Here is a 123,512-nt window from a genome sequence, read left to right on the forward strand (position 1 = left end):
CGTAAATGGGACAGCCTGGTGGCACAGTGTCATTAGTACTGGAAGCACTGCATTGGCTGCCAGTGAGCTACTGGGACCAATTAAAGGTTGGCAACCTGGTTGGCCTTGATCTGTGACAGAGTCTTTTCCATAATGGCTCCCATTTGTGGAATGCCCTCCTTAGTGAGATGTCTGTCTCCCTCATTATTAACTTTCAGGAGGAATAAAAAAACATTCATATTTACCCAGGCATTTGATGGCTGAAAGACACTTTTCCTGGCAACCCTGAAATCATTGGCTGAAAAAATGCAATTATTTGTAATTGTTTTTAGAATGTTTTAACTGGTTTAGAATGTTTTAATTATATTGTTATTAGGGCTATGCAACAGATTCAGCCCTAAGTCAAATTGGGCTCATTCGGCTGTTTAGTTGGGTTCTGACAGCCATGGAACTCTATGAGTCAGTTTTGATGACCCAGAGCAATCGGGGCAGGACATCACACAGAAAGAAGAGGCAGCTGCAGCCCTCCTTCCTGCCTGATGAGCAGAGGCAGCAATTCTCTGGGGGTGGGGGGTGCTGTTTGTAAGGAAAGCCCTTTGCAAAACAGCATCCCCCAGGATCACTCCCTCCTTCGTGATGATGATCCTGGGGGATGTTGTTTTGCAAAGCGCTTTCCTGTAGGAAAGTCCTTTGCAAAACAGCATCTCCCAAAGATCGCTCTCTCCCGTGGATGCTGCTTTCCTACAGGAAAGCCCTTTGCAAAACAGCATTGGGAAGGGCAAATTGATCCTGCTCTCGGTCAGGAGTGGGGGCAGCACTCTAGACAGCCTTCCTTGTTAGGTAGGGCAGCCATTCTTCTAGGTGGGGCATTGTGGGGGAGAGGTACATAGTGCCAGGTAATCCCCCCTCTACTGGTGGAGAGGATGTGTGGATGAGGACAGGCGAAGGGAAAGGCAGTGACCTTCCCCTTCACTCTTCCTCCATCCAGCGAGTGTGTTAACTTACATAAATGAAGTTTAATCTGTTGAATTGTCTCACCCATTCTTGAGAGATCCCCAGGAATACTAGACTCAAAAATTTGACTTTGCCTATAGCTACAGTCCCCTTTTGCCTGTGGTCTGTCCTTGTGTTCTCATTCTTCATGAACTGACCTACTTTGGTAAAGACAGTGAGCTTGGCTTTGATACTGCATTAGGATCTCAGTTTTAGATTCCGTCTGAAAAACAAACTCGGCCATACTACAAGTTTAGGGAAGGGTACAGAGAAAATAAATACGATAGGGTATGTTTGTTAACTTCTCCTTGAGAGTCCCTCCTTTTAGTCTTGCTGCTGGCCTTTAGGTTTCCTTCCTGTTGGACAATAATGGAAAAACTTTTTAACAATGCTATATAAAGGAAGAACTAAAGAATTGGAGACTAATTGTGGAAAGCAATTGGATTTTTTTAACTGGCTGCTGGATTGATTTTTCTGTCCAGCAACCCTGAAAAGGCCTCACACTCAGCTGCACATATTGGGAAAATCAGAAATTAGGCCTGAGTTACAGCCTAGGTGTCCAAACAGCCAGCTTCTAACTGCAGTGTACATAGCAATATTAATATTCCTCTAGGGCTGTTTTCATCCTTTGCCATCAAGTAATCAAGAAAAATAAGGAAAAAATAGCCAGTATGATTATGAGTATAGTGAGTGCTTTAAAAGAGTAAAGGGTAGCCATTTTTAAAGATCACTTTAAGTTACCTCTGTATTTCACCTTTTAGCAATATGCACCCAATCCTTCTCTACTCATTATAGTAACTGCAGAAACTTATTTGGGAGTGGCTCTGAGCTTGGCAGGTTGACCTGATGCTCCCTGCCCAGATTTGAACCACAGGGCAGATAGGGGGTCTGTGCACAGCCCTAATTATTATTGATATGTTTGCCTCCCTGGGCTCCTTTGAGAGGAAGGATGGGATATAAATTGAAATCATCATCCTTTAAATCTAATATTTGCCAGTGGGGAGAAAACAGATGGAGATGAGGGAAGGGAGAGGCAAGGGTATCAGGGGATGTTTGTGCTTCTTGCATCAGCAGAGATGCCTCACTTCTTTCCCCTTACCATAGTTTCATCACTGAGTAGAGTAAGACAGCTGAGCCCATCCACAAACTCACAGAATGGGTCCTCATAAAATCTAAAGATTGTTGATATGCCTTCCTGTATGCTGTTTTTAAATTCCATTGGGGAATATAGTATATATGAAATACCCAAGCTGAACATTTAATAATACCACAGTCAGGAAATTAAAAAAGTAATGGTTTCCACTACTGATCCATTCCCACTGCCTAATATGTAAGCATACCTGATATTTACAAGCACATAAATATGAAAATAGACTTAGCAGTTGCTGAAGAAAGTACACTTCTGAATTGTGTTTCCAGCCTCAGCCATAGTTTTGCAGTAATCTGATTTTTCAGAATGCAGTATTACATATTGTATTCCTGTGACATAATCACACAAAATGTTATTTTCTTTTAAAGAAGGAAAATATCCACTGCTCTCTGGTTTGATTGGACACAGGAATTAGAGACGCATTTAGTGAAAAAGTATTTTTGAGGTGCTTTTCGAGATAGTTTAAAATGCCATACAACATGGATGTCATACTGCAAAAATAGATATCTACTCTGAACCTTGAAATCATTAGCTTGAACTGCAAATCATTATAGCTAATTAGCAAAAGCAAACAATGTTAAAATAAGTGAGCCATTCTGATATACGCAATAAGCAACTCTTTAATTATAGGCATCCTCAAACATTCTGCCTCCTTCTAGCACACCAGTGTCTTGTGGATCAGTTACATCTCCATGCAAAATGGAAATGATCATTTCCCCCCTATTTTTTTTAAATTAGATATAAGCAAATTATATAATTTGTATGCAGAGCCAGTGTGGTGTAGTGGTTAAGGTGCTGGACTGTGACCTGGGAGACCAGGGTTCGAATCCCCACATAGCCATGAAGCTCACTGGCTGACCTTGGGCCAGTCACTGCCTCTCAGCCTCATGAAAACCCTATTCATAGGGTCGCCATAAGTCGGAATTGACTTGAAGGCAGTACATTTACATTTAAATTATATAATGTACAACTGAGTCAGTGACTTGTAAAAGCTAGAAATCCATAAGCCTGGACCAAATTTGTTATGAAACATACACCTAGAACTGTCAACCGACCAGTATTTTACTTATCTAATCTGAGCAATAAAACTGTGTTCTGCAGTGATATATTTTGAAGTGCAGGAACTCACCACGACAGTCCCCATAGCAAAACCCTGAAAAAGAAGAGTTCAAAACTGCAGGCTGCTGTGTTGATCCATTGTTAGATACACAAAGGGGGAGGGAGGGAGACTGGCAGCAGTAGTAGCACATAGCATAATATCATGTTTATTAGGATCTGCATCAGGGCCGGTTCTAAAGGGTGGCCAGGTGGGGCACTGGCCAAGGGCCCCTACGCTCCCCTTCTGCAATCTGCGGCAACAATCCTGTAGCGAAAAGCAGGGCAGGAGCTTCAGAGCTGCCCGCCATTCCCCCACTTCACCTACCTTTCTCTTTGCTGTTTTTTGTGGCTGTGGGCTGATTGCAGGTGTTACCACTCACCATATGCTCAGAGGCACATGTTAGCAAATTCTTCCAAGCTACGCAGCAAGTGGATTGGAATGTGAAAGACTAACCCAAATTGTGTTTGCATTTTGACCAATTTGTAAAGCAGTACAATATCTCAGAGAGGAGGTCAGGTCTCTTGCTCCCCTGTTGCATTCACTATAGCTGCCCAATTTCCCTGCTTTTTAATGTTTGATAGAAATATCTGTGGGCTATTGGTACATTCTTGAACCGCAAGATTTTTTACCTATTAGTGAATTTCTCTGCTTTTTAAACTGGGAGGTAAGAAATGGGATCCTGTGCAAGTTTGCTGAGAATGGATTGATCATTTGCATGCTGATTGAGTTCAGTGGGATTTACTCCCTTGCAATCATGCTTAGGATAGGTGAAACTGACCACAGGGGATGGGGAGAGGAGGGGAGGAGGAGGAGGAGGAGGAGGGAGGGAGGAGCAGGAGGAGGGAGGGAAGGGGAGGAGAGGAGGAGGAGAGGAGGGGGGATGGGGAGGAGGAGGAGGAGGGAGGGAGGGGGAGGGGGAGGAGGAGGAGGGAGGGAGGGGGAGGGGGAGGAGGAGGAGGAGGGAGGGAGGGGGAGGGGGAGGAGGAGGAGGAGGAGGGAGGGGAGGGGGAGGAGCAGGAGGGAGGGGGAGGGGAGAAGGACAGGTTTGATCATTTGCATGTTTATTGAGTTCAGTGGGATTTATGCAATAATGCTTAGGATAGGTAAAACTGGCTGCGGGAAGGGAGGGCTGGAGTGGGAAGGGGAGGAGGAAGAAGGAAGCAGGGAGGGGAGGAGGAAGGGAGAGGAGAGGGGAAGGAGGGGAAAGGCAGGTCTGATCATTTGCATACTTATTGAGTTCAATAGGATTTACTCCTATGCAATCATAATTAGGATAGGTAAAACTGACCATGGGGGAGGAGGGGGGGAAAGGAGCAGATTGGAGGGGGACAAAGGAAGCGGGATGGGATGGGAGGAGACATTTTATCATTTGCATGCTCATAGACGTCAATGGTATTTACTCCCATGCAATCATGCTTGTTGTTATGTGCCTTCAAGTCGATTACGACTTATGAATCAGTGACCTCTAAAAGCAATCATGCTTAAGATAGGTAAAACTGACCATGGGGAGGAGGAAGGGGAGAGGAAGAAGGGGATTGGAAGGGGATGGGGAGTGAGGGGCAAAGGAAGGGGAAGGGGAGGGGATAGGAGGGAGGAGAAGGGTGGGTTTGATAATTTGCATACTTTTTAAGTTCAATTGGATTTATTTCTGTGCAATCATGTTTGGAAATGGACTGCCTTCATGTCAATCCCAATTTATGGCGACCCTATGAATAGGTTTTCATGGTAAACGGTATTCAGACGTGGTTTACCATTGCCTTCCTCTGAGGCTGAGAGGCAGTGACTGGCCCAAGGTCACCCAGTGAGCTTCATGGCTGTGTGGGGATTCGAACCCTGGTCTCCAGGTCCTAGTCCAACACTGACCTGGGAGAGGGGGAGGGGAGAGATTGGGTGAGTGGGCACTGGGCAGAGGGGAAGCCGCTTTCCTTTCCAAAAGGAAAACATTGTGAACAGTATCGTTGGTTTTCAGCGTTTCCTCCACCTTTTTATTCTACAGCAGGCACATGTAGCCTCCCACCCAAATTTAAACCAAAGCTGTCCCTGGCCACATCCACACCAGGCCATTATTTTACTTTGGACAGTCATGGCTTCTCTCAAAGAATCCTGGGAAGTGTAGTTAGTGAAGGGTGCTAAGAATTGCTTGGAGATGCCGTGTTCCCCTCACAGACCTTCAATCAGAGTGGCTGACTGTTAAACCTGGCCACTGGAGCTCTGTCAGTGGAACAGGAGTCTCCTCTCAGCACCCTTCACAAGCTACACTTCCCAGGATTCTTTGGAGGAAGCCATGACTGTCTCAAGTGAAATCAAAGTCTGGTGTGGGTGTGGCTCCCTGATTAGCCAAGCCCAGCAGCTGTGAGTCTGGCTTTTAGAGCACTGACAGTTGGTTCTTACTGAGCATGCCCAACATTCTTATTCAGTTCAATGCAAAATTTATTAAATTAATTAAAGATCAGCCAGGTATGTTTTAAACTGCAGAAGATGAAGGTCAGAGTATGGGGCAAGGTCAGTAATAGGATTACAGGTACTCTGTGAACATGGCTGATTTTTAAATAATTTCAACGGATTATGAGAACTCGGACAGAAAAAAGTCCAAAAGGGCTCTGGGGTTTTTCTCTCTCTTTTTAGACTTTGAACTCTGTATTCTCTCTGTTTTGTGCATCACCATGAAAATTTAGAGTGTTGTTAAGCAGGCGTTTCTAAGTTCAGGACTATATGTTTTGTAAGGTTTTGTTTTGAAATGAGTTTATGGGAAGCATCAGAATGGCATGGGGGGTATTTTCAATTTAACATTGGTGAATGTGAAAAATCCACGCTGGCTATAGTATACAGCCACTCTTGTGGCTGTATAATAAAATGTATATCCCACCCTTCCTCCCAGTAGGAGCCCAGGGTTCAGGTTCAACTTGTGAAACACATTGAGCTTTAACATAATATCTTCAGCCAACTGAAATGCAACCTTTAGCTTTTAATTAGAACTGCAAACAATATTGCAAATAAGTGTTACCATTTTAAACTTTTAGCACAAAGTAGGAACCCTATCAAAGAAAACAAAAGGAGTAACCAAACTCTGCTTGATGATTTTCCTCATGCTCTGTCTTCATCCACGTTAAATCTATAACAAATAAAACCTCATTCTCCCATGTGAAGTTGGCCAGACACTGAGGTCATTAGAAGCAGCCCTAGTTTATGTCCCATCTGACTATCAAAGGCATGGTAGGTGGGGAGAAAATATGCTTCTATTGTACCATTCAGCCTATGGAACTACCTGTATTGGGTGAGCCAGCTGTCTCCATCCTTACTATTGCTCAGAGGTCAGGTGTAAACTCTTGTTCTGCCAGGTCTGTTGCCTAACTGGTTCTTTACTTCTTTTTCTCTACTTTAAAAAACAACAAACTACTGTGCTGTTTGCTAAACATTTAAATATTTTATTTTATTTTTACATTTTGTGGTTTAGCAAAATGGGTATCTCCAAGATGAGATTTAAAAGGGAGGGGGAATAAATAGTTTAAATAAGTAAGTAGCAGCTGAATCCTATGCATGTTTACTCCACAGTAAGCCCCACTATGTTCAAAGGTATTTAGAATAAGGTATGCTCACATTAAGAGTTATGTCTAGCTTTTAGAAGGCCTCTTCAGAAGAATGCCCTCAGAAGGGACTCAATTTGGGAAGAGTGAGTCTCACATCCAGCTATCACAGGCCTGAGCTGTACAGCAAAGCAGGTGTTATAACGGGTGTCTGTCTGGTTATGTTTACTTAATTTTGATATTTTCCCTGTACACATTGTATTTAGGAATGGAAAATTACTTAAGAGATCTTACATAAATATATGTCTGTTTCAAGCTGTCCTTTCCACATCAATGAGCTGCCTAGCCTACACATCTGTTTGGTAATGCCCCTACCTGCTGCCCACCAGGTTTGCCTGCTTTAAAGCAGGTCTAGACAATTCACGGCTTGGGTCACCAAACTAAATGCATATCACCAGCCATATATTGTGACCTATATGGAACTCAACAGCCCCACCTTTTTTTTGCCCCGCCCCCCAGGTTTGTTGATTGATTCCCCCACCCACCGACCCACCCACTTTTTGGCTTGGTTGATCACAAGTTGTGCAGGCCTGCTCTAAAGGAACAAATTTTTAGATTGGCGAAAAGTGGAGTTTCCCACAAAGAGTTTTTTTTTTAATAAAATGGCTTCTAACTTGAATTTGCAAAATAAAATTAAAGTGCATAAGTTAAATGTTACACAACCAATGTAGATATGTTTGAGAAGATATGGATTGTTGAGACATGTGTACCAAAGGAGACTGGATTCATGGAGAAACTTCAAATGGTTGCCTTATTTTTGGACAAATTAAGCCATATTCATTCTGCAGGATCTAGGACAAACAGCCACAAAACATGGGCTAGTCACGACATGTAAAAAACGTATTTTTGTTTGTTTAAAAAATCTTTTCCTCTAAAGAGAAGTATGATAAGATTAACCTTAATATGAAATGAGTTTCTAAGTAATCTATTTGATATAAATATATCAATGAGCACAAGTAACTGTATTCTGCTTTGCACACAAACAAAAATGGATGCATCAGACAAAAGGGGTTCCCTGTCAAAAATGAAAACAAGCAAAGAAATGGTGAAACAGAAATTTTAAACATACAAGTAAAGTCTTTCATCTGATGCAGCCAGAGCATATGGGATAAGGCTGTTTACCTTTGAAAAAAATTGACAGTTTGGGGCAGGAACAAAAGTAGCATCTCACCGCTGGCAATTTCTTTCAAGTATCTGATGGCCTTGAACAATAAGAGGGTGAAAGATAAATTGTCGTTTATTCTGACGGTAGCTGCATTGTTATGAACAGTAATATGTCTTTCTATCTTTGTATAGATTTTCTTCTGGCAAGTTGTTTTGAATTCTCCCATGAGTAAGCAATGTGCCGTCTTTGGAATATTCATTATATAAATGGAGATAGGACTTCCGTGTATGTCTGTGTTCCCATTGTTTACACAGGCTTACTAGATGAATCTATTCTAACGATTCAAAAAGTTGACAGAGAGCCATGGATGTTGTTTAGGGAGGGTGTGTGTGTTAATCCCTGCCTCCCCATATTTTAGGCCCCATGTGATTATCTGTCAGGCCACCTATAGCTCTGGGCAGCTACAGGTGAGTGAGTGCTGCAATGAAGCAGTGTTTTTCTTACTTTCTTCAGGAAACCCTATCTATATGGACGTGTCTGTTGAAAAATCTTTGTTCATTTCAGAAAAACAGAGAGTATGTTCTGTAGTGCAGTCTCACTTCACATGAAGCATCAACTTGGTATGGTGGTGTTAAGCCAACCTGTCTCCTTGCACTAAGAGTGTACCCTAGAATGAGTTTACTGTTCCCTTGCAGCTGTACAAATCAGTAATACAAAAGACCAGTTTGGGAGACAAAGAATGCACATAATGCTAAAGTAGGATTTAGTGTTATGAGGATGAGGTACAGTGAGTTTTGAGCTTGTGCATTCCCCCTTCCTACCTCTCTCCTGCTTTCCTTCAGTATGGCCATGTGGACATTGGAAGTTTCTGCTTCTGTTGTAGATTAATTACAGATTAGGGTTATGTCCTAATTCTAAACTATGGTTAATCTTAACTATGGTTTGTTGAAACAAGTCAGTTTCCTAAACCATGGTTTGAAGTTGGCTTGTTTCAACAAACCATAGTTAAGATTAACTATAGTTAATCAGGTTCAGATGACAAGGCAAGATATGTTGCTTTAAAATAGAAGTGAAAGCTTCAGCACATCTCACAGCTGTGCTGGAACGAGGGAACGGGAGCGTGTGAGCTCAGGGTTTAGTGTTACTTGTGAACTAACCCAAATTATATTTTTGGCAGCTGATCCTCTATTACTTCTTTTCTTTTTGAAATAAAATGCTTGCAAATATCTAAGCAACCTTACTCCAGGGTTGCTAGGAACACGATTGGAAAATACTGTTATAGCCATGTACATAGGTTTATAAACCTGTTCTGCATGCCAAAGGCACAAATCAATTGCTTACAAAAACCAACAGCAACAGCAAAAACATTTAATCTTGTGTAAAAAGTGTTCACCAAAAACAATTTGAGATGCACTGGGTGTTTTTTTAAAAGTTTAATTGTGGATATTTCCATGATCTAGGTTTTGAACCTTGCTGTAGTTTTAACAACCTCTTTGCCTAACAAAATATCATGTTTTCTGAGAGCACTTTAAACATTAAAAAAGTGGCAAGAGAAGTGAACTCTCACTTCTCTTCATGCTTCTGCAACCAAAGTGTGTGGGGAAAAGAAAGGGAGTGATACTCACTGGCTGCATCTGATGTCACACTTAAGGGGAACAAGCCAAGCCCTCAGCTAAAGTTTATACCCTCCCTTCTCTGCCATTGTCACAAGCAGGCCACCTTTTAAAAAAATTACTCATATAAAAGGTAAATGATTTCTCTTAACTGTGTACATTAAAATGCTGCAAGAAGAAGCAGAGAGAATTGGCAGGTCTGATAGGCTCCCTTCACTCCTCCTTCACTCCCTTCATTTACTCTGAATTCTAAACTGTGGCTAATCATAGGTATAGTTTGTTGAAACAAGCCACCTTCATAAACCATGGTTTGCAGTTGTCTTGTTTTAAACAACCTGTAATTAAGATTACTACTATAGGTCAGGTTTGGAAACACAACAAGTTGTGGTTAATTTAAAAAAGGAAATTAAAGCTTCTAAATTTCTCCTTCCAGCTGCACCAAAAGGAAAGGGAGAGTGCGTTTTCATCATGATAAATTGTTTGTGATGGTTTATCATGTCTAAACACACATATTCTTAACATCAGGGATGCAGAACCTGTGGCCTTGCAGATGTTGGGCAACAACTCCTACCATCCCCAACCATTGGCCATACTGGCTGGGATTTACTTGCTTGCTGCCTCTTTGGAAATGACGAAAGCAGCTCTGAGAATGAGCGCAACACAACAAGCATAAATATGGGTCTAAAATAATCTTAAGCAGAATTGGTATATGGTGCAGTTGTGTGAGAATGGTCAACTATGAGCCAAATTGACAACTATGCTCACATTCACTTTGCTATGCTTTTCAGTGGTACAGCAAATATACTACAAGTGGCATATGGTCGCATCCTGTGAGAAGCTACAACACACACAAACCACCATATACCAGACTCTGCATCCATTCTTTCAGCTCATTTTGTCTCTATATATGCCTGTTTGGTGTGTGTGTGAACTGGCTATTCTTCAGTAAAAATGCTATAATAGAAATTGTAAACAATAGGCATAATTTTCTTAACAAGCATTTTAAAGGCTCCTTAATTTTAGTGGGGGAGATTGGTAAGGCCAGACTTAGCTTTTTCATTGCAATGAGTGGGACAAAAACATGCTATACTTTGGCTGGATGAGAGTGCCTTTTTTTCTGGAGATGCACAACTTCATATAGACTCAAATGACTTACAACTGAACATCTCATAAAGAACTGCTAAATCCTCTAACAGCAACCAGTGCAAAAATGTTTTCTTACAGAGTTTTGATAGAAATTATGGTGGCTTTGATTGTTTGAGAGCTACTTCTGCATTGCATCTTCCTCCTCCCATGAAAGAAAAACCACACCACCTTCTTGGATTTTTTTTTTAATTACGCATATAAAAAGGTAAATGATTTCTCTTAACGGTGTGCATTAAAACGCTGCAAAAAGGAGAGAGAATTGCCAGGTCTGATAGGCTCCCTTCACTCCTCAACATTACCCGCTCCCCCCGGACCCCTGGAGTTTGAAGCACGAATATTGTCTGCCTGAGCCAGTGGGCTGCTGGAGAGCGAGCGAGAAGGCGTGGCTGTAGGAGGGGGGAGGCAGCGTGAGTTGGACTCCCCGCGCGGAGCCTGGGTTTGTTTCTCTCTTCAGCTCTGTCTTTCTTTATGCGCGCTGGGGACACTTTGCCTGAAAGGTCAGCCTGGAGACACTCCCCGGTTGGAGGATCAGACTCCGGGCAACGGCACCATGAGAGGCTCCTGGGCTTTTTTGGGGGTCGCTTTGTTGGCGCTTCTGTGCAAGGCAACAGGTGGGGAGCGAGCGTCTCGGATCCTTCTTAAGAGTGGCGTTCTGGGAAGCATCGGCGGTACTTGGCAGCTAAGTCATAATAACGAAGACGATTCCGCTCAGCAGCCGAACAAGCGGCGCGCGGAGAGCGGGCAGGGGAGGCACAAATGGAGAGGGGCGCGTCCTTTTCATTCGCGCCTCTCCCTCGAGATCGGTGTCGGGGATTGTGAATCCGGGAATCGGTGAGCACGGAACATGCTCTCACCTGAGGTTTAGGCGGAGAGGGGGAAATGGGGGGGAGCGATTGTTTTGCACCTAGCTTCTATGGCAGCTCAAGTTTGGGTGAAACAGTTCGGCCCCTTTTCTCAGAGGCAGGACAATTCGAGTTTGAAGTGTTCCTCACCCATTTTCCATTCAGATGGATTTTCGAGCCGGCTGTGGCGCCGCTTAACTTGCAGCTGGTCAGCAGGTTATTCTTTCCAAGCATGCGCCTTCTGTTACTCTCCGATCCACAATCCCGTTAAGCGGCAGGAAAGGCACGCGGGGGGGGGGATTAAACCATTTCACTCCCTGATCCTTAAATGCGTTACTTTTAAGTTATGTTGGGGGTGGGGAGGGTCAAAACAAAAAGTTGCGTTTCCTTGATTTCGAGAGACCTTTCCCAAGTAATGTGTTTTAGGACGATTCAAACGACCGCCCCATTGAATAATATCAGTGAGTTGTGCCTTGGGCTGTCCCTAAATGCTTTTGAAACGAGGGGGCCTTCTGCAAGAAGCCCTCACGCCTTAAATGTACGGAATGGAAAATCAAGTTACGTGGAAAAATCAAAGGAACCCTGCAGCCCCATCCTGTGCATGGTTATGCAGAAGTAAATCCCGCGGAATTCCGTAGCACTTACTCCCAAGTAAACGCGCATAGGATTGCAGCCTTAGTTTAAAGGGTTTGTCAGAAATTGAATCAAGTGGTATCCTGGTGGTTTGAAATCAGGATCAAGATTTTCAAAGTAAGTGATTTGGCAATCCTAATCAGAGAAAACTCAGGAGGAAAAACATCCCTCAAGCATTGGTTTGCAGTTTTCTTTGGATGCTCAGTGAAATCTTACTGTTGGATGCAGACTGATAGATAGATCATTGAATAGATTCATTGAAATCCAGGGAGCTTTTAATCCTACTAACAACAAATCTCATTGATTTAAGTGGGTATAACTACACATTACAGAAACCCTTGCTTTGGAAGCCAGGTTTTTTAATGGTTTTAAAAAAGAAAGATGTAGTTTCTATAAATCTCTTCATATTTTTTTTACAAATATTTTTGTCATGTTAGGTTTGCAGAATATTCCCTCCCACCAATGCTTGCTATACTGGGTTCCAGATGCTAGGTTGTGTTGATTCACTCCGTGCATGGGTATTTCTTGGTGCATGGCTATCTCTTAAGAATCGTTTTAATGCCAACTCCCAGCCTACGTGTAGCCAATCATGTGCATCCACTGTCACACACAACATCAGATCCAGCTTTTGGCATGCCATCTCAAATGCTGTTTTTTGAGCGTCGGCCAACACGTGCAGAAAGCGGAACCTGTGTACGGCAGTGGATGCACACAAATGACTGGCCACTTCTGGGAGCCAACACAGAATTTTAAAGTGGCAACTGTTGCTACTTCGTAGAAAGATCATTTCTTTCTAGCGCACCATAAGGTGATTTCCTAGGGTGATTTCCTCCCCTTGCCCACCAGTCACCTGACAGTGAGATCCACATGGGACACAGGAAGGATCCAGTATAATTATTGCTTAAGCCCATTATATATAATGAATTTACATTTTTTAGCCTGCAATCTGCGGGCTTTCCTGCTGGTAAGTACATGTCTGACAGCCCCCCCCCCCCCCAAATACCACAATGGCGTTTGCACTGCAGTGAAATCTCCACAAATATGTGTTATCGAACCTTGCCAACAACTCATTTCTACCTGGGAGTCAATGCTTCTGAAATCTGTGGCTGAAATCAATGAGATGTTGGCATGGCTCTGGACATACACTTGAAGTCCATGGATTGACATATGCACTGCTCCAGTATGTAAACTGTCACACACAAAGAAACAACCCTGCAATCACCTTGCCACTATGATCCTTTGGCAATATTATTTACTGGAGATATGGGATGTTGTGTATCTCCACTCTCCCTCATCGCCTTTGCCTCAAAAGAAATGTGTTTCAGACCAGGATGTTAGTCAACAACAACATTTTTATTGGGGGTGGGGAGTTTCTGTATAGAGTAGTGGCAGCTAGAATGTGTGACAAGGATTAGGAAGGATCTAGCTTAAGGACAACCTGGAGAAGTAGTTGTGTTCCCTGGATATAACAGATGCACAGTAAGAGTGGCTTGTAGAGGATACACAGTGCTGGTTGCACAGGAGTAACCTCAAATCAGTCTATATCAGCTGGAGTTCTGGACTTCCAACATTTTGGTTTGGTTGATCTTACATGGGTTTTAAAATATCTTAACATGTGGTTACATCTTTTTTACACCATTTCACAAAGAGTCTGAGCTGCATGCTGTGCAGGTGCAATATCAGAATTTGCCACTGAGAGGAGACTTTAGCACCATACACAGTTATCACTCTTGAATGCCTATGGTAACGTGACGTTTTAAACTTATTTTTTTTGGTAACCGCGCTGGTTGGGTTTAGAATATCTGTCTTAGGGAGAGAGTATGAATCTCTCTGTGCAGTGCTGTTTTTGAGGCTAACTTATCTCCTAATCAGTAGCATGTCTTTGTGGTTACAATGATCGTTGAAAAGCATAGCAGCAACAAAAATATGCACAAGATTGAGGCCACGTCCAGCGCTTTCCAGTGGAGGTGAAACCAACGCTGTGTATATCTGTTCTTTCGTTACTGTAGGTGGGTTTATTAATTCTGTATTTGCCTATGCAACAGAGCTATTAATGGTTATGTGGCGTCACCCATCATATCTATTTCAAGGTTTCCCTGATGGCTAATTGAGGAACCCAGCAATGTAATTTTGTTCACCTATATCCTTTGGTCCGAGTTGTGGGTTCCATGTGGACTGTCACGAATCTCTTACTTCTTAGTTCCTTATGCCCTATTGTGTTCAGTACTGAGTTCTGGCAGTTTGGTGGTATACCTGCATGAAGCCATCTTTAACTTTGAGGAATATGAACCAGTTCACAGTGCACCTTTTGTATCCTCAAATCTGTATGCGAGTCAAAAATAGATGCAGTTGCACCGATTTCTTATTGGGTGTACATGATAATGAGTTGCAGCTTTTGGCTGTAAAATACACCTGCGCAGTCTTTACCAGTTCATCACTCACGTTTGTTTTGCTAGTGAAATCCCATAAACCTGCACTTTGCTGACCAGTTTAGAATTGTTTTGGGGCACAGAAAACAGTTTATGAAGCAGTTTTAAACCATGGCTAGAATCTCAAGGCTAATAGCTTGATCCCAAGAGCAAATGTGCACAGCATGAGTTACGCAATTTGCTGCAGAAGCCCACCATTATATTTGCATTGTTGCTTGTCACCTTGAGCACTAGTGGTGAAACGGTGGCGTACAATGTAACACATAATAAACAAATAAACAGAATTCATGAGGTTGTGCAAGGAGTAGTATCAGCATAGTAGAAAGGCTGGCAATGCTGTCATTATCCTCCCAAGTGTTTGGAGATTGACTCTATCGATGGCTATTAACCACATTAGCTAAACTCCATAGTCCTCTTACTGCATTCAATAATAAACATGTAAAGAGGCTTCTGAGAACTCACTGGCTAGCCTTGCCCCCCTAGATGCCTGTACGGTACACATGTTGACCATGTCCACAACTGGCATGTGATTGGCCTCAGTGTGAAGGAGGGGAGCATCTGGAGGTATGTGTGTAGAGTTCTTCCCATGGGACCCATGGGCAATGAGAGGTGCCATCCTCATGTGCATGGCCTCTATTCAGACTGACATCAATTGCGTGTCTAGGGGACAGGGCTAGCTGGCGTGTTCTCAGAAGTCCTTTGGCATGTGTTCAGTATCCCTGGGAACCAAAAAACTGAAAAGGGCTCATGTTTGGGGGCAATGTATCTTGTAAGTGCCAGGTACTGTGAACATCACAGTGGCAATAAGCAAAGAGATGGCCAGAGACTGGATGTGATGGTGGCAGTGGAGTCTAGTAGGAGTGGGGACAGTCTTATCTCTCTAGTATCCTGAAGGTCTTTGGACATTGCGTGTTCAGCTAGGTAAGCACATATCCCTTAGTGTCTGCTGTATTGTAGTAAAATGTTAACAATAGAATTGCAGTTGGCAGGTGGTATAGGAAGACAGATTCTGACCTGCCCTCCCCCCATATACATTTCAAAGGTTGCTGCTGTAGCAACAGCTGTGTAAGTGGAATCAAGACAAAACCAGGGACACAAGTCAGAGGAAGCTGCAACATACTTAAATAAGTCCTATTGAAAGCTGTGGCGCATAATCACAGTGTAGCATCACAGTATTATGGATTTTCTGGATTGCATCTAAGGCAGAGCTGACTAATGTGGTGCCCACCAGATGCTGCAAAGCCCATCAGCTCATAGCCAGTGCTCAGGGATGATGAAGTTTGTGGTCCACAACATCTGGAAGGCACCACATTGGCTGCCTCAGATTCAAGGCTTTTAGAAAAGTCAAAGCAAAAATACTTGGGGAAACGCTTTAAAAATATTTGAGGTAGATGCTTTGTTTTTAGCTGCTCTCAGGTGGTGCTACACAGACACAGAAATATCTTTATAACTGATCGGGTTGCACGCTAATGTCTGGGTTGTGTGTGTCTCCTACTGGAATTGCAGAGTACGTTGGCAATATCTTTTATCTAAAAAATGATATGGTCTTGCAAAGGACAAGTCACAGAAGAAGGTACAACGTACAACTTGGTGTGAGTAAAGTTTGATAAAGTGATCCAAGGAATTACGTTATGTATACAAAAAAAAAATATGCTGGCATTCTCCTCCCAGGAATAGGGAACAACTGGGCCTGATCCCTTACCTGAAATGTTGCTGGGTGTTGTTTGAGAAGCTATCAGTACATCTCTGAGCAGCAGTAACCTTATGCCCGCATTTGCCGCCCTGGGCTCCTACTGGGAGGAAGGGCGGGATATAAATCAAATAATAAATAAATAAATAAATAAATGTTCTGCTTAGCTGGGGCAAGTAGCAGCTGACCCTTGACAAGTGTACAGGTGACAAACTACTCCACCTGATACAGTGCATTCTCCCTCCCTCCAGCCTTATGTGCAGGCTCCATAGTGCAGCACGTATTGTGCAAAGCTTGGCCCAGTTCACACATTTACGGAGCAGCACTGGTCCAGGGGCATCTCTCCACCTGTATGCCACACCTATAATTCTGTGTGTGTATGTGTGTATATATGTGTGTGCGAGAGAGAGAAATATCACACACATTGGATCTCATTGCATACAGCTGTCCACTTAAAGCATTCACTTCACACAGTTTTTTTTAATGCAATGGAGAGGAATGGTGTGCATCTGTGCCTCCACCATGCAAATGTGTGTGGTCTTACCAGAAAGCGAACCAGGCCAATTTGGAGTGGGTATATATAAGGGTAACTACTGGCCAGCAGGTTTAAAGGTGAAATGGAGTAGAAACTGATCTGCTTGTACAATCAGCTCAGCAATGCCCTCCATTTAACACAGAGAAGCAGTGAGCTGGAGTTCTCCCTCCCCTTTCTGACCTCCGGGGTCTACCGGTCTACATAGGGGAGAAGCAAAGCTGCCTCTGTGTAATGGTGGAGAGAATGAGGGAGAAGGAGGAGGATAAGAAACAGAGTAGGCAGATGGAGCTAGACAGGGTAGACCACCCCCTAAATAAATACTTGCAGACTTGCTATAAACATTATTTCAAGAAGCAAAGAATATAGACATAGTTGGTTGTGCCAGCTTGGTCTTTCCACCTGTTGACCTCTGTATTAATGGTGAAAGCCATATCTATTTTTAATGTGTTTCTGAACATTCTGCTTCTAAACATGGCCTTCAATGTTGACATTAATAATGGCTTATTAAATAACAGTTCAGAGATAATGTAATATATCTTTTCTTGGCTGTTTCCCACACCTGTGATGGGTGCCTCATAATTTCTGTCTGATCCCAACAGTAGGTCTTTTTCCTCAGGAAAAACCTGGGAAAACAGGGCTAGCCTTACAGCGTCTTTGGAAGATCATCACATCTTAAGCCAGTGATTCTCAAATGGTGCGCCCAGGCACACTGGTGCGCCCTAAGAGGTGGCTAGGTGTGCCTCAAATATTATGAAAGTATATTTTAAAAATGACAAGAAACCCATTTGTATAGGGTAAGTAATCATTTTCTATAGTTTATTTTTATTCATAGTTTAAAATATATTAATATATTTTAAATTTTGTACACGAAGTGCGCCAGAAATTTTTTATATGTTTTACAGTGCGCCGCGAACCAAAAAGGTTTGAGAACCACTGCCTTAAGCATTGTTGCACAGAGGGCAAGAGGTTGCTGGAGTGATTATTTCTGCCTCCTGTTTCTTTGTTTAACCATATGCAGGCATTGGACATTCTCTGGAGCCTCACGGAAGAAAGCATTTGTTTGTTTTTGCTCTGAGTGACACATTGGATTAATTTATTAATATTGAGGAGAAGCATGAAAATACAGGAGACACACTCACTTAATGGATCTCTACCTGGGCAAACATAACTCAGACATTTACATTAGGTTTAATATGTTTGTTGTTCAGCTTCACTCTTTCCAGTAGAGGGGAACTGGCACAAGATCCAACTGTAAATGTAACCTTCCTATGAAACTGAGCTGTTATCTCCTTCAGCTCTCTGATTTTTTCACATTTTACATCTTCTTTGTGGCCTTGGCTAAGCGAGTGGGCTTCCAAACATCCCCACACTTTCCTTCCTTTCACGCTTATAGTGGAAAGTTGCATACTGTGACCTTATTTTTTTTTCTAGACTTCCCAACCAGTATTGCCTCTTGAGTTGTAATTTGAAGTGTTGGACTTGGATCATGGAAATCTGGAATCTTCAAATCCCCATTTGGCCATGAATTTTATGGGATGACCGTGAAAAAGTCAGTCTCTTAACATCTTTGGCAGGGTTGTTGTGCTGATGAAGTTGGGAAAACCTGACAAGTGCCACCTCCATGAGCCCTTTGGACATAGCTGCCACCTTACCATTTTGATTTCATCTCACCTGCAATGCTGTATTGAGATATGATTGAGAATTGCAGATAAGGATTCACACTACTCTGCTGCAGTGAAGACAGAGTTCCATGACACCTTTAAGGCTGATTTTATTGCGGCATAAGCTTTCGTAGGCTACAGTCCACTTCTTCAGATGTGTAAAGTATCTTGGAAAGTTGTCAAATGATACAAAAACATATAAAAATACCAATCTCAGGCTTGGCTAATATAAACCTACTATCTTGATCCCATAACCTATGTCTTGGGGACCTCTTTATGAATTGCTGTACTGTAATGTATTTACATGGGCCTGTCTTTGAAGACAGTTCAGAAATGTTAGTGGGTACAAAACCTATGCAAGCTGCAGGGCCATGATCCTAAAAGATCAGTAATGGTTAACTGTTTGCTTCTGGGCCGATTCCAGTTGATAGTTTTGCACTTTAAATTCATATATGGCCTAGATTCTGCCTATCATCTTCTCTTGAATATTTGCCCCCATTCATTGAGATTGTGCAAGTGTGTTGGGTAGCTACAGAACTACAAGCCTTCACTGTAATGGCACCCCAGCTGTGAAACCCCCTGCCTGGGAGAGTTTGCTTGAGGTCCTCCCTATTGGCATTCAGATGGCAAGTGAAAAGTTAAAAAACAAAAAAGTTAAAGAGCTTTTAATTGAATTGTTATTGTTTAGTCTCTTTTTTTTTACTCCTTGCTATTTTTAAAAGTTGTATATCGCCTTTTTTTTTTGTAAACTGCTCTGAGTGTTTTTGTTTGTAGAGCCATGTAGCAGCATTTCATTAATTATTTCAATAACAAGGGCTGCTTCTTGCAATCTGATGACAAAAGCTCAAGCCACAATACATTGGCTCGTCTTTACAGTGTTGTAGAATTCTTTGCCGTTTTTGTTGCAGACTGCTTTGTCCACTTTGAATGAAGTACTTTCTTTAGCACAAGGATTTCCACTTGTGCAATGGAATTTCCCCTTTGTCCTGTGTCTCCACATGCCAAAGCGGCCTCCCCAAATCTGCTCCAAAGCATTTGGTGAACCCCCCAGAATAGATTTAGAGGGGTGTACAGGGAGAGGAGAGGTAAGGGAAGTTCCATTGCACAGCCCAAAGTCCTTGTGCTAGCAGAACTAGTTCATTGGATGTCACCTAGACACAGAGTCTTATTTTCTCCCTATCCAATGCCATGCTGAGCTTCTACGTTCTGTGATCTAAATCATAGAATTTTAGAGTTGGAAGAGTTTGTCAAGGTCATCTAGTCCAACCTCTATCTCAGTGAAAGAACTTTGCAACTACAGCATCCCTGACAAGTGGCTGTCCAGCCTCTTCTATTACCAGGGCAGGAGAGCCCGTCACCTTCTGGGGCAGTCTGTTCCTTGTTTGTCCACAAAACACTCTGAGGAAAGGAAGATGCTGGCTCAGATGATGTAATAATCCACACAATGCGAAGAATGACAAAATGCTGTGCAACATTTGCCTGTTTTGTTCTCCCTTGCTTTGTTTCCACCTCTTCTTCTTATGTGGTACATTAGAAGCTTAGGAGGCTTCTGTGGGGGCATGTCCAGAATTACAGTCCTATATTGAACAGCGTAGAGTATATACTGTTTCAGTTTTCAGCATTGGAAAATATATAGAGAGAGACAGAAACTGCAATATCTGGGACTGGCCAGCACTTCATCAGTTGTGGGTGGGTGGAGGTATTTGCATTCTTTGCATTCTTCCTCCCTTGCCTGTCCAGGACTGGAAAACATTTCAGAATACCTAGAAACCAATATTGGAGTTTTGACATGCCAAAAAAAAAAGCTAAATAAATATTTCAAGTTTGTAGTCACCAGCATCAAATTTCTCAGCATGCAGACAGCTACCTGCCTGGGATTTTTCCAGTACCGTCACTGCCTTCCTCATCCACCCTTCATTTTTGTCCACAAATATTGACGGTTTACTATTTTTAGCTGTTTTTACTACCATCAACCCTAAGGCCTCTGGCATGCCTCAGTGAGAGGCAGAGATTAGAGAAGGTAAGATAGAGTAGGAAATACTTTTGTTGTTCCTTAACCACTCCAAACTTTGGTGCAAGAGAGAGCTTAGGGGAGGCCTATATGTGTTGTTTGGTACCCCTCTTGTAAAGAGCCAGTGGTATTCACCTCTAGTGAGGTAACTTGATTTGTGGATGCCTGCCCACATCCATTCCTCAATATTGTTTTGTGTATCTGCATTTGCCCATTTCCCACCTGGTTTGAATGTTTGTTCCCTGTGTATTTGCATATATTTTGTTATCAGGATGCACAGGGTAGGCTTTTGGAGGCTGTCCCTTTCCTGTTGTGCAGTTGTGGGATTCTCGCAGGATCTAAATCCTGCAAGAAAAGACACGCAAGTAAGTCTTACCTGCCAACAGAGGCAGTCGTTTGCAGTGGTGGCTGGTGCCCATTGGGCCTGGAAAGGCAGGGAGACCAACAGTAGGTGGAGCCAGAGGCAATGACCGGCCCAGCCAAATCTTTTTACTTTTCTCCCTATCCCCTGGTGAGTTCTGCAAGGGCAATACTGAGGCTAATGAGGAGAAAGCTGACAGGCCATGGCACCCCCTGGACTTGCAGTTAAAAGGCAGGCAGGTGCAGGCTTGCTGAATGCCCCAGTTGCCCTAATGGGTCAGCCTCCACTGGTCCTTAGTTATGCAGTTCAATGCATGTAGACATCAAGAAAGAAAATGTAGGAGAATGAGAAAGAACAGACAAAATATGACAAATTCCTGTGAATATTGCAAGCCAGAAAAGCACACTGGTTAATGAGGAAGTCCTACTCTGGAGGCAGTGTAATAGTCTCTTCTATGTCCTTTAAAATGCCCTTTATCCCATCCAACCTACAATAACACAAAGTATATTCCTTCTGTCCAAAGGGAAGAAAGTAGTCTCCACAGTGCTTCGAACACCTACCACTCCACAAGGAAAGAGCTTTCTGATAGTGTTTCCACTAAATCATTTGTTCAGCCCATTTCTTACCTGAGTGCCTTCCTTCCTCTCTCTTAGTTTTGACCTGCTTTGTTTATAACTTTATTTATTTATTTATTTATTTATTTATTTATTTATTTATTTCATTCCATTTCTATACCGCCCCTAGCCTATGGCTCTCTGGGCGGTTCACAGCAAGGAATAAAATACAATACAGTAAAAAAAAATCAGATAAAATCCCTAAAACAGACAGCTTAAGCATTTAACAACTTGATATAAAATTAACTTAACATTAAGCAATTAAAATGCCTGGGAGAATAAAAAGGTTTTAACCTGGCGCCGAAAAGATAGAAGAGTAGGCGCCAGGCGCACCTCATCAAGGAGACTGTTCCATAATTCGGGGGCCACTACTGAAAAGGCCCTGGATCTAGTAACTTCCTCTCTTCCCCTTCACCATTTGCTCCAAAGTACTGTCAGGAGGCAGCTACAACATCGAGGACACGGTAGTCCTTAAATCCTGCACGCCATCATCATTAAATGTGTTTCCGTAGTGCATTCAGCGTGCATTGGTGCTTTACAGAGTACAAGATAACAATTTTCTGCCCCAAGGAGCTTACAATCTAAAATTCATCCTGGGGGAAACAGCAGCAGAAGGGAAACAAATGGAGGTAGGGATAAAGAGGGGAAGAATATGTGATTGTTTGTTACATCTGCTTAGGTTTGGGTGCACGCTTAATTGCAAGAAGTATATGAAGTTACATATAACTATATATAGTATATGCTAGGATGACCACATCACATACTTTAGATTAGACATGTAGCACACTTGCCAAAACTTGTTGGCCACCACTGTTTTATAGGGTCCTCTTTTATTATGAGTCCTTTAAGGGCTATGGATATATAAAGTAAAAACTACTGTTACATCACAATCCTATAGATGTCAGCTCAGAAGCAAGCTTCACTGAATTGCCTTAGGCTGCAACCCAGTATACACACTTGCCTGGGAGTAAGTCCCTCTGAACTGAGTTTCTCCTTAGTAGATATGTATCTGACTGCACTGTGTCTCATCTTAAGCCTTCAAATTAGGGAGGGAAGCCATCAGCACAGCCCATCTCATCCTCCTACTGAAACAAAGGTTTTAGTATGTATAACTGAATTGGATATATTCAGTTTACACCTGATGCCTTTCTCGCCTTCTTGTATTACTTTCCGTATGTCAAATTATATTTTATAAACACTTTTGGGGAAAAGGGCATATCTTTTTGTTGTGGCCCCATAAAGTGCCTTGGGAACTATAATATACAGTGTTAGCGATTGTTACCATTTTCAGAAGTCAAAATTAAAATATACACAAAATAGTTATGTTAGAGTGTCTTAGTGGTGTTATAATTTGAGCTTTAAGCTGTTAGATATTAAAACTATTTTGAAACAAACCTAGCATTTGTTCAGACCATGGCTCTGAGCACACTAGTTGCCTACAGCAAAGGATTTTCATTGGGCACACCTGGAGGGGCAACAGGTTGATCTGCCAATCAGTTGCGAACTCTTTTTGAAGCTGAATTTTAAAAACACACACTTGAGCTGCTTCCACCAGGTTTTACAGTAAAAGGGGCTGGGATTAGCACTGAGTGCCCCCATTTTCAGAAAAAAGGTGGAGACGCACTGGAACCCACAGAACAGTGTCTCTACGCTAAACTAATATGGCAAAATATGAGGAAATGGACAAAGCTGGAGGAAAAAAGCACTGAAATGTCATCAGGACATACATACAATACATAAAACCGAGGCTGCAATGCGATATGCAGTTCACTGGGCAGAAACCCCATTGAGCTTATTGGGACTTTCATCTGAAAAGTTATGTATAGGATTGTGCTATTATCAGGCTCCAATCTCTTGCCCACTTACTGGAAACTATGTCCCATTGAAATCAATATGACTTCAAGTAAGCATATATAGGATTGTACTGTTAACTTATGAGATGCATTTTGTAAACAGAGATGTTAATAAGTCAAGGTTAAACCACTTCAGGTGTGGTCTTTTCTTGTCCTGTCATTTTCACTGTTTCGAAAAAGTGCCATCCCACACGGTCTTTCTTCAACACCACTTTACAGATGTTGTTTGTCTTTTTAGTGTAGTACAAACATCTTCCAGGATTTTGACTCATTTCCTCAAGGTTCTTTTAGCTGTTTTAAAAGGACAAGAGGAAATTAGGTCTAATATCCTAAAAGAGATTTTTTTTCTCTATGGTAGTACTCAGTTAAGTAAAATCTCACAGTTTATTAACAGTTTTTTCCTCTACTAGTAGTTCTTTTTTTCCATCCAAGAGAGAGGCACTCTACATTTATTCTATTTCCCTGTTGTTACTGTTACTGGACAAAACCCCAGTCAGAGTCTACTCTTCTGATTCAGCCCAATAAAGTTGGTCATAAGTGTGTTTTGAATTGGACTCAAAGGTAGTTGAAGCTGAAGACATCTCTCTGGACATTTCATGTTGAAAAAACATTGAACAAGATTTCTGAGTCATAACTGAATTGGAGATCTTTCATCTTTCTATTTGTGTTCTTTGCATTTGCTTTTAAGGATTCTAGGGAGTGAATGTTTTCATAGTAAGATTATTATTATAAGAAAGGATGGTGTTAGACCCTACTGGCCCACATTAATGCTTAGCCGCTGTACGTACTTCAGGATGTTACTCTAGCTAGTCCCCCAAGTGAATCCTGCATGTAAGGCTTATGAAGACCCAATTTCCAGGGAGGACAAGAACTTCATCCTGGCCTTACTGTTCTCTAACCTGAACTATCTAAACAATAGAAGTTTTCTAATTTGAAGTATCTAAATAAAAGCCCCATTTGTTTGCCCAATTGTGCATTACCTTTTAATGTGTTGGGGTCAAGTCACATCAAATTGTTTCTTTGCCACTCCCTTTAAGTAACTGGTAATGCCTGCCCCTATGGGTGAACTATTGGGAATTGCTTGCACCTTTTAGCTGCTCACCCCTCCAAAGCTTCATCCTCTTCCTGGTTAAGATTGTTTACCTTCACAGGAAGCAACCTTATACTGTCCAACCTGGCTCAATATTGTTTACGCCACCCTTCCCCAAGCTGGTGCCTTCCAAGTGTTTTGAACTACAATTACCATTATCCCTGGCCATTAGCCATGCTGGCTGGGGCTGTTGGGAGTTGTAGTCTCGTTGTAGTTCCACTGGTTTTTGATGACATGCCAAAAGTACCCTTACAAATTAGTCCCATGATGTTTATAAAAGTAATGTAGGAAAGATTCCTATTATCATTGTAAGAGAAGAACATTTGTACTTAATATCTTTGATGCTCTGATTGCAATCAGTGGGACTACTTCTGGGTAGATGTGTTTAGGATCAGACTGCAAGCCGTAAGAATAATTATGGCTTTCATTCTTTGGGATTTTACAAAGGCAGGTTGTACAGTAGACCCCAAATAATATTTCTTTTCTTTTTTCCCTAGTCATAGTGAATCTTTGTAAAAGAACAGATTATGCAAAAACAGAAAAGAAAAAGATTCCAACTTTCTTTTTCTTCAGATGCAGGTACAAAGAACATGTAGCTCTGTCCTTAATTTCATTGCAGTTTTACTAAAATGATTTTAATAACACAAACTGATTATGAACAGTACTGATTATGTTCCATTAGTAACATAATCAGCTGCACATTTTCAGCTCAGCATTTTACTTAATTAATCAGTGTTACTACTATGCATCAAGCGTTTGTGTCTGTTTTCCTGTTATCCTTTATTTGAGCTGTTGTTAGAACCACCTAACACTGGGAAAATCTCACAGCCACACCTGCAGATTAGTTTGGAAGACTAGAACTGTGAACAAGACATATTCACTTAAAAAAAAAAAAACACCTGACTTGATTGGACATTGGCAGATCCCTGTGACTGTAACTGAAGAATTTAGCTTTGAATCGAGCAGCTCCAAATCCGTTGTGTTTGTGGTTAGCAGCACAAGTGGGATGTTTCTCTTTGGAAGCCTGACAAATGAGTTAGGCTATTTGGAAGGAGAGATAACAAAGGTATTCGGATGTGTTGTGCCTTTTCTTTCCTGTGAGTAGTAGACTTAGCTTGGCAGTAGTTCGACGTACTGAGAACGGATGTCCTCATGGCATCAAGTGAGCTGTTACAAACAAAGACCTTCTGGGAATACAGAAAATACAGGAACAAAATCTCATAGGGTCTAATATCTAATGAACATTTGAGTAGGATTTTTTTTTTAAGGAAATAAAAATTCAGATGAACAACAATGAACAACAGCAGAAGCTGAATAATGTTACTTTGATTTCCTGTAGTGTGAAAGTATAACTTTAGAGGAATTTACTTTGGAATAAGAAAGCTGGAATTGGGAATTTTCTCATGTTTAAGGTGGGGTTACCAACCTTTTTGAGTCTGGGCAGATTTGGAATTTTGTGTGTCTGTAGGCACAACCCTCTCCAGTTGCTTCTCTCCCACCCCAGACAAAGAGAAAATATCTCATGTATGTATGCTTTACTTTTCTGTGGCTCTGGGTAAAATTTCGATCCAGTAGAATTAAAATAGATCCTCTAGAACAGGGATGGGGAACTTCAATCCCGGGGGACAAATGTGGCCTTCTAAGCCTCTCTGACTGGCCCTCAGAATTCTCCCCAGGCCATACTCCCCGTCGGCTTCACCCCCTCTCCCCGGGCCAAACCTCTCACCAACCCCAATTCATATGCTGCCTGAGTGTTTTTGCCTGGCTTGAACTCAGATAATGCCTCTAGCTTCCCTGGATGGAGGATAGAGAGGGATGTGTGAGTGTATGTAGAAACTAGCCTACTGTACAGTGGAAATATTTGCATTCTTTGCTTTTGTCTCTGGCCCTGCCCATCATTGGTATGTTGCTTCCGGAGGGCTGCCCAGATGAGAATGTGGCCTTGGGTCTGAAAAAGTTTTTCTACCCCTGGGCTTGAGTTCACATGGTTTTACAGGTAGACACCCCCCCAACACCATCAAATTAAAGTTTGCATTGGTAGACTGCAGAATAAAAATCACAGATCTGGTGCTTGCCAGCACCACAAAAATATGGATCCAAGGTGTGGCTTCTCATGGATCTTCATTATTTTAATATACAATGACAACAAAACCACCAACAAACCACAGAAGGGCACAGAACTGACCTACAATTTGATGTAGTTTTTGCAGCAACTCCTTGTAGAAGCTACAAGGAGCCATGCCTCAGATCCATGTTTTTACACCATGGCAATTTTGAAAAGCACTGGATCCATTGTTTTTACATTTCAGTCCATGGAGACAGATATGATCTGCAATTGATGGTGGTTGGGAAGGTTATGCAAGCTCAAGAGGATATATTTTTTACTGCATCCAATATGTGTGTACAAACATGCACCTTTTCTCTGTTTCTACATATTCGTCTCTCTGTCTCCTTTTCCTGACTTCCTCCACCACTCCATTTTCCTACCCCAAGTCTCCCAGACCACTCCTCCTTCCTTGTTATCCTCTCAGTCAGTCCACTTTATGTTCATCAGCTCAGGTGCTGATCTGAGGTTTGAAAAATACATAGACCTGAAAGGGGGAATGGGGAAAAAAGAGTATTACTTTTCCAATATCTGCCTTCAGTATGCACTTTTTGGGGGTGGGGGAGATAACCACCCTTGCCATCTCATGACGGAGGCAGGGAGATGAGAGCTCAGAGGCTTTGTGGCTAGCAAGAAAAGCCTTAAAGGGTGCTGTTGGACCCACAGGTGCCACAGTGGTGGCCCCATGTTTAAGGATTTGATAGAAAGATGTTATTCTGTTAGGGGAGATACTGTACTATTAACATGACTTACACATTCTTCCATCAGATGAACATTTCCTCTATATAGGGTCTTTATATAGCTCAGACTCTTAAGGTTTCCTGTTCTGCAACACTTCCACATATTCTGAAGGAAAGTGGGTGGGAAATGCCACATTGCTTTTAACTTCACAGTTCACATGTAGGGTTTGAGACTAACAGTGCACCCAGCCAGCTTTTTAAATGTATTATATTTATATCCTACCTTTCCTCCAAGGAGCACAAGGTGGTTTACAAGTATGGCGCACTCTCCTGATTTTATCTTCACAGCTCCTCTGTGTGATACATTAGACTGAGAGACAGTGACTGGCCCAAGGTCACCTAGTGTGCTTTATGGCCAAGTGGGAATTTGAAACCTGGTCTTGCGGGTCCCAGTCTGACACTCTGGCCATTACACCATACTGGCTCTGAAGTGAAGTTGGTATCTGTGATGCGTCCTTCCCTGGCTCTCCCTGTCAGGTTCCTACCTGCTCGTGGTTACTGCCTGTCTCTAGGCACCACCAGGGACTCCACCAGTCCGGACCGCACTCTCTTATGGTTTACCTATCCGCTCTAGCACAGATCTCAACAGATCCCCCTGCTAGGCAACCACCAGTAACGTCCCAATACTAGTATTCCCAGAGACTCTGAATACTGGTATTGTTATTCTCTTCACCGCTGCCACCATTTGTTACAGTTCCCCTTCAGCCTTGGTCATTACCTTACCCTCCCTTCTGGTCTGTGAAACCCCAGCCAAGGATCAGGCCTTTGGTAAACCAAATTAAGTATTTATTACAGATAACAAAGCTAACAAGATTAACAAGATTTCTTCTTAAGGCACATAAGCATATGGTTTTACTCAATACTAATCCGAACTCCACCTCCCTCCTGGCAAACAACTCTCTAAACCCCACCAACCAACCCACTCAGTTCTCTTCTCCCCCCTCTCATTCCACTCTCACTCTTCCTTTTATACATTCAGCCATTTTAAACACTCAGCCAATCATCTCGCATTCTACTGCCCATTCACTCCCCCTCTTTCACTCCACTTACCATGTATCTTCTAAAACAACAACACTTACCATATATACATTAATATAGGAACATCACAGTATCCTCTTCAAAATCTCACCTGCCAGTCACCTACCTCAATTGCCATTATGAGGCAATGTTTCAAAATAAACTATGTAATTAGTAAAAATGATAAAAAGTGCTCATTAAGAACAAGGGGACCCATGCTATCCATGCTGAATTAATGCCAGGCAATGTGGGATTTGTTTTTTTTTTTAAAAAAAAAACACTAAAGGATAATTAACTAAGGCAGTCATTTCCAAATGGTGATTCAGAATCCATGGATTAGTCACAGCAGTTTTGATGGTGGCTTGTCAGGCTGTAGGTGATCTGTAGTTACCAATGTAGCACAAGAATTTTAAAGAAAATACCTTTTCCACTTCAAGGGTTTGTGATTCAAGGATTAATGGCTTTTCTTAGAAGCCGTTTGGGAACCACTAAAACATGGGGCTGGTTCACACAGAAATTTAATGTGAGATGGGTGCCACCCACCCCCATTTCATTTGCACAGTTTACATGACGTTGCAGAAGGTGTGTTGCTGCTTTTCCCTTTAAATCCAAATCAAAGCAACCCGCTGAAATGAGATAAGTGAAGGAAAAACCATCTCCGCTTTGCTGCTTTCTTCCCGTGTAGGCTCTTTCCTCTGAAGTTTTTTGCTGGGGGGTGGATCGCCACTTCAGATACTCCCCTTTCTCCGCCCACTAAACTCTCCTGAATTCCATTTCACTTTCTGTCGCTCAAGAAGCAACTTCTGACTGGCTGCTCCCAAACTGCTGCAACCCTCCTTTCTTTTGCCCCTTGCCTGGTAAACTGCCTTCCTTCACTCCTGTTCTTTCGAACTCTTACCACCCAAGCTCCCTTGGGCTTTGCAAAAGCAAAGCTGAATTATCCCCACAACTTTCCCGTACAGTGGGGGCGGTGGCAGCAGCGGCTACTTCTCATTGCATCATTGTTTCACTCACTCACTCACTCACTCACACTCTCTCTCTCTCTCTCTCTCTCTCTCTCTCACTCACTCACTCACTCACTCACTCACTCACTCACTCACTCACTCACTCACACACACACACACACACACACACACACACACACACACACACAACCTGTATCTCACTACCGAATTTAAAAAAAGGAAAGGGAAGAAAGGGTTTGACTAGGAATAGGAGGGAGGATCTACTTAGTGTCATGTCAATTTCACACTGAGGCACTCTCACAGCTTCAGCCTTCAAGCCTGAACAGTCATGGGGATTGCACCCCTCTCTCCATTCTGAGTTCCATACACCCAATTACCGATGTGACAGAAGGCATGTGCATGCTCACACTTACACTAAAAATTGCATTTCATAAGTACTTAATAAAAAAGTGGTTTTGCTATAAATATGTCAGGAGGACATGAAACTGACAAAATAAAGTTTTTTGTGTAAATTGCACCCCCACACTCTCCCGGCTTCAGGAAACCCGCTCCCCTTCTCCATTAGCAATACTCCAGAGGGAGTAAACATGTAAATGTGGGGGCGGGGCCACAAGGAAACAGTAATGCTAAATGTGACTGCAAAACAGCAGATTAGAAGATGTGTGAACCTTGAAAATCTATTGCGAAGTTTAGCTCCCGTGTGAATCAGCCCATGATGTCCTCACAGTGGATTAGCCCACACTGTACACCCAAAATGGAATTTCTGCTTTGGGTTAGATAATTATTGACAGTTGTAGTATCACTTGACATTCAGATTGATTTTACTCTGGATTTTGTGGGTTCCGGCTAGGACAGAAACATTTCCAGAATGGAATTAGAAGGCCCAGTAAGGGCATCCTAGCTTTCTCCATAACAAACAGGCAAGGTGAGAGCCTACCATGGCCTGGGACCACCCCAGAGCAATGCTGTGTCTCCACATCACATGCTGGGAAGCAGAAGGGTAGAAATGACAAACCCCTTTACTGCTGCATTAAGGACCTTTGGGCATGTGTGGTGGGGCTGTCTAGCATGATGAGGGACAGTGATTTCCTTAATCCTTCACTTCATTGTAAGCCTTTAGCTTTGCAAAAAGAGGTCCAGCAATGTTACCGCTGATTCTGCCATTCACTTCAGGCTCCAGATGGAATGGAATAGGATCATTCCACTTTCCAGCAAAACTCTTGAGTGGAACCTAGTGGTTCCGCTTAGGCCTCACTGAGATCACTGCAGTGGTGTGGATGCTGGCAGTCTACCAGCCATTTATTTTGGCTTCCCAGGGGCTTGATGCCCCCACCTCTCTTTAGCAGTTCCAATAGGCAGAAAGAACAGGAGATTTGTCAAGACTCTGGTGGACTGCTGCGCATAACTGGTGCAATGGAGCTGTAGGTCACAAAATGTATAGCCTTGCTATAAGCAAAACGAGTTCTCCATAAATTGATCATAAGGTTATTTGTAAGTCTTGCCATCACTGCTATTGCTATATCCCAACTGGATATTACAGTTTTTAAAATGCAGTGGGCTTACTCCAAGGGTGAGTCATTTGAGGACCATTTTTCTGGTATATCTATATTTGTAGAACCTTAATCTCATCTATACCTATATGATTTAACAAGCCAGTGATTAAATTAGTATCATCACCAGTGATCGTTTGTTTCAGAAAGCAACTACCCTGCTCCCCATTTTGGTGAGCCATTCTGTACTGCAGATTGAAAGGTTCTTGGGCTATGATGTCCTCTCAGATTCCAGAATGACTACCCACTTCTGGACTTCCTCCTGCTATGCAGGTATTAAAGACATAGGCACCCCTTTTGTGGACAGTCACTGTCAATTTTAGTTGAGATATATTATTAGAATTCTTTTGTCCTCAGTTTAGTTGTGTAGATTATTTTAATCTGCATGTTTTATTCATCGTTGCATTTGTCTCGAAATGAGATATTTCAGAGGAAAAAGTCCAGAGATAACAAAATACCAACAGTAGAATAATTATGTAGTTATTGCTATTTTTTCTTCTTGTAAAGGCTTTATCTAGGAGACTATCAGAATATCTTTAATGAAACTTCAATATCTTGATTAAATTGCTGCCAGCCCTTGAAATAATTAGCATTCATATTACCAAGAAAGCTGTACTTCAGTTTAATTCGGCGTTATCTAAATGGCTGGTGATTCCTGCTGTCGGGAGGAATGCTTTGTGGAGTTCCAGCTTTCTTGCATTTTTATTTTATTGATGCTACTTTCTCATAGAAATCTAAAAAACATCCTCTCACATTCTCATGGCACATTACAAGAAATATTTATTTCAAATAAAAACAGAGTTAAAAGATAATGCACTTTTAAAAGTGCTTCCAAAGTTAAGTTGGGGGTTGGGGTGGAAATGCAAAGCATTAAGCAAATTGTCAGGTAAAGGTTGTAGTGAATGAAAAAGTAAAAACCCAACACATTTGAATAATGAATTTTCCATTAGTGTGTGTTTTGATCCATTTTAATTGTTCCAAATTAATTATTTCATATTTTGTATATTTAAGTGTATAATGGTTAAAAAAAATTAAACAGTGAGAGTTATTAGCTGATTAGCAGTTTACTAATATGAAAGAAAAATGAGTACATTTCAGAAAGCATCATTAATTTTGTAGGTTTACCTGAAATCAGAATTGTCACATGTTCTCAGTAGGCAATATTTTGACTGAGCAAAATTCATGGTTGCATTGGTGCAAAAACTCATCACGGTACATCTGGCATGTCACTCCCCCAATAGTGAATTCAGGTAGTGAGTGTCAACAGGGCCAAAATGGGGCCTCTGAGAAACAAGCAAGAGGCATTAATATATGTGGGATAACCTGGAGTTTAACAGGTGGTATAGCATAGTGGGGGGGGGAGCCTGGCTGGGGGGGAGAGTCTGTGAGTTCAAATCCCCGCTCATGTCTCCTGGGTGTCAAAGGCCAGCTAAAGATCACCCCCACAGTGAGTGGCTCAGGAGTTATGTGCCCTGCCACCTGCGCAGCTGTGGGCAAGCTGCATAGTCCCAAGGAGCCCAGTTGCCCCCCAGCTGGCAGTTGCAGACAAGGAAGGGGCCGGCTTGTGCAGCTGTGGCAAGCTGAGCAGGCTCTAGCCAACTGGGGAAGACTAGCCTCAGAGAGACGCAATGGTAAACCCCCTCTGGATACTGCTTACCATGAAAACCCTATTCATAAGGTAGCCATAAGTTGGGATCGACTTGAAGGCAGTCCATTTCCATTTCAACCTGGAGTTTGATGAAGTTGATTTTTTTTAAAACAACCCAAAGGGGGAGGTTTTCCCTTCCCCAAAAAAATCCCAGTGAGGATTGAGTATGTTTATTCAGGGAATGTTAAAGGTCAGTTGGAGGGGATGGAAAAATACCTCTGTATGTGTGTATGTACATGTACAGTGGCCTCCTTGAGCTTCTTATAGTATGTTAGAAGAAGCCATTGCTGGCTGGCAGGAACTCTGAACAGGAGCACTGTCTCTGGGAGGTGAGGATCTATTGTAACATTTTGTTGCAGGTCTAACTTGTATTGTCCATTTAATTCATATGACTGAAATCGATCTAACTTATTTTTGATACAAAGATTTGACTTTATTTTAATTCATAAGCTACTACATTCTATTACCAATACACATACCTTTATTTTTTAACATGAATGTTTTCAAGGTGGCTTTCAAACAAATGATCTTTAAATAGTAAACGTAGTATCAAAACTAAACATCAGTAAAAACCACAAAATAAAACTAGTGGATGCAGCCGCTAACAACAAATACTATTAAAAGCACAAGCAAATAGGAACCCCCCCCACACCATTCAATTAGTTGTGCCCAGAATAGGCATGTTCAGTTTAAAGTGAGCACATTAAGTCTGCTTACTTTACCATAGGCTCTTACCAGGACAAGGAGAAGAATCTTCAGCCAAATACATTTGAGCGCTTCATGTACCTTGTGACCGCTTATATTTATTAATCTTGAGATTAAACTCTAACCCAGCTGCCAGTGTGGAAGTCTTCTCTGGCTGCTTTAATACATGGGGCTGATTACGTTAGTTTCACTAAAAAGGTAGCGCTTCTGTCCTGATTTCTAAAATCCCTTTCACACTGCAGTACCTGTTGCGTTAAGGAACAGCAGCTTTTTCAGCCGATATACCGACATTGTGTGCAACTGTCTTTCCCACGGCTTGTTTTCGTCCCTCACCCATGCACACTGTTCCTCACTGTGTAGGAGGTCTAAGATCTCGGCCCGTCACCATGAAAGCCCTCTCCCTTTAGGATCTGACTTTTTAATTGTTTTAGTTGTATCAAGACAGGAGTATGTGTGGAAAATGCTGCTGCTATCTGCACCTATGCCGGAATACCGGTACATTCATCAGGCAGAAAACAAAACAAAACCCTGTGTGACTAAAGGGCGGGAACGCACTGCATGGTGGGATGCCTGTCACATGAGTGGCTGCAGCTAGCGATAAACTCATGCAATCTTTCGGGTTCCCAGCCTTGCTAACAGATTATTTCTGGTATCATTTATCACGGAAATTAGCGCTAAACTTCCACTACATTCCAGTAGAATTCTGGAGCTAGCTTGTGCGTTGTGTGAAAGATCAAATATAATGTGCAAATTGCTAGGTAAGAAGTCATCAGAACAACGGAATAAAGTGCAGTGTGAAAGCAGCCTCTGTCTCCACTTGGGGATCACTCCAGTGTTGCTGAAAAACAACCCTGGCTTGGTTCCAACGAGCCATTGCTGGTCTAACATCATAGACACTTGATACCATCTCAGCTGTAATTCAGTAGAGACAGTTTCTCCCATTCATCTGCCTTCTGCCCTCCTCATTCTGGCTCCTTCACACCCCTTTGTGTCATTCCGACCAACTAGCCATTTACTCACCCTCTTCCTGCCTGCCCACTTCTACCTCTTTGCCTTGGTGGCTGCATGAAAACTCCCTCTTCCTGGATCACATCTCTTCAGCCATGCCACAGGAAACATTTTTCCATAACAGGGACATTTAGCTCTGTATTGTCTACCACTGACTGGCAAACACGGCCCTCAAGGGTTTCAGACAGGGAATCTTTTCCAGACCATTCTGGAGATGCCGGGAGTTGAACTTCCGACCTTCTGCAGGCCAAGCCAATGCTCTGCCACTGAGCTATAGCCCTTCCTGACAAATATTGTAAGCGACGTTTCCCACAAGGGTTCTTGTTTTTTATTTATTTTCTTTTTTAAAAAAATCACCCTGTGAGATAAAGCTCAGTTTTTTTCCCTCAGTCCTTTACATTTTGGCTTGTTGCTCTTCAGAGTGTTAAAGATAATGGGATTAATGTTAAAAAAGAGAAAGAGATTATCATTATCACATTATCTCCACAGATGGTGCAAACATCCCATTTGGTAAACAACAGAGCCCTTGTTAATCTTGTCTCTTTATCTTCCTCCTGCTTAAGAGTTTCCAAAGAAACCACTATTGATCTGAAAACCTTGGGATATTTAGCTCAGAAACTAACTGTGAAGGATAATTGACCTGTTCTGTTAAGCCCTGCTAGCCTAGGGTGTCAGTTGTGTTTAATTGTGGCAACAAAATACTTTGTTCTAAAGCAAGACCTTGCAAGGTACATGTTTGTCACTGTAAACAATGAACAGGTATTGTGGCTGTTGTTTTCCCTGGTACTGAGAATATGAGAAGGAACATCAGGGACCTGAACTTTGAATAGCCCTTCCTTGGATCAAATGAGAAATACAGGTGATAATCACCTCTGATAACATTGTCCTTGGTTAGTCATGTGGAAAATGCACCACAAGTCAGTTTCAATTGCTAAAGAGAAGATAATAGTGTCAAGTTGTGGGAGCTCATAAGTGCAGCTGAAAGACACCAGTGTAGCTGAGCAGCTTTGGTACCATTTTAGGTGCAAGCCCTGAAGCTAAGTAGCCTTGTGGTATCCTCTGTGGTATCCCTTTTAGGGAACCTAGGCAGGCCTTGCCATGTTTCCTTCTCTGTAGAGGAAGAATATAGTGGTGATTTGCCTTCCTGCATGAGGCAGGCCAGCTGCCTCTGAGCTCTTTCCTAAAGAGCTGCTTGACATGAAGACAAGAATTTTGGGCAGCCATATGTTAAAGTCTGATTATTGTTCTTCTGATGGACTAATTGGAGACCTTGCTGTTACAGATAAGAAAACTTTGGAGCAGCTAACAAAAGGACTGAGTTCATAGTATTTACTTGATCTATATAGCCTTAAAAGAACTAACAACCAAAAGGTGTTACTAGATTAGAAACTCTACAATAACAGTGGGGAGGTGTGTTAAAACTTAGGGGCTATCTTCCACAAGTCACAGCCACCTGCCCCACACGTGATGTCACATATGATGTGGCTACAAAGGAACATTGGGAGTCTTAGAGTGTGCTCCTGATTGTTCCTTGGTAAGCAGAGTTTGTATTTTGGTGCCTTTCAAATTTGGCATCGTATGGAAGCCTCAATGAAAGTGGACCCTAAAGACCCATTTCTTTTACCTGCCTAGCTTGAAATCAAACCATGCAGGCAAAGGCTTTCACCTGATGCCATGGTGACAGGTGGGTGACCCTGCCCCCATGTCAGATTGGCCTACAGAAGGTGGGGGATGTCAGGATCTGTTTCCCATCCCACTGTATGGCACGAAATCTCAGTATTTAAAGAAGGTAATTAAACAGCCACAAGAGTGGCTGTATACTATAGCCAGCATGGATGTTTCACATTCCATAATGTTAAATTGAAAATACCCCTCCATATCCTTCTGATGCTTCCCATAAGCTTATTTCAAAACAAAACCTTACAAAACTTACAGTCCTGAACTTAGAAAGGGCTGCTTAACAACCCTCTAAATTTTCATGGTGATACACATAACAGTCAGAGATAATAGAGAGTTCAAAGTCTAAAAAGAGAGAAAAAAACCCCAGAGCCCTTTTGGACTTTTTTCTGTCAGAGTTCTCATAATCTGTTGAAATTCATTACAAATCAGCCATATTCACAGAGTACCTGTAATCCTATTACTGACCTTGCCCCATACTCGGATCTTCATCTTCTGCAGTTTAAAAGTTTAAAAAATGCCTAGCTGATTTTTAATTAATAAATTTTGGCTTGAACTCAATGATAATGTTGGGCATGCTCAGTAAGAACCAACTGTCAGTGTTCTAAAAGCCAGACTCCCAGCTGCTTGGCTTGCCTAATCAGGGGGCCACATCCACACCAGATGGTGATTTCACTTGAGACAGTCATGGCTTCCCCCAAAGAATCCTGGGAAGTGTAGTTTGTGGAAGGTGCTGAGAGGAGACTCTATTCCACTGACAGAGCTCCAGACTGGTTTAACAGTCAGCCACTCTGATTGAAGGTCTGTGAGTGGACCAGGGCGTCTCCTAACAACTCTCAGCACCCTTCACTAACTACGCTTCCCAAGATTCTTTGAGAGAAGCCATGACTGTCCAAAATGAACTAAAGGCCTGGTGTGGATGTGGCCAGGGGCAGCTTTGGTTTAAATTTGAGTGGGAGGCTATATGTGCCTGCCGCAGAACAAAAACGCTGCAAAACAATGATACTGTTCACAATGTTTTCCTTTTGGAAAGGAAAGGGGCTTCTCCTCTGCCCAGTGCCCACCCACCCAATCTCCCCCCTCACCCTCCTCCTACCCACCCTGCCCCTCCCCCAGGTCAGTGTTGGACTACGACCTGGGAGATCAGGCCAGATTTCAACCCAGATCTCCCCAGTCCTATCCAACATGCTATCCAATATACGACACTCAAGGTCAAAATATACATCTTGTGCTTAATGCTCAGTTACAGTTGTGGGAGGGTGTTGTTGTTTGAGGGATTGCAACACACAGGGAGCTTTCCCCTGTTTCTCCCTAGCCGTGACTGCCCCCCCAAATCAGCCCCTTGGGATGCCAATGTCCTTCAGCAGCTATAATTAATTTAAGAAAAATGAGAAACATGGTCACATGCAATACATTCAGTATAGCATGTAGTTTGACTCTTAGTCTTTATTGATTGGAAAGGGTGTCTTGATTAGATTCCCTAGAGAATCTGACCTTCCCTCTTTGCCTTGTCATGTTCACTTTCTTTGGATTTGGAGTGTTTATCTGACATCCTCTTCATCCGTTGTATTTCTAAGAGCTGTAAGGTTGTGAGATAAATAAATTTGAGACTGCACTATAATGCAAACTTCATTTGTAGACTTGGCTGATGACATTGTCCCTAATACTGAGAAAAATAAACTTAAAAGAAACCTATTAATTGAAGTGTTCTTACCATCAGCATCAAATGAGCACATTGTGAGCCGAGTAGGGCTCTACTGACAATTGATACACAGAAAGTTAACATGAAATAACCAGATTATGATTCAAGTGACTTAGGTTGGGGTGTTGAATAGCTTGTGAATGGCTTCTGAGAAACATGGCTTTCCTTTGTGGGTATCTACAAATCATAAGCAAACTATAATACATGAAGTGCTTATATTTAAACCAGTTTCAGAATCCCCTTTAGTAGCTAAAGCTAACATACATTTTTTGTGGGGCTGTGATAATACATACACACAGTAGCTGAACTTGAACTTAGATCTCATGGAGTTAGTCACCATTAAGTCCCTTTCATTCAAATTGTAGCTCAGTGGGAGAGCACATGGTTTGAATGCAAAAGGTCCCACATTTAATCACTGGCCTCCCTGGGTAGGAAAGAGAATTGCATAGCATCAGAGAGCACATCCTACACAATTTCTTTTCCTATCCAAATGTCAGAAGAGGAAACTGGAAAGCTAGATTTCTTTCTCCTCTATTATGTTATCACATATACATCATGTGAAGGAAAAACAGTGAGGTACATGTATTATTCTTCCATTTTCAAACAAAGAAATACTGTGGATGAAAGTGCTATAATTTGAAGGTGGGCAGTGATTGTATGATTGGTGCCTTTATAGATATGGTGTCTTGATTCAAATCTTCTTTTAGTTACCATAGGTAACATCCACACCATACATTTAAAGCACAAGGCTTTCTCCAAAGAATCCTGAGAAGTGTACTTCGTTAAGGGTGCAGGGAATTGTGATTCTATGTGGGGTAAACCTCAGTTCCCAGAGTTCTTTGGGGGAAGCCATGTGCATTAAATGTATGTGTGGATGTTTCTGGATTTTTAACAACCTGGCCTTGAAGGGGAGCTGGAGAAAAAGCTATAATGAAAGTGCAGTGAAGGTGGGGAAGTACTTTATAAAACTTTTCAGAGAACGAAGAAATTCTTTGAGTTTTGGGGAGAGGATTTACCTTTAAATGAAGCCGCAGAAGATAATTTTCTTTTCCTTTTTTTGACAAAAAGCAAAATTTCCCTCTTGCTTCAGGGTTACCCAGCCTGGCTGCATCCATCTTCATTACTATACAGATGTCCAATGGGAATGACACCACATCATGATATAACACCATAATCAGCCACATTGTTTTGTTTTTGTACAGTGTCCTATAATGGTGTTATGTTATGATGTAGTGTCACTCATATTGAGCATCTGTTTGTTAATAAAGATGGATGTCCCCTGTTGCTTGAAGCAGGGAAGAGGGTATTGGGAGGCGGTTATACCAAAAAGAGAGAGAGAGAGAGAAATGTGCTCTCTGTTGCCTCATCTGAAAGGTGTAACTTCACCCCAAAATCTGGCATTTTCTCCTTATCCCTAATGTCTTTGGGGCCTGTTTTCATCAAGCCCCAACCCTGCAAAATCGCCTTAAAAAGGCTAAACTAAAAACAATGTAGTTTAGCAGCCAAGAAATTTCAGTTACCAGCCATGGAATTGAGTAATCTTTTTTTTAAAAAAATCTAACTACAAATTAAATTTGTGTAATTCTATGCAGCTTGATTTTTAAAAAATGAGATGTACAAAACACTAAACACTAAATTTTATTTTTGGCAGGTGGTACAAGACCTTCTATTCTTGCAGCAAAGTCTACTCTGGTTGTGAATAGCGGGCAAGAATTAAAGCTGCTGTGTAGTGACCATGGCCCTGTGACCTGGTATTTTCAGAGTGCGGTCCCATCAACAAAGCCAGTGAATTCCAAAAAGAAGGAATTTCACATAAATAAAACACAAGCAAGCCACACAGGAACATATACATGCATAAACAGAGAGAATATGAACAGCTCCATTTATGTTTTCGTTAAAGGTAAGATATTGTTGTTTTTCTCGTCCTTGTTACCCCAATAGGACATTACCTAAAATGTAACGGGAATGGAAGCTTGGTTTGTGCTTGTGTTTACATTCATTACAATGATATTTATTATGTGATCTTTTCACATCATGAGAAACCAGAGTATCAGATTAAAAAAACCCTTCAGATATCTGCTGCACTTGTGCACCACAAGGTAGACATGATGTCTGAGTAAATGCTTAGCTGTGCATGCACCTGTTAAGCTATTTAAAGTCCCTGTGGAGACTTCCTGCCTCCAAAAGGGTGAGCAACTCCTTTCTTGAACCATTGTTGTAGATAGGTGCAGTCTTGATCGAAGGTGGCACTACTCTGAAACAACCACTCCAAGAAGCATTCTTGAAATGTGTGTGGCATAATCCCTTTGCTCTTCTTGGTGGGAACATAGGGCAGTCTGGCAAGGTATGCTTGTTTCTAAGACTTTAAATAGCAGCTGTGCTCCACCACCACCCCAGTCAGGACCATAGGGAGGGATCATTCCACCTACACCATTGTCCCAATGAAAATTCCTCACCTCCAAACTGCTATGTGGCACTAGAGGAAGCTGCTCTTGGCACACGTTACCAAGCTATGTGTTGAACTTGATGTGTCATTTGGCCCAGAGATGTGAAAGAAGGTAGTCTTCACTCTTTTACAACCTCTGGGCTCCTTTGGGAGGAAGGGCAGAATAGAAATTTAATAAAGAAATGCAAAAAATAAAACATGGGATCCACTTTTAACCTAAGCATGTATTTGGGGAGCCTTTTCTTACTTTTTATCATATATTTGTATGCTTGTAGAGTTTCTGTTGTGACTTACCTTAGATCAGGCTTTGACCGAGTAGTGGGTCTCAACCCCACCAATTAAATCCAATGGCTTAAGATATGGCAAAGATGTGGCAGCCTTAAAGCAACCTTAGTTATCTGAAGTGGAGACTTTGACTCTACAGCACAAAGCCAGCCTTGTTTTTTACTGTTAAAGATTGTTAAAAGTACAGCCAAAGATTGCAGTCCATCAGAAGACCTACTGCCTTAACAACAAGCATCAGAATAAGGGCTGATACATTCAGATTTACTAGGGAGAACATTAAAGTTCCTTCAGCAGTTAGTAAACTTACTTATTTTGTAGTTAGGATTAGATATGTAAAATTTCCAGAAATTTTGAAGCCATGGCATTCTCCCTGGCAACCATGTGGGTGGATGGATCTCTGCCAGTTGGGGAAACATGAGCTAAGATACCAGTTTGGTGCTGCCGGATCAATTTCAGTCTCATTCTGTCCATAGTATTGGTTGTTTGGTTGTTTATGAAGAGGATCGTACAGTTCAGGTAGGTACTTGTGTTCATAAGCACAGAAAAGAGGAATCGTTGTAGTTTAACTAGCCATGTAGCCTCCTGGATCAGAAATGGGCAGTGAAGTTCTGCCTCCCAACGATAGTGGCTAAGCTGTGACCCGCCAACTGAACTACAACTTCTGTCAGCCCCAGCCAGCATGGCCAGTAGTCAGGTATGATGGGAGTTGTAGTCCAGCAACCTCTGGAGGGCCACAGATTAGCCATCCCAGAACTATAGGATCAGAGAACTTCCTTGTGGTATCACTCTACCACCATGAAATTCTTTAATCCTGCAGTTAGGTCCAGGGTTCTTTGCATCTCTGTTCATTACTCATTCCTGATCCACTGGCTACATAGCACAACACTATGTCTACTACCTCTCTTTTCCAGGATCATCAGGCATAGTTTCTTATTGTCATTTGATGAGAAACCCCATAGTGTCTATGAAGAAATATTTGCTCTGCAGCTTTCCCTGCATGAGCCACTTTAGGGATGCTTAGTGTAGGTATGATTGCTTGATTTCTGTACACTTGTTGACTAGATGTCAGGGGAGCTGACTGTGGCATCCTTGCTCACTTTAAAAGGCAGTACCCTGTCTTCCCTAGGCTTTTACCACATCAGGTAACGCCTTCTAACCTAGGCCATATATTTTGCTGACACCAGGACCTTTACCTTAGGTTCAAATTCTTATACGTTAGGATAGGTGTGAAACCTTAATATTACACTGTATTATTCTCCTGTTCAGTAATTGGGCATTAGGCATGGGATGATGAAAACAAAAAGATTTTTATGGATACATTTGATAAATATAACACAATAAGAAGTCACAATTCCAGCTGAACCTAACCCTATACTAACTCTACCTGTTCTTCTTTAAACCAGACCCTAACTGTCTCTGTCACTGAGCCCTATTAGTCCTATCTCCGTCACTCTCCAGAACTATTCCCTATCAAGCTCAAAACCAGTACTCTATCTGAATCCTCAAGTACACACTCTTGCTCTGTATATCACACTCCTCCTCCCCCTTCCACTCGCTCAACCAATCACCATTCGTATGCAGATACTACCTTCCTGACTCACTCACTCAACCAAACACTTCTTCCCATAAGCATCATACATTTAAACATCAGTAATATCACACTGACTCCATTGAAAGGTGATATATTGGAAGTGCTTTTTAATACATTTTTAAATCTCCTTTTAAAAAATAGATGTTTTTAATATGTTTGTAGTGGTTGTTTTGTCTTAATATATATTAAAGTCTGTTTTTATGATGTGCTAAAGTGTTTCAGTGCTTTTGTTTGCTGCCCTGGGCTCCTATTGGGAGAAAGGTTGGGTTATTAATCAATCAATCAGTCAATTCTGAGTTCATATCAGTAGTGGTAGATCTGTGATGGCTGATTCACACGTTCAAGTAATCAAGCAAGTTTGCAGTCATCAAATGATAAAGATGCACATGAGAACTGCTATACCAGTGAACCCTGCCTGGTAGCTATGGCCTCCATATTTAGAGGGTTTAATATGAACCAAGATTCAACCCTGAAACTGGACAGTATATATGAAGAAATAATAGTCAGAGGCACATCTGAGCAGCAGGCTTTTTCTTTGTTGCTGAGTAACCCCAGTCTATTGCCACGGAGCTGAAGATGGAAGCAGGACTGAGCTTCCACTAAGACTTGAGCTCCTGTAACTCTGTTTCAAAGTATCAGCTGTGGGATTTGTTTTGGGCTACGTGGCTCCATTTCCTTTCAAAGGGAGCTGAGGATCTAAAGTATGGGCTTCTAATGAGTCCTCTGATGCTGTGGACAGCTGTTCTCTGGTCCTTGATAGGGATTTATGGAAGTACCACCCCAAGTGAATTGCATGTTTTGCTAGAATGTCCATAGTCTTTTGCTGGTAATGCTTGAGAGCTGGTTCACGCGTATGTATAGATCACTTAATTTCCCATTATTTGATTATTCAACAATCAGTGATAGGTGGTTGAATGTACAGACTTACTCCATGGAAAAACTTTGCTTTTGGGATGCAAGAGGATCTGGAACATCTAATTAGTCGTATTAGATTTGCTTCATTCCCATATGTAAGACATGAAATGGTAAACATATATATATATATATATATGGACCAGAGCTTGGAAAAGTTACTTTTTTGAACTACAACTCCCATCAGCCCCAGCCAGCGCCATGCTGGCTGGGGCTGATGGGAGTTGTAGTTCAAAAAAGTAACTTTTCCAAGCTCTGATACGGACTATATTTTGTTTAAACTCCCAACATTTTCTGGTACTGCATTTCTGGTAGCATTTCCACCACTGTCTGGAAGTTGCCTTTTCTGTGGTGCTTAGTTGTGTATGCTCAGCTGAACTGAGAAGTTCCTCTTCACATCTATTGGGTGATGCCTTTGAATTACTTTTGGACTTTGATTTGTTGATTTCGTTTGCTCTGAGAAGCCCCTTGTACAGAAAATCCAGCAGTTCTGTCCATTTCTCTCAGGGAGTCTATTTTCTTTGCAAAATGCCATGCTTATCATTTGTAGTAGTCTGGATGTATGGAGTGTCTGTCTTGGAGGTTGTTGTTGTTGTTATTATTATTATTCCATCATGAAACCCACATTGGCCTATGGATCTCAGGTCTCCCATCCAGTCACTGACCAGACTCAGAGTGGCTTAGCTTCTGTTATCTCATGTGCCTTCTGACCATAATCTGGGACCCAGTAAAGTGAGATGGGGTTATTTCTGTGAAACTGAGAATCAGATGGATTATCTGGTGTAGTCCCAGTGAGATCACATGACATGAATAAAGATTGGTTCATATCTTTTGAGTGTAGGGTGGTTGCTGCTTCCTTGGGGCATATTTTGTGGGAAGTTCCTATGTCGGCGCTACACCTCCCTGAGGACCAGCTGTACCGATATGGAAACTTCTGACATGGACTACCTGTCCCATGAGATTTCATCATTGAAATGTTACCAGTGTGTTACAGGTTCCATCCACTGATGGTGAATCAGTAACTATACCACATTAGCAACATAGAATCAGTCTTTTCTCAGGCCATTTTACCTCACAAAAACTATTCCAGAGAAATCCTGTAGCCCTTGTAGTTATGGAAAGTCCAACATGAACACAAAACCTTTCCTGTATTAGATGACGTTTCCATTTATGAAGGGGATAGTTCTGCCCATGCATATGGATATGTTTTAAAGCCATTGGTGGGAATAGTGAATCCTGCTCACACAAGCTCGATGTGCCAGAGTGAATTAAGGCCTGTGGATTTTGGGGATATGTCTGTTAAGGTGTCTTGAGGATTGCAGCAGGTAGAATAAGCCTTTGCTACCAGTTAAACAATTTTGGTTAAGGCTCTGTTCTGGTAAGGAGGGATTAAACATCTGGCCTCATACCACTTTCCATAGGAATTCTCCTTTGTAAATGAGATGCAAAAAAAGTTATTCATGGTAATGAACTAAAGGGTGAATTTAACTGTGTAGGCTACATTTTGCACTGAAATTTCAATAAAAAAAGAAATTGTACTTTGGTAGGAATTCTGACATTCTGTGATCTTATTTCCCCTGTTACAGTTTACTACCGAACAGTAGGATGATCTGGAAAGCATAAGCAAAGTAATTCATATGCTCACGTATATAGATTTATTTATTTAAAAACATCATTTAATCTGCTCTGTTCTTCTGGTAACTTAAAAATACCTCACTGGTTTCCAGGAGAAGAGAGATACAGTTTTAGCATTTCCTTTGAATAACAACTCAGTCTCAGCTTCTGGCTAAAATCCCAAAGTACATCTAGATTGACATTCAAAAGCCCACATCATAAACACAATACTTAAGACTGCTAATTTCACAGAAGTTCATTTTAGACCTCAGAAATATGATTGTGAGGTTTCTCTCATTCCCAGCCCTTCCTCCCGAAAGGAGCCCTGGGTGGCATGAATTAAAGGATGAGGTGGTGAGTACAAGACCAGCCCAAACAACCTTTGCCAACCTTGGGTCCCCAGATATTGGATTACAACGCCTATCCAGAATGGGCTGTGGTCAGGGATGACAGGGGTTGTAGCCCAACAACATCTGGGGGCCCAAGGTTGGGGAAGGCTAATCAGGAGAAATGATCATTGAGGCTGAGAACACATCCTACCGACAACCCATTAGCTAGCATGCTCATAACTTTCTTCCATTCTGTTCTTTTTCAAGTCATAAATGTCCACAGTACGCTTGGAGACGTATTTACAGTGTTTTGGGGACAGTCCCAGCAAAATGCTTTCTAGTGGAGTTTTTCTGCTTTCTCAATTACACAAGAAAGGATTGTAATGATGATTAAAAATTCATAAAGATTATTTTATGCAGAGTTCTTAACTGCCTAAATTTTAAAACAGAAAGGACAGTTGAGTAGTTCTGAAAAATTTAGTCTTGGTGGCTGTCTGTCCCTTTAACTCTGCTGATGTGGGCTAAGTCTGCATTTTCACAAACAAGTCACAGCACTGTAGAATTACAGGGGCTACAAGACAATAGAATCCAAACCCTAAGCAAGACTTTTAATCAATACTCCATGCTCAGAGGAAATATACCTATTGAGTATCGGATGATGGGAACAAATAACAGTGGGTGGCTCTTGCTTTCATGCTCTGCTTTGTGAACTTCCCACAGGCACCTGGCAGGCCATTGTTTCCTTGAAACTGAATCCTTGGTTAGATGGAAGTTTCTGTTCTTAGGATAAATCGGGGTGTGCAACAAGCAGAGAAGATGCACTGCTGGAAAAGGTTGGCTCCAAATTTCTCAGTGTGGCATCCAACAACACTCATTGATTCAACATATTTATTTATTTATTTATTAAACTTCTATCCTGCCCTACCTTTCAGAAGGACCCCAGGGCTGCAAATGACAAAACACCAAAAACATCTATAAAACATAAAAACAAAACACTATTTATTTATTTATTTATTAAAAAAAAACTACAAAAACAGGTTTAAAAACATCTTAAAAACAATTCCAACACAGATGCGGATTGGGAAAAGGTCTCTACTTAAAGGCTTGTTGAAAGAGGAAGGTCATCATCAGGTACTGAAAAGACAACAGAGATGGTGCCTGTTTACTAATTAAGGGGAGGGAATTCTAAAGTGTCAGTGCCACAATACGAAAGACCCAACTCCTACGTTGTGTGCCATATTTAATATTTCTAGCATTGAGTTATTCCCTCCCTTATGTTCCTCCACTATTCTCTTCCATTATTGTCTTCATGCCACCATCCTCACATTTTGCTGCCATCCTCTTCCTTGTGCATTTTTTCCTGCCACCATCCTCCATTTTCATTCCTCATAGTTTTCTACTACTTTTTCCCCTTCCTCACCAGCCTGCCCACCATTCTGTCTCCCTCTTTTCCGTCTTCCTGCACCTGTGTAGCCCGCTCTTTATTTTGTGCCAGTGGCAGAGGAAATGACTTCAGGGAAGATCGAGATGGACAGGCTTGGTGTAGCAGTAGTAGTGCTGGTGGATTGCTGTATGAGCTGTCTCTGAGAAGGTGGCTCTTGACCTATTGGATGGATGCATCTTTTCTTTTGTTGCCTCCTTCTGTTTGCCGACTGTAAGTGGTCAGAGTTCATCATTAGCACACTCTTCTTTCCAAGCTATTAATTCATGAGAAACTATTACTTTAGTAATATCCATCTTTGCCAAGTTGCAACTCTGCCTAGTCTCTCTTTATTTACCAGAGAGAAGTTTGCTGATGACAGTATGCTCATGACACACAGCTTGCTCTCTCCATTCCAACTGAATCAGGAGAGGCTGTAAAGGTGTTGGACAGGTATCTGGAGGCAGTGATAAGTTGGATTGGATGGGGCCAATAAACTGAAGCTGAATCCTGATAAGACAGAAGTGCTGCGGGTGGGTGATTCCCGTTTCTGGGAATTAGGTGTACATCCTGTTCAGGGAGTGGTTATACTCCCCCTGAGGGAAGAGGTTTGTAGTCTGAGAATACTTTTGGATTCCAAGTCAATAGAATCCCAAGTGGCTTCTGTGGCTAGAAGCGCTTACAACCAGCTGAGGCTGATTTGCCAGGTATGGCTGCTCCTGGACCGGGATAGCCTGGCCTCAATTGTCCATGCTCTGGGGACTTTCTGTCTGGACTTCTATGATGCGCTGTATGTGGAGCTTCCCTTGAATACAGTCTGGAGGCTGCAGCTAGTGCAGAATGCGACTGGTAAGTGCGGCATCCTGACACGGCCATGTGTTACCAGTTCTAAAAGTGCTACAGTGGCTGCCAGTGAGCTACAGGGCCCAATTTGGGGGGTTAGTACCCATAAAGTCCTAAATGGCTTGGGACCAAGTATCTAAAAGAGTACCTTCCTCAGTATTGACCATTTCAAACCCTAAGATTGGCAGTGGTGGCTCTTCATTTGTGGAATGCACTCCCCAGTGAGGTGTGTTTATCTCCCTCACTGTTGACTTCCAGGAGGAATTTAAAACATTCCTATATACCTAGGCATTTGGTAGGTGAAGACTACTGTTCCTGGCAACCTGAAGATCACTGATGAAACAATGTTTTTAACAGTAACTGTATTTTAGAATGTTTTAAACTGTTTTTTTATAATGCTTTTCTTATTTCTTGTTAAATTGTTGTATTGATATGTTTGCCACCCTGGAACGTGCTCTATATAATAAATAAATCAGTGAACATAAATTATAGCAGTTATAGATAGTCTTATTCTCCATTAATCTGTCTAATTTGGAGGCAATTACTAGATGTTGTGATAGTGACTTTAACTATGTACTGTGTGAAGAAGTAATTTTTTTCTCTGTTCAGAATATCCCACCAGTGATTGGATGACACCAGGGTTTAGTTAATGGGGGAGAGAAGGGAACAAACTTCTCTCTCTCTCCCTCCCTCCCTCTCCCTCTCTCTCTCCCCCAGTATGCACAATTTTATTGTGAAGAAGGAAGAAAAACGGAAGACATCGGAAAAAGCCAATGTGGCTACACGGAAGACTAGTGGAGGAGGTAAAAATAAAAAAGAGCATGTATAAAGAATGGAAGGAAGGACGCATCACCAAGGAAGAGTACCGACGAACGGCTCGGGCTTGCAGGAATAGCGTAAGGAAAGCTAAAACCCAGAATGAGCTGAGGCTGGCGAGGGAAGCGAGGAACAACAAAAAGGGGTTCTTCAGATATGTTCGAAGCAAGAGAAAGACCAAGGAAACGGTGGGACTGCTGCTCAATGAGGATGGCAAAATGTTGACAGATAACAAGGAAAAGGCAGAACTGCTCAGCCCCTATTTTGCCTCCATTTTCTCCCAAAAAGGGAACAGTGTGCAACCTTGCATCGGTAGCAATCTCAGTAAGGGGTCGGGATTGCAGTTCAAGATTGATAAGGAGATAGTCAGGAAATACCTAGTTAACCTAAATGAGTTCAAATCTGCAGGGCCTGATGAACTGCATCCCAGAGTATTGAAGGAACTTGCTGATCTACTCTCGGAACCTCTTGCCATCATCTTTGAGAAATCCTGGAGAACGGGAGAGGTGCCGGAGGATTGGAGATGGGCAAACGTCATCCCGCTCTTTAGAAAGGGTAAAAAAGAAGATCCGGGGAATTACAGGCCGGTCAGTCTGACTTCAATACCGGGAAAGATATTAGAACAGATAATAAAAGAGTCCATTGGCAACTATCTAGATGACAATGCTGTGATTAGTAGGAGCCAGCATGGGTTTGTCAAGAAAAAATCCTGTCAAACTAATCTCATCTCTTTTTTTTATTGGGTCACTAGCTTAGTAGATGGTGGAAATGCTGTAGATGTCATCTATCTAGATTTCAGCAAAGCGTTTGACAAAGTCCCCCACGACCTTTTGATTAGCAAACTGGTCAAATGCGGACTACATGGAAATACTGTCAGGTGGATTCACAACTGGTTGGAAAACCGTACTCAAAGAGTGGTCGTCGGTGGCTCTGCTTCGGACTGGAAGGAGGTTTCGAGTGGAGTGCCACAAGGTTCTGTCCTGGGGCCGATACTCTTCAACATTTTTATCAGTGACTTAGATGACGGGGTGGAGGGAAGCCTTATGAAGTTTGTGGATGATACGAAACTGGGAGGGATAGCTAACACAATGGAAGGCAGGAATAAAATCCAAAGGGACCTGGATAGACTAGAAAATTGGGCTGAAATTAATAAAATGAAATTCAATGAAGACAAATGCAGGATTCTGCATTTAGGCCACAAAAACGAAATGCACGGGTACAGGATGGGAAATACCTGGCTTAGCAGTAGTGCGTATGAGAAGAACCTTGGAATTGTAGTGGATCGCAAGTTGAACATGACCCAGCAGTGTGATGCTGCGGCAAAAAAGGCAAACGCGGTTTTGGGCTGCATAAACAGAGCTATAGTTTCCAGGTCGAGGGAAGTAATAGTCCCACTATATTCTGCATTAGTCAGGCCTCATCTGGAATACTGTGTTCAGTTCTGGGCGCCTCATTTTAAGAAAGATATAGACAAGTTAGAGCGGGTTCAGAAGAGGGCGACGAGGATGATAGCCGGTATGGAGAACAAGTCTTATGAGGAAAGGTTGAAGGAACTTGGCATGTTCAGTCTGGTGAAGAGAAGGCTGAGGGGTGACATGATTGCACTCTTCAAGTACCTGAAGGGCTGTCACATAGAGGAGGGTACAGATTTGTTCACTGCTGCCCCGGAGGGTAGGACTAGGTCTAATGGTTTTAAGTTGCAGGAGTGTAGATTCAGATTGGACATTAGAAGGAACTTCTTGACAGTAAGGGCAGTTCGGCAATGGAACCGACAGCCTAGGGAGGTGGTGGGATCCCCTTCGCTGGATGTCTTCAAGCAGAGGTTGGACAGCTATCTGCGGGAGATGCTCTAGCTGTGGATTTCCTGCTGTGAACAGGGGGTTGGACTCAATGGCCTACAAGGCCCCTTCCAACTCTATGATTCTATACATGTCTAATCAAGTCCCACTTTCCTTACTCACCCTTTTTCTAAACTCATAAACTCCAAACATGGTAACTTTTCCCATATGCTGCCAGGCCAAGTTCAAAGTTCTTGTATTAATTCACAAGATCCTTAACAACTTGGGTCCAGGATGCTTTAAAAACAAGCTGATTCCTTACGTCCCTACCGGATCACTGAAGTCTTCCAGGGAGTCACTGTTTGTGGTCCTCCCATGGCTCAGACACATGGCTCATATCCAGCAGGAGGTGTGTGCTGAGGATTGTGGGACCAATTCAGGAACTTCTTCTAAGCTGAGATCAGGCAAGCCCCAATTAAACTTCAGTCACGAAGACTTTTTATTTCAGTAATCATTTTAAGTAAGTTTTACTGATGTTATGGTTAATTCTAACTGAATTTATTTCTATTTTATTTATTTTGTGACTTCATTGTGCAGCCCTTAGAAACAATGGTGTTAAGTGGTATATAAATTGTTGGAAATCATAAAAAATTACTTGTGTGAATGCTTGTGTTTCAATACACAGTCTTCAGGAAAATGTTTTTGTTTTCATTACAGATCCACAGGTTCTCTTCTTGCATGAGCCTGTCACATATGCGACGGAAGACAGTGACGCTCTTGTTCAGTGTCTAGTGACAGATCCAGATGTTTCAAATTTCACCTTGAAAAGCTGTGATGACAAACCTCTGCCTCAACATATTGTGTTAGTTCCTGATCTTCGGAAAGGAATTACCATAAAAAATGTACAAAGATCATTTAGGGGTTGTTACCAATGTGTGGCACAACAAAATGGAGAGGAGAGAGTATCAGACACCATTCCTCTCAGTGTGAGGCCAGGTAACATAAACCTTCATCTGCACTGGAATTCCATGCTTTATTGACGACTGCCATTGTTGTTTACCAACATCCTCCTGCAATTTAGGCAGCCAATAAAGTTGGTATATTTTTATATAAGATTGCATGTTAACAAGGGGAAATCATTATATAATTATTTCTTGCTAATGGTACCCTCAGCTGCCATCAGTGGATGCAAAGGCAGTTGGGTTGTAACCTTATAAAAATGGTCACTGAATTAGTTTCCTGATTATGCTTCAATCTTTGCGGGATTAAATATTCTGTATGTTTATCTGTACATGTTATGTAGTGCCAGTAAATGTTTTCATACTTTAACTAAGAGATGTACTTGGCTTGAAAGAACAGTGCTAATACATTACAGAGATCTAAAATACCTCTAGGAGGTCTGATATTTTATTGAGAGGTTAATAACTAGATTTTTTCCTCTTCTCTCTTGGAGGCTCTGCAAGTAATGAAAAATAATGCACATCTAAATTGTTTTCCAGTTCACAAATCCCTTCCAGTCATCTCCTTATCCAAAACCAACCAGCTTCTCAAAGAAGGTGAAAAATTTGAAGTTATGTGCACAATCAAGGATGTAGATAGCACTCTGCAAGCTAATTGGATTTTTCAAGGCAGCGCGGTGAGTTCATTATACCCCATCAGTCTTAACTAATGTACTTGAAAGAACAATCTAAAAAACACACCGCAGGATCACTTTGGGGGTGCATACTTCATTAGTTATGACAAAACAATATTCCTGAGAAGTGGTGTTTCCCAGAGCAATAGCCTTGACACATTTCAGATAGATTGTCTGTAGATTCCTATCTTTTCAGTGGATTTCTACCCTTTCTGCCATACATGGCTTGCCAACAACCTATGTGGAATCTCATGATCCGTCTCTGTCCCTCCAGTTGGTAGCAACTACTGGATTCCACCCGCAAGGCTTCTCATCTGCTTCCTATGATTTATTTAAACTAGAAGTTATCCTCCCAGTTCAGAGCAACATCTGCAACATCTGCTGTCTTGCAGCTTTAGATTCCTTTTTAACTTTCCTGCTTTATTCTTATTCCTCCCTGCTTTGATTTTTTTTTTTTGCTTTGTTTTGTTTTGAGTCTTCTAACCATACTTGTCCTCATTTCTATCCCTGCTTTCATTCTTTCCTTTTGTTTTATTATCTGGACTAAGCCAATGTCTCTGGTTGTGTTTGAGCTCACAAGTGCAGAGATGCTCAAGAACTTCCAGGCCTCAAAGGGACTCCATTCTCAGAGGTTAAATGCATGTTATATGTTAATGCATAGAAGAGAGCCAATCCAAATAGTTGTTTAAAAAGGTAAAGCGGAGTGGAGATGCAAGGAGGAGGATTCGTCTCTTTGTTGTCTTATCATTTCTCTGTCCCATATCATCCTGCAGTGTACAATCCCACCCACCTCCCTGAGTCCAAACATGTTTGGTAGAGCAAACACATGTTTGAGTTCATGGGAGAAAATAGCGGGCAGTTTGGAACAGAGAAGTGGTTGGCAGGTGAAAGGTTAACTATTCCCTCCCCTCCCCCTGCTTCTCTGCTTTAAATTTCTCCCTTCTGAAGCTGCTTTGCTTTTTAAAAAATATACATTTGTATGTGATGTGTAGCTAGTACTCCAGGAGCTGCTGTGTAGAGGGGAAACTCTTCAGAGGCTCTCTGGGAGGCAGACACCAGTGGCTGGGTCTGAATCAGGCAATTAGTCAAACGAGACAAGGGGGAATGAGAGAGTTCAGTAACAGGAAGCTCAAGGACGTGAGGAATTGAGGCACTTGTTGAGGGATCGAGGTTGCAATGAGAAAGCTTCAAGTTCACAGTCACAGGTTGCTATTCACAGTGCGTCAGGTTCCTGAGGCTGATAGGGCACTTATGAATTGCTGGCATATGTGAGAAGATGATCAAGTAGTTTTCCACCTGTCGGGCCTGTTAGCCATGAGCAAGGGCTAGTCCCAGGAGTGGAACTCAAGCAAGACCATTGGGGTTTATTTATTTGATTTATTATTTGATTTATATCCCGCCCGTCCTCCTAGCAGGAGCCCAGGGCGGCAAACAGAAACACTAAAAACACTTTAAAACATTATTAAAAGACCTTAAAATACATTTAAACAAAACAATTTTAAAAACTTTAAAAACATTCTAAAAAGAGCTTTAAAAACATCTTTTAAAAAAAGGATTAAAAACATATTATTAAAGAAAACATATTAAAAGTAATTATAACACAGACGCAGACTGGGATAGGTCTCAACTTAAAAGGCTTGTTGAAAGAGGAAAGTCTTCAAAAGACGCCGAAAAGATAGCAGAGATGGCGCCTGCCTAATATTCAAGGGGAGGGAATTCCACAGGGTAGGTGCTGCCACACTAAAGGTCCGTTTCCTATATTGTGCAGAACGAACCTCCTGATAAGATGGTATCTGCAGGAGGCCCTCACCTGCAGAGTGCAGTGATCAACTGGGTATATAAGGGGTAAGATGGTCTTTCAGGTATCCTGGTCCCAAGCTGTATAGGGCTTCATACACCAAAACTAGAACCTTGAACTTGGCCCGGTAGCAAATGGGCAGCCAGTGCAATTCTTTCAGCAGTGGGGTAACATGTTGGCGATACCCTGCCCCAGTGAGCAATCTCACCGCTGCATTTTGCACCAGCTGCAGCTTCCGGAGCAACCTCAAGGGCAGCCCCACATACAGCACATTACAGTAATCCAGCCTGGAGGTTACCAGTGCATGGACAACAGTGGTCAGGCTATCCCAGTCCAGAAATGGCCGCAGCTGTCTTATCAGCCATAGCTGGTAAAGGCACTCCTAGCCACTGAGGTCACCGGGGCCTCTAGCGACAAAGATGGGTCCAGGAGCACCCCGAGACTATGGACCTGCTCTTTCAGAGGGAGTATGACCCTGTACAAAGCAGGCAAACTGACTTATTTTGAAGGCATCTGGCGACTTTCCCTTACCATTCAGTTCTCTGCTCAGGCTCTCATCCTTTGCAGGAACTACAAATGCACCACATGCTCTCCCAACCACCATCTCCTCTAGATTGGTTTAACAGAAAATTAAAGCAAACGAAAAGAAACGTAATAGAAGGGGGGTAGCGCCCTCACCCTTGGGACTCCCTAAGGGGCTCCTGTCTGCCACCCAAGGGCAGCTGGGCTTTTATGCCTCCTGCCCCAGCCAGAAGCTGATTCAAGAGGCTGCAAGATTAACTGCAGCCTCTCTCTGGAGCCAGGGTCAGGCAGGGGGTCCCAGTCCTTGCAGCACTTACCAGGGACTTCAGCTGTCTCAAGGGACAGCACCCCAAAGGAGCAGGCAGCAAGCACCCAAATGCTCAGATACTCCCAGGGCAGATCTTCTTCAGTTCCCTAATGCTGTAGCTGTTCTAAGCAAGAACTCTAGATAGTGCAGCCAAGACCAGGCAACTGTCTGTTGAATGCAATTATGGTTTTCCAAAAAAAAGCAACAAGGCAGAAAAGTAGGTCAAGCATAAATGTGAGGTTCTAGGGAGAAGGGGATAGAAGGCCAGGCACAAGAGAGGACACTGAAGATCTAAAGCAGCTGTACCACCACATGAAAGACCTGGACTTTTCATAATCCCAAGAGCTGTTCAAATAGTGATGTTGCTGAAATTTGCAGTTCTTTGGTTTGGAAAACAGATGTCAGCAATTCATAATCCAAAACTCAGACTCTAGCCTGGAACACTTTACAGACCCCAGAGGCAGAGGACTCCTCAATCCTTCACATACCCAACTAACCTGCTCCCATTGCACCTACCCTCATTTAGCCTTTCTTTTTGCCCTGCTCCTCCCTTTACCTGGCTGTAGTGGTAGCAGAGGTGGTAGGTAGATCCCTTGATCCCTGACATGTGTCACTATTGTACCAGGACTCGCAAACCAGGGTACAAGATAGCTGCAGCAGGTAAGGAGATATGAAGGACTGAGGCCAATGGGGATTGGTAGAAGGAATTCCAATCCCATCATCCTCTTAATATGGTTGTTGGGATTGTGAAATGGAGGTCAGAAAAAAAACTTTTAATTGGACTCAGAAATAACTGAATTATTTTCTGATTTTGAAGGGGAATGGTTTGGTGAACCAAATTCCAATTTGAGCCTGGGGGTGGGGATGGCTTCACCCGTCACTAGTTATCTGTGAGTAATAAGTGGGTCAGAGGCACTAAAACAAATAGGGCAGAAAGAGTCATGCAAGGGGTTTGGTCTCAGCACTGCTGGGGACCTACCCACACTGTGGAATTGCAGGGGCATTTTTGTAATAACCACTTTGCTTAGGTAAAAGTTGAACTGGCTCTAAATCACTGGTAGTTTGCAGGTTGTCTGCAACATATCTTGTAATTTCAGTGCGTAGGGAAAATTTCTTAGAAGGCTGCTTTTGACCTTGCTGAGTACAATCCCACTGTTAATTGTCAACTGTTAATGGCAGTTATCAGAATATGTAATCAGCAAGTCATGTGTGCCCAGACAAGGACTTGTGCAGCACTATAATGTTAGATACGTCGCACAACCTCAGGAAAATACGTCCTGGGTAATCTCTCCCTGGAGCCCATTCTCAGCAGAGCTGCTGTCTCTTAAGTGCTTATCTGTCGGCAAATCACAGCTCACCCACTTCAAGGGTGAAGCAAGCCACAGTAGCATGCGGTCAAATGTGGGACCTGCAGATGGGTGTTCTGGGACAGTTCCAAGATCATTATAAATTTTTTATTCAAAAACTTGTTTTCATATGTTCTCAGATTCATATTCAGATTCTCGTCCTTTTAGTTTTGTTTGTGCATTCTATTCCCCCCCCCCGCATTTGTATGAATAAAAAGCTCCCAAAATATTTGGGAGGGGTTGACACTTTCAGGCTTATTTTTTCAAAATAGCATCAGATGAGGCAATCTACTAACTTTGGAACAAGAAATGAAAATGTGTCTTGAAATTGTTAGGATGTCTTCTTAGCACTGGGCTGGGAACATTGATTCCTTGCTAAATGTGATCAGGAAATCAGGTATATTAGAAATGGGTACTCCCTCCCCTTCCTAGAACATGCATTCTCCCTTCCCTTGCTTAATTGGGATGTTGGTTAAGCAGCTCATCAGGCATCAAGTGTAACCATGGTTAAGGCTAACCAGGGGACATTAGACCAGAATTATGTGGACAAAAGGTACAATGGTTTGAGACTCATGTTTCCCTGACATGGAATTTTGTCAGCCCAAGATTGAAATCCCTGCAATGTTGCCTCAATGGTGTAGGAGTTGTCTCTCCTCTGAGATCACATGGGAGGAGCCAGTAAGACAGCTACTTACAAAGCTAGTGTTTTACCTGGTTTATCTGTGCTTCATGGTTTTAAACTTCGTATGGTTTTTTATTGTATGTTTGTTTTTAATGGTCAATGTTTTTAATTTTTGTAAACTGCCCAGACAGCTTTGGTTATGGGGCAGCAGGGCTGTGGAGTCGGTACGCCAAACCTTCGACTCTGACTCCTCTATTTTTCTACTGTCCGACTCCAACTTCTTCATAAATGGCAAATGTTTATTAATGAGTAATAACAAATTTACTGTAGTAAAATGGTAGCACAAGGCATTTCATCACCACGTGAATCATCAGGCTAGATTGATAGAACATAAAATATATTTATTTGATTAAAATTTCTGAACAAGAAAACTTTCCTAAATTCCTATGAAAGTTTTTATTTTGAAGCCGGAGTCGGTACAGTTCTACCGACTCCACCCAAAATTGCTTCCGACTCCACGACTCTGACTCCACAGCCTTGTGGGGCAGTATATAACAGTAATTAATTAATTAATTAATTAATTAATTAATAAATAATAAATAAATAAATAAATAAATAAATAAATATTGTTTTCCCTTTTTGGGAACTGGGCGGTGTCATCTCAGTGCTGAGAAGTGGCTATACTGTAGGTTCCACCCCTCCCGCATAATCCATGTCTTCCAGTGTATCACAGCACCACTGCAAAAAAAAAAGCTGTAACGGCCTCCATGCTGCTGAGGAAATATTGGAAAGAGTCTCAAGATTGTACATTTCTTAATAAGGAAAAACCACCTAATGGTGTAGTTATCAGTAGAAAAGAAGGCAGGATTCCAAGAATGCACGACTAGATCTGAAGAAAGGAAATTAGAAAGAAAGAAAAAAAGGAGGGGGGAGTGAGTACAGCTCTAAGAAGGACATATTTTTTTAAAAAAGAGAGAGCTTTGAGAATGTAGATATTTTGTATGGAGAGGTTCCAGTGACAGGTTTGTCATGAAGGCTTATTATTCTGGTTCTGAGTTATGAATATTAATATGGTGAAGTTATAATTACATCTATTTTTAATTTATCTAGGAAAGATGCTGTATACACTGTATCTTAGATGTTAATTTTCCCCCTCTTGCCGACAGAATGTTACAAGGAAAAGCAAGAATATTGGTGCTTTTGAATATGAACAAAAATTAACGTTGAGCATCCATTCAGTTGGAGTTAATGATTCTGGAGCATTCATGTGCCGAGGAAGAAACCCTTTTGGAACAGCCAATGCCACAATAACCTTGAAAGTACTAGGTAAATGGCTATAGTGGAGGCATATAAGATGTCTATGCAATGTGGAGAACACACCATTTATACATGTATTTCCCCCCTCTCTGCTTCAGTGCAAAAGAGGGGGAAGTTGTTTGAGATAAATACATGGTATATATTTCATATTATGCTCAAAAAAAAAATCAAATAACAGTTTTGTAATGTGTACATTAGTATGTGAAAACAAGACCTTGCTTGACAAATGAGAACACCTTTGGATTGGTATATGTGATCACCTCCTCTCTATGGCACCATCAGTGTATCACACACTTTTTTTATACTGTGCCCATTTTAAGGAGATACTCATATAGATCCTTCTATATGAATATAGATCCTTCTATATGAATAGGGTGGTTAGGTGCTAATCCATGGGAAAGACCCATTCAGATGACCAATGATTCATTGTGATTGAATGTTTCACATGCAGCCGTGCGCACACAACCCTTTTGGTGGAATTGCCATGTGGGGCATGCATCTGACAGTACTTATTTAAACCACAAAAATAAACTGATGCTTCAAAATTTGAGGGAGACAGAAGTGCATCAGAGCATCATCCCAGAGGAGACCTACATTAACAACACTGCTTTATATTGCCATTGCAACATGATTCCCTGATCTCATATGAGTCTTTGGGGTACACCTATTCTGCAGGATGTGAAGTATGGACTGGGCCTTAAGGTACAACTCTTGAGTATAAGAAATGTTTCTCCCCTTTAGCAAGGTATCCTTGCTCTCAAAGGAAAAGCCAGCCAGCCAATATCTGTTTTAGAGTGATATTGGTGCCCTAATGGGAATTTGGATATGCACAAGCATCTTATGCATATCTGTTGTAGGGATAACACACCCTCAATCTCCTAAGTCACAGCATTAGGGCTATGTTCCTAACTACCTTTAAGTCAGGTATTCTGGCTTCAGTGGTTTGTGCACCCGTGTCCTAACCAATTTAAGAAGAAACATTACACACTACAGTAGTCAGCAATCCATAAAGCAGGTGTTCTAATTCTTTCAATGGAAGTTCTTTTGAAGTCGCAGGGATTTTCTAGAAATATGTAAGTTGTGGATTTCAGCCCTTATCTTTTCATTCATCTTTGCCTTGCCCTTTAATTTCTTTCTTCATTAGTCAGCCTCAGTCATTGTGTCAGTCAATCCTCAGTCAACATGAAAGACATATGACCTTACCCCATCTCTATGCTGAAAATAGAGGGCAACATTATATGACTGTGATCCAGCAATGCATTTCTACTCTCACCCTTTGTGCTCACAAAGCTCTATTTGCTATAGATTATTGGGTAGCTTTGTGTATGGCATTTTGTTGGATTGTATGTTGCATATGATCTTCTATTTGATATACACTCTTATACTATAATATAATATAAACTATGGCTTAGTGTGAATAAGTAAACTTGTAGGTGAACATTATGGGTGCATCGCTCCTCCCCTGGTCTTGCTGCTGATGTGCTACCCAGGACTAACCTGTGGTTTGGCTTAGTGTTATGTCTAAACCTGGGTTCATGGTTTGCTTTACTCCAGAGAAACCACAAGCTATATCCAAGGTTTGTTCATGTTCCATACAAACTGGGCCACTCTGTAAGAGTCTAGAATGCTATCTGTGTTACATTTTTATGTAAAGTGCCATCACTTAATGAGATATGAATTGATTGGTTGATTAGATTTGTGTTTATAAATCTCCCCTCTGATTAAAAAGTGCCCAAGACAATGTACAATAAAGTACTAATGTACTATTTGTTGCATATGATATAATTAGGATGCAATCCTATACACACTTACCTGGGAGTAAATCCTTTTGAACCCAGTGGAACTTACTTGTGAGACATGCCTAGGATTGGGCTGCAACTCTGAAAAGCCTTAAGGAATAGCATGCAATGACAGTAGGAATCTTTGGAAAAACTAACCTGGTAAGATGGGCACTGCAACTGAGAAGACAGAGTTTATATACATTAGCAGATTTTTCCTTTCTAAATGGAAAACACAGAAAATAAGGTCCCATCTGGTACATATGAGAGAAACCGCTTGCTAAGGTATGCTGGATTGTGCCCAAAAAGTACATTTTAGCATGAAAAGTTTGATTTCCAGAGCCTGCTAAAAACCTGATCCATTGTCTCACTCATTTACTCTAGATTAGTTCCATCAAGAGCCATCAAATGTGCTTACATTGCCCTGTTTATTAACATGCTTTCCTGAAAAGCAGCCCAGAGTGTGGGAATAATGTGACACATAGTACTTTTTAAATATTAAAATTACCATAAGTGCTAAACTGATTAGGAGCATATTCATGTTCTGTAATTAGCAGGAGTATTCTGAACATGTCTTCACCCGTAATTGGCAAAAAGGGTGGGTTCCCCCCACCCTCCAGTCACTCATCGCTCCACTTCTTAGACCTTCTTATTTCACATAGGAAGTCACTAATACCTAGCTGTTATATTGTAGCATTTCCTGATTATGTGAATATTCCACAGGACCGAATTCATTATCAGCTGCAAATATTTGTGGGCACACTCCCAGCAATAGGGTGGGAAAACATCAGACCTGTGTTAAAATAGATTTTTTTGTTGCCAGTTGCTCGGTGCAATGCAAGGTACTGATGTCTTACTTTCAAAGCCCTAAATAGCCTGAGAGCATCTTACTTTATTTAAATAATTTCTGTACTGCTTTTCATTTCCTAAAAAAAGCCAATGACAACCCTCTAAGCAGTTTATAAGCTATTTAACAACATCAAATAGAATTTTACAAAAATAACAAAATATGATTATTCATTTTTTCAATTTTTATACTGCCCTTCCTCCTCAAGGAGCCCAGGATGGCAAACACCTGTAATAATTTTCTTTGAAAGCATTCTAGAAACAGTGTAAAACATTCTTTCAACATGAAAGGCTGCCACATGGAGGAGGGCCGGGATCTCTTCTCGATTGTCCTAGAGTGCAGGACATGGAATAATGGGCTCAAGTTGCAGGAAGCCAGGTTTTGATTGAACATCAGGAAAAACTTCCTAACTGTTAGAGCCATACGACAATGGAACCAATTACCTAGAGAGGTAGTGGGCTCTCCGGCACTGGAGGCATTCAAGAGGCAGCTGGACAGCCATCTGTCGGGAATGCTTTGATATGGATTCCTGCATTGTGTAGGGGGTTGGACTTGATGGCCATTTAAGCCCCTTCCAACTCTGATTCTATGAACCAGTGATCTCAGGGTTGCCAGGAATAGAGTCTTTCAGCCATCAAATACCTGGGTAAACAGGAATGTTTTTAAATCCCTCCTGAAAGTCAGCAATGATACATTGCAAAAGAAATCAATAAATAAAACATTACAAATTAAAATCAAATACCAAATATAATAAAGATCCATATCTAAAGCAGCATAATTAACAGGAAAACAAAATAGTGTATTAAACATGACAAAAACTACAAGTAAAAATCAAATACGAAAATACTATACAATTCCATATATAGAGCATCATTAGTGGCTAACGACATAACTGAGGTGAAAGCTGTACCTACACTGCTGCCTTCCGAATCCCCTCTGGTACTTAAATCATGCTGTGTAACCCTAACGCCTTGTGCCAGGGCCTTCAAAAAGTAGATTGGTGGCTGTAAGAAGTAGGGCTTTTTGAAGCAGTGGCTAAGGAATGCCTTCTTTAGGGAGGCCAAAGAGTCCCATTTGCTTATAGGTGACTGTTGAAGACTGCTATCAATTCAAGAAGCTTTTGGTTAATTTTCGCTGTTGCACAGGTTATTTTACTTCCATGTTAGTGTTGTAGGTGTTTCTTATTGTTTACTGTTTTATATTTACTGCCGTATTTTGTACGATTGTATTGTATTTTTATGACTATTTAGTGCTGTGGGCTGTCTCAAGGTCCTAATATAGACCAAAAAGTAGGACATAAACAAAATAAAATAAACACGTAAGTAAATGTCCCACTGACGTCAATGGCTAGATCTAAGCCTCTCATACAAATGTCTGTTCAGGATCCCTTTGTAAAACACAGTTATTGCTCACCTCACTCAGTAAAATGTCATTGGCACTCAGTCTTACATTTAACTGATAAGGCTTGCTTTTCTACAGGTTGCAATTTCTAGCATACTTGTCAGTAATGTTTCCTTATACCATTGACCTTGGATTAATTATATGTGTTTTTAAAAAACCCAGAAAGATTCCTGAGATTTTTTTCTATCTTTCCATGTAACAACTACCAGGTAGAGGATATGTCAATTTATCAACTTCAACAAACACAACAGTAAATGTGAATGATGGAGAAAATCTGGATTTAATAGTGGCATATGAGGCGTATCCAAAACCAGCTGAAGAAATATGGATGTACATGAATGAAACATTGCTAAATACATCTGATCATTATGTGAGAGTCACAAATATAGACAAAAACAGGTAATGTAACACGGTACAACCAAACATGCTTTTATAAGGTTACTGGGTTTTGTCCCTTTTCTGGGGGTGGGGGAGCACCCTGAATCATTCTGTCAATTCCCTGTAGCCGTTAGATGTGATGTGACAGGAGCTGAGAAGGCAGTGTTTTTTTAGGATTTCCTACTTCTCTAGTGCCCAGTGACTACTAAACTTAATGATCAAACTCAGAACTTGGCCCAGGTTCTGCCCACTACGACCACCACCCTGCTGGGCCCTCCCTCCTCTGGTATAGCACCTCCCTCCTTCCCTTTACCTTAATAATGGCAGGCAGGTGCAACAGTAGCAGAAAAAACAGTCTAGTCATCAAGTGCTATTGGTGGCAACCACCATTTTATTCCCTGCACAAGGCTTTTGGGGCTCCAACATAATGCTACTTCAGGGCCACAGTGTGTGCATGTGCATGATTAACATGGTGGGTCCACCCACAACTGCTTAGGCTTCAGCACTAAATGGCTATGGGTTTTCCTTTGCCTGGCCCCGAAAGGACCGCTCAGCCTGGGTGGCTGTTGATGGCATTTGGAGGCAGTGGCGGGGTCAGAGGTGGGCCCTTCTGAAGGCTTTAACTGTCAACAGCTGCCAACCACTGATGCTGGATGAAATAAGTCAGTTGTCACACTGCCATTATAGCCTGAACATTGTAAGCCTCTATTGTCTTCTGGGGTGGGAGCACTCAGTCTTCAGTTTAAGGAGATGCTCTGATAAGTCCCACCAGCCATAAGGTGAACCAGAGTTGAGAGAGAAAATATGAAGCCATATGTTTAGTCATAGACAAGTTAATGGCTGCAAGCCTACATTTACCTCAGGAAAAGCTTGAAACAATTGTGATCCCAGGGAATGCAGTAATTATCGAACTATTGCCTTAATATCCCATGCAAGTAAAGTAATGCTCAAGATTCTACAACGAAGGCTCTTACCATATATGGAGCGAGAAATGCCAGACGTCCAAGCTGGATTTAGAAAGGGAAGAGGCACCAGAGATCATATCACAAACATACATTGGATAATGGAACGGGCCAAGGAATTTCAGAAGAAAATCATCCTGTGCTTTAGAGATTACAGCAAAGCCTTTGAAAAACTATGGAATGCTTTAAAAGCAATGGGGGTGCATCAGATTGTCCTGATGCGCATCCTGTACTCTGGACAAGACGCTACTGTAAGGACAGAATATGGAGAAACCGATTGGTTCCCAATTAGAAAGGGTGTGAGATGGGTGTATTTTATCACCCTATTTGTTTAATCTGTATGCAGAACATATCATACAGAAAGCGGGATTGGATCAAGATGAAGGAGGTGTGAAAATTGGAGGGAGAAATATCAATAATTTAAGATATGCAGACAATACCATACTACTAGCAGAAACCAGTAATGATTTGAAATGAATGCTGACGAAAGTTAAAGAGGAAAGCACAAAAGCAGGACTACAGCTGAATGTCAAAAAACCTAAAGTAATGACAACAGAAGATTTATGTAGCTTTAGAGTTGACAATGAGGACATTGAACTTGTCAAGGATTATCAATACCTTGGCACAGTCATTAACCAAAATGGAGACAATAGTCAAGAAATCAGAAGAAGGCTAGGACTGGGGAGGGCAGCTGTGAGAGATCTAGAAAAGGTCCTCAAATGCCAAGATGTATCACTGAACACTAAGGTCAGGATCATTCAGACCATGGTATTCCCGATCTCTATGTATGGATGTGAAAGTTGGACAGTGAAAAAAGTGGATAAGAGAAAAATCAACTCATTTGAAATGTGGTGTTGGAGGAGAGCTTTGTGGATACCATGGACTGCGAAAAACAAATAATTGGGTGTTAGAACAAATTAAACCAGAACTATCACTAGAAGCTAAAATGATAAAACTGAGGTTATCATACTTTGGACACATCATGAGAAGACATGATTCACTAGAAGAGACAATAATGCTGGGAAAAACAGCAGGGAGTAGAAAAAGAGGAAGGCCAAACGAGATGGATTGATTGCATAGGGGAAGGCACAGACCTGAACTTACAAGATCTGAACAGGGTAGTTCATGAGAGATGCTCTTGGAGGTCACTGATTCATTAGGGTCGCCATAAGTCATAATCGACTTGAAGGCACATAACAACAACAAAGTGTTGGAGACCTTTTCCAAAGCAAATAGAAACAAATAGCAAATTAATCCAATGCAACAGTGCCTAGCTTTGCTGAGTAGCTGGTGGGTGTTACTAGATTTGTTTCTGTCCCATCCTGCAGCCAAGGAGCACTTACAGTATGATCCTATATAAGTTTTTTTGTGAAGCAAATCTTGCTGTGTTCAGTGAGGCTTTCTCCCAGGAAAATGTGTTTTCATTTCATTCTTAGTGTCATGTTAGCCTCCCAACATCTCCAATGAAAGTTAGCCTGATAGATAACAACTGTTGAGATAGTGGATGGTATTCAATGATAATCCTACTCAGAGCAGACCCATTAACATGAATAAACATGGCTAACTTAAGTGTATTAATTTCACTGGGTCTACTCTGAGTAGGACTTAACTGAATAAATCCAGTGATTGTTGAAGACCACCCACTGAGCTCCATCTTGGGTAGGCTGTAAAAGTTCGCACAGCCAAGCTGCATGAAGCTGACTGGCACTGAGATTTGCACATGGATCTGCTTCAAAGTACAGAAGGGACTTTAATTCAGGAGCCTTTTGTGCAGTGGCTGTAACATAGCAAAATGGAATTGTCCAAAAGGAAGAAGCAGACCAAAATAGTGGTCATTGATGCAACAAAGTTTTAAGAATCCATGTGTGAACACAGTCCGTTTAATTTCACAAGTGCCTCATGACAGTGACTGGCCTTTCTGCTTGTGCTGTGAGTAATATGAGTAATAAAACTAAATTGTTTCCTCCTTCTGTAGATATTCTAGTGAGCTTCACCTTACTCGACTGAAGGGAACAGAAGGAGGTGTTTACACATTTTTTGTGTCCAATTCAGATGCCAACTCCTCTATAGCATTTAATGTCTATGTGAACAGTAAGTAGAAAAGAGCAGCCTACAATATTTCTTTATCACAGTTCATTACATTTAACAAAACAAAATGTACATGCAAGGCATCACGGTACCTTGTAAAATATGTTTTGCAAATTGGGAGCTAGCCACAGGTATGAACACTCTTTCCTTTCTCCCCTTTTAAGAGCATTTCTCCCTCCCTTCTCTTCTTGGCATTAACCATGGTTTAGTATTCCATTATAAGCATGGTCTCTCAGAATTATAGTTTCAAATTCCTCTCTTCCCTTTTGGCATTAACTGTGTTTTAGTGTTCACACCAACAGTGTTTTCCCAAAGCTCAGCTTTCCAAATCTCTGCTTCCTTCCCTCCTTTACATTAACCATGGTTTAGTTTAACATGCTAACCACGCTCTCTCAAAACTATGGTTCGCAAAGCATCGTTTCAAATTGTAGTTTTCGGAATATCATAGGAAAGAGGAGGAAACAGGAAGGAGCATACATTGTTCCTCAGACTGATTTCTCATTTGCAAATCATGGAGTAAATCTTATATCTTCACTAGTCTCATAAATGTAAAAAAAATGATGTTCATAAAACTTACTGTGTATTATACCTTAAATCAGGGGTAGCCAATGTGGTGCCCTCCAGAAGTTGCTAGACTACAACTGCCATCATCTCTAGCTATTGGACGTGCTTGCTAGGGCTCATGGAAGCTGTATTCCAACAGCTTGAACCTACCTGCTTGAATCAATGGTATACATCTGACTCATTTTCTTTTTTTTTCAATAATTTTTATTCAGATTTTCATAAAACATACAAGACGAAATCATAAAACATTCAAAGACAAAAAACAAAATCAAAAATAGTTAAACAAAAAGAAAAAAAAGAAAAAAAAAAAAAACAAAAATAAAAAATAAAGAGTAAAATATTGACTTCCCATTTGTCAAAGATCAAATCAGTTATAAGTCTATAATATATAACAATCCTGTCTCTTAAGTCATATTATAAAATCACTTTCCTCCAGTAGTTATCTTACTTAATCATCAAATCTCATAAACATTACTTTATTCTTTCCACAAAAAGTCAAAGAGAGGTTTCAATTCTTTAAGAAATATATCTATCAATTTTTTTTTCCAGATAAGCATATCGATTAATCCATCTCATTACTAATTATGATAATCTTATTGTCATAACCATGGTCAAAATAAACATTTCAATTAATCCATCACATCAGAATCTGTTAGGTTCAATAATTTCAGTAGCCATTGTTCTATTATCTCTATTAGTTCCATTTTCCATCTTCCATCTTCAGTAGTCTTGTTAAGTCCAGTAATTTCAATATCCAATCTTCCATTATCAGTATTCCATAATAATCTTGCTGTCAAAGCCATAGTCATATAGTAAGAGTCTGATGGGGATTACCTCTATCCCAAATATTTTCTTGCCATCCATTCTGAATAGGTTGCTGAAATACTGCTGTAAAATCATATCTCTGTTCTTTTTTTCAAAATACACTGGGTCATCTCTTAAAAGTTTTTCCATTGTCACATGGCTGCAGATAATTCCATAGATTTTCTCTATATTGGGCTCCATCACATCATTCCAGTCCAGAAGATTATCCATGCCATTGATAACTTTATCTCTAGAATCTTCATTCATTTCTTCAGAGATAACATTGAGTTCCAAACAATAGATTTTATTTCTAAAGTCCATAGACTCCAAATCTTGTTCCTGTTCCACGTTGGTTCCAATCTCCGGGATCTCCTCTCTCACAGGGACCCCTATTCCAGTCTCCAGGGTCGCCTCTCTCACAGGGACCCCTGTTCCAATCTCCGGGGTCTCCTCTCTCACAGGGACCCCTTCCAGGGTCACCTCTCTCACAGGGACCCTTATATCTTTAATCTCCTGCTTCATTTTACTCAATTCAATTTTCATTATCTCAATCTCATCCATTATTTTCTGAAACATAGTTATTTCCAGATTTTCAGCCACTTTCTTAATTGCCATTTTAAAAGAAAAATATAGGAAAACCACTTCTTATTTCAGCAACAATTGGGTTAATACTCCAAACTTGGTGACATCACAATATAAACAGAGCAGACAGCCTTATCTCTCCAATAGTTAAGTAAACAAAATGCAGTTCCCAGGATCGAAACAATTAATGGCAATCGTCAAGAAACAGATTCGTCAAAATAAAATAGACCAAAAAGAGAGTAGTCTCAAAACAGTATAATATTTTTCAAAATAAAAATCTGGAATAGAAATCCCTCTTCTGTGTATATCTTTAGAATGCAAATCCAGGACAGCTTTTTGCAACAAAAACAGAGATAAGCTATTAATTAGTGCGTAGCAGAGAGAAGTTATGGCTCCCCAGTGAGATGTCAAAAACTGATCAATCTGGCAAATCTCTTTTAAACAGCAACAATTTAAGTCAAGTAAAAGAAAAATATAGAAAGAAGGGTGCTTGCCTGTTAATGCGTTCTCTCTTAGAAGATAAGGTGAACGTTCGCTTTATCAGATAGAGCTTGCTGTTAAAAATCCGTCCCACCTCCGTCGGCTGGACCTCGTCCCATAAATTAATGAGATCTGGTCGTCCCAACAAAAATAGGCTTTGAGGTTAATCTCTTCGTTTCTCCCTACCCGGGAGAAGTTTAATCAGTCAAAAAAAAAGAAAAAACTGACTGATATATCTGAATAAGCTTCTTTTGAGGCAGGAGCCCGTCTCAAAAGCAGGCACAGGCTAAGTCACCCTTCCCGGAAGTCCACATCTGACTCATTTTCAAAGGCTAAGTTTTCCAGAGGTTAAACTAACTATATTATAAGCTTTAGTGCCTACAAAATTTAAAAAACAGTATTTTTCCTGCATATTTGACATATGCGTAGTGGAGTGTTACTAGAAGTCTTAAGATTACTTATGGGGAACAATCAGCTAACCCAGTTTTGTGATCAGAAGAAAATACTTACGCTAAAATCAATCATACTCTTTTAGTCTCTGAAATGATATTGTCTGTACACAGCCAGTGAGACTTGCCTGGTTTAAAAGGTTTTGTACGTTGCAGCTGAGGCATGACTTTTGCTTGTGCAGCTTTTCTTCTGACTGACAAGGTTCCAGAAGAAATCCGTAAATATTACTTAATGCGCTTATATCTTAGCCAGTTTCAGAGTGCATACATCCCAACTTCACATATTTCATATATTTCATATTCATTATGACTTTTGTATCCCAGGCTTCATCCAGTAACTGGGTTACTTCATTTTCTCTTTAGAACACTCCTTGAGGGGAGGTTAATCTAATACAGAGCAGAATTTTCTGGACCAGAGGGCAAATTTCAAATGTTGAGAGGGTGGTGGGGGCACCAGTCACAAAATGGCTGCCATGGGGGCATGGCCTAATACAAAATTAGAGAAAAGTCGTGGTGAGGCTTTTATCATAATTGTATTTTCATATTTAAAAAGCTGAATTTCTGCCTGCTATACAACTGCTAAAGATAACTGGGGAAACTGTTTTTCCCCAATGCCAACCTTAAACCAAACTGCCATCCTGTACCCATTTACCTGGAAATAAACCCCATTACAAACAAAGACTTAACTTCTGAGAAGACATATATACAATTGTACTGAACTATACAGTGAATTCATTATGAGTCCCTGGTCTTCAGCTTCTGCAAAGCAGGAGATATGCCTAAGCCTCTTTCCAAAGTTTTCATATTTGCCTTTTGGGAGAGAGGGGGATTCTTTAACATTCATCCACACTTCTTGTGTAGTAGTATTTGTCGAAAATAATTTCAAGGTGCTATCTGATCTCAGGCAAACCTGAGGAAAGATGCGTCCTGGTTGCAAGGAAAAAAAAGAAGGGCAAACTATGGAGATTCCAAGGACTAAGAAAAAAAGACAGAGGCAGGAAAACTGCACTAAAGGGGAGGGGGGAATAATAGCTCTTTAGGAACCTAGAATTCTTATTGCCTGGTGTCCATACAACTCACTTGTCAATCACAGCTCTGACTTCACTCATTGGCTAATAACACTGATGCAGGAGTAGGCAGGCTGGCTCATTTCACAGAAATTTATTAGAAGGGTACCTACATATTTTGTTCAGTAACTTTCTTTCTAGGGGGACAAGGGACTTACTTTTTAAAAATGAAAGCTCAGATTCTGGGTACCTGCTGAGGGCACCACTGAAGGTCTTTGGCTATGTGGGTGCCATGACAGCCGCAGGTGACAGGTTGGTGACCCCTGATCTAAGACATAGTGAGTGGCCCAATGTCACTCTAAAGCTACAAGGGTGAACAGATTTTTGAATATTACTGCTGGCCCAATACCTACAGTCTCTTCTTCCTTCTCCTCCCCTGATGACATCATCTTCATCATGTATAGTGAAAGAGATATAATGAAACACTGATCCAAACATGGACTGGGGCTAGCAAATGTGCACAGTAATACCCTCTCATAGCCTCATCCAGGAAGCTATTTTACAGGGGCTGGCTTGATGCACTCCACTGTTTTTAATTATCCCCAATATCAGAAGAAGAAAAACCCACCCCTGAGGTAATGGCTATGTATTGCTCACTGCTTCAGCTGCAACAAATTAATTATTGAACGTTTCATTAAGCTGTTTTGCATAGTTCCATCCTCTTGTCAATAATCAGCCATAAAGTGCTTTAAATCTCTAATTTCATTAGTTTATTAAGTGCTATTGAGCACTAGCAAGACAGATTCCAAGCGCGGTTAAAGAGGGCTTAAAGAAGTTATTTCCCTACTTTTGCATCTCAGTAGTCATCACTTCAGCGCCATTGAGTCAATTTGTGTTACTTTTATTGCCAGTTTCTTTTTCCTCCTAATTACTAGAAGCAAATAAATATTTAAGATTACACGGTGGCATTGTGTACGTTATCACCATCATCCTCTGGAGAAGTATTTGTTACCCATAGCCTGATTTTGTGCACTGCTGGGCTGGCACACAGATCGTGTAGGCTGAACAGAAAGACTGGCTGTGCCAGTGCTGCTACAGTTTACAACACAGAGGCATGAGTTGATGTACAACATTGAATTAAAAGCTACTGCTGCTCTCAGATAGCCAGAAGCAGCTAGTGGGGAGGAGTGGCACTGTGGACCTGGCCTCCTGGCACTAGCATCACTGCCTGCCCTCTTTTATCCATGACTGGTATCCACCCACCCACTCTTAGGTGACAGAACAGGAGCATCTGGTCATATAGGGATTTTTTGGTTGCCAGACATATTGCCACTGAGGGATCAGTTTTTTTGCCTCTTCTGCTCTGTTTAACTAGGTTAGAATTTTGGCAGCTTGGGTACAGGGTGCTGATTAACGAGGAAGTCAAGTCAGGTCAGAACAGTAGGACTGAGTGACAAATACAGTCAAGAACATAAGTGAGCAGTCAAGGCACCAAGATGGTGAAGGGTGTTGCCAGATCTGCTCATGTGTCTATACACACATACACATGAACCCATATCATATACAAGTCTTCACAGACCAATTAATTAGGGATCCTAACTGGAAACGATGGCATGCCACAGATGCTATTGCAATGGGCACAATTACCAACACCAATATTATCTTGCTTATCAGTGGCCAATAAATGCCAATATTACTCTACTTGCTTAGGGGAAGTAGTAGAAACCCACAATTGCTTTGCTTGAATTATTTATTTTCGCGCAATGGCTGAGAACAGGTTAAAAATGGCTTTTGTGGCATGAAGTGCCAGTGTGAAAATACTAAAAGTTTCAAATGATAGTTGGTCTTGTTGGCCCTAGTTTAACCCAGTGACAAGTGTCGGATCTCTTTATTTTGGATGTCAGTGCAAGTGGCATAGAAGCAGTGGTCAAAGCTATTATATGGCTCAGAAATGGGCTGAGAGGAAGCATGGCAGAAGCAGAAGTAGGATGGGTCAGGAGGCAGCACATCATCCCAAAGTTCTCTTTGTCAACACAGAAGCAACCAGGGATGCTGGCAAAAGTCTCTGAGCTTGGTTGGGTTTGGAAAGTAATTTCAGGGGTGTGTAAAAGCCCACCTCAAAAGAGAGGTGAGCTTTACAAGCCCAGCTAATCAAGAACAACAAACCCTGAATTCATTTCATCCACCAGTTTGTTTACACGTTCAGGAATGAATCAGAGACTGTGTTGAGGAATCCTTGATAAGCCTCTCTTGGCTCATCTCTTTCATCCTAGGATCTGCAATTCTGAAGAGATTATTATTTAATAAGTGCTTTTAATGAGGCACTTAAAAATGTAGTCTAAACTTAGGAAGACTTTTTATCCTGAGAAGACATCCAGTTCTGTGATATTTGAAATCTGTACCTGCTGACAACAGCCAGATGAGTAAACGGTAGAAACTGCATCCTGGAAACATATTTGCAAAACTCCCATTAACTTTGGTGACAGTATACAAACAGAACTGCCAACACTTGACCCTCAGTCGTTATACATATACTTGCATTATGTAGCAAGGAATGACTGCAGTTGCTTTTTGGTAGCATGATATTGGGAAGTTACATATGGTGAACAATCAGCTAACCCAATTTTATGATCAGAAGAGAGTTGAGTGTGTTGCTGTAAATGACTTGATCGCTCTTACCTGGATCCTGATGGTAGGAAAGTAGGATATAAAACTGATTTTAAAAATGTTATGGTGGGGGCCCACACTGAAGGAGCGCCTCCAGCATCGTCAGGGATGCCGCTCAACAAGATCAGCCTCAGAAGACCTTCTCTCAATCCCACTGGTTAAAACAACTAGACTGGTGAGGACTAGGGAGAGGGCTTTTTCAATTGTGGCCCCCACCCTGTGGAACTCTCTCCCAAATGATCTCCGCCATGCCCCTTCTATGATGAGCTTCCGCCGGGCCTTGAAGACCTGGCTCTTCAGGCAGGCTTTTGGGGTGGGTTAGGTTTTTACTGTTACGGTTTTAAATTTTAACGTTTTAATGTATTGTTTTTTATCTTGTACGTCGCCCAGAGTGGCTGGACAACTAACAAATTTAATAAAATAAATAAATAAATAAATAAAAAATAATAAATAAATGCATGTGAACAACAGCAGACCTCAACAAAGTAGTTAAACATGTAATCCCACCAGCCTCAGTTTGATTCAGTCCAAATATTCTGTCTTAACTAGCTTGTGTCTCAGATGCCTGTGTGCATTTTATCTTATCAATGTTAGTTGCAAACAAAAAAGTAAAGACAAGAATACTTGGGTTGTTAGTTCATTCAGTCCCATGGATGAAGACAGGACTAAATCAGTTTCAATCCAAGTACTATGGCATAACTGAATCATGGGTCCATAGCCTTAAGGCATGTCTGCATGGGCTTTTCATTGGAATTAAGAGCCAAACTGGATGAGATGCCATTCATGCAATTAGCAAAAAGTAAACAGCAGGTGTGGGGGGGGGCTGGTCCAGACTGGGATCCTGGGGGATGAGTAGAGTGGCTTTAACCCCTTGTAATCTCAGGAGCAATCTGTTCTACAGATAGTGGTCTGAAGGCTTTTTTCCTCTTTTTCCTGAACACTTCATTCCCTCTATCCATCAATGATACAGTTGGTACTTCATCATAAGAAGATTTCACACATGTGAAAAGCATGTATTCTTGCACAATTAAGGGCATGACATGCTCAGACAGAGCTGTAAGGGTAAGAGCTGAGATGTCTTTGTCTCTTACAACTTTTGAAACAAAATCTTTTCCCCATTTTTAGTGAAATTGCAGGCAAACTTCACACCTTGAATAAAATTTGGCAAGTCCATCATGGGCCAGACAGAATTGCTTTGTTGACCAGATATTGCTGATGGACCACTAGTTGAACACTCCCTCGTCTACAGTAACAAGAGTATATGCACAACAGCACCGGGGGGTTGGGGAGCATACCTTGCCAGGAATACTGGTTGTACAAGAAAAAGGTTTAATTTTTATTTATCTGTTTATTGGATTTGTTGGACGCCCATCTGGCAGGTTGTCCTGCCACTCTGGGCGATGTACAATAAAATACATAATACATTCAATATAAAAACATATACACAAAAATTAAAACCACGACTAATGACTACAAAACCTGAAGAACCTAACCCACCTCCCCAGCCTGGTTGAAGAGCCAGGTCTTCAAGGCCCAGTGGAAATCAAACAGGTTTGGGGAACGATCCTAGCCTCAGTTGGAAGGGTCTCAAGAAGCAGCTCTTTTGCTGGTGGAGAAAAAAGAATTCCAGCAGGATGGCAAGTCTTCTGGCTTGTTGGCTGAAAACAGGTGTGTCGGGTGGGCATGAAGACTGTGGAACTCTGTGCCAGCCAACCCTGAATCTGACATAGTTCCCTCCCAGTGACTATGGTAGGAGGGATGATGCTCCCATCTCCCGCCCTTCCTGCAGCAGAACAGTCAGGCAGTAGGTAGGATTATTGGTCCATCAGCGTTTCTCCCCCTTACATAATAACAACAGCAGTTCATTTAGGAATCACTTCCTATGCTGCATTCTGAAACAATCTACAATAAAATTAAAAACATATATAGAACAATTGCATGTATAAAAACAATGTGGCATTCAATGCTAATCCTACTTAGAGTAGACCCTGTTGAAGTTAATAGAGATGACTAACTTAGGTTCATACATTTAAATGGGTCTACTCTAAGTAGGACTTAGTTGAATACAGCTCAAACCATTTAAAACAACAGCACACCTATAAAATCAATTCATATCCAATGCAGATACCAACAGGGATAAAAATATCTGCAAGGTTTGTTGAAAGTGGAACCTTTCCAACAGGTGCCGAAAGGACAATAGAGAAAGTGCTTTTCTGATATATGAAAGAGGGAGTTCCAAAGGGTAAGTGCCACCCCACTGAAAGCCTGATTCTGACATGGTACATAATGGACCATCTGAGAGGATGGCATCTGCAAGATGCCTTCTCCTGTAGAACCCAGTGATCAGTTGGATATGTAAAGGCTGAGACAATCTTTAAGGTATCCTGGTCCAAAGCTGTATAGGACTTCGTACATCAGTGCCAACTCCTTAAACTTAGCCTTGTAGCTAATTAGCATTTAGAAGGCGCTGCCTGAAGTTTCCAAACCATTGCCAAGGGCACACAGTTTTAGGTCAGGCTTCAAAAGACACTTGACAGTCAAAGTATATTATGCAGGATAGGGTAGTACTTGAATAGGATTGTTTGGGAGTTAAATAAATGAAAGGGTTTTTCTTTTGCCTGAAGCTGTTTTTCCTGACGCTTCCTCTGACCAGGATGTGCATGATCCTTGGGTTCAACACTCAGTTGAGTGATGTTGCAAATCGACCCTGGCAATTTTGCAAAAGGATTGGTGGCTTGGTCTGATTTCCCCCCCCTGAAGTGCTACATGCAAATACAGAGAGAAAGGAGGATTTTCAGCTCCTTCAACATAATCCATTGGGGGGTGGCAAAGCAAAAGAGAACACACACAGAAGCAAGAGCCCTTCATGCATAATCTCAAGAAATATAAATAATCCCGGTTAGATACCTGGTAAGAAGCTGGCCTGCTGCCACTCTGCTATAATTTTTAAAATCTGTTTGTGAATTTGTAACATCCACCAAGACAAAAAGAACACCTCTTAAGTGGATACTTCGCATACACTGCCTCAGAAAGTGGCTTGTGGAAGGGTGAATTTGCACTGGAGATCTCCTGACTCGTAGTTTATGACATTCCAAATGTTTGAGCAGCATGCCCTGCTTTCCTCAAGCCTGCAAGAAATGAAACTGCTTCCTTTCTCTGTCTGTAGGACACGAGTAACTTACCTGGAAGAGGGCAGTGAGTTGCAGTGGATGCTGTTCATGCAAGGGCACAGAGTGTATTTTCTCACTGGGGATGGGACTGGGGCTATCTTGAAGGGCCTTCTCCCTTTTAGACTGGACAGAAATAGTGTTTACTGCTAGAGATTCTGGGGCTGGTAGTTCCAGTCTCATTTCTGATGGCAAAAGATGATCCAGCAGGGCCCAGTGAGCATCCACTGCCACCCTGCCCTGGCCCAGGTTCATTTCTGAGCTCTTGAGAGAGAAGGGGGGGCAGTGGCAAAGAGTACTTTGCAAGCATCCGCTGGGCTTTTTGTGAACGTTTAAATTGAATGTTCTCAAAAAGCTGGTGCTTTTGTAAGGGTGTTGCTTGAGTGTTTGCAAAGATTTGACCCCTTTCGGGGTGAGCAGCAGGATCCTTGTGCATCTCTTTTCTCTGCACTAGCTTTTCCAGTTGGTCTTTCTTTTGTATCTGGGGATTTGGAATTACTGTGAATGTCAAAATTATATTGGCCTCAGTTCCTGTTAGAGCTGTCCAGCTCCTCCATTAAATAAATCCTTAACAGGATGTTATGGAAAAGTTTGTCAAAAGTCTTTCCTTGGCGTACCTGTTCTTCGGACGTCTTTTCAAAGACAGCTAGAACAAATGTCTGTAAATCCTATTTATTGCTGCTGGCTTCTCATGGGCTCTGATAATAATCTTTTAAACACAGCAGTGCTGTGATTTCTTAAATGTAATAAAAGAAAGTGTAATGTCTTGGAAAAGGAAGCAGAATGCCACAAACCTCAATCAGTGGAGGAGCATATGTTAGGTACATAACAGCATAACGAGGTCTTAATCTTCATTTTACTTCATGAGAAACTTCTTTTTAAAAGGGGAGATGAACAATTGCACAGAAATCTGTTTAAAGTATCTTAGCTGCACTCATGCTAAAGACTGAGCAGGTCTAGGCATCAGCCTTATCTCCAATATTTATGTCTTTGGAGTAAAAACAAGAGGTCAGTATGTGACCAATATGACCCTGTAGAAAGACCAGATAGGTTTATGCATGTTGATGGCATTTTTTTCCTTCTCTCTTAAAATTCTTTACCTTCCCTTGGAAATTTGTTTGGTTATTTTTGGGGGGAGGGGATTTCTCTGTAGCCTTAAAAAGGTGTGTGTTACACACACATACAAGGTCAATGTAATGAAGTGTTCAGGGAGAACCCTTCTTATTCTGTGAGCTGCAGTCTCTCAACATCCACCTGTAAAGTTGGAAGAGTAATACCAATCTATCCTCATGGTAATTTCATATTCTGAGGCCTAGCAGCTACTTCTCTGGAAAGTGGTGTTAAGAAGCGGTGGCTTTGTGACAGAGTGCTTAACCCTCCTCCCACCCTGCATCTTCCCCTTGCAAGCCACTTTTCCCCTAGCCTGGGCTCTAGACATTTGGTGTCATGGAAAACTTGCATCTGGAAGCCTAGCTGGGGTAAAAGCAGCTGTTGCAGGGGGGTGAATGTAGAGAGTGGGGGAAAGATTAAGCACCCTTTTCCTACCTTCCACTTCTCTTTACTACCTCCCAACGCAACTTTGAAGAGAAACAGCGTCCAGGATTTCAGGATACAAAATGACTACGGAACACGTAATTCTGTCCTTAGAGTGCTGTTGGCAAGGCTTGCTGGGGCAAACACTGTGAAATGCTTTGAGCACTTAGGAGAAAAATGATGAGCATTTTTAAGATCATTATTAGGTTTCTGCTTACATGCAGTGCAATCCAATGTATGTTTATTCAGAAGTAAGTACCGCAGTGTTCAGTAGGGTACTTGTAGGTGAAGCGTTGATAGGATTGCTGTCTTAGGCAAACACTTTAGTTATTGACACACATTTTCAACGTATTTCTATTGTTTGGGCCAAAGTATGAGTGAAGAAGGAATGCACAGTAGTAGACAGACCTAAGGAATGACTATACATCTATCCATTTGCTTTCAGCCAAGCCGGAAATCGTTGCTTCAGACAGACTTAGCAATGGCTTGCTTCGTTGCATGGCTGCTGGGTATCCGGCCCCTAAAATAGACTGGTATTTTTGCACAGCAGCTGAACAAAGGTGAGTGACTTGAGTCATTTTCAACATGAGTTTTGATTTTTAATAAGATCTAAAGGACAATAAATTAATATAATCAGCTCCAAATGTTCAAATAAGTGGTGTATTACTCGGAGAGCAAGGATGATATAAACATTCCAGTGAAATAAATAATACGTATGTATATCACCGTGTTCTACAGGCCTGATCAGCAACTCATTTTTCTTTCCGGGGGGGGGTCACTTGAGAAGTGAGTGAGGGTCTCTATCCCGTCTACCCCAACATGTAGTGTAAGCTGTCTGCAAAGTTCTGTCATCATAAATGTCACGTTCTTCATTGAGCTGTTCAGACAGGACCCTCACCCCCATATTCAGTAAACATATGAGGGTGAGAAGGACCATGTCTGCCAGCACCTACTAGCCACACCCCTCCAGTAGTTGTGCATAGAGCCATAGATACATATCAACTTTTCTTTGCAGTCAAAAACCAGGTCATCCGGGGTCCCAGTCAGTGAGCCCTTCGTTAGTATAGCTGTACGCATGAAGGTCCCTTTCAGTATAAGCATGGCCATTGGTTGTGTCAGGAGCAGGGCTAACAGGTATTGGTTCTGAATGTGTGGGGGGGGATAGGGATGGGAAGGTTTATCTGAATAGGCTCCATGTGGCCCTAGGTTGGCAACTGTTGGCAACTCAGCATCTCTCAGGGGGATTGGTTAGGCTGGGAGGACTCTTCTTACTAACACCCTTTCTATCAGTAGCCTTATTAATGGTGGGACTTCCTGTGGTTTGCTGCTTGTTTTTATCCTCAAGGAGTCCCTGTAATTTATGACTAAACATTAAGGGCCAAACGAGACTTCAGAGGACTTCACCCAATTACAGCTGGGCTGTTCTTGGCCCTAATTATTTAACCCTGTAGAATGACAATTACAAAATAGCTTCTGTGTATGGCTATTATCATTTGGATTTATCATATAATAACACAATTTTCCAGGACACAGGGTAATTAGATTTCCATTTACACACAGTAGATTATAGGGTAAATGTGTCTTGTAAGCTTGGGGAGAAAAGAGAATTAACTACAAAAGTAATTACCAAGTTTCTAAGAAGATTGTATGTACTTTCATTGCAGGTAGAGGATTTGCAAACAGAATTATAAAATATTTGCTTATTTTGACAGTGTTCTAGATGTTCTTGCGACCATATAATGCATTTCCTATATGAATCATTTTTCACAAGTTATTTTTTTCCAAAGTTTTCTTTTGAAATGTGCATTTTTCATCAGTGGCAATGGCAAAAATTTCTCAACTCGGCACATACGCTTCATCCAAGGATTTTAAATTGTAACATTGCATTATATTATGAAAAAAGTGAATGAAGCCTTAAAAAAACATTTCTAGGATGGCCAAAGTTTTGTCTATACTAGAAACAGAATTTGCTACAGGAAGCCCTCAGAGCCAGCCCAAGACACTTTGCTTCCTGAGGCAATGGACATGATGGTGCCCCCATCCCATTCCATATATAGAAGCCAGCAGGACTGTCAGTTGAAGCTTATTACAACACTGAAGAGAGGACAGCATCCTCCACCACATTTGAGGGCAGCAGGCTAGTTTAGAAGATGTGGAGTAGGTCACGGGGCAGACCCCAGCTCTGCCATCCAACAGAATGGCATGCATGGGTGTGTGTGCTCAGGAAGAACAACCAGAGATGCCACCGTCCGCCCCTCCCACACACACTATAGCATCCACTGCCTGTGGTGGCTTTGATACTTCCCAATGGTAGGGCTGGCCCTAGGAGGCCAATCCTATCCCTAGTGCTACCCTGTGTAAGGAAGATATGTGACTCTGTCTCACCTGCCCTCCAAACTTTACCCCCAATATAGATTTGCTGATTCAAGCTAGTGCCTGTGGTATGATGCTGTTCCCATGAATCCTATGCAGTGGCTGTGAGTGTCTCAAGCCCTTCACATCCTAAATATGCTCTTGCAGAGCGTTCCTGGCAATGCAAGAGAGGAAGCCAGCTTTTGGCACAACAGAATGGAATTCCCCTTTGCACAAGTGCTTGGAATCCCGTGCATAGGACTCTGGGCTCCCTTTTGATCTCTGTATAATCAGCAGCCCTCTTATACGATGCTCCCCTTTCATGATGATTGGGTCGTACATAGGGACCTGACTGGGACCCTGCCCCCCCAAAAAGTAAGGGTCTTCGACCCCCCCAACCCTGAACAACTACACCCCTGCCCATTCACAACATGCTTTAATTATAATTTGGTATTTTAATTCTGTATGTATTCTATAATTGATTTTATGCTGTAAACTGCTTAGAAGCCTTTTCAGCATATAAGTGATATAGGAATAAAATCACCATCGTCGTCATCTGAAATCTGCAGGGAGATTCTGTCCATGGTCAGCTGAATGCAATAAGAATCCTCCCTTGGAACCTTGATTATTTGTTTGTTTGTTTGTTTGTTTGTTTGTTTGTTTGTTTGTTTATTATTTAATTTGTATCCTGCCCTTCCTCCCAGCAGGAGCCCAGGGCGACAGACAAAACACTAAAACACTCTAAAACATAACAAAACAGATCTTAAAATACATTAAAACAAAACAGCATTAAAAACATTTTAAAAAACAACCTTGAAAAAGGGTTAAAAACATTATTAAAAAACATATTAACCAATTCTGACACAGATTATGCGGGGCTCCCAATCATGGGGAGGATTCTAACTGTGCAGCTGAATAGATTACAATCATACTCAATGGATGAAAGGTCCAAAGAGGAAGAGGTGGGGCTAGCATGTATGGGGTGATTGGAGTTCAACCCCAAGCATCTGCACCGTCAACCCAGTTTGAGCCCTTCTAGATTATTTTAAACACCAGAAGAGGGCCATTGTGATCATACCATTAGTAGTACTCCAGTTTAGCTAGTTCTTCCCAGATACAAGTCACTTGTGTCTTGTCTTCTCAGTAACCATTGAAAGCTATCCAAGTTGTTCAGCAAAGTCATGCCTGACCTCTGCCAATGAAACTGGGTCGGAAAGGAGATTTCCTGGTGGATGACGCCTACTGCCTTCTTGGCTGAAAGTACAACATGACTCAAAGGAAAAATAGCCACTGGGAATGTGCCATCATTTATGATACTTTAAATTCTGACATCAAGAATATTAACCTTTGGATTATTGTAATGTTTTTAATAAATTGTCATAGCAAGCTGTGACACATTTTGTTTTCTTGTTCTGTGTATTTTGAAAATTATGAGAAGAGAAATAGGATAATACCATGCAATCATACTTAGCAGAAGATGCAAAATGAAAATTAGTTTTTTAAGCAGATTTATTTAATTTGGGATATATTTCAATATATCATTAGAAAATATACTCGCACTTGAAACCTCATGGGTGAGGGGTGGAGGGCTTTTGTTGCCTGTAAATAGCTGTTTGGTAAGGCTGCTTCCTAGCTCCACACTTATTTGAGAGTAAGCCCCATTGAATTCAACAGGACTTCCTTCTGGCTAAACACGGATTAGATAAAAGCATACAAGCTTGTGTTTGCTTACCTGGGATAAGCTTCACCAAACAGAATGGGCCTTATTTCTGGGTAAATATACATAGGATTGCTCTGTAAATTTTATAAATATGACAGATCCTACAATTTTATATGTTGCTATTTGTGCTATTAAAACGGTAAAAAAAAGTTCACGTTTGTTAAGGCTGCAATCCTATACAAATTTACCAGGGAGTAAGTTCTATTGCACTCAGTAGAATCTACCAAGTAGACATCCATAAGATTGTGCTGCAATAAAGTATTGCATATATTTCAAGTTTCCCCTGGAGGAAGAAATCCCCCCCAGTGGCATCAACATTTCTGGATATTTTACATCTGTACGTTGCCTAGCTAATTGTCCACCAAGTTGTTTCACCCAAGTGAATTTTTTCTTCCAGATGTTCAGATTCACCAAACATTTCACCCATTGATGTGAAGACCAATTATAAAGATTCACCTTTCTCTCCCTTTGGGAAGATAATTGTTGAAAGCACTATTAATCCCAGCATGTTCAAGAATGGCACTGTTGCATGTGAAGCATCCAATGACATTGCCAGGAGCACAGCCTTTTTCAACTTTGCAATTAAAGGTAACAGGCAGCCAGAGAGATTTTCTGTTCTATGTCTCTTAATATAGTAGCTACACTAAAAGGCAACAGGGATGCAAAGCTGCACTTTTAGCCCCACCCCTACAGTAATAGTCATAGTTTATTTAAATTGCAGGGCCAAAAGCCAACACAAAATTAATTAATATATCATGTACAACAAACTTACCATGTTAAAATTTATAATTGAGTTTAAAATAAATTCTATAAAGGAAAATTTAAAACATCATAAGGCAATGAGAATCTATGCTGATTGTACAGCGTCTAAAATTTAAAACTAAGACAGACTTGAACGGCAGCTGTTATTAAAATTCAGAATAAAATTAGCTCGTAGTTTCAAAGCTGCTAACACAAACAGGGATACCTTATGTGTCACGTCCAAATTTGAATCAGACATTAAGGAAATTACTTTCCCCGCTTCTGTAAGAGATTCAGATTCATCTAAAAGCTTCTTGAGGAACTTAGTTCTGGGGTCCTGATAATGTGGTTCCTCCAATTTCCTCCTCGCAAGGATCCTACATAGATAGAAGATGCTCCCATGAAGGGCCAGGAGAAGCTGCCGGACCTTAGGGGCATAGTCCTACAGCCCTTCTGTATCCTTGCTCCTTTGTGCAAGCAACACGTGAGAAGGGCTACTGAGTAAACATTTCTAGGCTGCTTTTCTACATGACCTGAAAAACACTGTTCAATACTTAAAAAAGAGCACATTAAAATCCATTTTAAAATGGCAGTGTATTTTTTGTGCTGCCAGAATAATATTATTTTAATAGCTAAATAGCATTTTTTGCACATTGTGACTAGCTAGAAGTCTGCACTAGAATGTTTCTCACTCCCAATTCAATGTTTCAACACCAAATTAGAGTGGGAGCCCAACAGAAGTAGGAGTCAAGATCTAGGTCTTTCTATATAAGATTTCAACTAGGCTTTTTTTATGTCTTTCCAGAACAAATCAGTACCCACACCCTTTTCACGCCTTTGTTGATTGGCTTTGGAATAGCAGCAGGACTGATGTGCATTACAGTCATAGTTCTGGTGTACAAATATATCCAGGTAAGAATCATGCACGTTTTTCTTTTCTCACTTTCACCCTTTTAAACACTCAAATGGTTTTATCTGTCTTTCAGAAACCTAAGTATGAGGTTCAGTGGAAAGTAGTTGATGAAATAAATGGAAACAACTATGTTTACATAGATCCAACGCAGCTTCCTTACGATGACAAATGGGAGTTTCCAAGAAACCGGCTAAGTTTTGGTTAGTTTGGATGCATTTGATTTTGCTGGTGATTAGAAGTCATCAGACCTAAAGAACTCTGTGCCAGCAGAATGGTGATATTCCCTGAAAAATATAAGACTAAATTCTCATTTTTGTGTATGCAAGTCATTTAAGGAGCTTGTTTCCTCTTTAGAGCAAGATTAGACAGTGACCTCCTTTGCACGGAACCATGGCTTACTTAGCAAGAATGGACAAGCATGTGGGCACCCAGAAGAAAAATCATGGTCACTTCACACCTTCCCAAGTCCTGCTGCTGCTGTACTATCTGGAGTTAAGCCCTGGTTTTGCTTGTGGTTTGCCTCCCCCAGACAAATTATGAGAGGTAAACCAAAAACAAACCTTGATTGCAGCTCATGGTTTGTCAGGAGTGAGACAACCATGAGCCCAGGTTTGGACATAAGCCAAACCATGGCTTAGCTCTGGGTAGCATGACTGTGTGTGGAGCAAAGTGGCTGAAATTTTTGGTCTAGATATCTACACATTTACTTGCTCATTAACCATCGTTTGGCTTGGTATTGTGTGCAAACTGGAACAATGTAAGGCCAATCGAGTTCCCCCTAGCCCAAAGGCTGGTCCCCCTTTTGTGTTGCATTTGTTGAACTGCTGCCTGCCACAAACTGGTTGATCTGAGGAAAATGGAAAACCTTTCCTGAAGGAAAAGGCTTACAATTTCTCCATAAATTATGTCATGGTTTCCGCCTCCAACTCTCCTTCTTTAATTTCGTATTCTAGTTTTAGTCACCTCCAAAATGTCACACACACAGTTGCACCCGAGCACACAGTTTAATGGCTATGATGTATAACTCTGTTTATTTATAACAGATGTCAAATAACCAAGACATAAAAGACAGGAGAGATGGAGTCAAACAGGCAAAGATTAAGTCACATCAGAGGTTATGTTAAATGAAGGTTAGCTTTGGGAAAATAAGGTAATGTAACTTTGGGCCCAAAAAATAACAATTATTGTTCTGGAGATTGTGCTTGTCATAAATTGAATCAACTGTGCTACCCCTTCCTCCACTCCCTCCCCTGATTCATGTAATAATGTAGGAATGGTTTCCTAGCTAGCTGGTAGGACATTGTGGATCTTACAGTGGCCTATCCCTGCTTTTAGAGTTTTTTTAAAAATAGAAATTGGATTGGATAATTCTATATATGTGATTATTTGCTTTACTAATCTGTTTGGTAGAACCTTAATGGATTTTTAAAAACACTTTCTGTAAATCCTTTAGGCAAGACTCTTGGAGCTGGAGCTTTTGGGAAAGTCGTTGAAGCGACTGCCTATGGTCTGTTTAAGCCTGATGGAGCAATGAGGGTAGCTGTAAAAATGCTCAAACGTAAGATCCTACACTTTCATGTTTTCTTTATTTAAAAATTCATCTCTTTCCCTGTCACTCAAAGGGTTTCCAAAGCAGCAAACAGACCAAAAGATAAAATCATGCAATAATAAATACATCTTTGTTATATGATACAGTCTTATCACAACCATCTAAAACACAGATTACCTTGAGCACCCAATTCCCAGGTTTTTACCAGCAGTTTTGAAATACCTAGAGAGCAGAACTGGATCCATGGTTGGAAATTGCTGGGAAATAGATTTCAGCTAAACATTAGGAGTCATCTCTTAATGTTATGAGCTTTTGGGCAGTGGAACAGACTGGCTCAGGAGGTGGTGGGCTGTCCTTCACCAGAAGTATTTAAGCAGAGGTTGTGTGGCCATTTGTCAGGGATGGTGTAGCACCATGCATTGCAGGTACTTCATTGAGCAGAGAGTTGCACTAATTTATTTAACTTGTATTTCAAAAAATCTCAAAGTGGTTTACATTTAAACAAAAATCAATATAAATTCTACATTCAATATAGTTGCTAATAATAACAATAATCCACATTTTAAGTAACATAATTGAGCAATACATTTCTAAACAATGTACAAAAAATGAAAACAGTGAATCATATGCAAAACAAAAAAATTATAAAATATATCTAAAAATTCATGTGTATATTACAATAAAAGCATGTATGCAATATCTTAAGCCTGTTTTAATTGGAATTAACTATTGAAAGGAAACAACTACTAAAAATGGACTAGATGACCCTGCAAGGTCCTTTCTGATTCTTGTGATTCTAAGCAGTGGAGAATGAGCCAGGAGAGCCACCTTGGGGAGCAAATTGCTCAGTGAAGTTGCAACCTTCAGGAAGGCCTTTTTCTCATAGCTATCTCCCTAGCATCATGAGGCATTTGGAGCTAGGGTTGGCACCAAAAGATCTCCAAAATAAGGAACATACTGTGAGACCATAAGAATGTATTACATGAGTCAGAACATTGTAATGTATCAAATTAAAGTTGCTTTTTGCAGTTACGTTACAAGTAAATGTTCATAAATCAGAAACCAGTGGCAACCCTAGTTTGAGCAGGGCCTCCATGGAAGATCTGAAAAGCATATTGGGCCCAGAACCAATCTGAAGAACCTCACTGCATGCTTCTTTGCAACTTCCTTCTGCTCCCTCTTTCATTTGCTGAAGCCTCATCTTTACCCTCTCCAGCCAGTGCCCATTTCACCGAGAAGGAAGCCTTGATGTCGGAACTGAAAGTCCTGAGTTACCTTGGCAACCATATTAACATTGTGAATCTGCTTGGAGCCTGTACTGTTGGAGGTATGGTTTTTAAGAAATTGCTCTGTTTTGGTGGCTTGAGAGGAGAGCTAGTGATGTGCCTGTACGCACACGCACACACCTCTCTTTTCAGGCATTATGTCTCCTTGCGTGAGGAAAAGTGGGAGCATACTGCCAATCCTGCCTTGTCTGGCTGTTTAGAGCCCTCCACAAGTTTGAGGGAGAAGGTCTGGAGCAGGGGGCCTCCTCTACTTGTGGATGCTCCTTGCAGGATTTAAACCTCTGCAAATTCAGGGCCCCAAACCATGCGGGAAGCTTCCAGGGGTAGAGGAGCCTCCCTGCTTTAAACCTTGGCCCTTAACCTTATGGTTGGCTCTAAACAGTGTACAGAGGACACATCGGAGGGGGCAGGGCTTCCCTGCTACTCCTTATGTGCTTACTTACACAGAAGAAGATCAAATGCCCAAACAGGACTAGAGGCTCTAGTATTGAGAACCATCAGGGCCATGCATTTGGTTTTAAATGGTCATAGACAAGTCAGATTTTTCCATGGGGTACTTTGACACAGGTAGCCTAGGGCACTGGGAGGATTTACGGAGCTCAAAGAAAATAACTAATCCTGTGATTCTGAACCTGATCAATCCTGTGTATCAACAGCAAACTCATTCTCCAGAGTATGCAACCTTATATAGCTAAAATGGTGCCAATCTACACAAAAGAGAGGCATCAGCAGGCTCAGAGAAATCCCAAGGTCTGCAGAAATACACAAAATCTGTAGGGAGAAAACGCACAAGTGGCCAAAAAGCAAACAAGCAGTCAGTTGATGACCGAGTATGTTCAGTGACCACAGGATGCTGAGTGTTTATTGGGGGGTGGGAGGTGGAAGGGAGTATCCTGAAGGAAGGCATGTTTGGCTAGACTACTGACGAGGAGCATTCCTCACTGCCCCACCAAATGACCCGGGCCCTTGTCATAATACCACCCCTCCCCCGACATAAACAAGCTTACTTTTTGCTGTTATGAAAAGTAGTTACTGAGCCGTGAGGATGGAAGGGAAACTTTCCAGAATAAGTAGCACTAACACAGAATCCTATAATTGAAATCCCAGGCATCCTACGCTTGAAATGACTTAGAGGCAGCCAGGCATTCAGAAAACACCTCTTTGATATAAAAACATTTGTACCATATAGGGGATTTGATTCTGCCCTTAAATTTCATTTTTTAAAAGTCTGGAGCTTCTAGCTTTCCGTCCAAGTAGCCTGTTCTGTCTGAATGGGTCTTTTACCCTATTTACTGTTGAAGACAATAATATTTTATATCTTTTCTAAAACGTGACTGTAAGAGTGAGAAACCCTATTGTAAACAGGAGCAAATCAAAGGGATTAATGTTAGAAGCTTACATTTGGAACAGATAACTTCCTACAGGAAGGGCTCCACAATGAAACAGATGTGTCTGGTTTGCACCATTATCACAAGACTTACTTAATTTGTGTGTGTGTGTGTGTTTAACTGCAGTACTATTGATGTGTGAAAATAATTAATTGGGAATGACATCGTCTTAATTGGAAATAAAGCCCAGCTTCTGAACAGAGAAGCCACTGATGTGATTTCATCCTGACTTTTCAAGCTGAAACACTACTCTACAGTGTGATTTGAAATGACCCGTTTTTGTACATGTAGCCAAATAATCTTTTTTTATATATATAATGTCTGAGCCAGAATGGAAAATTCACCCACTGCTTCTAACTTCCTCTGCATCTGCAGGTCCTACTCTGGTCATCACGGAATACTGCTGCTATGGTGACCTTTTGAATTTTCTGAGAAGGAAACGTGACTCTTTTATTTGCCCGAAGCATGACGAAACAGCTGTTTACAAGAACCTTCTCTATCAAAAAGAACACATGTAGTAAGGATGTGGTGCCCATATTTGTGGTCATTGCCAGGAAATCACAGTGCACCTTTTGAGTGTTGCTGGGAGGAGGGGATGTTTTGTGAGGGAGGGAACGTTAGCTTATCACATTCCTATTTAATTCTTCCACTGAGGAGTTCAGGCTGTTGTACATAAAGGTTGTCCTATTTTACTTATACCACTACCTTGTGAGGGTAGCCTGAGCTGAAAGATGGGTCCTGTCATCAATTACTCAGTAAGTTTTGTGGCTATTCAAGAATTTGAATCCTAGACTTTATAATTCTAGTCTAGCACACTCCACCCCTCTAGGATGCACACCTTAATGTGGTGATGGGGGTTTGAGAGTGTTGAAGAAGCTGAGAGCTATGCCGTCAGGAGTCTAGACCAAGAGGCTAGACTCCTAGCAGGGGCACCCAAGGCGGAATGGTCAAACCTGAAACACCAGACTAAGATGCATCCAAACTCAGAGGAAGGCAATGGTAAACCACCTCTGAATAACTCTTACCACAAAAACCCTATGAACAGAGCATCCAAAATGCAACACGAGATAGTGCTGGAAGATGAGATCCCCAGGTCAGAAGGCACTCACCGAGCTACTGGGGAAGAACAAAGGACAAGTACGAGTAGCGCTGTGACTAATGACGCAGCTGGGTCAAAGCCGAAAGGAAGCCCAGAGGCTGATGCGCACAGATGTGAAAGGAGAGTCCGGAGTTGTACCACGCACACAATAGGAACATGGAATGTATTCCATAAAGGAAGCCACAGACTTGAACTTAGAAGATGTGAACAGGGTGGTTCATGACAGATGCTTTTGGAGGTCACTGATTCATAGGGTTGCCATAAGTTGTAATCGACTTGAAGGCACATAACAACAAAAGCACACTCCAGCTGTCTTTTAAGACAGTGCTCAGATTATTCCACACAAGCTTTTGACTGAGTCTTTAAGTTTCCAGTGGATTAGATCTTCATATGAAAACACTACTTAACACTGAGCCAGACTAATAGTCTACATAACTGTCAGTTCTGACTTGCAGTTGTGCCTTGAACCTGAACAAAAACACACCAACATAGTGATAGGAATTTAGTAAGGGTGATAACTTTATTTAGGAGCCAAACAGCCAATTCATATTTGTTTCAGTTGGACATCCCTTTCAGTTGTCTTGCAGTATGGCAAAATTCTGTGCTGTACAAGTACACAGATTATTAGGGGACAAATGTAAGTGTGCTTGTTCATTGGCCAAAAAAAAAGAATGCTAGACTGTTAAAAGATCTGGGCTAGATACCTCCCTCTCAAATAAAAAGGCAGTTCAGGTCCTCGTGTGTACCTACCTGAAGACCTCAGCCACTCTCCATCATGCAAGCAGCCAGAATTAAATTACCTGAGCCATCAAATGTCCCATATATTACAGTATGTAACCTCATGATGGTTCTGCTTTACACACAGCGATGCCACCAATGAATACATGGACATGAAACCAGGAGTTTCTCAGGTCATCCATGCTAAAGTCACTAAAAGAAGTCTGGGGAGGCCAGGTAAGTTGACAACAAGGAAGAGAAAGAAGGAAAGTCTTCCCTTTTGCCCATATCTATCAAAATATGTGCAATTAAAAAAACCAGTTCTGTATAATACAACTTTAATAATCTACATTGAAGCTAGAAATGATTTTACAGTTTTCCACTGGGTGGACGCATTTAGATAGGATATTCAGAACTGCTTCACGTTTTGATAGCAGATTAGTCTTGTTTCTATGTTAATTCAGTGCCATGCTCTGTTAATAGAAAGTCTGCTATCTTCCAAAATGTCCATAATTAATCCATTTATGTATTGTTCCCACTTGCATTTCATAGGGTCATTTGCTAACCAGGATGTCTCCATTGCCATCTTAGAAGATGATGAACTGGCTCTGGATATTGAAGACTTACTAAGTTTTTCTTATCAAGTGGCAAAAGGCATGAGCTTTCTTTCAGCTAAAAATGTAAGTTAAGAAGTCTGGAAAATAATGATTTCATCATGTTGAGTGACACTAAATTGTGCATATTTTCATTGCTTTTGAGAGGAGGAAAAAATAATTGGGGTCCCGTGGGTTGCATTTGACTCCTGCTCTTATTTTTTACACCCTTGCTCATGTCAGATTGAAAGTGTAACATACCAGTTCTTGCCCGGGAGGTATACCTCCTATGGGAAAAGAAAAGCTTGTGGAATGTGGACAGGGAACCACCCACGTTCTTCAGCTGGAGAATCAAGACTGAACAAGCCAGTTGGGGAAAGGAGGATATGTGATGACTTCATGACGAGGGATGGTCCTCCAACCTCCAAGCAGTTGGTTAGGAAGAGTCCGGTTCTACAGATTAACAGAGTTGGCCAGTAGTGCTCTATCCATCAGTCCAAGCAAGTGTTAGAAATTGAAGTGATGCTATTGTCACCTGTAAACACGGCTTTGTACAGTGAGATTTTTTATATACTTTATGTGCTTCACCTGACTTTATCTGCATCTTACTAAATATTTGTACCTAGCAACACCATTGAATAACTCAAGCCATTTGGTGGAAAGGATTCCTCCCTGGGTTCCTTGATCACAGCGAGCAAGATCGGGGAGGGGGGAAATAAAATAAAAGCATTGCAGTCCTGATGACATTACTCGGAAGCATATTTCACTGATTTCTATGGAACTGAAACGTGCCTTGAATAATATTCTTAAACTGGCAGAGTCGGAGGGTTAGGGAAGGGAAATAAGTCCTCGTCTGCTACCTTTGTGGAATCAAAATGGGAATAGAAACTGACACAAAATAGAACAAGTTGAGATTGTAGGACGCTGCTGTAGCTACCTTGGTACAATCCAGTCTAGCCAAGAGAATCCTGGTTCTCCTTCCCTCAAAAAGCCATTCTGCTATATCAATGGGACGTTGACAAGTATATTAAGACCAGGTTGCCCTTAAGTAACAGAACAGCAATTCTCAGTAATAATGGTGTTCAGTGCTAAACAGTCGTGTTTGTTTCTTCATCTATTTTTTCAATTCAACCCTTTCAGTGCATTCATAGAGACCTGGCAGCAAGAAACATATTACTTACTCATGGTCGGATAACAAAAATTTGTGACTTTGGCCTTGCAAGAGATATCAGGAATGACTCAAATTATGTGGTCAAAGGAAATGTAAGTATCTTCGGATGCAATCTGCACCTCTATGAAGTGTGTTATAGAGCTGTACCTGATTCTTAGTGGCTAGAGATCATGCAAGCAGCCTCCTGTGCGCCAAATAGTTTTTGCCTGTAAGGCCCCACTTAGAATGAGGATGGAGGTGGACAGTGGAAACAAATTGGGCTGCTTTTCCAAACAGATGGAGGAGGTTCCTTCTGTCATAAGTTAGCTCACTGCAAACGGCGTCCCTCCAAATAAACTTCCTCTCAACTAAATCTCTTCATTAAACTATAATCTCTTCCTGTGTACTGGGAGTACAACTGAAACAGTCTCCTGAGATAATGAGAATCCAGCTCATCTGAGGCTCAAGCAAACAACACTGCATTCTGTCCTCCTAAATCAATTTTTACTGCCACTTCTTTTTCCTGCAAAATTCAATGTGAGATGCAGGCAGTTGAGAAGAGGTAAAGAATATGTGCAACACCGGCAAGCATACAAGTGACTGAAAACCCCTTAATAGCATCTAAATGTGCAAAGAAACTAAAGTGAAGGCTAGGTTTAATTTTTCAGCCTCAGGCTAAAATCCTAGATCTGCATCTAGGATTTTTCAAGTTCAGGAGAACAGCTTGCAGGTGGGCAATAAGTAATTGCATTCCATTTGTCTAGGTTAAGGGGTTTTAGTGTCCTGAGTTGCCTGATGTGTTATAGTGTGAAAGAGTCAGGAGAAGAATTGGCTGCAGGAACTGGGGACAGAAGATGTTCATTAATTGCATCTGGCATTATCTCAAAGCAGATGCTAAGGGAACTCCAGTCACTCTGGAAAGTGACAGCAGCCACTACCTACCTCGGCCTCTAGCAAAGATGATTTGATCATCCCTGAGTGATCAAAGATATGATGGCTTTAAGATTATTGTTCTAATTCAATGCTACTCCTTCATATAATTGGATGAAACAAGTAATGCAAATTGGTTTCCTGAATCCACACAATGAATTCTTGTACAGTGGTAGCCATTTGATGAAATGTGACCCTTTGAAGTGTAGTGATTCACTCTAACACCCAAAGCCAACTTAAAAGGGTCACCACATCATTACAGAAAATGAACTGTGTGGTGATATGAAAACTAAAAACTTAATCAATTAGTAATTATATAGGCCATAGTAACATTAATAGTACAGAAAATAAAGTCAGACCAGGTTCTAAGGAGCTACATTAGGCAAGCCCATTGGTGAATCCACTGGGACTTCTGACTTTTTAAAATTTAACAGGACCCACCCCAAAAGTTATATCACAACCTGTTTTTGAAAGTCCCTTGAATTTCAAAAATGGGTTTCCTCGGGTGCCGCTATTCAAGACCAGTAGCATAGTGGTAAATTTAGAAGTGCAGGGTCCCTTCAGGCCATACTCCTTCACAGCCTCTCTCTCTTTCACGCACACACCCCAATCTGCCCACCACCACCACGGAGAAAAGGAGGTAGGAGAGGAACACACACACACTGCAGAACAGTAAGAGCCCTGGGAGGAATGCAAATCCCCAAGAAGCCCTGAGCCATAATAATCCTGCTGGGAGGGGACAGACATGCGTGCACCAGCAAGTCAGCCCCCATTTTCTCATCTTTCACCAGAGGAGATTCCCTACCAGGCACGCATTCTGCGTACCTGCCCCCAACCTCTCTCGTGTGTCAGTCCCTTCTTAGTTGCCACCATCGCTGTGGGATGGGATGTGGGCAGCAGCAAGCAGGTGGCAAGCAAAGGAGCTGCTCCAGCAGGCAGATCACATGGACCTGGTGGCGGCAGAAGATGGAGGACACAGCAGTAGCCTCCCTAGCAGCGCCAGACCATGGAGGAGGAGCAGGAAGCGGAGGTGCCACACCACAGGGCAAGAGACAGGTTGTAGGCTGGGGTGGGTGACTTACCTGCTTAATTCCAACCCCCTTGCCTGTCTCTTGCCTCCTCTTCCTGCTCCTCCTCTGCAGCCTGGCCTCTGCTGTATCGTCCATGCTGGGGGTGGGACCCTACTCTCCTGTCCGTGGTGGTGGTAGTAGATCAGAGGAGGCCAGCAGGGGACCACCTTCAGAAAAATTAATGGGATGGTGTCCCAACACAAATACACACCTGTTCAAGACACATACCTAAAACCCATGTGAATGCATAAAACTAGTAATACAGTTATTGGGATATTGGCCTAAGGCCGTTTTGATATTTGCGGTTTTTCATTGTATTTATAATTTATATGGTTGGAGGTTAGAGGTAAAACTATTTTAAACAAATAAAAACAAAGGGCATGGAAGCATAACCATAGGATTCTATAAAACCTGGATTTTTATTTATTTATTTATTTATTTAATTACATTTCTAGACCGCCCTATAGCAGAAAGCTCTCAGGGCGGTGTACAACAAATAAAATCACAATTAAAATATGAGCAAGTGTGAAAAATATAACATGATAAAAATCCAAAATAGAATTGCCATTGAGTTTATAAATTAAAATCCATATTAGGTTTAAAATCAAATTTAAAATGTTTAAAAAGCCTGGGCGAAAAGGTAGGTTTTTACCTGGCGCCGAAAAGATAACAAAGAAGGCGCCAGGCGTATCTCGTCTGGGAGGGCATTCCATAGTTCGGGGGCCACCACCGAGAAGGCCCTAGATCTAGTTGTTGATCTCCGGGCCTCTTTATGAGTTGGGACCCGGAGAAGGGCCTTCGACGTCGAGCGTAGTGAACGGGTAGGTACATAGCGAGAGAGGCGTTCCACCAGGTATTGCGGTCCGATGCCGTTTAGGGCTTTATAGGTAAGAACCAACACTTTGAATCTGGCCCGGAAACATATCGGTAGCCAGTGCAGCTGCGCCAGGACAGGTGTTATATGGTCAAATTTCTTTGTCCCAGTGAGAACTCTGGCCGCAGCATTTTGCACTAGCTGAAGTTTCCGAACCGTCTTCACAGGTAGCCCCACATAGAGTGCATTACAGTAGTCCAATCTAGAGGTTACCATGGATAACTGAGGCGAGATTCTCCCTGTCCAGATAGGGTCGTAGTTGGGCTATCAGCCGAAGCTGGTAGAACGCATTCCGTGCCACCGAGGCTACCTGAGCCTCAAGTGACAGGAGCGGGTCTAATAAGATCCCCAAACTACATACCTGCTCCTTTAGGGGGAGTGTAACCCCATCTAGGGCAGGTCGAACATCAACCATCTGGGCAGAGGGCCCTCCCACCAACAGCATCTCAGATAATAGGGGGATTAATAGGGTCATTGTCATCACACCATCATTTGACAGTATGGCTAAGTGTGCTCTGACTTTCCATAGACCAGAAGTAGCCAACGTGCTGCCTTCCAGATATTGTTGACTACAACTCCCATCATCTCTCACTTTCGGCCATGCTTGCTGGGACTGATGGAACTTGTAATCCTAAACTTCTGGTGGGCACTGCATTGCCTATTGCTGCTATAGATATTACTCAGCTTGTTTGGTTGCCAGGATTGCCAGATCTTTTAACTGTCTGTGTATGTGTGTGTGTGTGTGTGTACTGCCTTCAAGTCGATCCCGACTTATGGTGACCCTATGAATAGGATTTTCATGGTAAGCTGCATTCAGAGGGGGTTTACCATCGCCTTACTTTAGCTACATCTAAATGCAAAGCTACAACCTGAGTAATTTTAGAATTTTAACTATATTAAATATTAAGTTTAAATGCTAGACAGGCGCCATGCCATCTCTGTTACCTTTTTGGCACTTATTGAAGACCTTACTCTTTCAACAAGCCTTTTAAGTTGAGACCTTATCCCAGTCTGTGTCTGTGTTGGAATTGCTTTTTGTTTTTAAACCTTGTTTTTAAAAAACAATATGTTTTTAACCTTTTGTTGTTGTTTTTAAAGATGTCTTGAAAGCTTTAAAAAAATGTTTTTAAAGATGTTTTGTTTTAATATCTTTTAAAGTGTGTTTTTATGATTTCAAAGTGTTTTTATTTATTTTATTTATTTATTTAATTTAATTTATATACCGCCCGAAGGCTCTCTGGGCGGTGTACAAAAAGATAAAAAAACAAGCAATGTATAAATACAATAAATACAATAAATCAAGAAAACAAAACAAACAAACAATAAAAGAACCAAACAAAATCCAAAATACAAATAATGATGAAAATGCTATTAAAACACACTTTAAAATGCCTGGGAGTATAAAAAGGTTTTCACCTGGCGCCAAAAAGATAGTAGCGTCGGCGCCAGGCACACCTCATCGGGGAGGCTGTTCCACAGTTCGGGGGCCACCACAGAAAAGGCTGTGCTTTTGTTTGCCGCCCTGGCTCCTGCTGGGAGGAAGGGTGGGATATAAATCAAATATTAATTAATTAATTAATTATTTTTTGGTAGGAATAGGCCAGAAAGGCATTTCCCTCCAGATGGGTTCTAAACTTTTCAGAATATAATGGTAGATCAGTAAATAGCATGGAACATTCTCTCTCATTTCCACCTAAGTTACCCAGATGAAGGTTATAAAGGGTTTTGAAATAAGCCCCTTCCACTGACTCAGTGACATTATCTGATATCTTAGGACGATGAATGGCCATCTCTATAGCTGCTATTTCTGATAGAAATGATTTTTCCAATGGGGTGTGCAGTAATTAGAGTTGCAAATTTTAACTGATTTGGGCCGCAAGCCTACCCCTGGCTTAATGGAATGGTGGGGCCACATCCACAGCCCTGCTGCACATGCTAGCCAGGCTGGACAGTGAGGGGGCAGGAAAATGGCTGCACCAACCTGGAGCTGACAACAGTGATCAGGCCCCAATCGGCTTTGATGCAATCACATGATGGCAGTGTGGTCAGCCTAGTCTCTCCCCACTCCGTTTTATGCACTAATATTTTTTTCTTTTTTCCTTCCTTTTCTTTCCTATAAAGGCACGGCTTCCTGTGAAGTGGATGGCACCTGAAAGTATTTTTGAATGCTTGTACACATTTGAGAGTGATGTCTGGTCTTATGGAATTCTGATTTGGGAACTCTTTTCTTTAGGTAAAATGTATTTGACTGTCAAGTCCTTGTAGTTTGTACAGATCCACACAATTATTTCTTGGATCTTTTATTTCTCACATAAAAAACCCCCCGATACGATATATTAACAGACAGCTCTGTGTTAACAGGAAGCAGCCCCTATCCTGGAATGCCAGTGGATTCCAAGTTCTATAAAAGGATTAAAGAAGGATACAGAATGTTTAGCCCAGAATTTGCACCTGCTGAAATGTGAGAGACCAAATTTCTAACAATTTTGGAGAACATGCCTGATTTCTAGATTTTGATTTAAACAATGTGTGGTTGTTTTTCTCCTATACCAAATGGTGGTATGATGATGATGATGATGATGATGATGTCAGGGTAAAAAGGTGTATACTGAATACTTAAAAATCACCAATCACTGCCTAAGAGTTTGTCCTAAATTCAATTACTTGAAAGTACACCCCAGTGAAATCAACAGGATTGATGTCCCAGATACATGCATGTAAGATTGGGATATTAGTTTTGCTTGATGATCTGTATTCAGAGTCAAGTACACTTTTTGCAAAAAAATGAAATGAAATGAAAAACAAAATCCAGCCACAAGATGAACTAAATCCTCAAATCCTGCACCAAGAAAATCTGGATTTAGCAATGCAAGTTAAGTAAATGAAGCACATTACATATGATCAATTGGTCTGGCTAATTTAGACAGCTGCTCTCAGGGTCTCTGATGGAGGTAGTTCCTACCTCTGTTCTTACATTGCTTTTAACTAGAGAGGTCTATGACATTTTACATGCCAAGCATGTGTGCTGGGATTGAGATAATGTCCCTTTCCACATTTGCACATGTTTACTTATTTTGAACAATTGCATTGAGTCTGATTTTGAAGAGGCAAAATGACCTAAGTCTGGCTCCCCTTCACTCCATCCTAGCCATTAAAAGTTCAGCTCAAATGAGACCCCACTTTTTAAATTTTGGAACTCATTGCTCACACATTTTCAAGCCTATCTTGAAACTTACAACTGGTGCCAGAGTTTGAGCTGGCTCAGTATGCTCACAAAAGCATGGAATATATATGGCTGTTCTCTGCTGAATTAAGCAAACGATGATGATCAGAGAAAACAAATCTTAGCTAAATGAAATTTTATTGGAAATGGAATTCCAAAGTTAGCTTGCTCCAGTTTGATTTTTTCCAGTGTAACTGATCTTTGATTTTTGTTTTTGTTGTCAATAGCCTCCAGGCAATGGTAATCAACTGATCTTGACAATTGGGTTTTCAAGAGTTCATGTCCTCATGAGTCTTGCTTTTTATTTCCCACCAACAGTGTGCTAGGCCATGTATAAATGTAGATGGGTACAGTCTCTGCCCAGGAGCAAATAGACATGAATGGAGAAAATAAAGCAATGAGGATGGGAACTAAGGCTAGGGCCATCTTACAGCAGAAAAGAGAGGTGTTGTATAAGAGGTAGATTTTTAGAAGTGTTGTAAAAAAGAGAAAGTCCCATAGGTAGAATTTCCATTGATAACAAAGATAAACCATCTCACAGCACCTGCAAATGTTGACTATAATGTGGCACTGATGTAAACTGTAAACTTAGTGGCTTCCCAGATATCATGTGGTGAGTTTGTGGAAAAAGCAAGATCTGAACTGGGGACTTTAACCACCATATTGCACCAGGTTTTTACGATTCCATCCGCAACCATTGTAGATTCTTATTTTTCTGTTTTTTACCAATAAGCTGATGGTTTGTTTTAAAAACAAAGAGAATGCAATACAGTAGTGTACATTTGGATGTTCTGATGCTCATGATCACTCTACATGCTACTTAACATTTTACCTACTGATGAAATCTCAATTTGTAAATTCTAATGACATTTCCAGGTATGAGATAATGAAGAGCTGCTGGGATGCTGACCCCATAAAGAGGCCAACTTTTAAGCAGATTGTACAACTGATTGAACAGCAGATTTCAGATACCACAAACCATGTACGTACTGAGCTTTTCAACCTACCTTCATGATTAGTGCTGAGTGTCCTGTGTTAATGTAGGTGTATTCTTGAAATCTCTGCAAGATGCTTTACATTCCTGCAGATAACGTTGGCATGGTGTATGCTAAATAAATAAATAATACAATTAAACTTATATAATATATAAGAAATATAAATACTATAAATAAACTCTCTGCAATCATAAACACAAGCAAAAACTTTGACTAACAATAGATTAGAACATGAGCTTTTGCAATCACAAGCCCACTTCATCCAGTGGTTGAAGTTCAGACTAATGTGTTAACTTTCCTGGAATAAACACAAAGGAATGAATAGGTAGTTTGCATAATCATTCAGTATTGATGCTGGTGTGTATCTTTTTCCAGATTTACTCAAACGTTACAAGTGGCATTTGCACTCAAGGAAATGCTACCGATCACTCTGCGAGAATTAATTCAGTGGGCAGCAGTGCTTCATCTACTCAGCCCTTACTCACACATGAAGATGCTTGACTTGGCCAGCCTTGACGGAGAATCTACTGTTGTTTTTGGAATAACTACTGGTTGTTCGCATTGCATTCACTACTACACTGAGGGTAGTAAATGTTGCAGAAATATTCTTGCTCTTTTTTCCTTTATTTGAAAATCACATACTGCTAGAAACAAAAGTAGGTTACCCATCACCGCTACAATGTTGTTACACTGTTTGCTAGAATCTGTGTGTAGTTGCTATGTTATATGCATTTGTAGTGTAGAACCAGACTTGGGAGTGGGAAAGAGCATTTAAATATATATATCAAGAGCTCTGATTCTAGAAAATAGGTGAAGAAATGCAAATATCTATGTCAATTTCCATTACTTCCCAAACTTTGAAACGTTAGAAATGCAAGCAAAAAGTAAAAGTCATCATTCCAAACCCAAGAGCAGAATGTACCATTTGACTGGAAGGGAAGGGAAAGTCTCTGAATGTAGCACTTCAGCTTGAGCATCAGAGATGGTTGGCCTACCTTCTGAGCAGGGTGGAGAGCCTGTGGCCCACCAGATGTTGTTGAACTTGGGTTCCCATCATTGTGAGGGATGATGAGAGTTGGAGTCCAGTGGTGGGTCCCCTGTCCCTGTTTTATGGGACTAGAGAGTGTGACACTTCTCACCCAGTCTGTCTCCCAGTTCATATTCCTGTAACTTCCATTCTAGGCAAAATATATGTTGGGGTGGGGAAGAGAGAAAGAGACAGAAGACAATTTCCATGCTTCATTTTTGGATGCATAGGTTCACATTCGTGTACCTGTATTTTGAAACATGTGAGTGGCTGCCCAGTGTATTATTTTTTTATGCCATCATCTACTTTGGAAGGTCAGTCTATGCATCTATTTCTCATAGCATGTGTCAGGAAGAAAAAAAATCACTGCTGTGTGGTTATTTCCAGGTTAAGAAAATAATTTTGTCCCCATCAACTACTGTAGACCTGAGTGTAATAAAAAGTAACATCTAATTAGCTTCTATATCTGGTGAAGACCTACGTCTATTTGTATTTCAAAACTGACAGTTGTATGTTCCCTTTATAGCTGTTGTAGTTTAATGAGAGAATAGACAAGGTGTTAATGGTGTGAGCTATGTACCTTCTAAAGAAAGGTGCTCATTTTTCACAGTTATTATTATTGTCATTATAATTGTTTGTTAAACAATCCAAAAGTTTTCGTACTCTTTCCAAAGTATCTCCTGGTTGCATTTTCGTACACAACTATGAAATCTTGCTGTAGAAGCCCACATAACCACATCCTGGGAAGGGCTTATTCCTGTGTAACATTGTGTATGGCAGGGATGGCAACATTGATAAGTAACTTGCTGGATGTTTGTGGATTTTCATGTTAGAGCCAAATAGTGTATAGCAGACAGGTGGATTTTAGAATGGTGTATCAATGTTGCTACTGTGGTTTCAAAAGATGTCCATAGTGGCCCTGACCACAAAAGTTGCTTAAAAGTTCTAGACCCTTCGCCTTTCTAAAATGACCTGTTTTCCATAATTCAGCAAAAATCTAGAAAAAGGCACATAGGTGATAAACCAATTTTGAAGTATTTGTTTGTTTATAGTGCACCAGCACTTCAGCACCCTGTTATTTATGCTTAAGCACCAGCCTCCATTGTTGAGTTTACATTGTTTTGTTAGAAGTAACTATTTGCCCAAAAGCACACTGCTGGATTCCTCAAGTTACACAGAATACCACTAGCTTTTACTGTATATCTGATCTATACTTATGTTTTGTTCCGTGTCCCTTGGGATTATAATTACCGATATTTGTTAGCCAGTTTTCAAAGCAGACACTTGCACTGGAGTTATTTACGCTGTTGCACCTTTTGAAAGTTTGTAAGTGGTGGGGGGATGGCTCAATTCAAGTTCCACATATACAGGGGCTTCCCATTCTCTTCTGTGAAGGGAAATACTCCATAAATGCATCAGGCTTTCTCATTGCATATGCAGGTCATCTTCCTATTCTGAGAATGGGGAAGCCTCTGCATGCCTAGGGTATTGTGTGTGCATAAAATCCTGCACGTGGTCTGGAACGACTGGATTGTGGTCATTCTGTTGCACTGCTTTCACTTTCAGTACATCAGTCCACGTGTATACAAACACATAGATGGGGGAGCAGAAATTGCACCAACTGGAACCACCCACAACCTCCCTGTATTCAGCAGAAGTTGTGATAAGGGTTCTGTGCACGTAGAGCTGTGTATATGTGTATATTCTGTACATGCAGTTGGCAGCCTTACACAATTAGGTTTCCAACTTTATAAAACAGTGCCTGGAGCCACTTCACATCTTCCACTGAACATGTGGTAAGGAGCAGGCATGAAGAGGTGACTGATCCCCTTCCACATGTTCAGTATATATGTGTACTGAAGGTGATGAGGACAGAGCTTGTATCCTACATCAGACTCCCACTTCTAAGGCTATGATTGATCATTTTTTTGAAAAAAAAGACCTTTTGACTTCCATAGCTGTTGCAGACAAACTCATAATAATTGTCCACACTGCGGTACTTCATTGGCACTTAGATGGAAGGTTTTTTCCCTCTAATATTCTCAGAAGTTATATTTTTATAATTTTGTTTTTTTGTTGAAAACTTAGTTTTGCAGCAGCTTGATATTTTCAGATTTGTTTTATTGTTTCATGTAAATGCTGAAATGTAGCAATAATGTCTTCTCAACTCCTTTAGGTTCTTAAAAGATATTTTTATAGAAATATATATATATATGTAAAGCGGCTGTATGTATAAATATGTGGATGTTTGAAAGTTGTATTGTTGAAGAGTTTAAATAAAAGTGTAAATGATATACATTCATTCATAGGTGTTCTGTGATACACTTTACTTGTCATGCGGTTGATTAAATCAAAGTCCCAAATCATATATTTGGGAACAGTATTCATTTGACATAGTGAAAAAACATCGTAAGCACCTTTCTCTCCATCATTCGGATAACATCATGTCTGGGGGTTGCTAACCTGCTACCTTCCAGATGTTGTTTGACTTCGATTGCCATCAGCCCCAGCCAGCATGGCCAGTGGTCAGGAATGATGCGACTTGGATGATGGAAGTTGGAGTCCAACAACATCTGGAAGGCACCAAATTAGCCTCCCCAATGTAGTATAAACAGAATTCCACATGACTTGAGTATTATTCTGGAGTACTGTTTTAGCCAGTTTTCTTTTTGTGGTGAGAGAGGCTTGCAGCATTTCCTTCCCACATACACACACAATTGAATGTTGGTTTGTCATGCAGAGCTTGGAAAAGTTACTTTTTTTAAACTACAACTCCCATCAGCCCCAGCCAGCATGGCCACTGGATTGGGCTGATGGGAGTTGTAGTTCAAAAAAGTAACTTTTCCAAGCTCTGGGTTTGTGAAGTATGTAAAATGGGATGTTCAATGTACAAACGGAAGTATCCAGATATAGACAAGATTTAGCAACCCCCCCCCATTTTTCCCCTTCACACGAAAGAAAATTATTTACATATAGGTTGTTTATAAGTACTAAAAAGAGAAGCAGTTAGACTAGATTATTGCAATGTGCTCTACATGGGGCTGCCCTTGAAGATGACTCAAATTACAACTGGTCCAAAATGCAACAGTCAGTGGCTGGGGTTGCATTTAGATATAAAACCTCCGTTTATAATAGTTGCACTGGCTGCCAGTTCATTTCCACACCCAATTCAAGGTGCTCACTCTAGTGTTTAAAGCCCTAAGTGACTTTAAGTCCCAAATATCTGAAAGACCGCCTCCTTCCCTGCAGACCCTCTCAGGGATTAAGATCAGCAGAGGGGGGGTTCTTAGTAGTTCCGCCACCCTCAGAAGCTCAGGGGAGGGGAAAGAGCGGGACGGCATTTTCTGTGGCAGCCCCTAAGTTGTGGAACTCCCTCCTCATGGAGGTGCATCTGGCAACTTCACTGCACAGTTTTCAGCAAATGTTGAAGATGCACCTCTTTACACTGACCTTTAACACCTGAGATGTATATTTTTAGGACCCACCCTATTTTTGTGTGTGCTGTGATTTTAAGTTGTTTTTAATGATGTATTTTAAATTGTTGTAAGCTACCCTGTGACCTCAGGGTAGAGGGTGGGTAATAAATTAGATAAATAATAAAATAATAATACAATATGAAGTTCTAAGCCAGGGCTGACCCATCCTTTGAAGAAAGTACAAAACCCATGCAACCAGTTTATTCATCTCAGACTCTTCCCATCCCTCATTACTTCCACATAAGGAGGTTGAGGGGGTGCTTCTAGAGACATCTTTAGTGCTAGAGGCTCAGGTACCTCAGTGGCTAGGAGTGCCTTTTACGGATATGGCTGGTATGACAACTGTGTCCATTCTTGGACACAGTCTAGTATAGCCACAGTGATTTTTGCATTGATAACCTCAAAGCTCTATTGCAGTGTTCTCATTGCGAGGCTACCTTTGGACCTGGTATGGAGACTCCACCTGGTGCAAAATACTGTGGCTAGACTGTTTATGGGGATAGACAGTCACAAGCACTTAACTCCGACTTGTACTGGCTGCCCATATGTTACCAGACCAGGTTCAAGGTCCTTGTAGTAATTCACAAGGGCCCATATGCTACCAGACCAAGTTCAAGGTCCTTGTAGTAATTCACAAGGCCATTAACAACTTGGGTCCAGGATATCTCAAGTACCACCAGATTCATTATATCCCTACCCAATTACTAAGGCCTTTAAGGGAATCCCTGCCCAGTTTGGATGCATGTCTCTTATCCACCAGGAGCCATTTGCTGAGTATTGTGGGCCCAATATGGGACTCACTTCCATTTGAGATCAGACAAGTCCCGTCTCCATTGAACTTATTTATTATTTGATTTTTATCTCACCCTCCCAGCAGGAGCCCAGGGTGGCAAACAAAAGCACTAAATAAAAACACTTTAAAACATAAAAACAGACTTCAAAATACATTAAAACAAGACATCTGTTTTAAAAAAAGGTTTAAAACATTTTTAAAAGGTTTAACTACATATTAAAAAGTAATTCCAACACAGACGCAGACTTCCAGTACCTAATAAGACTAATTTCAGCACGGATTTTTACTGAATTCTGATCTTATAGTTTTAACTGATTTTTATCTTTATTGTATTGAATTATGTGTACACTGCTAAGAGACTATTGTAAATAAGGGGTATATCAGTTGCCGGAATGAATAGACAGGAAGACAGTAGGCTGGATCCAAACTTAGGCTTACATCAGACCCACTGGACCCAATGGGACTTAAGTTAGTCATGACTAACTTAACTTTTGTGGATTTCAGTGGGTCTCTTCTAAGCATGACTAAGGCTGAAATCCTAACCCTACATATCTGGTATGCTCCATTGTTCAGGATTGTGCTGTAAGTCTGGATCCAGCCCAATGTATTTTAAGATCAGAGTATTAGTATAACTGATGTCAATGTGGTCAATACAGTCATATATTTGCTCTGGTGTATCTGCTGGTAAAGTTACCGTAACATCTTGCAATATCAATACAGTGTGCTTTGTGATAGTGGCAATGTGGCGATTGGCTCCTGTCCTACTAAGAATGTAAGTGAGCTTTAAAGCACAATTCAGTGCATGTTGCCTTGGAAGCAAGTCCCACCATGTTCAATGGAACTTACTCCCTTGTAAGATTTTTCAGGCTGCAATCCTGTGTTCGCTTACTTGAGAGTAGGGATGGGCGAGAAGTTTGATTCAGTTTGCATTTCATGCCAAATCTATCAAATTTCTGAAACATGAGAACCAAAACAAAGCCACCATTCGAAATTCACACTTACTCAAATTTTGCGATGCTGTTCACCAGCCAAAAATACTTACAAAAATGCATATGTTAGAGGAAAGTGTACATCAAAGCAAACATATGAGTGAAAAAAACATACAAAAATGCATTAGACAACAAGAAAGTGCTTGCAAAAAATTGTACATTAAAACTGCCTACAAAAATGTGCTTATTGGGAGAAATTCACACTAAAATGCTGGAAAATTTTCATGAGGATTTTTTTTTAAAAAAAACTGCAAATTGCTGCAGAAATTTGGAGAACTGGATTTAAGACTGGAAAAATTAGAAACCAAGAGAACCAAAATTGACAGATCTTTCCCTCCCTGCTTGAGAGTAAGCCGCATTATACATCATGAATCTCACTTCTGAGTAAATACTGAAGTGTCTCTTAGTTGTATTAAGTCCAACTCTTGCACCCTCAGAGTTTTCCGTGGGAGAGAATTTAACATGCTCAATTCTCCCATTGAAACTCATTGAGTATAATAGTGCTTAACTTTGTATGATCCTGCCCATAGTCTGATTAAATGGAAAGAAATGCTCCCTGGGTCCAAGTCGCCACTCAGCCATGAAGCTCACTGGGTGATCTTGGGCCAGTCAGTGTCTCTCAGTGCAACCTACTTAACAGGGTTCTTGTGAGACTGGAACAGCAAACAAGTGATGTTAGAAAGTGATGTTTTGGTGAATCCATACTTTTTCATGTTGCTGGGATTCACTTTCTGAAGATCTACTATACATAGATGTATACACTGTTGACTCACAGTGAAATCCTATGCATGCCTACTCAAGTAAGCCTCATTGAGTCCAATGGAACTTTCTCCCACTATATATGTACAGGATTGCAGCCTCAGTGGCAAATATGGCAAATAAAATCATCACACGTATAAAGTGACACTGAGCAATATATGTATAATAAGGAAAAACAAGTCAATTATTGTGAAAGACGTCATTGGCCTGGTTCATAGGAAAAGAAGCCATTGTTTCCCACAAAAGAATTAGCTGCTGTGAGTCTTGAGCTTGCATATCCTTCCCCCTTTGTGTGCCAGAGGAGGAGATTGGAAGGTTTTGCTACTGATTTTAATTTGCACTTGCACTTTAGACCCAAGTTGGGAAATTGTGTGTGTATTAACTCTAGTTAGCAAAGAAGCCAGAATCTAAACTACAGATTGTCACTAATAAGTTTAAAGAGGCCACAGTTGCTTGCATTCTGATGGCAAAGGAAACTGTGGTTTATCAGGATCAAAACCTTTCATTCTCCTCTGGAATGCAAAAGAGGAGAGCAAATGGAGGAAAGTGTGAACCTGGGGCTCACTACAGTTCATTCACCCAGTTGGGAAACCGGCTTCCCATTACATCTGAACCAGGCAATTGGGTAGAGCAAATCCACATAGTAGTGCCTCATATTACAGCCATGTACTTAATAAACCTGTTCTGAGCTTACTGGTGACCTCTACTAGAGATCTTTGAAGAGAAAGAGAAAGAGAAAAGAAGAGAAAAGCATCAGTAGTATGTTTGATCAACTGAAAAATGTGTGGATGACTGAAAAGTCATATTTTATCAGTAGCATAGTAGCAAATTCAGAAGTGCAGGGTCTCTTCATGATAGTCACAGCCACCCTTTTTTGTTGCTAGGTTGAGAATGAGATCCTTCTCCCACAACAGATAGCTCTAGGAGCCAATCAGCATGAAAGGAGGGGGGGTAGTGTTAGCTACTGAAAAGAGTTCTCAGTGGCTCACTCACCTCCTTTCACCATAATTGGCTCCAATCAGCAGGAAAGGACAAGGAAGCATGTTATAAGACTCTTCTTAGTAACTAACACATTCCCCTTTCATGCTGATTGGCATGTAAGAAGCTGGAGACATAGGAACCCTGCTGGGACCCTGCTCTCAAAAAAGTAAGGGGTCTAAGATCCCCTGAGACCCTGGACAACTACACCCCTGTATTTCATTGCATACATGCATGCCCTGCTGCAACAAACTACTGTACTAGCAATGGGAATGGATTATATGGAAGCCAACTTAAAATCTTCTGGTTTAGAATTAAGTTCTGGCACCTTTAGTCATTCATTAGCATTCCATGACAGGATCATGCATTCAAGATCATAGCAGCATGATCATAGGCAGCAATGTAGCTGATTAGTCCTACTGTAAAAGAACTACAGTGGGGATAGGCCCAGTACCAGGGTTACTTAGGAGCAAAAGTCCTGCCAGTCACTCCCCTTTTATTCCACCTGAGCTGGTATTTACCCAGAATGAGGGATACAATCCCTCACACACTGGCATGAAGATTTCCATATCACAAATCCACTAACCTCTGAAAATTGATTGCAGTCCCATGTTTAATACAAAACTAGGAGATGCCTAAAGTAATGGCAAGGTTATTTTTATCATATCAGTTAGATGTCAATGAGATTTTGCAATTATAAGCAGTGAAGTTCCCGTACATCTCTCCGTGACTTGCTCTACCCTTGTGGTCTCTTCCCAAGCTGTGTAGAGGGTTACTACGCTGCACAGAGTTGCTGGAGGAATTCGGCATTGATGCAATGGACGTCTCTTTCAAGGACGACAGCTTTTCCTCCTTCCTTTTCTGTTCAAGAAGCTGTTTGGAGATTAGCTTGAGCCTACGATTCAGAAAAGGCAGACTTTACAGTAAAGGCTCCACACTCATTCCCTGACTAATACAAGGAAGGGTGGCCAAGTAAAAAAAAGGCAGGGACAGCATTAGAGGTGGGTGACCTGGGCAGTGGTCCAGGACACCATGCTGAGGGGTGTGCCAAGCTGAGTTCAGTGCCTGTTTTTTTTGTTTAATATACTGTCTGCAATGAGCCTGAGTGACAAAAAGCAACTCACTTTTTTTCAGGATTCTACAGGTTGTTAAAAATAGTCATATATGGTGATTCTGTCCCTTTAAGACTAGTTATACCACTCCAACAGAGGGCCTACATCTTGTTGACCTCCAGGTAGTACCTAGACCCCATTGCAAGGCCAGAAAACTGTTGTTGTCCTGCCTATTTGAAAATCATAAACTGAGTATGTATATAGCTTTCAGTCTTTTTCTGTCTTGTGTTAAGGAGTCAAACAAATTTAAATTTTCCTGGGCTGTTGTGGAGGGCAGGGTTTTGAAAACCTTCCCAATATGAAGCTTTAATCCAATACTCACTTTTCTGGGATTAAAATGGCAATGGTAATCCCACATACCCAGAGTAAACCCTATTGAATTCTATAGGATTTACTTTTGAGTAGACATGGTTAGGATTGTGCTGTAAATTAATGGGACTTTTGAGTGAACATAGCGAAGAATTGTTTGTTTTTTAAATCTTTCTCACCCTCTCAAATCCTATTTTTAAAGCAATTAGGCAAGGCTTACTTGGGTATCACTGCTTTTATTACATAAGAAACGAACACTGCTTTTATTTTATTTTTTAAATGTTCTGCAATGACCAACTGGATTTGAGAATAAACTATTAAATGGGGTGTATGTATTTTTACATCTCCAGTGTGTGTGTGTGTAGTCTTTCCAACAACTCTGCAAGGTAGGGTTGCCATCTGGAAACCAAGGCAGCTCACTATAAGAAATAAATCTCTTTAAAACCCAATTAACATAAAAACAAGTATAAACAGTCACAAAACAGTTTAAAGTGGCATGATTCTGAATTTTGGGTTGGGTGAGTGAAGCTCCTTATCATTTGAGGTTGCATTTCTGTGCACGCTTCCCTGTTTGAGTAAGCCCCATTAAATACATTGGGACTTGCTTCTGAGTAAACAAACATAGGATTGAACTATAAATATCTTTACAGGTTGTGTAAATAATAAACATCTATGACATTCATGCTTATATAAATATTTCTTCATATTATGTCCTGATAAGCATCTGATTTCACACTATGGTTGTGCATTATTATTTCCTCTACATTTGAAGTGTGCACTTCTTTCTTGGGTGGTCTGTCGTTTTTATCCTGAGGGGCAGAATAGGCTGAGAGATGGTGAGTAGCCCATGGTCACCCAGTAAACTTTATAGCTCATTTCTATTTTAAAAAATTAATTAAAATGATTTACATGCAGGCAATGTTTATGAAGTAGATCCACACAATACATTTAAAGCATATCCAGCTCCCATTTAAAGCACACAATTTCCCCCCAAAGAATTCTAGGAAGTGTAGTTTCCCCCTCACAGTTATAGTTCCCACCACCCTTAACAAACGACAGTTCCCAAGATTCTGTGGTGGGATTCATGTGCTTCAAATGTGTGTTGAATGTACTTTAAATGAATGGTGTGAATCTGCCCTAGGTATGTTATGCATTCATTAGTGAATTGAAAAGAACAATTTTAAAAGATACTCTTTTAAACGGGAAGGGTTGTAGCTCAGAGGTAGGGCATATGCTTTGCATGCAAAAGTACAAAATCCAATTTCTGGAAAAAACTATTGCCTGGAATCCATTTGAGCCAATGCTAGTACATGTCATCAGTACTGAGCTAAATGGTACCAAATGGCCTGAGTCCGTATCAGGCAGATTCCTTTGTTCCTAAAAGTGGAACAAGACCCAAGGGCCACAGTGACTCAAAATTTATTTATGTATTTTATTTACAACATTTATATACTGCTTTATTGTAAAAAACTTAAAAGGGGTTTACAGAAGGAATTAAAACAATATTATTGGCAAAAACAGTGAAAGATTAGTATTTAAAAACATTCAAAATAATAAAACCAACAATGAGTTAAAAACAGATGAAAAACACAATAGCTTCTATATGCCTGGGTAGGCTTGCCTAAACAGAAATGTTTTTAGCAAGTGCTGAAAAGAGTACAATGAAGGTGTTTGCCTAATGTCAATAGGCAGAGAGTTCCAAAGTGTAGGTGCTGCCACACTAAAGGACTGATTTCTTACAAGAGCAGAACAAGTACTATGTGGAACCCATAACTTTGAAAACATACCTTGAACTTGGCCTGGTAGCAAATCAGCAACCAGTGCAGATTTCAGAGCAGAGGTATTATGTGCTGATAGGGTCTCATTCATGTCAGCAATCATGCCACAGCATTCATGTGTGTTTTCTCTTTGTCAATTATTACTCACTGGAATTGGGTTGGCTGTCAGTGAGTTTATAGCGGCCCACAAGGCAGACAGAAAAATGTAGAGAATCTTCTTACCCTTATTCATTTCTCAGACCTCTTTCTGAAAAGGATCACATCTCCAAAAGAAGTTTGGAGCAGCCATGTTAAAAGGTAGAGGCAGGGCATTGCAGGCAGGCGGTTGCCAACCCTGCTTGGATATGGATATCTTTGCAGAGGATTGCTAGTCAAGCTTTACCAACAGCACAATCCTAACCATATCTACTCAGAATTGGGCAGAATTCTACCACATCCCTAGTCACAGTTGCCATAATTCTTTAATAATTGGAAGCCTCGTGTGCTGGACTTTTTATATAAAAACACATAGTCCTCATTAAATAAGTAAGCTTACTTTCAAAAATGTTTACATTGCAAAGCACTGGAAGGAGTGTACTGTTTTAAGATCGAAAAATACTATGCCTCAGAAAGCATCTTATGGTAATGACTCAGCTTAACTAGGACTTCACCCTGAGTTTTACAAATGGCTTTTTGCAAATGGAGGTATTGAAAATCCATGAACAAAAGCTGGAATTCTGCTAATTCAGATGCCTTCATATCCCAAAGTCATTGGCAAGTATTATAAGCAATCAATTTTTACCACTAATTTACCACTTATTTAACAGTAATCTGCTAAAACTAGATCTAGCCACTTACAGAGTATGTCAGCTATATGTCATCTTTTGGGTGAAAAGGGGAAACACTAAGACATCTGGGTTTGAAAACAGATTGCTGGAGGAGACAGAAGGCATGAAATTAGAAGATTAGTAGCTATGAAACAGTAAAAACAAAGGGGCTGGGAAGAGTATCATCAACCCAAAAAATACACAATTATTTCTACATATTCTTAGCATTTGTTTAATTTCTTCTTTTTTCCTCTTTTGCTGAACTTGGACTTTTACTTAATCCAGACATGGACACATAATAGGATTTGGAAGTCTACAGGACAAACATATGGTCATCTTCAAGTTTAGTTATCCCCATCACTTTCTTTCTGTATATAGCAAATATTTTTTCTCTCTCTCTCAATGCATTTTTCCATTTGATAATAGTGCATGAATATACATTCATATTCATGCATGAATATATATTTGATCTTCCATGTGGGCTTAACACAATTAGCTATTCTTTGGAGTCATGTGCTGCTAAATTAGAAACACTTCTGTTGTTCTTTTACAGCAAAACTACAGTTAAGACAGAGGGCTGGTTTGGGTGTATTGAACCTAACTTCTCACCAAGCTCTCAGAAATACTCCTCTTTCTCTTGCATGGTTGGAGGAGTTCAAAACCTTTCAATCCATCTGTGATGAAATGAAGTTTGTTGTGTCTCAAAACCCAGAAATATTGCAGTTAACCAGAACTGTGATTAGTAGTAAGTTTATCAAGTTGGCTTGTTCTCACTAACCATAGTAAAGATTAACCACAGTTTAGGTTTTGGATGACACACTAAACTGCTGTTAATCTGTTAATCCTCTGTTGCCACCTTGGGCTCCTACTGGGAGAAAGGGAGGGATATAAATCTAATAAATAAATAAATAATCTAAAATGTAATGGAATAAAATGGAAACTTCCAGTCTCCTCTTTGCAGTTGCACTCAAGGAGAGGATGGGGAAGTTCTTGAGGTTCTTGAGCAGTGGAGTTTACACACATTCTTGAAATACTAAATGATAGTTTAGCGTAAAAACAACTGAGCCATTTTTAAAAGTCTCAGCTCTGGAAGCAGACTTTGAGCTGTTATGGAACCCACTATGGTGACAGAATGCAATTTACTGTGAACTTCAGCAATTCAAGAACTACAGTGATCTGGATGCATCTTTATACCAGACATTCTTCTTCAGAAGTCAATGCACAGTTATATAAAATCTGTAACTAAGACTTGCTGCATATAAAATTGTGTTTGCCTTTCACACATGTGAAAGTCACAAAAACTGTAAGCATATGGCTGTCTGCCATCCTTCCTGCTTTACATATGTGATTTGTCGTGGTCTCAGGGAGCCAAGAAATAGTATCAGGAGTTTCACGTTTTGCGCTTCTGTTAAGTATAACAGTTGTCTTATATATCATCAGTTGTCTGGTAGAAGTTAATCTTGCCTACCACCTAACACTTAAGGCAACCTCACTTTTGACATCATAACAGACTATGAAATCTACGACTAAACCTGGAAATGGGAACATAGAAAAATGAGTATAGGATTGCCACCTAAATGGGATGTGAAAGAGTCAAAGATTCAGATGGTGGTATTCAAGGCATCCCATTCAGTAAACCCACTGAAGTTAATAGATATGACTAACTTAAGTTCATTAATTTCAATGGGTCTACTCTGAGTAAGATTTAGTAGACTACAATCCATAGTTTGTAAGACAAAAACACATAGCTTTCTGTGTTGGTGGGCCTTGGCAGGCTTATCTGGCAGTGATGGAAGGAGGACTGTTCCAAACAGTAATAGGTAGTTAGGAGCTACCATTTTAATTTCCCATAACACCCCAGAATTGTGTTGTCGTAAAGATACAGTAACTTATATCATCATAGGAATTATACTGTATTGGGGGTAGGGATGGCAAGAAATTCTATTACGTTTACATTTAAAGCCAAATTTATCAAATTCACACTTCACAAAACAATCTGAGAACTGAAACACAGCCATCCTTTGAAATTCGCACGTATCCAAATTGTGCAATGTAGTTCTTCAACTCAACAATGTTTTACAAAAATTTATATATTAGGGGAAAGTGTCACAAAATAGTGAAAATAACATAAAATGCATTGTATTAGGATAGACTGTTTGCAGAAAATGTGTATATTAGTCAAAAACTACATACAAAAATGTATTTATCCGGAGAGATTCACACTAAAATGTTGAAGAATTTTCATGAGGATTTTTTTTTAAAAAAAATCACAAATTGCTGCAGAAATGTGAAGAACCATATTAAAAAATGAGATAAATTAGAAACTGAGAGAACCAACATTGGCAGATCATTCCATCCCAAGTTGGGGGTACTGTGGGGAATTAAAAATGGCAGCTAGATCCAGCTGCTTGGGGTGCTGAGCTTGAATTTGTGTTCAAGGGGGAGCCTCAGGGCAGGCATCAACAGTGAGGATATTAGGTACCTGTGTGTATTATAATTTGTATAAGAAATAAAAGTCCTGCCATATTGGTAAGAATTGATCTTGTGTAGTTTGTCTTGTGTAGTTTGCTGGTCACTCCAATCAAGTGATGCCTCTCCTGAACCACCTACATACTACTGGCTTCCTGTCTACTTCCAGATCCTACAGAAACTACTCATCCCGACCTGCTAAGCTCTCAGTGGCCTTTCCCATGTTATCTCTCTGCTCTCATATTTCAATATATTCCTTTTCATGACTTTTACTTCTTCACCTCCACCACCTCTAGTTATCTGAAGGTCCCCCCTCATGATTCAGCCTGCCCCCTCTCTACCCCCCTTATGCTTACAACTCCCACCCAGAACACTACTTCATGACCCGCCATTTTTATTTAAATGTATTTATTTAAAACATGTAAATGTTGACTTTCTCCACAAGCCCAAGTGCTGTAGTTAAAACACTAACTTAACAATTTTAGAAATGATTTGACATCTCTGCAATTAAAAACAATAAAGTAGCCATAGAACCCCCTTCAAATAACAGAGAGAAAATATAAATTTGTTTTAACTAGGACAGTTACACCAGTTCAGACAGAGAGCAACCATTTATGGCCCCAAAGGTCCATCCTGATCCAAAACAGTATATTTTTCTCATCTTGTGGAAGACTGTTAGAGACAGGGCAAGATGAGCCTTCCTCAGGTGTGGATTCCAGAGCCTGGGCACAAGCAACAGAAAAAGTGTAGTCTGACCTAGGCGATCCTCAAAACTCCCCTTTTCTGTGAACCTTTTGGAACAACTCAGTAGTCCACACTAGGGATGGATAAATCGGTCAGTTTTGGTTCTCCAAGTTTCTCATTTTACCAATCTTAAATTCAGGTCTCCAAATTTTTGCAACAATTTGCCATTTTTTTTAAAAAAAAATCCTCATGAAAATTCATCAGCATTTTAGTCTGAATTTCTCCTAATAAACATATTTTTGTATGCAGTTTCAATTAATGTATACATTTTTGTAAGCAGTTCTCCCTAATATAATGCATTTTGTATTTTATTTGCACTAATATAGGCATTTTATTAACACTTTACCCTATGTTATTTTATGTTAGGTTATGTTACATTACGTTACATTACGTTATGTTAAAGTTTATTTCTGTGCTGTTGTTTGGCCAAAAAGACTTCCAAAGTGGCTTACAAAGGATACACACAAATACAAAATACAAATTTTCAAAAACTTTCAAACATTTAAGACAACAAAACCTTAACATTTCAAAGAAGTCTAAAAGTCAAATACATCCATCTTCCTGGCAAAGGCAGTCTCCAGAAAGATGTCAGAAAGAGCAGGAGGAAATCCTTAGGGAGCACCTCTTCTTCAAAAGGGTCCCAGGTAGGATGTTGGGACAGGCTGGTGGAAAAACGTGCCCCTTGATGGGCCAGCACAGTCTCTCCCCTGCAGCAAGACCTCCCAGTCAGCAGCTCTTCCTTACAAGGGTCTTTGGGGCAGGGCAGGGGGATAATTCCAACATAGTCTCAACCCTGCTGCAATGTGCCGCAGGCCTAAGATGAAGTCGCTAATTTGATCATCTTTCATCCTGCCATACCATGTAGGAGCAAGCAGGAGGAGCCTAGCATGTGCATTTTCATGCTGATTACTTGGCTAGAGACCTGCATTGTAATATCGAGGGAAGTGCAAATGTTGAAGGGTGGCTGAGTTTCTGTTCTCATATTGTTTTGAAAAGTACAAGCCACAAACAAACATGAGCACACACACCACACAGACATACTCCTACTCAATATTGAAAAAATGAAAACAATGTTGTTGGAGGGTTCAGTAGCTATGCAGTTTTTAGCTGCAAATAATTACAACGGCTCTCCCTTTGCTCATTCCCTCTACTTCCTCCTGCACTACATCTTCAGAAAGTGGAGCGCTCAAACAGTGATTCCTTGAAAGACTTGTTCACAAAAGGACCAAGCCACCACCATATGGCTAGGCCCCTGCCTGCATTGCTTAGACAGAAAGTAACTGACGCCGGCAAGTGACAGAAAATGTCTTTGGGAGGTAAAGTGCCTTGTTATTTCAAGAGATAAAAGTGCCACAGTTACAATTGATGCACATGATTATCATACGCATAGTGGGGTTATCTCACTCCTGTAATGGTTGAGAAAGTGATGTGAAAGAAAGAATTGTTGCAAATGCTGTGCAGAGAAATGGCAGGGGGCTTTCTTGATAACATACTGCCCTTGTTCACAAATGTTTGTCAAAAGCACAGTAAGTGTGATTTTCCTCTCAGCGTTCTCACCCCAGGCAGTATCTTTAGAAAGCACAGCCTCTTCCCTTTTTATGCCACTGCCCGCTACTTCTGAACCCTCCCTCATTAATCATTCTCCATTTTAGCTCTAGATCACCTGACCACAAATCCTGTCACTCTTACAGTGGCATTTTGGGAGAAAGAGAGGGATCCTGTGGAACTTTGGACTTCTCCTGTGCCCATGCTTCTTCTCACTCACATTTATTTATTTATGTATTGCCTATTGTACATTGTAAATTGTATGGTTTTTATTGATGTATTTTTATATTGATGTATTTTTATGTGTTTTTTGTAAGCCGCCTTGAGGGCCTTTTGGCCAAAAGGTGGGGTAGAAATAAACAACAACAACAATAGCCTGTGGATCTACAACATCTCTCTCCACACACACACACACACAAACACACACACACACCATCTCCTCTTTGCCCTCTCCAACCCCAGAGTTCTCAAGCATTGGACTGGAGCCAGCTACAGTTCATTCCGTAGTCTCACAAGGGAGATATCCAGCATTGGATCTTCTTCTCCACCTTGGAGGGAGAAATCCAACAGATCATATGGCGCCTGAGATGGCCTCCCAGGGACCATCAGACTGCAGCCTAAAACACATATCTCTCAGTGCTTCAGGCATGAGAATTATATCAGCATATTCCGTTTAAGGAAGAGGCAGAGATAATCTTGTTGTCATAGTACAGTCTTTTTGGGGGAATGGGAGAATAGATGAGTTTGATTTACATGTTTGGTGAGATAGGCACCATAGCACTGGGGAAGAGGAAGACACAGCCCCAGAAGGAAAAGCAAAAATGAAAAACCAGGGCATTTAAACTCACAAATAAAAGTAGGAGAGCCTTGGGTATCACATGTTGCAATTAGGGATGATGTAGAATATTCACAGATTTGGATTTGCAATTGAAACCTGGGATAATCCGCACATTCATCTCATCATCGAACAGGCTTCCATTCTTTCTGTGCATTCGCGGCTGTAAGTGACACCATATCTTTTTTTAAAAATAATCTGCTGTGAGGCGGAGGATAACAATGTGTATGTTACAACGGCTGTGAAGGCAGATGGAGGCTGAAGCAGATAAAGGACTTCCAATCACCGTGGTACCCATGCTGTTGGATCAAAGCCTTTTTCTGTCAAGATTGTGTGTTGATCGTGGTGCGCCGATCTCCTCACATAAAACAAATTCATGCACAGGCGTCTTCCATAACAAAAGTCCCATGGCGATCAGTGAATGACGATGGGCAGGACTGTGAAATCCAGAAGCCCCTAGTCATGAACTGGTACATTGGAGGTGGATACAGATTCAGACAGATCCTTTGTTAAAGACTTTATTTTGGAAGACAATCTTACTTGGTCACAAGTGATTGCAAAGAAGAATAAATATAAGGCAGCATAACGAATAATGGAGAAAATTACATAATTTTTCAGAAAAAATAACGAAAAGGAGAACTAGGAATTGCAATAACTAGCGGAACACAATTTATAGTGAATAGCAACTGGCAGCCCATTTGACAAATTGAAAAACTGAATGGAATCAGAGAGTGAACCCCATCCCTAGTTGCAATACTGTCACAAGCAGCACCTTGTCCTTTTTCTTCCTGTGTGGTCTCAGAAATACCTGCAGTGGAGTTATGGGCTTGGCTATGCCACTCAGTTCTTAAGCCTCAAAACCACCATCTGCAGAAAGCAGGAAATACTAACGTTCCAGCTTAAGTCTGGATAGGAAGGCAACTAGGATCAAGAGCCCTATTTGGGCATTCAGTTACCCCACAGGTAAGCAAATATGTAGGGATGGACAAAGCTATCAATTTTGGTTTCTCTCCGTTTCTCAATTTTTCCAGTCTTAAATTCAGTTCTCCACATTTCTGCAGCAATTTGTGAATTTTTATCTTCATGAAAATTTGTCAGCATTTTAGTGCAAATTTATCTCAAAGTACACATGCTTGCATGCAGTTTAGACACATTTTTGCAAACATTTCCCCCTACTGTAATGCATTTTTGTGTTATTGTGAGTAACATGCGTTTTTATAGACACTTTCTTCTTGATATATGCATTTTTGTACCCATTGTTTTAGTTGGAGAACTGTATTGCAAAATTCAGAAAATGCAAATTTCAAAGGATAATTGACTTTCAACTTGTGTATTGGTTCAAGAAGTATGGATTTCATAGGTTCACATTAAAATGCAAAACAATTGAATTTCTGCCCCATCCCTACAAACATGTCAGGGGAAGCAGGGGCATGTTGCTAAGTGCCACTCGCCCTGATCTGATGTATCACTTGTATACCATTTACAGCCCTCCCTGACTTTGAGGATGAAGCTTCCTCTTCTTTTGGAAGCTCACTGTACCATTTAGAACTCTGCACAATCAGGACTCTAAATCATGCAGAGAGCCTCCTCAATCAGAGGACACTCCCTATTTCCATCACTCATGGAGAGCTGTAAACATGACCAGAGGTCCAACCAGAAGTCTCTCTATATTTCTTTTTTAAAGTGCCATGGCCTATTTGGGTCCTCTTAAATTCTATCAGTGGAGGAGGCCCAAGGCTGCATTCACTGCCCCCTCCAGCTCTGAGTGGAAGGTCTGAAGGAGGATTGTAAGCACATGCAGCTGAACATGGTTACCATCCTCCCCCAACGGAAAACCCTGATTGCACAGGATTCCCAATCATGGGAAGGACTGCAAGTACATTCAGCCCAAATGGGAACACGGGAAAATCAGGGGTAGAGCTGGCATGCATAGCCCCATGCCCCTTCCAGAGATAGAATTTAAGAACATCTGAATGGAACCACAGTATTTGGAATTTGTGGGCATGCATTAGGGATGGTGGAGAAATTCAATTCAGTTCACATTTAAAACTGAATTTCTCGAATTTGCACTTTCTGAAACAAAATGAGAACCGAAACATAGCCCATCCTTCAAAATTTGCACGTATCCAAATTTTGTGATGCAGTTCTCCAACCAAGCACAAAAATGCATATGTTAGGAGAAAGTGTGCACAAAATATACATTGAATGTACTGGTGAAAATAACATACAAAAAAGCATTGTATTCTGATAAATTGCTTGCACAAAAAGTTTACATTAGTCAAAACTGCATGCAAAAATGTATTTATTAAGAGAAATTCACACTAAAATGCTAAATGAAATTCACACTAAGTGGAGAATTTTCATGAGGATTTTTTTAAATTGCAATTTGCTGCAGAAAAGTGGAGAACTGAATTTAAGATTAGAAAAATGAGAAACTGAGAGAACCGAAAATGACAGATCATTCCATCCCTAGCATTCATATATGTATTATTCAGTAAGGAGAGTTTAACTAGGTCAGGGGTATCCAATGCGGTGCCCTCCGATGTTGTTGGACATGCCATACAATTAGCCATGCTGGCTGTGGCTGGTGGACATTAGAATCTAACAATATGTGAACGGCACCATGTTGGCTACCCCTGAACTAGGTCAAGCAAAGAACCTAATTTTACAAAATCATTATAGTTCTTTTTCTTCATTCAGCCTCCTTCCCTGTCAAATCTGATTGGTGGATCTCCCACCATCTTATTCTGAAGAAGCAATGATGATACTTTTAAATAAGTGAAAAGGCATCTTCATTTTCTTCATGATCAAAAACAGCCTTTTATTGGCTTTGCTTCGATTCTACAGTCAGTTGCCCTCAGCAAGAAGAGCTTGGAAACTTAAAAGGTATATGAGCAGGATACAAACTTACAGACAACAGTCAATGCAGTCATGAGGGGTGAATGCAAACAGGTTCCCACTCCTTTTCCTTGGAGCACACTGTTTTATTTAGAAGCTTTTGGTAAGCTTAAACAATTAGATGCTTTTACTGACAGTGATCTGGGTTTCAGACCCGAACTTGACCCCCCCACAGCCAGGCCATCAGTTCTTGCTGATGTTTCTGGCCTGCCTAGTGCCCACCACTCCACAGTTACCAACCAATTCTGTCTCAGTATGCCCAGATCCTAACAGGCTTCTTCTCAAGGGCGTCACTAGCCGGGTGCGGGGAGTGCGGACTGCACCGGGGTGACACCATGAGAGGGGGGTGTCATCGAGAGCCACCCCACCCCTAGGCACCAGGAAGCGGGGCAGGCACACGGCAGAGAGCTGCTGTGTTCGTGCAGCGCACGCACAGCGTGCTGACACATGAGGGAGGCGTGAGCGCCATGAAGGGCACCGGGCTGGATCTCGCGTGGGGCGGGGCCTTGACAGCAGCGTCGTTGCAGTGACTGTTACCAGGCTGAGGCACGTGAGGGAAGGGCGCTGGGCTGGATCTCCCACTCGATGGGGCCTCCTTGACTCCAGCGGCGTTGCAGCCTGTTACCAGGCAGGCTAAGCTAGAGCCGCTCCCGCTCCTTCTCTTGTTGCTGCTTCTGCTGCCTGCTCAGTTGTCATCGCCGTCACAGAGCCCTAAAGCTGCCTGCTGCAGGAGGATGGTGCGCCTGGCGGCCGAGCTCCTGACTCGTAATCTCCCGGAAGCTGAGCTCTTCTTGTTGCAATGGGTAATGTTAATGACTCAATGGGCTAGGCAAAGCCCAGAGCATCCCTCCTTGCAGAGAGTCGAGTGTGTTTGTGTTTGCGTGTCTCCCTTGTAGTCAGCAGTTTGCATTCTCTAACTTCAAACTTCGATTCTGCCAACTTGGCTTTCAGCAAAGTTTTTCTACTACTCCCCTCCCCGCACTCCTTTTGAATGTGGGAATGAATAGTGTTTATTAATGTTGCATTTTATCCTTTTCTTTTTAAGGGAATGGAGCAAATTCAGCTTTTACGGGATTATTATAAATGTTTCCCATTTTGGCTCATTAATGTGTCCTTTGAGGTTTTTTCAGCGTTTCATGTGCTGGAAGTTAAGTTCCTCACGCAACCTCTTAAACTACATGCCTTTACCATGCAAGTGGTGAAGATGTACTATAATAGTACACAAATTTGACCCAGATTATTATCATAGTATTGATTTTTTCTTTTTTAAATAATGGATCCTGCATAGCAGCAAGAGAGGTATAACTTTACTCCAGTGTGGTGTTATTAAATCTGGTTGAAAACACACTTTTAAAAAGCAGTGTACAGATAAGCCTCACTTTGTTTAAAGAAATCCTTCATTTTAGAGCAAGAAATTTTGGAGCATTTTAGAGCAAGAAATAATGAAATGATTTGTTTTTGAAATTTTTAAAATGCCCCTTAAGAGCTCAGGCCCATGGAATAGTAGCTTCATTTTATTGTGGATAGAAATCTTTTAAAAAAGTTGATTGTGGGTATTGCAATTTTTATCTAAGGTGTTTTTTCATAATTTGGTTTATTTTGAACAAAGTCTTAAAAGGAAAGGAAAGCAATATTCATAATGCCTTTCTTTTCTTGCTGAGGTGATAGGTAATGGAGTGGTGCTTCTCAGTAAATGCCTTCTTACTAATTTTATTTATTTATTTTAAAAATTATATTCCTCTTTCCTAGTCTGTTATATAGCTTTCACCATAATAAACATTTGGAAAGCAAATAATTATAATAACCCAAAATCAACAACAGCTTCATAAAAATACTGAACAATAAAGACAGATAAAAGCAAAACAATAAAAATGAGCCAGCATTTACACCACAAATGATCCTTTAAAAGTAGTGCTGCTGTGCTTAATCAATTAATCAGTTGGATTAATAAATTAAAACAACTTCAGATCTACTAAAACATATACCCTTTAATCAGGCAGTAGATTTAATTCTTACAAAGTATTATTTGTAACGCAAGTATTTATAAAAAAGTCAAATGGCAAGCGCCATATTTGAAAAAGCATTTTTTCTTTTCATTCACAATAGAAGGAATGCCTCTTCTAAAATGATGCCTGCTGTGACACATTCTGGCTCCATCTAAAAATGGAGGATGTGCGCTTCTTGTTTCAGATTGATCATTTTTGCCCATGTCCAAACTTAATTGATAGATTAATTGACCCAACTCATACATTTAATCAGTTAAATTTCAGCCCTGATTGAAACCCCTAGTGAATAAAATTGTTTTGACCTGTCTCCTGAAAGTGATATACGGGAATTACGATTTACGAGTAACATTAGTACAAAAAGCATTACTAAGGATTCTGTATGGTCTGGTATGGAAGGAGTTCCATGGGGGTGACACCATGAGTTATCACACTGGGTGACACCAACCCTAGTGACACCACTGCTTCTTCTTTTTGGTCATCTATGCCCAAACCAAGTTCCATACGTTTTTAGACTTCTCCAATCCTCCCATTACTGTTGGAATCCCTTTCCTCTTGCCTTGCCTTCCATTAGCTGACTATGGCAAAGATCTTCATTAAACTCTTCCAACATCTGTTTTTCTGCTGAGGACTTGCCTATTTGCCATAGAACCCCTGAACACTGCAGAAGATTCTAGGGAATGCTCTATAGTACATACTTCTCAGGTCATGTGGAGCACCTCTTTGGCCTCTCTGTCATCCAGTGACATAGCAAGGAAAAGTTTGTTGTAGATCATAGAGAAGAGTGGCAATGACCAAGCTGTCTCTCAAGAAAAGCTGTCCAACATTACTCATCTTCTAATTGGGAAACTCATGAAAAGCTGCTAAGACAATCCATGATGTCCACTTGTCTGGGACCACATAGGTGCGTAGGAAGCTGCCTTATACCAAGTCAGACCCACAGTCCATCTAGCTCAGTACTGTCTACACCACTGTTCTTCAACCTTGGGTCCCCAGATGTTGTTGAACTACAACTCTGGCCATTAGCTAAGCAGGCTGGGGTTGATGGGAGTTGTGGTCCGATAACATCTGGGAACCCAAGGTTGAATAACACTGATGGGCAGAGGCTGTCCTCAGTCAAGAAATCTTTCCCAGCCCTAACTCACAATTTGGAGGGTTGAACCTGGGACCTTCTGTATGCAAAACAGATGCCTTATCACTGAGCTATGACCATTCCCCCTCTGGCCATCCAGTCTTTGCTTTAAAAAATCCGTAGCCAAGGACAATCCACTACCTTCCAAGGCAATTTGTTCAATTGTTGACCAGCTTGTACCACCAGCAGTTTCTTTTTAATGTTTACAACTCCCGTCAGCCTTGGCCATGCTAGCTGGGGCTCTTGGGAGTTGTAGTTCAGCAACATCTGGAGGGCCAAAGATCCCTCTGTCTAAATTTTTTTTTCTTGTTGCAACCCAGTGGTTGAGATCCTACCCTCTTGAACAACATAAACCAAGGGTTGCATCCAACTAAATCTTTGGTATATGTGCTGCCAAAACAAGCACTCAGAGCAGACCCGCCAAAATTAATGAACCCAATATAGTCATGTCCAATAACTTCAATGGATATACCTTGAGTAGGACAAGCATTGGATACAACTCCAAATTTGCTCTATCAAGATGGCTTTCATATTGGCTCCCCATACCACCATTTCAAAACATCAAAGGCATAAATCCTCTACTTGCCCCCCCCCGAAGTTCTTAAGCTCCAAGCTAGTTATTGGAAGGGGAGGTCCTCCAGTCCACCTGCTGCTATATCACAAGGGAGGGCTCCTCCAGACCTATTTATTGAGCATTCATCCTGATTTGATTGTGGGGTGTTTATAGTCTTCCCATTACTTAATCATTCATTCATTCCATACTTTTCAATGCATTTCCATGTCACTTTCCTAACCACAAAATGTCTGTTCCTTTTTTAAAAAGTAGATTTGTTTCACTAGGGTGACAGAGCACTTTAATCCACTTTAATTGTGCAATCCTAAAATTCCCAGTATGCATTTGAATCTTTCCCACAGTGACCATTTGGAGATGCCACCAGTCTCCCCTCCTAGTACAAAGAGGTTATCAAGTACTAAGTCCACTGTAGACATTCTGCTCATGAAGCTATCTAGGGGGTGTGGGGGTGTGGAGGCATCTTTCAATATTTAATATTTATACTATATATGCCCTCCATAGTTAACTAGCATATATTTTATTTTTATTTACCAAAACAGCAGTCTAGGCACAGACTGTATTTACATGACCAAATACTGGCAGTAACAATGGAGACATTAGTCCATACATTTATACATTATTTATTTATTTATTTATTTATTACATTTATATACCTCCCCATAGCCGAAGCTCTCTGGGGGGTTTACAGCATATTGGGGCTTTGCTTTTAGCTAACACCACAGTGGGTCTACTAATAAGAATTCCTGGTGTATAAAATCTCCATGGGGTTCATGATTCACTGCAGCCATCACATGCCTTTTGCTGTCTGTCCAACACTTGCCTTTGAGTCAATATTTTGTTCCTCTCTGTGTGCTTATTGATATTTTTTTCTTTTAATATTTGTTCTGTCATTTTATTAGGTAGTGAAGCCAATTTTAACAGGTGAATGGAAAATAATTAGCTGGGTGATTATTTTTTGTCTCTCTTCTAAAATCCTCCATTCTATTTGCTTTTTTTTTTTAATAATGCAGTTCTCCTGTGCTTCACACCATTCTTGCTCAATCAATTAATTCCATTAGCTGCAGCCCAGTTCTATGAGCTGCTACACCAGCAAATAGATTATTTAGGAGAAAGTACAAAAATTGCTGCATCTCGGCAACTTTGTAACTTGGGGTGTTGCTCTGGAGCCATAAACCTGTGTTTGGCTGGCTACTGTTCAACAATAGACTTGCAGTGTGATCCAGCTGTGCAATTCTGATGTTCTTAAGAAAGCTGATTCTGGAGGTTGCACCCACCCTCAATAGATCCATTATGGCTGCATCAAACAAAGGTCTTGTATGGCTCAGGTATGGCTGTATAGAGATGAGAGAAACTGAGGATGAATTCTATTAGTACAACCATAACCCTGTTTAGGTGTTCCTTATGTGACAGCAATCACATGACCAATGGAGAGTGGCTGCTCTCACTGGCCCCATCCCTTTCATCATGGCTCCTTCAATGGTCATTGGTCGGCATGTTCTGAAGTGAGAAATTCAAAATTGTACAGGGTTCTAAATTGTGCAGTGAGGTTACACATGTACAGCCAACTTCCTGTACAGCCATCATGCAGAGTGATTAAACATGTACAGCATGTGGACGGCAGTGGGGCCAAATTATGGGGATGTCTTGGAGGGGGGCCAGGGCCAGCAACAAGGTCTCATGTTCCCCTTCATTCCATGAGCAATGAGCATCTGAGGGCTCACCTGAACCTAATGTTTCATAGTAAGATTTTACAATAAATTTGGAACTGAGGGCCAGTTTACATGGCCAAATTGGCATGAGGAGAATATGGGTTGCATTGACCAACAGCAAGTAGAGTTCAGAATGTGCTACAATGGTCACATGCTTACCTAAGTACATATTCAGCTCGCAGCTCATCTCACTTATTTAGTCTTACCCCTCAAACCATTTTCAGCAGCTTTCTGATGGCACATTAAACACTATGGGCTTAGTTGCACATTGAGAACTGAGTGTAAAGAGTGTTTTCGAAAAGTTGGAAGCTTTCTCATACCAAGTCCTCAAACCAATACCCTTATTGGTTTGTCTAGCTCACTTTTGTCTGCAGTACCTGCAGCAACCCATAGTCTTAGATAGGGTTCTTTCCCATCACCTCCTAATTGACCCTTATGAAAAAAATGGAAATGGACTGCCTTCAAGTCGATTCTGAGTTATGGCGACCCTATGAATAGTGGTTTCATGGTAAGCAGTATTCAGAGGGGGTCTGCCACTGCCTCCACCTGAGGCTGAGAGGCAGTGACTAGCCCAAGGTCACCCAGTTAGTTTTATGGCTGTGTGGGGATTCGAACCCTGGTCTCCCAGATCATAGTTCAACACCTTAACCACTACACCACACTGGCTCTCAATTGACCCTTATAACTAACTGGAAATAGCACAGATTGAGGTCACATCAGCACCATACATTTAACACACATTTAACACACATTTATTTATTTATTTAAACTATTTCTATCCCACCCTTTTTCCCTACAGTAGAGCATTCAGAGTGTCTCACAATGAGATCATTAACAGTAAAAAAACCCACAAAAAGCATTAAAATAGATACCATTAAGAAATCCAGGGAAGTGATATTAAAAGGGGACTAAAGAGGTAAAACTAAAAACGGGGCAAAAATAAAATCAGTTTCAGGCTATACCTTCAGTCCTTCCCAAAGGCTCTCCAGAACAAGATGACTTACAGAAGTCTCCAAAACACCATCAGGGAGGAAGCAGAGTGGGCTTCTTGGGGTAGGGTATACCAAAGCTTGGGGGCCATGGCTGAAAAGGTTCTCTCTCCCATGCCTGCCAATGCATGCCTTCCCCCAAAGAATCCTGGGAACTCTAAATGTGCTTTAAATGTATGGTGTGGATGTGGCATGAA

General features: G+C 41.1%; 1 protein-coding gene across 1 annotated transcript; it reads left to right on the top strand.

Annotated features, from left to right (window-relative positions):
• The first annotated feature begins 11,103 nt into the window (after positions 1-11,103).
• On the top strand, positions 11,104-99,642 carry KIT (KIT proto-oncogene, receptor tyrosine kinase). Its single transcript, XM_061584403.1, has 21 exons — positions 11,104-11,280; positions 39,156-39,404; positions 50,256-50,534; positions 51,038-51,174; positions 56,933-57,092; positions 61,319-61,508; positions 64,425-64,540; positions 76,236-76,350; positions 80,260-80,450; positions 81,409-81,515; positions 81,590-81,716; positions 82,970-83,074; positions 84,282-84,392; positions 86,115-86,256; positions 87,704-87,792; positions 88,108-88,235; positions 89,289-89,411; positions 94,294-94,405; positions 94,534-94,633; positions 96,272-96,377; positions 96,766-99,642. The coding sequence occupies exons 1-21, from the start codon at positions 11,220-11,222 to the stop codon at positions 96,889-96,891; spliced, it is 2,874 nt and encodes a 957-aa protein (XP_061440387.1). The 5' UTR covers positions 11,104-11,219; the 3' UTR covers positions 96,892-99,642.
• The last annotated feature ends 23,870 nt before the right edge of the window (positions 99,643-123,512 follow it).

The sequence above is a fragment of the Rhineura floridana genome, chromosome 9, assembly GCF_030035675.1.
Source record: "Rhineura floridana isolate rRhiFlo1 chromosome 9, rRhiFlo1.hap2, whole genome shotgun sequence".
Taxonomy (NCBI): Eukaryota; Metazoa; Chordata; class Lepidosauria; order Squamata; family Rhineuridae; genus Rhineura; species Rhineura floridana.

Excerpts from the sequence above, each read along its gene's own strand:
- KIT (XM_061584403.1), top strand. The coding sequence starts at position 11,220 with ATGAGAGGCTCCTGGGCTTTTTTGGGGGTCGCTTTGTTGGCGCTTCTG. Across the intron at positions 83,075-84,281 it reads AGCTGTAAAAATGCTCAAAC|CCAGTGCCCATTTCACCGAG; the intron begins GTAAGATCCTAC and ends TACCCTCTCCAG. Across the intron at positions 94,406-94,533 it reads TTGGGAACTCTTTTCTTTAG|GAAGCAGCCCCTATCCTGGA; the intron begins GTAAAATGTATT and ends CTGTGTTAACAG.